Source organism: Ananas comosus, linkage group 19, assembly GCF_001540865.1.
Source record: "Ananas comosus cultivar F153 linkage group 19, ASM154086v1, whole genome shotgun sequence".
Classification (NCBI taxonomy): Eukaryota; Viridiplantae; Streptophyta; class Magnoliopsida; order Poales; family Bromeliaceae; genus Ananas; species Ananas comosus.
Window position 1 is genome coordinate 9,329,322 of NC_033639.1, and position 135,384 is coordinate 9,464,705.

Genomic DNA, 135,384 nt, shown 5'->3' on the forward strand with positions numbered 1-135,384 from the left:
TATATATATATATATATATATATATAGGCTGGAGCTACTATACTCTTATGAGTATAGACTCTCTTATACTCATAAATTTTTAACTGTTGATTGATGGGATGCGTGGTTAGGATGATGGTGGTCCCCACTTAGAATTATAGTGGTTCTCTAGGGTTGAGTGGGTAATTTGTTGAATAGTATGATATAACGGGTGAAAATGATTAATGGAATAAATCTAACGACCGAAAACTTATGAGTATAACGGAGCCAAATACTCATAAAAATATAATAGCCGGACTCATATATATATATATATATATATATATATATATATAGCAACATAAGCAATTACAACCAACATAAAATAACAATCTCCCCTATAAAAAAATACTAATAAACAAATCATATCGTCGACCGTCCCTAAAACAAGTGGCAAAAGACTTGATCCTTAATACCCAAGGTCTCAAATTCAAATTCTACTTGATTCATATTTTTAGCTAAGTTTATTTCTAAATAAAATAAAAATAAACGAAACGCGTAGTATGCTACCCCTCTCTCTCTCTCTCTCTCTCTCAAAAAAAAAAAAAAAAAAAAAAAAAAAAAAAAAAAAAACCCCCCAAAAAAAAAAAAAAAAAAAANNCCCCCCCCCCCCCATGGAGTACTCCAACTCCAAAAAGCCCAACAAGATAACAGAGATAGTGAGGCTCCAGCAAATGCTGAAGAAGTGGAAGAAGCTCTCTGTTTCCCCAAGACCCAGCAGCAGCAGCAGCAGCAGCAGCAGCAGCAGCAGAGGCATCAAGTTCCTCAAAAGAACCCTCTCATTCACAGACACCATCAACACTGCTCCTGCTTCTGCTGCTGCAGCAGCAGCATCTGTGGATGTGCCCAAGGGTTATCTTGCTGTGTGCGTTGGGGAGGAGATGCAGAGGTACGTGATCCCAACAGAGTACCTGGGCCACAGGGCCTTTGAGGCGCTTCTCCGGGAAGCAGAAGAGGAGTTTGGGTTCCAGCAAGAAGGGGTGCTGAGGATCCCCTGCGAGGTGGGGGTGTTCGAGAGCATACTCACTGTGGTCGAGAAAACCAAGGATGGCTGTTGGTACTACTGCTCCTCTGAGTCTTCTGAGTTTGCTTACAACCACTTCTCTCCTGATAACCCACTGTGTAGGTAAAAGTAATAATAATAACTAATAAGAGAGAGAGAGAGAGAGAGAGAGAGAGAGAGAGGGGTTGGAGAGGGATGAGTAATGCATGCATGCATCTCCCCCCACCCAAGGTTTATGTGTTTCCATTAATGTTTTTCTTTTTCTTTCTTTTTTTCTAGTTCCAGAAATTTATTCTGTGGTGTAATGCATTTGCAGTTACTATCTTATTTTGATGTCTTATTATGTAATGTTATTTTTTATCTTTAATTTTGGAGAATAATATTGTCTACGCAAAAAGATTCAGAATATTTTTAGATGCAATGTATATATTCCAACAATATCAGTTATTGTTTTAATCAAGGATTTAAGTGTTGTGCCACGAAATCGTGCCGGAAATTTGTCGGTATGATACGGTACGATATATGTCGGACCGTGCCAATATATAATAGTATAAAATTTTTATTTTCTTAGCAACAAAATATTTTAACTGTTTATTATGTATTGAGAAAATTACTTACTAATTTAAAGAATAGAGAATTTTAAGCTGTGCAATCAACACGAATGTCATATCGTGCCGATATTTTGTTGGCACGATACGGCACGATAAAGACGGTCCGTACTGATGGGCACTTAAATTTTTAGTTTTAACGATATTAATTCTCTTATTTTTATGAGAATATTTTGTTAAACAAAATTTCGTTGTATTATTATATGACAACACTTATTTTGCCAAATAAAATGCGACATTTTAAGCTACAGGATCATAAATTACAAATGCAATAAACCATTGAAAGTTTTTTGAAGTCTTTTTTCCTCCTCTTTTCTTTCTTAATTTGCTTGGTGTTCTTTTGTGAAGAGGCAAGGTGTCCTCTTGTTTCATTTTGTTTCATTTTGTTGTTTTTTTTTATTATTATTTTGGGCGCTTATGAGCCCTTAAGAGCTGTATTATCTCAGCTTTGCATGGCACCTTTTGATCCAATAATGAGTTTATTTTAGAATTGGTGCGCATCTAAACTTTCGCATAGTTAATAAAAGACGATCTAAGATGACCAAACAAATATTACCGCATAAGTATATAAGCATTCTGTCTATGTGGCGAAGACCGGGCATGCAAAGTCATAATCGAGATTCGTAAATACTGTATCTATACGCTTTAAATAAAGTAGTTGCCTTATTTTTATCGATTCGAGTTTTTTAAAATTATACTTTGCGCCAACGACCAATAAGTGGTATCTGAGTAGATTACGGGTTTGATTTTCGCATGTTGCAATTTATATAAATGCTGGGGATATCGCGACAATCGAGCCCACGGGTTTCAATTGTTAGAAATAGATTAGTAATAGGCTCACAATAATATATTCACAAAAAAGGGCCTAAATTGCAAATTTGTGGCTCAAAACAATTTGGGCCGAACCCGAGTTCGTAGATTCAAACCCATAATGAATTATTGCTTCGATCCGGTCCACCACGTTGAATTAAAATTTTGCAATTTTAATAATATAAAATTTTAAAATTTAGCAGGATTTTTTTATTTATACATTAATGTAAGGAAAAGGCTTGTGTGTTATTTATGGGAAAAGTGCGAAAATAGTATAAAATTAAAGAATCAAACCACCTTTTTGGAAAATATTATGATTCAATGAACAACTAAGTGAGTCTAATTACGTTAATCCAATTAATCCCTTTTCTTTAATTTTATATGTCCAATTAAACATGGTCCGAGTCAATAGTCAACGGTCTTGATTAACCGGTTAATCTATTTGGGTTCGAGTCAAATGTGTACAAAATTTGAAATAAGTTCAATTCAATGGCCGAATTTTGCCTCGAAATTTCATCTTAATTTCACAACAAATGCTCCCAAATTTAAATTTTTTTAATTTAGAGGGACTTTTTTTTATTTCATTTGTGGTGGGACAATTAAAATTGCAACATACTAAAATGTATTGTGGATTACATGATAATGCCTCTCAAATTTTTTGCTAAATCAAATCCAACTTATTTAAGCCTTTTCTTTATTTTATTCTTGTGTTCAAAATATTTTTTTCCCTAATTTGTTGCTTGGAAAATTAAAGTATTTTAGACTGAAATTGATATGGGTCAAATGTTTCTGATGTATTTAGAGCCAATAATAATGGGTGTTAATTAATTATCTAATTAAGAGCAATTTTTTATACAAGGACTTGGTCTTTATGAGGGCTCATTTGATATTGAAGGTCCCCTAACACTACTGGTGGGGAAAAAAAAAAAAAAATGATACGGAAACGTAGAGATATACTTAGTTTATTTTTTGATGGGACTATAAAAATTATATCTTAATTGAACTAGTATGATCTACTATGTGTATTATTATTTATAGAAAACAAATCGAATTTTTTTAACAATCTCCTTCGCATATATAATTGAATCAGATAAATTATGTCAGGCGTATTATTATATAGAATTAAGCGGGCTCGGGATTTTGATATATATTGAAAAAAATTAGTGTGACATAATACAAATGGAGGAATGGTCATAACAAAGATATTATGTGCAATTACGTTTTGGATATGCTACATATTTAAATAGTTTTACACATTGGATGTGTTTAAATCTACTATATCCAAATATCGTTGTGTGTAAAGTAATAGAAATAATCAATAACCAAATAATAGCTTAACTATGCACACTTGAATCATAATTTACTTTTAATTATTTCCTGTCATACGTATTTGACTACATCCTTGTTATATACATCATAAATGAATAATGGACATATCATATGTTCAAATTTAGTAAGGAAAGATCAATTTAGTACAAAATTTAGCTATAATGGAATTTCCCTCTAATTTCCATACATTAGCTTAAAAATGCTAAAATCATATTTGGAAGTTGTATCACCTTGATCTATGATTTAATAAATTGGTAGTGATACCGATCGTCCCTAAAGTAAGTGGCAAAGGGCTTGGTGGTTGGTACCCGAGACCCAGGTTCGAATCCTAGTTGATTCACATTTCCAGCTAAGTTTATTTCTAAATGAAATAAACGAAATGGATAGCGTGCTACCTATCTCTCAAAAAATAAATAAATAAATAAATAAATTGGTAGTGATTCCAATTTCACTGTGGAAGTCTCCCTGCAAGAAATATTATGTGGAGAGACTCCCTACAGTGACACAGAGATCGCCACCGTCGATCAGTTCATCAACTCGAATCTTGAAACATAAAAATTATAATGATGCCTATCTCATCATGGAGGGTCTTGTAGATTAAGACAATGGTCAAGAATATGTGTTGCATTTTAATTGGCCAAACAGAATGCATCTACCAATAGTATCTTACTTAAGGTTGAATGAAAAAAAAATATTTTTTCAGCTAAGTGGAGTAAACTACAAATCCAAGTTGTTTCCTTGTGCTAATTAAATTTTTTGTGACTTGATTGACTTTCTAAGAACATGTGGCAACTTCTCCATCAATTTACTTTATGTCACTATATCACCCATTGACTTCTGTTTTGCTAAGGCATTGAAGATAATTTTGAAGTAATTATACAAGGAGTTTTGAGCACTTCAAGAGTTAGAATTAGGGTTTTATTTTGAGATGGCACAAGTTCTAGGAATTAGCATAAAGAGGAGATGGAAGTGTTAACTATTTTGCACTGTGGGACCTGATTGCAACAATCTAAATAGTATAAGCAAAATAATTACAGCAAATTAAAGTTCGAAGACCAAAATGCCATGCGCCTCATAGTTTGAAGACCAAAGTACAATTTAGCCTAAATATTTGACTATGCCCTTGTTACATGCACTATAAAAGAATAATGAATATATATATCACATGTCCTAATTCACGAAGGAAATATCAATTTAGCACTAAATTTAGCTAATATTTTAAGGGAATTTTCCTCTAATTTTCTTTCATAAGCTTAAAAATGCCAAAATCATATTTAGAAGCTATATCGCCTTGTTCTATGGCCTAACAAATCGGTAGTGATTCCAATCTCACAATAGGAACCTCTCTATAAGAAAGATTCTATAAAAAAAGGGTTACAACTGTCGATCAGTCCATCAACTTAAATCTTGAAGTATAAAAATAATGATGATATTTATATCACCGTAGAGAGTCTTCCTTGTATGTTAAGAGGTGGGTCAGCGGTGTATGTTGCATTTTAATTGGCGCAACAAAATTTGATCCTCAATAATACCTTAATACATGTGGAAATAAAAAAATATATATTCCAATTTAAGTGGAGTAAACTACAAATCCAAGTTGTTTCCTTGTGCTAACTAAATATTTTGTGATTTGGTTGACTTTCCAAGAACATGCAGGAACTTTTCCATCCATTTACTTTATTTCACTATAACCCCCATTGACTTCTCTTTTGCTAAGTCATTGGAGATAAATTTGGAGTATTTATACAAGGAGTTTTGAGCATCTTAAGAGTTAGAATTAGGGTTTCATTTTGAGATGGCACAAGTTCTAGCAATTAGCATGAAGAGGAGAGTGGAAGTAGTTCATGGGGAGCTCTTTAGTTTCTCCCTCCTTAATGTGCCCAAAAAGCTCAAAACATTGGTTGTGCACATCTCTTCTATTTTTTCTTACTTAATTGGTTTGTACTTTGTAGGATACAAATTAAGTTGTTTTTCTACTTTTGTGGTTCCAATTCTTAGTTGAGTTTTATGTACTTTGAATTCATATACTTAATTGAGGAACAATTCATGTATTTTTTTTTTCCTCCTTAGTGAGATAAAACTAGAAAAAAAGTGAAAGAAAAAAATATTGATATATTCTACTCATGTGAGCTACAATAAACAAAAAAAAGCTCTTCTTTTGCATTCAAAAATTGCTCTTTTCTAGTAATTATGGGTTATATATTAACTGCTTTATCTTTTTAAGGATGCCATGAATTTGTCGCCTTTTGCCGAAACCTTGCTTGATTATGGCTTGAGCGAAGAGATCGAAGTTAACATGCACTCAGATCAGGTTCCTGATATCAAGAGTATGTTATTGCCCTCTTCTTTTTTCAATTTTAATGCATATTGTGAAGGGAAAAAAAGACTTTTTTTTTAAAAAAAAAACCTTAGTATATGTTCCCTCTTTTTGTAAGCATATTGAAAGTTAACTGTACCATACATATCATATGTTAGGTAGTTAATTGTGACCTCTCCATGCAAAAATGTGTAAAAACAAACTTAATCTTATATTCCCACTTTTTCTTTCTTTTTTTAATAAAAATGTATATAATCTTCACGGCAGCACCACAAGAAGCTTAGTTTGGAGAATTAAATTGTACACTAAGTGATTTAGATTCAATTGAAAAACTGAATTCAAACATAGCTAACTATTTTGGCACTTTTGCGCTTATTTTTCGACCTAATAGTAGTCGAGGAAGAGGAGATCGACGAAGCAGAAAATATGCACTATTTCGAGGTCCCCTACTTTATGGCAGAAGAAGCAGAAGCTGCAGAAATGGAAATGGAAGACGAGCGCGAGGAATTCGAGGAACACAACAATACACTTCAGGCTCCTATATTTTGGACAGGTCATAAAGAAGAAGCATCTTTTCTTTTCTTTTGAATTCACTAACTAACCATGCTAAAGTTTTGATGATTTTATTGTGGTAAATTTGAGCAGGTTTTTTCTGAGGGAGGAGAAACTTGTTTGATTGGGAGGGAAGGGAAATGAAATGCCTATTACATGGAAAGGGAGATGAAAAACTTAAGTAGGATTTTGTGTTTAATATAGCCTGAAAATAATGTGTGTGATTTTTGTTGCAAAATTTGTTCAATTAAGTAGTTTTAGTATGCACTATTTCAGTGTCAGTACTAAGATTGTAAGAAGCATCTCTAATATTAGATTCAGTGTTTGTAACACATGCTAGTAATGAAATTTTACTTTCTAATATTGTTTTCAGAACTAGTATAATTTTATTTCTGTTTCAATTAACTAGTACTTGAGAATAGTCATAATATATATTCAGCTTTTTCAAAGAAATTCATGGCCAACTAATTATTTCCTGGATAAATATTGACAAAAAAAAGGGAGATGCCATATTCCATGTATTTAATGTTTTATACATCCTATTTTTCGCACCGAAATGAGACTCAATATTAAACTCATCATATATTGGAGGAGAGTATCTTTATACTGCCTAAGATTATGACAACACCAACACAAAAAATTTAAAAAAAAGGACAAAAGCACTTGTATATAACTGGCGAAGGGGATTTCCGGTACCGAGAAGCTGCTCAAAGGTTTTAAGAACAACAAATAAATGGCTTCCTCCTTTACATGATCAAACCTCTGAAAAACCTTCAGTATAACTATCATTGTGTACAGCGCGAAAATGAGTTCCTTTGTTACGAGACTGAGTCGTCATGCTCCGAAAATGAAGGGGGAAAACTGCGTCGAACTCTCAACTAGTATTCTTCCCTAAGCATATTTGTGAAGTTAGAACTTAATCCCCTCTCTAATGAGAACTTTGGCTATTGGAATTATCACCGATTAGACGAATGCGTCATAGCGGCATCAATCTCCTGAAACGAACTTCTTTTCTGCGTAATATCTTTCTTCGCTTGCATTCTTCTTCAAGTTCCGTTTCTGCATAGATTATAGTATAAGAATATAGGTCAATATAAGTAACATGGAAAATTATGCGTACCAAAATAACAGAGTAATGGGCGCAGCACCTCGTAAGTTTCGTAGTTGTCGATAATTCTTCTCGCTACTGACATCGAAGTTGTGTTTCTCGGGCTCTCAATCGTTCGGAAAATTCCCATACTCTTGGGCGTGGCATAAGGGTCGATATCACTCTGAGACAGAGAAACACTGTTATTTTGATAAAACATGGAGAAACGCAAGCGATTTCTGAGAAAGATAAAAAAAGTCTCGAGCCCTTGCTATTACCAACAGACTAGAGAAGCAAGAGGCTTACTTTAGAATTGCACTCCACGACTGTCCCGTGCACAACCAGCGATATGTTGAACGTAGCAATCTGCCCATTTTTATTTCAGAAAAGGAAAATCACAAATGATTTTACAAGTTCCAAGTAATTATAATCTTCATAAATTTGTGAATTTTCAGGTGTAAAAGAACTAAGCAATAAAGAATGATTAAATAGAAGAGAGAGTATCAATTATGCGGCATTAACAGATACTGACCATGTCTCTTGAAACTTCCCAAGGAGCGCCAATTATGACCTCGTCAACATATCGGCACGCAAGTACACTGAGGCTGCGCTCATGGAGATGCATAATAGGATGACACCCTCTCCTTTGACTGTGTAAAATAATAATATACTAAGATATGAATACCAATTTGATAAGTAACATCTTTGAGGGATATATAAGATTAAATAGGTAAGAGAAAGTACCTGATAGTTTGGTCGTTATGAACACCTACAAGTAGGAAGTCTCCAAGTTGTCTAGCACTTCTTAGGATCTGCATATGTGGAAATAAGATACTGAGCCACGAAATAAGGAAAGAAAAGTTGGCACGTAATTAACGACAGCGTAATCTAATCAGAAGTGTTGGAAACATGATCTGAGCTGAGGTAATAGCTGTCACACACAGCGCCTACTGCAAATGAAAACTCAGCAAAGTGCACATGTACATAGAATATTCCATCTTTTTTTTTCTAAGATTATCGAGAACGAGAATTATATTCATCAACTGCTTCAAGGCCATACAATTGAGAGAAGAAAAAGAAATGAAACCACTAGAAGCAGAATAAAAGAAGCGAATCAGTTATTAGCCGAGGTAGTAGCTGCAAACAAGGATCAAAATGACAACTCAGTGTATATACCTCAACATGACCGGCATGGAAAAGGTCAAAAGCACCATCGATGTACACCACACGAGCACCTGGTAAAGGCCCCTGCAGCATGCAATAAAAGAGGTGTTCATTGAAGTATCATACAAAGTTTACAATAGTGCTAGGCCTTGAGGCGGTGGTAGTTCTTATACTTGAAGCGAAAGCATATACACTTTTATTGGAGTTCAACATAAAAGTCATCAATTGAATCATGAAGGGTCATACCTTCCCATTTGAAAATTGCACGATACGGCGAGATGTAGGAAGAAAATGAGATAATTGAGATTTTGGAGAATCATTAGCTTCAGCTAGAGTCTTCTCGTCAGCATCGCCTTGTTCGCAGCCAGAAGAATTTCTACTGGTCCTATCGCCGTCCATATGCTTCAATGAAGATAATATTCTGGCTAGATAAAACAACATTACCCTATAAGACATAATATGCAAACAAAAATTAAAGAATCAACTTAGACATTGCTTCCAAAGGTCTCAGTAGCATAGTCCCTCCAATGTATTAGGAGTCTCCAATTTGGTTCCTCAACATTTCAGTTGTTCTTTTGCAATCTTACACTTCCTATTGAATTTCTGTGTTGAATTATTGGATGGAAATGTTCATGTGATCACCACATCGAATCATGTGGATATTCTCATCCAAGGTTGATCGAGGACCCTTGGAGCAATTTACTCGAGTTTATAGCTCAAGAAAACCACCGCCAAAAGAACAATACAAATCATTAATATTCGCGATTGCTAATTTTCAATGTGACAGGGCCATAGTAGCCTACCAACTATATTGGTGCTCGAGACACCTTCGGTGCGCTTGATTTGCTTGTAACGCCCCACCTTCTTCGCCAGACCATATGCATCGGTTCCGTCAGGTAATAGGCACGGATCGTCACCGTGTATGATATAGTCGATATTGTACTTATTGAAGAGCGTGTTCATGAACTCTTCTGTGATTTCGTACGGAGCGTTCGTAATAACCTCGTCCACCCACTTAAGCCCGCTAACAAGGATCAACCTAGCAATAGCTTCACATTAGATTTATAAAGTACACAAAATTCATTGCTTTGATCTTTGCTTGGAGTATGAATTACACACTCAAACTGATTAAATTGGAACAATAAGACAACTAAATTGATTAGACCGTAAAGGTGCTTTTCGAATTCCTTTACAGCGAAGTTATGTGGAAACATTTTAACTAAATATTTGATCTTTTACTTAAAAATACCTCTCCTCCATGGATAGAACAGGAGGACCCTTATTCGCTACGATCTCCTCGTCGCTGACGACGCCAACCACCAATACATCGCCCAACGACTTTGCCTGCCGCAACGCATTCGCGTGGCCGTAATGCATGAGATCGAAGCACCCGTCCATGTACACCCTCACCGGCCTCTTCCCGCGCTTCTTCTTGTGCAAAATCCCCAAATCCGGCCAATAGAACGGCTGGAACGGAATCGGGATCCCGCTGAAATAGCTTGTGGATAAGCCGAGAACGGCGGCGAGGATCATAATACCTCCAAGGCCGAACAATTGGGGAGAGTTTACTCCCTCCCAAATCCAATTGTTGGTCTCAAACTCCATAGAAATCATTGTATTTAATAAGGGAACAAGGTTTCGATACTCGAATCTGCAAAAACCCAATACATGATTCACAAATTAAACCTCCAAAAGATAAGGAAAACCTTGAGATTTGAACATGGGTAACAGAAAAATTAATCACAAAACCACTATTGTATACTTTAGTGAGCAGTTTTAATGAAAAAAAAAAAAAAACATAGGGGAAATGTCATCAAAATGGCATTTTTGTTGAACTAAACTATTAAAAAAAAAAAGTGCATTTAAAGTTTATAAGAACTTAATACAACCAAAATCAGAGCCCATTTCCACACCAAAAGCTAGATCTTGGAATTTTACAACAAAATTAAGCATTTGGGTATCCCAATCCACTAAAATATGAGACGAAACATGCCATGCGAATCATAATTTAAGCAAAAAATAAGGCAATAATTAGGAAATAATCATATTACGAACCATTCATAACAAAACGAAATAGGGAATGATAGGAAAAAGAAAAAAAAAACAAAAAAAAGAAAAACAAAATTTGAGGAAATGAGAGATGGGGTGTTCGCAACGTACCGAGAGTAGATCGAGATCTCGGATCAAAATGTGTTTTTGGGTTTGTTTTAATAGCGAGATCTCTCTCTCTCTCTCTCTCTCTTCTATTTCCCTCGATTCTCTCTCTTCGCTTCGTCACAAAGGAAGCGTGGGATCGCCTCCGCCCCTGCGGTCTACTCTGTGGGCCCCACCAAGGAAGAGAAACGCGACCGTCGTGGTATCGTGGAAGGTGGGGCCCTCCGTGTGGACCGTTGAGGAACTATTGCGTGGCCCGGGTCCTGTAGACCGGATTTAGCCACCTTTAACGTCCACACCCTGAAAAAAAACCATTATTTTAGGTCCGCATTGGTTGTGGGCTTGTGGATAGGTTTTTAATTATTACTATTATTATTATTATTATTGACCTGCTTGCAGTCTGATCAAATCGAATATTAATAAATATTTCTTCAAAACATGGGCGATGAAAAATTATATAAATAATTTATCCTATATTCTCATATACAATAAAAATATATATATAAAAAAAGACAACAGTTACTTATGTTATATAATATTTAGAGAATTTATAGTTTTCATGTTTAAAATTACTAATTTTTCCTTTCTTCTACGTGATTTTTTTAACACGGTAAAATCTCGTTATTACATTCAATGCTTGCGCATTATCCCACGTCAATTATTTTGAAAATATAAAATACATCTACAGGGTCTATAGACCATGGTTCACACAATAATTTCGTCGGTCGACGTTTTGGTGGACAACACGACATCCCACGTCCTCGGGTTGAATGCATCCGAGCCGTCGGATGACGATCGGACGGCCCGTAGGACAGGGTGAACAAAGAGCTCACCTTATATTCTGGAGATCTCCTGCTTCTAGAAGTACACGTGGCTCGTCTGGGTTGGGAGATTTGCGAATAAATATAGGTAGGGATCGCATTCCGAGGTTGGGTCACACATTGAGGACACCTCATTTCTCCCACAAGCCATGTGTGGTGTGGGAGAAAAAAACATGTGAAACCGCACGCTTATTTATGCTCTCTCAAATCTCAATTATAATGATCACGAACAATTGAACATTTGTATCAATTAATATTAAAATCAATACAATTAATAACATATATATCTTGTTTTGAAAGAGATATTAACTGATTTTTTTTTTTCTATCAAATCTAGGTAAAGATAAATCATTCCAACACAAAAATAGCAACACACACCGTGCAATAATTAACGTACAAAATTGAGTCACTACTATATTAGAGTACCCTGCACTATAAGCCCTTCATTCGGGGTTTTGCGAGGGCTTTAACCACAACCACCAACCAACTAGAGGCCACGTAACATATCGGTAATCAAAAGATACATCAATGAAGGAAGAGATCTTCGAAAAGTTGGTTTTTACGACCCGATAAAGAATCAAACTTGTTCCTACTATTCTACCGATATGTAACTCACACACACAAGATCAACATCTCATTTTCGCGACCTGATATTTTAGGGTTTAGAACTTCTTTCACCTTTTCAGGCCATTGGAAACTTTGTACACTTTCCATCATCTACGGTGCGCACAGCACCGCCATAGGATGCCCCACAGGAAAAGGCATTTCAACTAAACATACATTACATACATTTTCCTTCACTCTTATGGCACGCATGGCACCGCCATAAGATGCCCCACAGGAAATGGCATTTCAACTAAACATGCATTGCATCAAAAAAGAAACCACATACACTTCATCACCTGTTACAAGTATCACTGCATATCATCATCAAATAAAAGGCTTTTGTTCCACAAATTTCACAAGCAGCGGAAAAGAAACAGTGTGTGTTCGACGAAAGATAAAGTTTGCTGCTCTTATGAGCTCATTGGCTCAGGACTGCTTGAAGAAAGTAAATCGAGCAACGAGTTGTGCGGCTCGAGCTCTTCGTGCCAAAGCGGCAATGAATCGCCCGTGTAGCAGTTCCTCGTAATGCCAGATTCGTTAATCTGCACAAAATTAATAAAAAAATTATAAGCACTTGGAGAAATAATACGGAGTAAATTAGAATGATTTCTTGACCCTGAACAAAATCATTAGGCATGAGATGCAGATGCTCTATATTGCAAACTATGGCACTAAATGATTTATAATTGTATTGGAGGTACTTGTTCCAGAGATTTTTCATTGGAAATAAAAGCGCAATGGATACAAAAATAAATAAGGCACTCACAATAACTGTACGGACAACACCTCCGCTAGCGCCATCGCGAGCTATGGCAAGAGAGACTGCTTTCACCACTAACTCCTGCACAATGATCAACCCAAAAGGCAACAGTTAGTAAAATTCCCAGCTGAAAAATGCATACTATTTAAACCTTTTTCCTAAAACATTTGGCTCAAGGCAATCTAATCTCAGAAAAGCATGCAGACTTTATGACAGTCTTGTTTCTTAATATTAATAATAATCTCCATAGTGGCATGAGAAGTTCTCTTGTGGTTTTATTTTATTTTGTTTAATCCTCCGTAGAGCCTCTTCCCTCCACAAAATTTGACCAAAAAAAGCTGGACCAGTAGCATCTATAGTTTACCTTCAAAACTCAATTAGACTAAACTACTAAAGGTTGTTTTGTACTTTTGTTCAATAATATGTTTAATGAGGATGAAAATAATAGTTTTATAGATGTATGTTAGTCAAAGAATCGTCATGACCGTGTTCTAAGGAATCAGAGTAATTCGGAGAAATAAAATTAATCATCCTCTGAAAAGATGAACAACAATAATACTGTGCCAGAATATAAACATCAAAAGTCTCATCGTAGTAGCTTACTTATGAGGAACTACATCCAGGTTAAGTAATCTAGAATTATGTGTCATATGACACTCGTCAAAAGAAAAAAGTAAAGAAAGCTAGAGAGCTATGATGATGTACCTCAGCTTCATCTTTGCTCATCCCTTCCTTCCATGCTTGATCAAAGAAACCATACAAGTAGCTGGAACCAGATCCTGTGAATTACAATATGAACAAGAAGTTCACAGTTCAAACCAGACAAATGATCTCAATTAACACACGGAGCCAAAAAATAAAAGATAAAATCACCATTAGATTGCATATAAAAGAGTTCCTTTGTTTAAAAATCATTCTTAAACTGAATTGCACTCTTCCAATCATCATATTTAAAGAGAACTAATACGGATATCAGCAAATAACAAGTGTATACTATAAAAGCGGGGAAAAAGTGCCATATCATGCACCTCCAATGGCAAAAGGCTGCCTCACAATTGTTCCACCAAGGGGCACAGAGTATATTTGACCTCCTTCATACTTGTCCCATCCACCAACAATCAGGCCAGTTTCGAGCATATTCTGAAAAGTTCATAATAAAAATTTACACAGCATCAAGTAGAAAAAGGAACATACTCACAACAGTGGAAAAGACACCAAGGGTAAGTGAGTTGTTTTACACTCATTCTACGCATTATCTGTACAAGATATTAGGTCCTAGTAATGAAACAAGGAACATTAAGTCAAGAAAAACAGGATAAGGATGAGATGGTCCCTTCATATAATATTCAACAAAATTAGGCTTTCTAATGCAACATACAATTTATATCCTATTGCTTGCTTTTGTCATTGGCTATCTTTTTATTGGTTTCTGACTAGTGACTTGAGGAATGCCCGGTGGAGTTGTTGTACACTCAATTTGTAAGTTAATTATTAAATTGTTCAATTGACAGCATAAGTTCTGGAAGTCTGTCTAACTAGTTTTGCCAAGACATATAAAGGGGTTTCTGTGACTAAGGACCATTTGGTTCCCTTGATAATAACACTTTGGACAGGCCAATAGTCAAATACAAATTTGGCTTTAATTTCAAGATGGAGTTCATTTAGTACCAGGAAAAATGGCAAGCACACTTTAAGAATTTCAAATTCACAAACCAAGATACTAAATGTCAGAAAGAATTGAAAAAAAAAAAATATTACCTTGTTTTGGTAAGATAGCAACCTAATTAAGTTGGCTGCAACTTTGACAGTGGCAGGTTGTCCTAGTTGAATTCTGCAAAATCAATTATAGCAGATGACATGGTAAGAAATAAGTAAGAATCAAGACTCCAACTATTACATATCATACAATTTTACATCAGAACACATCGATCCCATGAATCAAAATAAGTAATATCCGAAATACAAGAAAGAGGCAGATTAGCAACGATCTTGTAATTGTGGCGACTTCCAACTTTTAAATATTCTGCAGTCAACCCTGGCCTAGTCATGGTGATGATCCGGAATTATTAGAACTTGATTCTACCCACACAAAAAAAAAAAAAAAGAATACAAATATAACAATTGGACATAAGATCAACTCATAAACACTCAAATAGACTCAAAACTCTCCAAATATGAAAATTTTTCCCATCAAATCATCAAGATAAAATTGCATACACCAATCGCCCAACAGACGGCACCTTTACAAAAGAAAATTGTATTGCACACAACTTATATGCAACTATCGCACATTCTAGACAATGGCATTCAGCTTTAAACACAAAGTTCCATGAGCAAGAATACTGTACTATAATAAGAGGCATAAGTTGCCTCTTTCAGCAAAAAAAGCTTCAATTACTATACATTGCTAAAGCCCATCATCAGTTAAATAATCAAATTTCATGCACGATGCATACCGATGTATTCAGTATTCACCAGAGCTCAGACAAGAAGAAAAGAAACACAAAAGATTCCTCAAATTGGAAAGCAAAATGAGAAAATTGGCTTACGTATGTTGGTTAAGGAAGTAACGAACGTAATCCGAAACAACTTGGGAATCAGCAGCCTGTTACGAAATCAAAACTTATTAATACAAAGGTGCTGCAAACTAAAGTCATCTCGAACCAAAGAAATTCACCAACTCAGTGTGAACTACAAAGATAGCCTACAGGCGCACTATTCTACTTATCCCACTGTTACAGTGTATGATGGTCCTTTATGAGCCTTCAAAACTCACAGAAGGCCCACCTAAATTCCACCAATTTGTTCTCTGTCCATATTTACAGCGAACACACAACTCATGCGGCCCACCAAGAATTAGGACATTATACTTCAAAACTAGTAAAACACACGACAAAATGCTTTACAACCCACTAAAACACCTCCAAAAGAGCTTTCCCCACAGCTGCTAGAGTGAATTCCATAACTTTTTTACGTTAACAACAAAATCTCAAACTTAAAAGCAAGTCAAAACTTAAATCTTGCTGCTATGAAAACAAACAGTTCTGAACTAAGATATCAACAGATTTAGAAGAATACATGTACTAGTCATTTTGAGCCGGGATTTTCAACTCAACTAATAAAACTAATCCACCTAATAACATAATCACAGAGAGTAATTACCGATCCAGAGCGGCAAACGTAGACATTATCAGTGAGCTGCGTGATCTTATCCGAAGCCCTATTAGCGACATACATCCCTACACAAAAACCACCGAACAAATCGATTACAGCAACGAAATAGCATCAAATGAGAGGGATCTCACAGTATTATCTAGGGATCTGATCTTAGATCTAGATGAAGATGATGAAGATGGTGATGATAATAGAGAGAGAGAGAGAGAGAGAGAGAGAGAGAGAGAGGGACCTGTGCTGGTTCGGGAGTCGGCCCCGAGGACGACGCCGCCATTGTAGGTGACGCCAATGATGGTGGTGCCCGTGGAGATGGGTGCTTTCAGATCGGGATCCATGGCGACGAGGGTTTGGGAGTGGAGCGGGGAGAGAGAGAGAGAGGAAGAAGAACCCTAGAGAGAGGAAATGTCGTGGTTTTTTTATATAATTTTTTTGTCACTTTTGGTTGGGGACTTTATATAGTGTCGAGATTTGTCGACCCCTTTCGCAAGCAAGTAGCTTTGGTTGGGTCCGGCCCATAAAAGCCCAATTCAACCCAATAACCTTATGGGCCTAAATATAATAAAAAAATAAAGGAGTGCGGATATACATAAATATATATATTTATAGAGAGAGAGAGAGAGAGAGAGTGTTGACCTCAAGCACTTTTAAAAGCAAAGGACTATTTGTGCTTATAATTTTTTAGCCAAAGGATCGCCTCAAGATCCGTGTGGCAGTTTTAACGATGTGTCCCGTTAAGTTTTTTTTACTAATATTGTACGGATTTTGAGGCGATCAAACGGTTAAAAAATTACAAATATAGATATTCTTGTGCTTTTAAAAATGCATAAGCTCAATATATATATATAGGCTACTATACTTTCGAAAGTAGGAAGGCATCTATGTTTTAAAATTAATTTCAATAATGGAGAAATCCAATGCGGTGATCAGCTTCATTAAATATGATTAATAGTGTTGGAACTATCAACAAACCAAATTTCATAATTTTTTGACTCCGTTTGCCTAGTAACGGATAACCTAAAAATGAATATTTGAAAATAAAAGTCTTATAAATAATAATAATAAATAAATAAATTTTAAATCAGAAATATTTTGCTTTTAATGATAAGTAGAATGTTCTATTAAAATTTTACCTAATTTAAATTATTCTACACCATTAAACATATAGACGTACCACTTTGATCATTAAAATAGTAAATTTTACCTAATATATAACTCATGAGTCTACTCCAAAATAGCCTATTTCTAAACATTTCTATCATTTATACATATTTGAATCAAGTATGGTAAAAAGGAAAAACGAGTAACATCAACGGATATCTATTGATTTCGAGCACCAAAGCTAATCTTAGAGTCCATTTTAGCTAGACTTGTCCAGTGAGTTGCAGATGCCTATTCGATGTGGGCTAAGTAATATGAAAGAACATAGCCTTTCTGAATTGGTTGCGTGCTGGTGGATCATTGGGAAGGCCAGGAATGACCTGATTTATCGAAACATCCAACTAGATGCTCTATTGGCTGTGCACGGGTTGGAGGAGCTGCTGAAATCCCGGGATCTACTCGTCCAAACAGTTAGAAGCCCTACCACCACGTGATTTTTTTTTTTTTTTGTTACTCGACTGCCACGTCTTTTTCTTGAGACTCTGGTTGCCTCACCCCTGTAGTCTAATTCATCCTTTCAATAAATGAAGCAGATAGCGTGCTACCTATTCTATAAAAAAAAACAAATATAACTTGACACTTCTAATTTGACTATAGAAAAATTGGTGAGCGAATTTATCAGATAAAAAGTACTATATAAATAAATAGTTTCAATACTTTCATTTATATGTATCGTACAAATTTGATGAGTCATACCGCGTGGAGTAACAAAAAAAAAAAAAATTAAACTCAATCTCTTCAAACAAAAAAAAATTTAGCACTAACTCCAATAGCATGTTTTCGAGTCTAATATTTTTTTTACATCAAACAATTTTTTTCTTTTTTTTTTTTTCCCTGTGTGTACGTGAAAGACGCGTAGTACTCTCTAAAACAAGTCCCCAAAAGAATCGAATGGTGGGATGTCCAACATAGATATTAAGTAATTTAAATTCCTAGAATTATTTAATTTAATCTCATGTCTCCATTTTTTTTTCGTCCAGATATTAAAAAAAAAAAAATTTGAATATAAATATTAAGAACATAAAAAGAAAAATCAAAAAATGGGCCACAACCGACGATCGAANGGATCTGCCAAAGCTTTGGCCTGGTCATGTCCTAAATAATTTGGACCAAATTTTTTAAATTTTTTGATAATTGGGAGCTTGATTCCTACAGAAAGTTTTCCACCGAGGACTCCCCTAACACGCTACCTACACAGGAGCCTAACTACTGGGATTCGACAAGTTTACTCTTGGGCATATTTAGTTCATACTTGGGATAGAAATGATGAATAAAATTAGATTATTTAGTTCATTATTGTAACAGAAACCATAATGGACATCTTAGAATTTTAGAAAATATTTTGGTTAAGAGAGGGGAGAATGCCGAAGGAAGAGAAGAGAGGGTGTTTATAAGAGAGGGCCTTTAGTTGTTTTCTTTGGAATGCGTCAATCTGGAATTCAAAACCAGATTAGATCATTTTCATTCCAGAGTAGATTGAAAATCAGAATCCGATTCATGTAAAACAAACAACAACTATCAAAATCAATGAATCTCATTTTGGATTCTAGAGCTTAAAATAAGTGAACTAAATAAGCCTTTGAAATTGAATGTTATATTTTGAAACATATAATAAACACTTTGGTTATTAAATCAATTTAATCTTGGGCTGATCTAAGCCTACATTAAGATGGGCTTTGATTTGGATTTACATAGCTAAAAATCATATCCTGGTTAAATTGGATCTTCTACATTGATTCCTCCTCTAAGTTATGTTGCTATTAAAAGGGATCAAATATTTGATTTTAAATTACACGAAACCTGCAATTCTCTCTAAAACTCTCATGATCCAAAATCACAACAAGTTACAGTGAAATGCATGGAAGATCTTAAATACTTTGCAATTCAATGCGGCAACGAGAAAACAATGGCTCTTTCATGACAAGTTGCATAATCCGTGAATTACATTACATCAGCCTCTCGTACACACTCGCAGGTTAGATATCTCGAAAATAAGCTAAACAAATGTGAGAATAAATCATCATCAAGGAACGCCTAAAAGGCACTCCCAAGGATGATACTATGAATCAAAATCAATGTTGATCAAATTAGGGGAAATGTATCATCAGCAGAGTGAATATAGATTGATATTCCTGATCTTCATTAGTCGGCAGCAACTGCAGTTTCTTGAAGAGGTAAAAGATGAGCGAAGGGCTTCGATGGGGAGCTCGGAGGAATAAGATTCGCGCCCGGCTTTTCCTCCAGACTCTCGAGAACCTTCCTCACCTCCTCTGCGAGCTCCGTCACGTAATCATCTTCGTGGCCTGCATGCATTGTATTCAAATAAGTATGGTTGTGGTCACAAGAGCAGATATGATGGTAGCTTCTTTCTTAACCAATCTTCGTCATAGTCTAATCTTTTTCAAAATTAAACAAACTAATTTTGGATCAACTATATGAGTTGAGAAATTGCAAAAAATGTAGCGAAAGCTCCAATGTACGCATGGTTAGGTACCTATATTGCGCAATGCCTTTTCTAACAGAAATAGATAGTCCCGATTGTTTCCGCAAGGGCCTTTTGCAGTAGCAATTTGCCTGAAATACAGAAGATGAGTTGAGTTAGGCGAATGAAAAAGGCATTGAAAAAAAAATAATGATTAAAATTTGTGAGAAGAAAAGGGAATACATTGCCATATCCTCCAAAGAAGCAGGACCAAGATAGTACTTATTGGATTCTTTATCAGGTGTGGATGTGAACCTATAAAAGTGATCAACATTTTGTTAGTCGCAAAACAAATATATGAATGTACAAGTTCCGTATAAGAATAAACATTTGTTCTGGTGTAAGTTAGAGGTCTTACACTAGAACTCCTGTAACAGCTGGTTCAAGAGTATCTCCTTCCTGAATAAAGCAAGCCATAGAAGCGAATAAGGAGAAATGGATAAGCATCAAAATGTGGTATAATCTTAAGTAAAACCTGAAAGAAAGCTACAAGAAATCGGGAACCGACAAACCTTGTAGAAGTTCACAATTGTTTTCTGATCGTATTCGCACTCTCTTCTCTCCAAATACTGCAAAAGCGACAGAGAATTAATTCTCAATGGTCATAAATTTGCTTCTTCTGCGAGTGAAATTCCATCATTCGCGAGATAGTTAAATACCTGCATTGCTGCTTTCTCTCTTTCCTCGTTACCTCGAACGCAATATGCAGCACCCCACTGAAAAAACAAGTAACTTTTAATAAAGATTCTTGCAAACAAAAGGGAAAAGCTAATAAACACCCATATTTCACAAATGTATTATTACTTCCATGGTGGTTCGGTTGATGAAGTTCAATTTACAATTCAAGTCGATTACGCTTATACTTCAGTGAATATAAAAATTATATAAATTTGTTCAAAAACAAATTTAGACACTCCTCTTTCTATAAGTAGGATAAAACCCTGTTTGCTACAAAAAGAAAAAACACTCTTTTTAGAGTGGATTTTACTTATTTATGTGAGACATAAACACAAACAGCTTGTATGCACTCTCTACAGTAAACAGTAAAGGTAAAATTTTGCTTACACAAACTGTTCCATCCTTAGCCTCCACCGTGCAGGTCCGAGCCGGGTTCTCCGGTGTCCCACGGTGATCAATGCAAGCTGAAAAACAAAAGGAAAAAAAGGAAAAGTATGTTATCATCTGCATGCTATAAATCATTATAAGCGCACAAAATCAACATAAAATTTCTTTACAAGAAACACCCTACCGAGATCGAAAACACGTCGATAGCCCTTGATGAACCCCACTATCCTCTCGTCAAAGTCAAACCCTGGATTCCATATCAATGACCCATACGAAAAAACCCAAAGCACCATCCTGGTCCTTTTTTTTCCCCTGCATTTAAAAATATAGAGTCCAAATTACATTGTTAGAATCATCAAAACCATGCCATTATTTTTTCTGATTGATAAAATTTCCCTTCCGAAAGCGAATAAATCCATGATAAAATCCAAGAATTAGAATCCAAATTACACTCCTAGATTCATCAAAATCATGCCTTGATTTCTTTTTAATTACTAAAACTTCAATCTCATCCCCAGGAGTATAAATCGATGATAAAATTTAAAATTTATACAGAGCTTACAATCATAATGAGCTAAAAAATCGAATGAATATAACACTTTCGCTCAAAGCTCGGGGATTAACACTAAAAAATATGAACGGCAAAAAAAAAAATCAAATTTAATTCGGCGATCACCGATCTGCAGAAACAGGCCAAAAAATCCTCGAATGGGAAGTTGAAATCGCGAAAAATGAAGACAATTTAGGGAAAAAAAAAACAACAGGGAAAAATTGAGGGGAAAAAAAATTTGGGGGGGAAATGGAGTCGCCGAAACCCTAATCCACGAATTTGGGTTGGGGGGGAGGGGTTTTGGATTAGAAATTTGAAGGGCTCGGACTCGGAGTCGTCGTGGGGGGGGAACGACTCTGATAGGGTTTATATAGCGGGAGGAAGGGGACGGGTACAACGCCATACGCGTGAGATTTTTGCCTCGAGGTTCAATGAACCTGGACGGGATCCCGCCGCACCGTTGCGTACAGGGGTTGGTGCGTTTTAATTAGGCAAAACTTCAAATACCCTCCTTTGGTTTCTCACGTTCTTACTTTAGTATTCTTTAGTTTAAAATATATCAAATTAGTACCATGTGGTTTCGTACTTTCTCACTTTAGTACCATGTGGTTTAAAGTGTATCAAGTTAGTATTCTATGATTTTATTTTTGTATCAAGTTAGTACCATATGGTTTTATTTTTTTCTTTTTATTATCCATTTCAAGGCATTTTTATCGCTAAATCAGTGACAAAGTTAAAACTAAAGGATGAATATTCGATAAACTTAGCTAGTATATCTGAAGTTTTTTTATATATAATTTAACAAAATATTAAACCACATAGTACTAAAGTGAGAAAGTGTGAAACCATAGGGTACCAACTTGATACACTTTAAACCATAGGGTATTAAAGTGAGAAAGTGCGAAACCACAGGATACTAACTTGATATATTTTAAACCGTAGGGTACTGAAGCGAGAAAGTGTGAAACCAGGGAGGTATTTGAAATTTTTCCTTTTAATTAATAGGAATTTTTATTTATTTTGTTTTTCTAGAAAACACGAAAATTTGGACAAAGTAAAATAAGGACGCCTCGATTGTAACGCCCAAGTGCACCTTCCCCCTCCGCGTAGTTATTGCGATTTTAATTAGGATTAGGTTCAATTACTACACAATTATCGATACAATAAATCTGGTCAAATAATGTAAAAATTTTAAAAATATTTTCTAAAATTAATTTGCAAAATTGATAGTATTAAATGATTTTTTTTTTGATTTATTGAATTTGGATAAATTTAATTATGAAAATAGTGGTCTGAATTATACTACTATACTATCGATAATACCAAACGTTTGGTGCCATCGAGTTTTCGACCGTTGGATGATAAAATGTGCGGGGGTTGAGTGAGTGGATGGTTGGTTGAATAGTATAATTTAATAAATGAAAATGACCAAAAAAGTAAATTTAACGAGAGAAAACTCGATAGTACTATCGATAGTATAATAGCCGGACTCATAGTGGTCTTATTAATTAGATGGTGTTATTAACTGAACTTATGATTTACTATTGACATTAAAACTTGAATTTTATGGACTTCCACTGCCGCGTAGTTATTGGGATTTTAATTAGGATTTAGTTAAGTTACTATATGTAGTAGATACAATGAATCTGGTCAGAATTTACGAGATTTCAAAAGATAATATCTAACATGATTTTTTATATTTTCTTTGGAAATTGATGTTATTTTGGTTATTAATAATTAGTTTTTTTGGAGATTTATTGAACTTGAACAAATTTAATTATGAAATGCGGCCTGATTTGCTGAATCAACTCGTCTATATTTATTAATGATATTAATAATCTTATTAAATGGATGGTGTTACTGTGTGAGTTTAGCTTTTACTATGTACAATACAAATTGAATTTTATAAAATTTTATTAGTAAATAGTGATCGAATTTAATAAATTTATGAACACGAGTAAAAATACAATTCTTTCTGGAAGTGTCCTTATTGCTCTTCCAAAATATGTGTGATAAGTACATGTGATAAGAATAGTTTTATTTGTTGATTTGTTCCACGCACATGCTTTAATAATATTATTATTATATCGATGTACCATCACATCAGTAATTTATGAAGATAATACTTTAGGTCAAAACTGACCGTCCCTAACGTAAGTGGCAAAAAATTTGATGGTTAATATCCTGAGATCCCGAGTTCGAATCCTAATTGATCCATATTTTCAGCTAAGTTTATTTTTAAATGAAATAAACGAAGCGGATAACATGCTACCTACCTCTTAAAAAAATAAAAAAATATTTTAGGCCCAAAGTATTTTTCATGGAGAGAGGTATATTAAATAAAGCTCTTTTATTCTGTTTTCAACTATATATGAAGTGAGAGATAATAATTCTACACTCAATTAGGACTGTCAATGAGTCGAATACAAACTGACTCATTTAAATATCGAGCTGAAAAATCTAACAAATGTTCGACTTGTTTTATTAATATGCTGAACACAAGCTGACTTGCGAACAACAAATTAAATTCTCAGCCCTCCTACTAAATAAAAAATTGAAAAAAATTAAAAATTAAAATTTTAATCTAATAATTAAAATTTATAAAATATAAGTCTCTTTAAAATATTTGGGTTGTCAATATAATTGAGTTATATCGGGCCAAACGCGAGCGATCCGAACCCAGCAGTATTTGGCTTGTTAAGAATTCGAGCTAAAAATTTCAACTTCCGTCCTACATGTTTATTAAATAAGCGATCGGTTTTGACCTCCCTCGCAAACAGCGAGCTAAATTGCCTGTGTGTACACCAAATAAAAGAAGAGTAATGTTTTACTTATGTACACCATTTTAATTATATGTTAACACAAAGCGTTTTAAACCGACCGTCCCTAGCGTAAGTGGCAAAGAGCTTAATACTTGGTACCCGAGGTCCCAAGTTCGAATTCTAGTTGATTTATATTTCTAGCTAAGTTTATTTATAAATAAAATAAACGAAGCGGGTAACAATGCTATCTATTTCTAAAAAATAAAATAAAAAGCATTTTAATTGAGAGACTGTTTCAACTTACAAGGACAAAGATCTAATTTAAGGTGAGAATAAAAACTACAAGAAAGAATCATGACGCCTAGGTCAAAAATTATACTTGAATTAATCAACGGTCACTATTATTTATTTGACTTGTATAATGGCTCTTAATTAGTTCAAAATTCCAATTACTAACTCTGCCAAGGTCAAAACCAACATTTTCTCTTCACTCCAAAGGGCAAAACAATAAAAAAAAAAAAAAAGAAAAAAAGAAAAGGAAAAAGACAACTTTTTCCAGCACATAAAAAAAAAGAAGTATTCACAGTCACATTCATGGCCATAGTTGACATGTTTATTATTTTTTAAAAAAATAAAGAAAAAAATTTGATGAAACAACTTAACTTTAAATAAAAGTCAACGTAGATTCAGTGGCCCACGTGGACGTTGAAATATATGGATCACCACGTGCTATAGTATTTTATTTTATTTTATTTTATCTTATTTTTTATGAACAAACGAAGAGAATCTAGATGACTCTAAATCAAAAGGGCAATGGCCCAAACTAGAAGCTAAAGAATTTTATTTATTTATTTATTTGTTCTGTTAATATGAAAACGAGTATTAAAAATATCGGTTCTCATTTTAATACATTATAATATGCAAAAAGATGTATGAAACTTTAATACTATTTAAAATTCGGTTATAAGTTGAGTTTTCGATTGAACAACACAAATGAGGTTCGAATATAACCCGGCACAATAGAGACCGAACCTATTGGCGTATTCTAGTTAGATTCGAGTCTGGTTTGATCAAATTTGTTTTCGCTGTACCCGAATTTCGACCCGTAAGTGTGGTTTACACTTCAACTGCATGTTGGAGTGTCACAGATCAGAGCAAAACCTCGCCCTAGCCGAATTCTGGCCGGGCATGATTTCGAGTTGTGTTAATATTGTTTAGCACAGATCAAATACGTATCTGAATCTAGCCACAAAAGATCTGAATCAGATCGGACTGCAATAAATTGAAGATCTAAAGAACTTGGATCCATTCCAGATTTTCTTGAGCTTAAATTTTGATACCCGGTTTTGGATGGTCTGATTCGATCCGCTAAAAAGAAAACCCTCATGCGGAGGATATCGAACATCGGGCTTGATTTGTTGGCCATAGATATGGGCCCCGATGGAGATCCAATCCGACAATTTGGGTCTTAAATGGGCCCAGTAATTGTGTTTGATGTGCCACTCATATGTAATTTTATGGCATTTTGCATATTTCTAGGATTTGGTTCACATATTAGACAAACAAATATTTAATTAAAAAAAACTAAAATAAAAGCTTAATATCATTTGAATGATTAATTTTCTAATGGATTTCAAATCATAAAAATTACAAGGAAAATGCAATGAATTTTAGACAATTTGAGATCGAGAAATATGATCACTCCACACCACAAAAATTAAAGTATTAAATTTGAGGCTTCTATTTCCAATAACAAGGAGAAGTTATTGGGATATTTTATTAGTTAAAAAGATTTTGGTAAATTATTAAGATCTCACACTTTAAGGGGGAAAAAATGATAAATATAAATAAAAGAGTGGGCCTTTATAATATGCCAAGTCATTACATTTGGAATCAATCATTTTCAACAAACCTATCATCTCAATCACATATATTAACTAATTTTTTTTTATTTGATGCTGTATATAGACTATATATTAAGCTTTTACCATCAAAGAACATATCAAATTTTTTGTAAAAAAAAAAAAAAAATCCAACAAAAGATGCACATCCTTATTCGCTGCGAATTCATTTTTGAATTTGTTGGAATGCCACAACGGAGTGCTTGGCAATGTGCAAGCTGAATTGCCCGCCCTTCTCCGCCACGTCGACCTTCTCCGTCCCCAGCGGCGGCCGCATCTCAAACCCGGCCACGAGCCGCCCGATCACGATCCCCAGAATCGGCAGCGCCAGCACGATCCCTGGGCAGCTCCGCCGGCCCATGCCGAATGGCAGGAACCTAAAATCCACCCTCCCGCCCCCCACCGCCGCGTCCACCACCCCCTCCTCCTCGAGGAACCGCTCCGGCCGGAACTCCTCCGGTGATTGCCACAACTCCGGATTGTTCGCTAGCCACCACGCATTCACCACTACCTGCCAGATATAAAAATATTAAAACACAGTTCTCTATATAAGTTTTAGTTTTCTAGAAAAAGTAAAAAATCAAAGGTAAACTTCAAATTGCTCTCCTGTTGTTTATTTTATTTTTACTTGGCCACTGAGTAGTTCAAAAAGTCTTACTTTTGCTCTTCCGTGGGCCTGTGGTTTAACTCTTTTTCATTTTGCCACTTCATGGCTTCTTAAAATTTTTTTACTTTGTCCTCTTTTTTCGTATAGAATTTTTTGATGAAACAAAAATTAAACCACATTGAGTTAAAGTGAAATTTTGTAAATCGCAGAATGGCAAAATAAAATAAGCTAAACCACATAGAAGCAATTCGAAGTTTATATCCCAAAAAACCAACCATTTCACATCGTATCACGGAGCTAAGATGTCGTTTTCGGGGCACTGAATAGATGCTTCGGATTCAAAGTGCCCTAATTACTATTTAGGGCTTTTAGAGAATCATTAGGGCGCTTCGAATTCAGAGCATCTATTCGTGCTCCGAGTTCAGAAATACTAAATCATCATTCTCTGATAGTTTAAGCTTAAATTTAGAGAGAAATTATGCTGTCGCATTACCTTGGAACCCGCGGGAATAGTATAACCGCCGAGCTTCGCCTCCTCGAGGTTCATGTGGGGGACTAGAAGTGGAATAGGGGTGTGAAGCCGAAGAGTTTCTTTGATAACTGCTTGTAGGTAAGGAAGTTTGTGGAGATTCGACTCCGACACCGGCTCGCCGCCGAGGGCTTCGTCGAGCTCGAGCCGGAGCTTGGTTTGGACCGCGGGGTGGTTCACTAACTCCGCAATAGCCCACTCCATGGACCACAATGTGGTCTCTATCGCTGCGCAAATTTTTTTAAAAAATAGGGACCTAATTGTTATACATGATAGAAAAAACTTTGAAAAAGGACGAAATTGAAATCAGAATCAAAATTTAGAAACTAAATTTGTATAATACTCATATTTGTACCTGCGACGTTGATGTTTTCTACGATGTAAGTTACGTTGTCGGCGGTGATCTCTCCGTTCTTCTCGGCTTCTAGGATGTGATCGATCGCACACTGTGGCCTGTGCTTGTCTCCGTTTGCCACCATGATGTTTCTAGTAATAGAGAAGTAAGAAAAAGTTTTAGTGAGAATTAGATTCTCTAAAGTTTTGTAAATTCTCAACATTTCTATTTTCAGCTTCAGTTATTTGAAAGAAATTATTTCTTAATAAAAAAAGTCAAGAGCTTCTACTTTCTTCAGAAATTTTATTAAATTTGATTACTATTTACTGATTGAATTTGACGGGATTCGTAAAATAATATTCATATATATATGTCAAGAATAACTCAAAATTGAGGCTATAATTAATAAAGAGATTAGTTTAATTACCTTCTTTTCTCCACATAGTAGTTGTTGAAGAATGCCAACCTCTTACTTTGCAAATCCTTGCACTTATTCAAATAACCCCTCAAAAATGGTCTAAGTATAGGAATAAAATCCCCATAGTTATACTCAAAGCTTTGTGCTAATCGGCTCCGCTCCGAATTGAACTTCGTCGCCTCGACGAAGAAAGGATCCTCCATGGACTCAAACTTCATGTCAAACATCATCCTATACATGACATTGTAAAGCATCAATTGCAACCTCTTCCTTATCACCACCCCTTCGATTTTAGCCGTCCGATCCGATCGCAGGTCGCTCGCAACGAGCTCCATCTCCTCCTCCCATGTCTCCTTGTATTGTTGCACCACTTTGTTTGTGAAGAATGGCAGGGTCATCACGCGGCGCATCTTGCGCCAGTGATCGCCGTAGACGGTGAAGACCATGTCTTGGCCGTTGCCCGTGAAGATGTCGAACACGACGTTTCGAGGGCGGGAGCCGAACTCGACCCCTTGGGTGTGGAGGACTTCTTTGGCGAGGGTCGGCTCCGAGACGACTACGAGGTTTCGCAAGCCGAGTTTGAGGAGGAAGACGGGGCCGTATTTGCAGGAGAGGTCGGCAAGGAAGCGGTGATTGAGGTCGTTGCCGACTTGGAGCCAGTTGCCGAATACGGGGAGGGAGGGGGGGCCAGGAGGGGTGGTGGAGTAGCTGGATTTGTAGAAGAAGATAATGGAGAGGGAGAGGAGCAAGAGGAGGAGGAGGAGGAGAGGAGTGGAGAGGGAAATAGAAAAAATGGAGAAAGAGATTAGGGTTAGGGGGAGGATGATGGAGAGAGAGAGTTTCTTGAGAGGTATGGTCATTTTTTGGATTGTGTTAGTGTTGTAGTGAGAGAGAGAGAGATAAGTAGATAGTGTTATAGTAGAGAGAAAGAGAAAGAGGTATCTAGTATGGTAGAGAGAGAGAAAGAGGTGATAGTTCTATGGTTTTGAGATAGTGCATTGGTGATATATATATATATATATATGTAGAGAGAGAGAGAGAGAGAGAGAGAGAGAGAGAGAGAGAGAGAGAGAGAGAGAGATTGCATGAAGCTAGAGAGAGAGATGTTGTTTGAATCTCTAGTAAGGGGTACTAATTTGACTTGGGCACTGCCAAAAGCAAGTCAAAGAACTCGGGTTTGAAATGGACATGTACAAGGGTTGGTGGGGATGTTCACATGCATGCATGGTTGGTGAGTGTCTACAATTGGATGGTTTAACCCAATGTTTTAGTTAATCATTTGGCTTGGTCAACTTTTCATTCTACTTTAACCAAAAGGATCCTACTTTATTAGTTTAATTAGTTACCTATATATTGTGTAATCACTCAAATGTGTATGTAGGGTTTTTATTGTTAATGGACTAATTAAGTGGTGTTAGCATATATGGCTATGGGTTTGTAGAGTTTGCAATTTTGGAGCCTTCAAATGGAGAAATTGTTGCTTGGGCATGGTCCTATTGTCTCATCAGTGAAATGAACCACTAAATACAAACACTTAAATGAAAAAATATATAATATATTTTTATATATTATGCGGAATATTTTTACATATTATTTTCGCATAACGCTGAAAATTCTGTAAGAGTAACTTTGGAAGGAGTTGCATTATAGTTTAATTTTGTTGTTCATTACACTCTTTCTCGAAAAAAAACAATGACAGTTCTGAATCAAATTTCAAACTCTAAAGTGTGTGTCGGAGTCTGTGTGCAGAAAAAATAATTGAATATGTAAAATTTGATCCTTTCTCATCGACTTATCATCTAATATAGTGTTAAGATTCAGCCAAAACCTTCGAGATTAAAATAGACAGTTAAAATTTTGAAAATAATGTAGAGTCTATGTACAATTCATCAGCATGTTTTTACGAGATTTTCCTGAAAAGCTTGTCAACAAAGTCGTCCTCGTCTGCAGACCTGTTATAAAAAAGAAAAAAAAGAAAGTTATGTATTGCCGGTGACTTGGTAGACCGGGTCCAAGCAATGAACTTTTCTATAAAATGGGTGGGGATTAAGTGGTAATTATAATTGTTAATGGGGTTTTCCCACAAAGTTTCAGGCGTCGTCTAAAATGTCATGCTAAATTGAGAGGGGGAAGTGGGAGTAGGTGGGTGTGCACGTGCCTAAATTATAATTTGACCATTCTCAAAAGTGAAAACACACGTGGGATTTTTTTTTTTTTAATCTTTTATTAGGGATTTTCTTATTTTATTTTTTTTCACAAATTCGACTCCAATCAAATTTGATATGGTTTGATTTGATTGTATAAATAAATTTATTTAGTTTTAGAGCTAATAAAAAAATCATAAATGATGGCTACATTGCATTTTAGTTTGTAAATTTTAATTTATTTTTATTTATGAGTGATATGTCAATAATACGATATCTTTGTCAATATTGTTGGCTATAATCTTCTTATATTGCAGTCGTACTCGCGACACTTTGCTATCATTCAGTCAATTAAGTTATAAAGATATAATTACAATAATTTATAAATTTTAAAAAAAAATATAATAAATTAATATTTGAGAATTAAATTATCACGCACTGTAATAAATTTAGAGTATGGGAAAAATCTTACCGTACACAATTTGGTCTTTTTCCTGAAGCGTCCAATTTATCGTAAATAGACTCAGAAATGATTCTTTTACGATGCGTGTATATCTACATTACGGTTCGAATCGACAGTTCAATTAATTCAACATTGCAAAATACATCGGCTTGTTCGGGAATTAGTCCATGTACTTAGCTCTCGAGAAAAAATAAAAGCTTTGAATAAAACGAGTGCGCTTCGTCGAGAAGCTTCTCGACGAAGATTTTACTTAAAATAAAATAGTTTGATGAGCTGTATGATTTATTTTTTTAAAAAAACTATTCAAATTTAAAAGTTTTTATAAAATCTCAGTATTATTTCGAAGGACAGATTTAAAGATAGCTCAATAAATAAGAATAAGATGCTCCTTGTTTAATTTTTTTAAAAATTTTTTGGGTCTAATTTGAGCAATTTAATTATTTAGGCATTGGGGTGGGAACACAATTAGCTGTTTATTTGGAACCATCCGTACCATCTGGTCAACGTCTGGTCAACGTTGAGAAAATAGTTGACTTTTCTTTGGGTCTCTCGACCAATAGAATGCAGCCAACTCAGCAATTGTACCTCTGCCGACGTGTTTTTTGTTTTTTTTTTCGATTTATAGTGGGATAGTAGAAAAAAAGGAAAAAAAGGAAAAAAAAAAAAGTTTCTTATATTGCCACAAATTTTCGTTTCTTTTTTTTTTCAAAAAAAAAAAAATCTGAAATAGCTGTAAAATGGCATGAAAATGCAAGGTAAAAGCACCTGCATTATTTTTGAAAAATCATAATGAGCTCAAACGCACTGTTAAAAAACCATACATATGGAGGAATTAAATCTCTGACCTCTTGATAATTGGAATACCTACAAATTGTACTAAATAGTAACGATCGACAAATTATATAGTCAATTATCTACATTAGTCAAAATTTTACTAGAATATATAATATTTACAAATGAAATACAAGTATTTTATTAGAATGTATAATATTTACAAATGAAATACAAATATGTACAGCTACTTCTCAAAGTATCCGCTTCGTTTATTTCTTTTAGAAATAAACTTAGTTGGAAATGTGAATCTTGGATACCAACCACCAAACTCTTTGGCCTTTGCCATTTGCACCAAGGACGGTTGGTGAGAACAGAGGAGTTATTGTGACCATAAGAATACCAAGCAAGCACATAGGCTTATGGGCCCTAGTGGGCCTAATGACCACAACAAAGTTCGGGTCAAATTTGATTCGATTCGGCGGAATTCAACGCCTCGATTTCACGAATACTCCCAATACGGACCTATGTACCACTAGCCCGTTTGGCCCAGCTGTGCAATGACACTCTAGGATTCAGATAATCCTATATATGAGATATAATAAAGGTAAATCTCTTAATCTCACTATAGTATTTTATATGGTAGATGGATTCAAGAACTTAAGAGAGTTAAGCCCGATAGGTTTAGAATAGTTCTACAATAGATGATTCTCTGAAAAGTGAGGCGTCATATGTACTCCACCCCCCAATTTGCGAATGCACTGCATAGCATCCTGCGAAAGCGCCAATTCCAGAGGAGCTATTGCAGGCTATAGTATTCTGCTGCGGTGGGCAGCACCACCGCACGGCAAAATGAAGCCTAGAATAGGCTTGGTTTCGGCGGTGGTTGGCCACGCACACCGCACCGCACCACACCGCACCGCACCGCACCGCAAAGCAGGGCCAAACAGAGCCTATACATATGTACATAACTTGGTTACGCAATAATGCTCTGGAGAAGTACTAAAGGGTCTTGTGTTTGCACTTTGTACTACAATATTCGAATGTACTACTATAACGAAAGGACATTCGTGCAAATGATATATGGCAATCTCTAAATGCCATATGATAAATGCAACAATTCATTTATTCATTCACCACTAAACCTTTGTTTAGAATTGCGGAGAAGTATGGTAGAAAAATATTTTATTTATTTTCGCATTCTGCGTACCACAATGAGTCGATTAGAATATGTTTTCTACGGTCTCATCAAAAAAGGCAAAAGTATATCTTTATACATGCTTTTTTCCTAACTCTATTTTACTAAGGCAGCTTCTGCTTCTAGCTGCAGTACAAAGCTAGTGGACAGAGGAAAAGAGCTGTTTCCGCTTATCCAAACAATTAATTTGTTATATTATAACAAATTATACTGTATATAAGCTCTAGTTAAGCCAAACAGGCCCTAAATTACGAACGCAATTAACATAGAGCAATGCTTAACAAAAACAAAATGCAGCAACAGAGAGAGCAATAATAATGTGCTAAGAAGATGCAGAATAGATAAAGTCAAAAGACTTATTATGTTTTTTTCTGCTTTATGCAAGTTTTAATAAGTCACCATTTCTTACATTCTGATCTCTCAAGGGCTTTCACCTTTAAAAATGATATGGATTCAAATAATAGGCTAAGACCCTCTCCATTTCTCTCTCTCTCTCTATATATATAGACTCCTATGATGCCGCCGATACCAATTTATTTTCCTCCGGTACCCTTTTTTATCTCTTATTATTATTATTTTTTTATTTTTGTAAATTTTCTCTATGAAAATTGGCTTATTTCTATATGATTAAGCAACTGCAACACCAGAAGAAAACAGCTTCACAGGAGCAGAGCAGGGTGAGTTTTCATACGACTTCATCGCCATTGATCCGCAGTTCTCCCAGCATTCGTCCGTCAGCATCTGTTGGCATCGGCATTCCGCGCTACAGAAGGCTTTCTCACCTCTGTGGGAACAAAACAACAACAACAACAACAAAAAAGGTTTAGTTAGCATCGGCAGATTAATCGAAAGAACCGTGAAAAGATATTTGTGCCAACAGAATTTTAAAGCATAGAAAGGAAATATTCCCGTAACTACGACTCAGTCCAGCTATGATTTGACTCGCAGAGGGAACGATTTTAAAGTACAAAGTATGAGAGATGTACTCAATGTTGTTTATAGTAAATAGATAAAGATGACAAATTAATGCATAAGGTGTCCAGTAAAGCCGCATAGAAGTTGAACACTTCTTAAGAAATAGAAGGTTTACTAAATTTATTCTTAAGGCGCGCGAACTAAAACAATCTAAACACAAAACATAGACAATTGAGCAACAGCATTTTCTCAATTTGCTCTGGCTATTTATACAAAGAGTCTAAAATATCCATATTCCGTGGTGAGTCCTGATTTAGCTACTACTTGATACAGCTAAACCAAAAAAAAACCGACAAATAATTTGCAACCAAAATGAGAACCAAAAATTAAAATATAAAAGCATGAAAGTGAGACCAGCATCTAAATTGAACAATTTGATGAGCCCAAGCAAATGCAAGCTGTACTAGTTCAACAAAGCTAAATGAAGAATATGCTCTTTCCATAGATACAGTCACAGAGAAGAAAAGAGGCTCTCAAGGATTTGCCAAATTTGGTGGCTGAGGGAGTAGTAATATGGGGACTTGAAGACAAAGTTAATATTTGATTGATACATATTGAAGGATTTAATGGTTATTAAGAGAATATAATAATTAATAGACAAATTCATAAGCCCCTCTTAGCCCTAATATGCATACTTTAGGGCTAGATGATGATAACGGAGCGGACTATGTAAATAGCCTGAATCTTTTTCGTAAATTATAAAAAAGTAGGCGTCTCTGGGATTTCCCTGAATAAACCCAAAAACATAATGTTATATTCAAATCGAAAAGAACCAAAGTAATAAATAAAGGATTTGAGCTCAACCTCTTTAAGGAAAGAGAGTGAAATGATTACTGAAATCAAGCTCCTTTAGTTCGGGAAAAAATCGACAGCAGAGACATTGGTAAAGTAAATCCCTTTGCATGAGTAATTACTGATTAGTCCAAAGATCTTAGCGTGACTGAGCTGATTAGAAAGCTAGTTGCGCACTTTATTTACAACAAGCACAAGCAAGGTTAAGTGGGAAAAAAGAAATCTAGAAGTGACAAAATAAACATGGTTTTCGTATTGAAGTACAAGTCAACTTAGTTCGATTAAATTTTGAATAATTAAACTGTGAAATGTGACTCATTTCTGACTCATTTAAACATGTCTTGAGGAGTATTTCGATGAAACGAAATTAAACGCTTTTAGCAAATAGAAAAGTTTTAAAGTAGAAGACATTGGCCAATCAAAGAACTCTCTGTAAATTATTCTGCGTTTATGGAAAGTTTAAAAATTTAATTGATGTCTTTAATCTGTTGGAAAATAAATTATCAGAAATTACGAGAATCGCAATAAAAACTGCAAAGATTATGACAAATTAATAATTATTTGCCAATTAATGGTGCTATATCACAACTAAAGAGTCCAAATTAGGTACAAAATGTCAAAATCTATTCCATTAAAGAACTAGATTGAGCACGTCCAAAATCTATTTTTTTAAAAAAAAACAAATACCAATAATATTTTGTTGTCAAAATATGTATCAACAGAATTATAATTTAAATAACTAGCCTAATCAAAATTACTAATTCAAGTGAAAAATTTAAACAGAGTAAAAGGAAAAAAAAAACATAGACAAACAGTTACAAGTACATGCATGCACTAATATAGAAACAAAACAAAAAAAAGGGAGTAACATACACAAACACAAGCATGCAAACAAATGTACATATGCCCAAGTATGTATGTACACAAGTGATGGTACTCACATGCAACATATATGCCCGGAACAAATGCATGGATGATGCATCTGCCTAACACATATGTGAGAAAAAGGTGCTCATGTATGCATGCATGCATGCCCATCATGGAGGCATCGATAGTGTCCATGCATGTAACACATACATACATACATACATACATATATAAACATAACATGTGTGTATGCGGATGCACATACATGCGCTGAAACGCCTAGTAACGGTAGATACAGAGAAATGAAGCTCATGATATATTTAAATTTAAAAATTGAAATTGAAGTTAAAATAATCAAAGGAGAAGATCGAACGACTCGTCAATCATAATAATGAGCCAAAATAGATGGACGAAAATTTTAGAAAGTAAAGTGAAATACTTTTTAAATTTAAACGAAATTATTTTCAATTTTTGGTATACCTGTACATGTAAACATCGAGCCCATCGAGCTTCTGGTTGCAGAGGTAGCACTTGCTCAGGAAATCGCCGGGAGGCGGCGGCGGCGGCGGAGCTTCGCCGTCGTCGGAGGTGGCGCCGCCGGCGAGGTGGTCGTCGACGTCGTCGTAGAAGGCGCCGACGTAGCCGTCCCCGAAGTAGACCCTCTTCCGCACCCTGTTCCCGCCCACGTGCGAGATCACGCACGTGTAGCTCTCCGAGAGCTCCATCTCCTCCCTCGTCCTCGCCCTCTTCGCAGCCCCCGCCGCCGCCGCCGCCGCCGCTGCCGCGCGGCCGATCGGGATCGGCTCCGCCCTCGCCATCGCCGCCGCCGTCGCCGCCCCGGGCTTCCTCACCACCGCTCCTCCTCCTCCCCCTCCGCCTCCGCCGCAGCTCATCGCGGCGACGATCCCGAGCCCCACGGCCCCTGCATCGAAGCTCCTCGGCGATCGCGCCGGCGCCGGCGCCGGCGCCGCCGCTTCGCCGAAGCCGACGATGATTGAGAGCCTGAGCAAGGAGGAGGTCGCCCCCGCCGCGCTTTTGTAGGCCGCGTCATCGCGCGTCGCCCCCCCGATTTTAGGGTTACTCGCTTCGAGATATCGCAGCATCTCCTCCACCCTCTGGAGAGAGAGAAAGAAGAGAGAAAGAAGAGAGAAAGAGTAGAGAGAGAGAGAATGAGCCTATTTCTCACTCCCCCTTATACACATATATATACTCCCCCGTTCACAATATATGGAAGGTGCTGTAGAGAGAGAGAGAGAGGGGATGAGAGAGAGAGAGTGAGAGATGAGAGAGAAAGTAGAGAGAGAGAGGGGGGATAGGAAGAGACACCTCTCTCTCTCTCCTCTCTCTCTCTCTCTCTCTCCTCGCTCTTCACACACACTCTCTCTCTCTCTATCTCACTTTAAATGGTTGAGATGAGAGAGAATATAAAGCACAAATGGGAAATGGGAAATGGGAAATGGGAAAATGGGGTATTTTTATTTTACTTTAAATAATTAAAAAATTGAGAGGGTGCATTATACATAGGTTTCTTTTTTTTTTTATTTTTGTTATTATTTTTCTAAAATGTGTCAGGAGAATATACTATATAATTAATTAATTAATTATTGGGAGGGGCATATGGTGCATGAATTTTATACTAAGAATTTGTATGTATGCATACTTGTGTATACAATATTATATTACTTTACTGGGTTTATGCATGTGCATTGAAATATATTATTGAATATGTTTCCGTTCCTATAAAGTGTATTTTATTCTTATGATGATGATTAACACCAATTTGTCCTCTCATTGGTCCATTGCTTTATTTTATTATTAAAATAAATACATAATCAGAATTTGTTAAAACTAGTAAAGTAGATTACAATTTTTTATTTTTGGATAACTTGAATACCATTTTTTTTTTGAGTTAAATTGTTCTTGCATCTCCTTTGCTCATAAGCGATATGCTAAAATACGGCTTTTCGGTTGTATATACAGTGGAGATTCGCTACATAAATTTATATTTGTCGTATACGAGCAGTGTATCTATCTGATCGCTGAAATCACGGAAGAAAATCTTCTGATAAGATGCGCATGGCAGAAGCACTTAATAATAACGTTATGACGTAATATCGGAATTAAGACAGCTGCGTAATTAATATTTGTCGCAATTCAATTTCTTTTCAGCTGCGTAAATCACTATTATGAGTAAAATAATTTTTTGCACAAATACGTGTTTTCTTATTAATTAGAGAGATAATATTTTGTGAGACTGTTGGCTTAAATAAAAAAAATTGACATAAGTATCTTGCTTAATTTCTCAATATATTATGTGTTTTTTTAATAGTTCCAATGCAATTAAATGAATAAATCCATAAAAATACCCAAGAGCCATTAATCTCTCCTGCAATGTGATATAAATCATTGTAGTAAAATTTTCTAGTATTCTTTTTTTTTTTTTTTCAGAGAGACAGAATAGTAAATGCTATCATTTTATTTATTTAAATTTTAAAAATAAATTTAGTTAAAATTATAAAGCAATTAGGTATGATTCTTGACCCAAAAAAAAAAAAAGTAATCCTATGTGTAGCTCAAACTAATATTCTCATTTGTTAAAAAAAAAAAAAGAAGAAAGAGAGAGAGAGAGAGAGAGAGAGAGAGAGGAAAAAAAATCCAAAATAATAGTCACTTTATGTAAGACATAATTTTTTTTATATTTTTAAAGTGGATAATCAAGCTCAAAAGTGAAAAAGTTACACTTTCAAAATTATTCTTTGGAGCCAAATCTTAATTAAACAAGTAGTACCAATGTGAGGTACATAATTTTTTGAATTTGTTCTACTCCTCAATTGTAAAGATAATAAATACACTTCCTTTCCCTATATGTTCATACATGCAACATTGTTTTAATATCCAATATTGTGAGAAATGTATGTAGCAAAAAAAATAAAATAAATATGCATTAGTTAGTTTGTTATCTCCCAAAATTGGAACTTTTTAATGAGGACTTAATTGTTCCATTTATGAAGTAAACTCCTATTGCCAAAGAATGTAAACACCTTGAAAAGAGTTGAATTCAATTAGAACCAAAATAACTCGTGTTGGAGTATCTACAAAAATGTTATTTAAATAGAGCTGTTTAAAACAGCAACGACAACTTTTTTTCATATCTCAATTAAAATGTTCTGTTTCTGTAGGCTAAAAGCTCAATTTAACGACTGGCTATCACAAAATCTTTGAGCATTATATTTAGATACTAAACGCTAAATTTTAAAAGAATTTTTATTTAATATGACAATAATGTTACAAGTAAACTTAAAAAAAGGGAATGTTTTGAGTTGTTGCTATAACAATAAATGCTTATAGTGATTTTTGTCACCACATTGCAATGATCAAAAGGAAAGATTCTTGTAAAATTATTGTAGTATTTATGTGTTTCTCTCTTTTATTTAGACACACACAAGGGGGGAAAAAAAAAGTCATATCTCAATTATGGCCCCAACAACTAGAATCTTAATAATTGTAAATTTAATCAATGTACTTAAATAATTATTTGCTATGTTATGGTTTCAATTGATAAGTAGAAATCAAACACACAATTCATTAAAAAAAAAAAAACCTTCATGGGATGCTATATTTTCACTACTAACTTGTGATTCTATAGTAGGAAGTGTATTTCCTAATTTTTAAAATAATTAAAAACATGACATTGATATTTAGTTATGATGCAAAATTGTATTAACTATTAAGAAAAGGCTCCATTTATCATCCTACAAGAATTTATTTATTATATATTGAATCTGATTATTATTTACTAGATAATTTTTTTTTTTATCAATAAAACTAGCTAGTAACATTAATATTATTATAAAAAAATTAACAATTTAAATCTCTTATTTTAATTATTAAATCAAATAAGGCCAAATTGGAGAAAAGGTCTCCTCCTCACGCATTCCTCATGAATTAGCTTTATGNTTAATAATTAAAATAAGAGATTTAAATTGTTAATTTATTTATTATATATTGAATCTGATTATTATTTACTAGATAATTTTTTTTTTTATCAATAAAACTAGCTAGTAACATTAATATTATTATAAAAAAATTAACAATTTAAATCTCTTATTTTAATTATTAAATCAAATAAGGCCAAATTGGAGAAAAGGTCTCCTCCTCACGCATTCCTCATGAATTAGCTTTATGAAAAGTGAAGAGAAAACCATGTACTGTAATTTGTTTTTTTTTTTTGCTACATCTTTTTCGTGATGTAACACTTAATCAATTATTGTATTCCATTGTGCTCCTCTTGAAAACAATGGAGATAAAAGAATATACATTATTTGCCCGAATATTGACGCAATCTTCTAAAGGAAATTAGTAATTGACACAACCAAGTTCTCCTCTAGCCGCAAACTAATTAAGATGCTCTCATCTCAAGTGGCAAATACAAGTCTTATCATATTGATCTAATTTTATGATCTTATAATTTAGATTAGTAAGTTAATTACGTAGAAATACTATTTAACTAAAGCTGTTTACAAAAATGCTAATAATATTTTTAAAAAATTAATGTTGGCTTAAATAGGTCAGTATTATGTCCTGTGACAGAAGATCAGATTGGGCCGAGTCGAAATTGGGTTTGACAGATTTATGTTCAAAGCGTGAGGTTGGTTGGACTGAATCATAATTAAGATCCGGAGGCGCTGTATCTGTACGCTTTAAGTGAATTGATTATATATTTTTAACAGTTCGAATTTTTGAAATTAATAATTAGTGCTAATAATTTGACAATTAATCATTCTGTCTACAAACTTATTTTTTAAAACAGAGTAGTTTTACGACGTCGAGTCCCTCATCCTCGAACCGATAGCTTGGCCGACGAGAATTAAAATTTAATCTTATATTTTGTTATGAACAAATTAACTTTTATATATATAATTTGATATGAAATGATACAAAAATAGTCTTAATTTTTTTAATAATTAAAGCAACAGATAAATAGAGATTAAATTATAGAATTAGCACTTGTAATGAACTGAATCCAAAAATCTTATACAAACGACTCTGTTACAATTTAATCCGTATACACGGAATGCTAATATTTTATTAGTACATATATGTCACATATAATCTAAAACATACATAATGCGAGGGAATTATTTATATATTGGTTTATATCAATATAAATCACTCTGTGCAAAACGCATAAATTAAATTTAATAAGATTTAAAATGGATTTTCTCATTTTAGTACTTTATGTTTTAAAACATATCACTTTCGTACCCTACGACTTTATTTTTCTCTTTTCATTATTTATCTTGGTTAAATTTTTCGTTAAATCAGTGACAAAGTTAAAACCACAGGATATTAAAGTAAAAATTCGATAAACCACCGGGTCCTCAAGTGAATATTCGATAAACTACAGGTAAGGTATCTGAAATTTTTTTTTTTTGCATATTATTTAACAAAGAGTTAACGAATTGACGAAGAAATAAAACTATATGGTACTAAAATGATACGTATTAAACTATAGGTACTAAAGTGAAAAAGTGTAAAACTATATTTGAGAAGTACCAAAAGGAGAATTATTTTCCTCCGTCCTTATTCGTAAATACGGGTAAATTCAGGGGGCGTTTTCGTAATTTCGGCGCCGGGGGGCGTAACGCTCCTTGTCGCGACTCGNGGTCACGCGAGCCGCGACGTCGGGCCGTGTCGGGATTCGTGCATTTTTTTAGAGAGAGAAAGTTGTAGAGATAGAGAGAGAGAGAGAGAAAATTAGAGAGAGAGAGAGAGAGAGAGAGTCGAGAAGAGCGTGTGCTCGGAGGTGTTTCATGTTGCACTACTGTGGCTGCGTCAGTAGTAGCGGTTGCTGAGTTGGCACTTCCCCAACGAATTATCTCTGTCTCTTTTCAAATATCACAATTATTTTTTCAAAATATTTTATTTTGTTTTAAAAAATTAGTATTAAAAAATAGACTAAATTACAGAAAATTTTTCTGTCAAAATTTGATTTTTCACTTTTTCTCCTACCATTTAAAAACCTACATTTTGCCCCCTTATAAAATAAAAAATATTCAAAGGAAGGTACGGTATGAACTGTGATGATAAAATGATCATTTTGCCCCTCATATGTTTACAAAAGAGAAGGCTAAAAGTATTTTTGGCATAAAAAATATATAATAATATTTTATAAACGGAACCCTAACTGATTACTAACGGCAGAGGACGAAGTGAACATTTTTCATTTTACAAGGGAGAAAAGTGTAGGTTTATAAATAACAGGGAGGGAAAGTGAAAAATCGGATTTTGACAGGAAGGTTTTATGTAATTTAGCCTAAAATATATTCAAAGAATTATTGGGTGGAGATAAGATTAATACGTGTCAGCAGATTGCAGGTCTGTTGAAAATTTAGTTGGGCGCTTCTAAGCGATGTCTTATATTTTTATTGGAAAACTTTTTGATTCGTTGCTACGCGTGAGTTTTGAATATATTTAAAACCGTCTTAAAAAGTGTAAATGTTTAGAGGCAAGTATTTATGGTCAAGTTAAGAGAAATTTTAAATACCACTCATGTGGTTCTGCACTTTCTCACTTTAATATTCTGTAATTTAAAGTGTATTATTTTCGTACCCTATAATTTTATTTTTCTCTTTTTGTTATCGATTTTTACTATTTTTTTTTTGTTAAAATAGTGACAAAGTTAAAACTAAAGGATACTAAAATAAATATTTGATAAACTATATGTGGGGTATCTAAAATTTTTTGTATATAATTTAACGAAAAGTGGGCTGACGAAAAAAGAAAACTAAAACCACGTGATATTAAATTAATACACTTTAAACTATACGGTACTAACGTGAGAAATGGGTAGTATTTGAAATTTACCCAAAAAAATACTCAACAAATTATTGGATGGAGACAAAAGTAATACGTGCCGGTAGATTGAAGGTCTATTGAAATTTTATCCATTTTTATTAGAATAAATTTTAATTGGGAGCTTCTCAACTACGTCTTATTGAAAAGCTTTTGATTCATTGCTACACGTTAGTTTTGAATCTATCTAAAATTGTCTTAAAAACTCTAAATATTTAGAGGCAAATATTTATGGTAAAATTAGGCTTCGGTTGGAATTGCGGGGAGATAGCATTACGTGCGGTGAGAAAGTACGTAGAAAAAATATCCTATTTACTTTCGTATGTAATATTGCGTTCTGCATATCGCGATGAGTCGGTTACGATATATTTTCTACGGTCCCACCGGAGAACGCAGAAGCATATCACTATATGCTTTAATTTTTCCTCAACTCCATTTCATCTAATAGCGTTTGATAGGCCTCAATACCAAATTAAGCCTTAATTATTAATAAAGTCATTTCTTACATGTGTTGATCTTTGGGGGTAAAAGAAATGATACAATGCATCTAGTCAAAGTTAAGTGGGAATGATTAATTAAATTTAATAATTTTATTTGTCAATTTTTAGATCAGCTTTTAAAACAACTTTAGCAATAATAGCACCTATTGGAAAAATGTATGAATCATTTTATAAATAGGACATTTTTCCTATTCTATTAACCAAAATATTAGATTTTAATTATTATTCATTTGCTTGGATTTAACCAAATGTAACAAATTTGATCCACCCACAATAAATATGGGGTAACATACTATATAAGGGTAAGGTTGCATATATTATTATTATTTTTCCAATTTATTAGTTTGTGTGTTGGTTTTCCATTTAAAGTTCTCAAATAAAGTTCTACATTCATGATTTTTGTTATTTCTTTTTTTTTTTATTAACCAAATTTTTGTCTCTAAAACTTTAATTTTTTAAAGATAAACAGTAATTTAACACGTTAATCGAAAAAAAGTTCATGAGTTCAAATTGCACTGGATTATTAATTTTTAATAATTTTTTCCATTTAATTCAAATCCACTAGTTTGTAGAGCCAATCAAAAAATTTTCAAGTCTCAATATGAGAAAAGTGTTAAATATAAATATAAAACTAGTATGAGCTTAACTTTTGAATATAAACTATTATTTCATTCTTTCTATTATGTACAAAATAAAAAAATAAAAAATAAATATTTGAAACTGAGGTTAACAGGGAAGAGAGAGAGAGAGAGAGAGAGAATACAACATGCAAAATAAAATATGTCCATATGGTTCATGGCACAAGAATATATATATATATATATATATTGGAAGCAATTTGTTGTTCACATTATCTTGTCACAGTTATCTATAGAATTAAAAAAAAATTAATAAGATATAAAATTTTTTAATTAAAGCTTAATAGCCATTGGTGAATTAAAAAGTGGAGCACAACCATATATCTTTGTTATTTTTTTTCTGTTACTTGTTAATTAATTAGCTAGGCATAAAGTGCCCAATTGAGTGTGGTCATGTGAAGCCATATTTTGCTTTCTCTCTCATTAATTATCTCATAGATTTCATAAAATTTTTTTATTTTTTTTTAATTTATCACTTTTATTGAGCAAGAGATCTCAAAGAAGAGTCAAGGAATCATCAAAGTGGGGTAGAAAAAGCAAAGTTGCTTCCTTAGAAGGAGCAACAACATATGGGCATTGTTTAGATCAAACCCCACATGGATTTTTTTTTTTTCGGTTAATTGAATACAGGTCTCTACAAATATAGTGAATTACAGATATATTTTTATAAAATTCAACTTTCTTAAGTTATCTCTACAAAAATTCTAATGTTTTCAGATATGTCCATGCCGTTAGAATTCATTAGAAAAATTTAATTAATCATAATTTAAATACTTTATCCGAATTAATTTTTGATATTTTTATCCCTCTTATATTATACTATTATAACTTTTGGAGGAATATATTTGCAAAGGCAAAATTGAAAATATAAACAGTTTTCTAACGGTTCTCTAACAGTAACAAACAAGAGGGATGTATATAAAAATATTATGACTTTTGCAGAGAAAACTTATAAAAGTTGAATTTTACAGGAATATATTTGTAATTCATTATATTTGTGGGGACCTGTATACAATTAATCTCTTTTTTTTAATTATCTTTGATCAATTGTTTGAAAATTAAATAGGTGTGGCCCAATATGCATAACATGTCTCCCTAGGCCTCTTGATTCTTTTTAAAATGTCTATTTACCGCAGTTCTCGACAGTTTTAATAGCAGCTTAATTTCTTATTTGAGAGATTGCAATCAAGAATTTTACAATTGACATATCCAGACAAATTTTTGAAATTCAAAAAAGTCTGAAGTCAAATTTTATTTATTTATTTATTTAATTATTTTGCTTTTGATTTTTATTAGAAACTATTAAGAAAAAGTTTATAACACCTTTTTGATGCAATGCAGTAGAAAAAATATTGAGTCCGGCTGTGATACTATCAATAGCACCTAACGATTGATGCTATCAACTTTTCCACCGTTAGATTTAACTCTTTGCCTATTTTCATCTGTCAGATTATACTATTCAACCAATAACTCACTCAACCCTGAGAGACCCACATCGTTCTAACTGTACATTTTTTTCATCTAAAGGTCGAAACCTTATAGCACCAATAGTTTAGTACTATTGATAGTATTCCAGCCTAGATCAAAAATATTTTGAATTAGCGCTTTTGGAGACAAAAGCTTGGTTCTTAACCTGTGCCTCGAGTTTTCCACCTCCGACGGGGAGTCAAACTCGTACTCTCACTCAACCTCTCTCGGTGCCTTCAAAATCTCAAAAATTTAGGCGCTTCCTAAAAGCTCATTTTAACTTAGTACCTCAATAAAAATTTTAAAGCTTTTTTTTTTTTTTTGCTAAATACTAACTACTACTTTTCGAGACGTAGAGAAACTATTTGAGAACCAAACCAAATTCAGAGCACCTACGTTGTAACAACACCACTACAAAAGTGTAAGTTGTTCGAAAAAGCACAAGCGAGATCCAAAGGACCAAAAGACCAAAATGCCCTCACAATGTCCAACATCTCTCTCACACACACAAAAGGGCAGTGTAGGGAGTCTCCATCACCCTGCAAGGAAACTACATAAGAGGGGCCACAAGAACACTTTAATCTCTTAATATTTCATGATTGCCATAACATGTGATATGAACCAAATTCAGAGTACAATCTCAAAACTTTTTCTCTTTTCAACTAAAAGTAATCCAACACTTATTCCATGCATATGTTGAGGCTTGTTTTATTGTTCTAAAATTGTTAAAGTATAAATGGTTGCAATGGTAAAAAAAATAGTAAGATATGTAAGAGGATTTGGATGGCCTTGTTGTCTAAGGTATCAGGAGGAATTTATTTTAATTTTGTTAGGAGTTTTGTGTTAATGGATCTTATAACAGTGGGCAAAGGATTAATTTGCGGTTAATTTTGATGCCTACTGGGCGCTCGGACTAATCCAAAACTTTAGGATTATCGTTTAATGTCCTGAATGTCGTGGTAATATTCTTAACAATCTCATGAAATTTACTGTGCTCTGTCAACAAAATCGAATTGACTAAAACAGCTGAGAATCGATCGAAATCAGAATGCGACATGACCACATATTAAAAGAGCTGAGATTAATTTAAAAGTTCAAAAGCTTCAGCTTATAATTCAAAAGAAGAATTTATTATTGTAGCTGGTGCCTTTTTTCTACCGAATATAACAATACTTAAATTAGTGACACATCGGTACCTAAGGCCAGAGTCGGCGGTTGCACTTGTCTCTGCGCCGAATACTACAAGTGAAAAGTCTGCAGTGAAACCTGCCTCACCGCCGACTTCAGTGCTCCATAAGGAAATCAAATTTATTGGGATTTGTCCTTTTTTTTTTTTTTTCCTTTCCTTCTATACCAACAAAAATAGCAAAAAGAAAACAGAGGTGTTGCTTATCTTAGAAATTATTGTATTTTTAAACTTAAAAGTATGTTAGGTCACAAAACATTTGATAGAAAAATAAAAAAATAAAAAACATAATAGTAATAAGTCACTTTGTTAGCGGAAGTGTCCGCAGAAGCACTATTTTAATACCAAAGCTCAAAAAAAAAAAACAACAAGAATCTTATTTTAGAATCCTCCAACAACTTCTTGATACGACGGAGATCAGAGAAATCTAAATTAGATCTTTTGCTTTTGAAGTGGTTTAGATTCTAGTCTTATATAGAAACTTCTTTTTCGCTAAACATCAAACTATTATTTTTAGAAAAAAGAAACTAATTATATGATAATCACCAAAAACCTAAAAAAATGAGATTTTGTTTCCCTCTCAACCTTGAGATCATCAAAAGTCATCATACTTGCAATAGGAAACCATCAGAGAAAGGACAGTGGTGTTAGTAGAACTAGTTTTATTAAATCTGGTCACCATTCACTATAATCTGAATATAACAAAAAAGGATGAATTTAATTTGTCTTAGTAAAAGTAACTTTATTAGTAACACTTCTCCTCAAACTATAGTCTCATGAACATTAACCTCCATTATCACAGCACATAAAACTATGTCAATTAAGCTTCACAAAAAGTGCTTCTTCACAAATTTGATTTTGACAGAATCTAAGGCCTCCAATAGTCATTGTTAAAAGGTCATGCTTTTGATAAAATTTCTTTTTTAGCAACAAACAAAGATGGAATATGATGATGATGCAAGGAGAAGTAGAAGCCATATTTTCTTTTTAATAAATAAATCATCATATAAGAATTATTGAGCTAGTGCATATATCTTAGGGATTATTACAGCTATTTGATTCATTTTGCTCCCCCTACACTCATTTTTCTCTTTATTCTAACAACAAAATGAAGTAAAAGCAGAACATGCTTGCAAAAAAAAGAGAATTTAGTTTTACATCCTATTTCCAACCCCTCAAATTTTCTTTTTCTTTTTCTTTTTCTTTTTTTTTTTTTTGTTTTTCCCTCCAACAAATTTATTACTTTACATACCCCAATCAATATAGATGAAAAATTACCCCACCATTTATCCTCCGAACCTGAATCTCGCCGAAATTTCCTCAATTATTTGTCGAGAAAGAGAAGTCATCTTCGGTCATTCCTTTAGACGAATACCCTCCCTCTCCGTCGAACGACGAATTCTCACCATCGCTCTCCCTTTCTCGCAGCTCTTCGATCTTGTTAAGCACGACACCCAACTCCCACCTCCTCTCGACATCGGCCTCGCAACAACCGAGCCCGATCTGCAAAAGCTTTAGCATCTCCCCCTCACCATTCTTAGTCCCCTTCATCGCAGTATCAAACACTTCACCGGTCCACTCCTCTCTTACGACGGAGTTAACCCAGCTCGCGAGATCGGTACCTGCATTTCCTTGTCTCAAATAATTGGCGGGGAACTTGCCAGTTAATATCTCAAGTATGAGAATGCCGAAGCTCCATATATCGCTCTTTTTAGATGGTTTTCCATGTTGGGCGCATTCGGGAGATTTGAAAGCCACCATGACTTGGGAAGCGTGGGATCGGTTCATGACCGGCAAAAGGGCGTAGTCGGTTAAAATGGGCTCGAAGGAATCGTCGAGAAGGACGTTCGAGGACTTGAGGTGGCCGTGTGGCACAGTTAGCATTGGGAGTTCCTCGTAGAGGTACGCGAGGCCTCTTGCCACGCCTTTGATCACTTTAAGCCGCGCCGGCCAATCGAGCGGTGGGAGGTTCGAGCCGCGATTGCCTACAGAATTTTACATGTTAGTGCCAATGTAAAACCTAATTGCAATGTATATTGTAGACAGCATAATGAATACACAAAACTTTCTTTTACTAGCTTCGATCTCTTGTTCGAGTTTAACCATGTAACTAAGTTAAATCAAATCATGAATAAAACAACAACGTTCGATGAAGTGAGAGGAGTATTATACAATGCAACAGAGCCTAATAAACTTGTCAACAAAAAAATAGCAATGCACGGATCCGGATCGACTCTCTCACATATTTCAAAATAAGAAGAACTGATACCTTTAAAATAAGTTGAAGTAAAATCTGACGAGGAGATTGAGAAGTTAAAAGTTTCAAACTTTTTACTATTAACACATGCAAGCAATTGGCCTAGATATAAACCACTATTTCATGCATGAATATGCTCATAAATTATCACCAACATAAAAAATTATAGAGAGAGGAAAAGCATTTCAGGTTGTAGAAACTTACCATGTAGCATATGCGCCAAGCTCCCATTCGGAATATAATCGGTAATCAAAAGCTTCTCCTCCTTTCTATACAAGTAGGCCACTAAAGGTAACAAATTAGGGTGAGACAATCTCCCGAGCCTCCTCATATGTTCTTGGAAATCCTCTCTACCAACCCCGTTCATCTCCCTAAACCTCTTCACGACTACCGACGGGCCATCGAATAAGGTGGCCTTGTAGGAAGACCCGAAATTTCCACTCCCGAGAACTTCAGCTGAAGCCCTAAGCAAATCCTCAATCCCAAAGCTCTGGCTCCCCTCCCTGACAAATGACAACTTTCCATGATCTTCCTTATGGGCCTTCTTCGCGGCACCCCCGCGGTACTCTGCTGCCCCCCGATCGACCTTGTTGGCCTCTGGGGCGTCGAACTTTTTGGTTTCGGCGGATTGGAGGTGAACCAAATTGGCTTCGTCGAGTTGGCGGCGGCGGCGGCTGCTGAGTATGAACACGAATAACCCTACAATTGATAGTAGTGCCAAGACGCCTATTACAATGATTACCACTAGCAAGGTGGGCGATATCTTCTTCTTCGCTGGTGACCGTGGCGATTGTGATTGTGTAATATCGCAGGACACATCGAGCGGCCGGCCACAAAGATTTTTGTTGCCTACAAAGTTAAGAGAGAGAGTTAGATATAAAATTTAATAAACAAATCAATCCAGGCATTTAGGCTCAAAATTTCAAGTACTAATGCCCTAAAGTATTGGATTTGAAGTATTTAATGGCATTTAGCTAAACTATCAGTTCTACCTTTTATGTAATTCTCCTATTCTATTTTTTTCTTTGTATTTTTTTTTTTTCTGTGTTCACATGGTTAATTTATTTTTTACCATCAGAGATGAGAACATTTCCTATTATTTATCTTAAAAATCCACGATTGATTCCTTCATACGGCAATCACCAATTAATTCATATTAAATTTCTCTGAGTGTCCTTAAGAGCTAAATACTACAACTCATCTTAAATGTATAGAATATTCAAGTAATATGTTAATGTTTCGCCAATGAATTAACAAAAATTTCTCTCTTTCACATGATTTTTTTTTTTTTTTTGCTTTTCCCTGTATAAAGATATATTTTCTCTTAAGAAACAAAACTTGGGGCCACCTGAATTTCACCAGATACCAAATAATCAATACATCTCAGTCAATTAACTGTCGTCAGCGCGCAACTTTCACATTTAAAATATATTCTGCGAGATTTTAACTCTTGATAACATATTCCTCAAAGAAACTAATCATTTTGCATAATTGATTTTTTTTTTTTTTTTGAGGGGAAGGCATAATTGAATTTATTTCTAAATTTCGAGCTGCAGAATTGAACAGTGGAAAGAAGAAATAGGGCTTGTATATACCTTCAAACATGCTTGCATTAAACCTACTGAGGCCCTTCGGAATCGGCCCCTCCAATTGATTGTGGGACAAATTCACGAAAGTGAGCCCCTTTTGCTCCAAATCCGGGATCGCCCCCTCGAAGGCGTTGTCGTCCAGCCCTAGCTCCGAGAGCCCCGCCACGGACGAGGGGATGGGCCCGGAGAAGGCGTTGTGCGAGAGGTGCACCTTCCTCAGGCTCCGCATTTTGTCGAACAACTCGTCGGCGATCGGGCCCGAGAAGCGATTCCGCGAGAGGTAGATCATCTTGAGCGCCCCCAGTTTGGCCAGGTCGGGGATCGGGCCCGCGAAGCTGTTGTTCTTGAAGCTCAGGGTGCGGAGCGCGGGGAGGTCGACGAGGGGGTCGAGGGTGAGCGCTCCCGAGAGGGACATGTTCTCGAGCTGGAGCCCCAGGACGCGGCCCCCCTCGTCGCAGAGCACCCCCCTCCACAGGGTTCTGTTGCCGCTGCAAGGGCTCGTGCCCGGGACCCAGTTGGCGAGCGCGGCGGAGGCGCCGGCGCCGGCGCCGGAGAGGGTGGATTTGAAGGCGATGAGCGCGTCGGCCTCCGAGACCGCCGCGGCCGCGAGGGACGGGGCGAGGAGGAGGAAGGGGAGGAGGAGCCACGGCGCGGCGGGGACCGCCATGGCGGGGAGGAGATGAGAGGAGAGGGGGTTGGGAGAGCTAGGGTTAGGGGAGGTGGGAGGAGGAGGAAGAGGAGGTGGGTTTTGATGAGGACATGGCGAAGGGAGAGGGAGAGAGGGAGAGAGAGAGAGCGACGACGACGTGAAGGTCTAAGAATAGAGTGTGCGTACGTTTCGAGGGAGGAAGGAGATTGTCCGCATATAAAAATCTTCTGCGGATGCCACTCCCGATGCTCGCCACGTGTTCACTGGGCGAGATGGAGGGTGCGAGATTGCCCCGCATATAGAGTATTCGCGGGGTTGGGGGGGAGGGAGTTGGCGGAGTCCACTTTGGCGCGTCCACGTCGTATTTTTCCCGCAATATTTGAGCTGTACACAGAGATATCTAAGGCCGGCCCACAAATTATTAAAAAAAAAAAAATTCATACCTTAAAAAAATATTTTAGATAACTTTGTTATCACCATACACAGTTTAATTTATCGTTCATCACATTCCTTCTTTTTAATGTTTGAATTTAATTGTCATTTTAGTTGCTACAGAATACGTCTCCATATTATTTATGATTCGATTCTTCATCAATAGCTGCAGTTGAAATTACACGCAGCGGCAATTCAATCTCCTCGTACAGGTTTAGTTGTAATAGTTAGATTCAAATGACACATTTGCTATAGTATATCTCACAATGAAGAAGAGTTTATTGCTCATCACGTACAATACTCATATCTAAATTATCTTTCTAAGAACATGACATAGCAAATATGCAATGTAATTTTTTAAGACTCGTTCTCCGCAGGAGGCTACGAGGCCGAGCTTGTTGTATTTGTTTAGATTTAGTTTTGCATGATGGTTCGGGTAACAAATTACTAATTTATTTAATAACTAGTTTTGGTTTGTATATGGAGCTGGGATGGTTTGTGGCGTCCACGTCTCCTATGCTTTGGGCACTACATTGCACGAGGAGCATCCGAGGATGGTATAATAATAAGATATAATTACTACTTAATTCACAATAATAATATTAAGCATGATGATGTCGATAATGGTAATGTGTGGAAATGGTATTTTAAGTTCAAAAAAGCAACAATTTGCTTTGGTTAAATTCCTTCAAAAGCGCCTAACTACGAGATAAAACTTATTCCAACTTTTCACTACAGTAATAACATAACCCTTTTTTTCTATAAATAAGTTGTCGTTCTCAAAAAGCCAAATCATTATCAGGCATATTACTATTCTAATGATTAAAACCTGTACCCTAATAATAATACCAAATGAAAATGCTGTTATGTACTTTAGCAACATTAACACAGATACAAACTAAGAAAAACAAATTAGCAAATACTACATCAACGTTGTTATCCAACTTTTTCTTTTATTCAATGAATAAAAGACGTAGGATGGTGCACCGACAAACGAAAAAATCAACCACAAAAGAAGATGCATTACAGCTTCAACACAGTACATAATAAATTGTATTTTCTTAAACATCTTTAGTTTTATCACAAAGATATGCCGAAACCAAAGGAGGCTCTGCATTTGCATCATAAGTATAAAAATCACTACACCTAATCATCTTTAAATGGTGGGTTCCTTATAACAAAGAATTTAATCACTTTCTTGATCGACGGACGAGATGAGTACAATCAATCAAAGATGAAAGAGCTCATGAGTGTTCGGACGAACACGGTATTCTGAAACTCATGTACCTGAACACAACAAAATGGAGGTTAGCATTGCCTGATAAGTGGTTTCAATTTGTTTCTGAACTAAAAAATTGTTACAAATAGGTTCCCTACCTCTGCATTCCTTTCCAATCTTAGTTCTTTGATTAAATTTCTCGGCAAAGGCCATGAAAGGACAGAAATGTCCATGTAATCACCTGCGCAAGTGACTTGTCGAGGTTAGGGACCCAATTGTATTAATTTAGAGTTTAAGAACCAAACTACAGCTGCGGTAAAAGAATAAAGAGTGCACACGCAATTTACCTGCAGGGAGCGTATTTGGAGAAGGTCTAAAGATGTGCAGGTAATTTGAGGAGACAAACATCTTTTAGCATTGTAACTTAGATTGCTTATCAGGATTATGAAGAGCTTGTTTAACTAATGAACTTCTTCGAAAACTTCAAGTGAAAGAGAAAGTTTTACCTAATTAATAATCAGACAGTTTTCTTGCTTGAATTCTCCATAGCCAACATCAACAAGACAAAGGCCCTCGGGGGGAGCAGGAGGAGCCGTAGCGCGTCTACATGTAGCATCCATAAGGTTCAGCAAAGCATCGTCATCTGCACCTGCAGCAGCCTCTCTTATGGCGGTCGCAACCAACACTCTGACCATCTACAAGGACACCGCATGAAAAGACCTTATAAGACTTAACTCAAATATTCTGAAGAATCTGAGCTGATTATAGGATTCGGGGAATATCTGGCCAGGCCTCAGCTTCTGAAAGACATGCTGTTAGAGTAAAACTGTTTGGAGAAGCACTAACAGCTTGTCATTAAAGTACACCAAACAGGTTACAGTGGAGCAGAAGCTTAAAATTTCAGCTTTTAATATCTTCCAGATAAATCAAAGATACAGATTAATCATATCATTATTTTATTACCTTGCGTAAGAACCGGTTCCCAACCAATTCAACACACATCACTCTCATGCCACCTCCATCATCCTACAAACAGAGATCTAATTTAGTATCAAAGTGGTACTTCCGGTACATTTTCCGCATACAATAAGCCTCTATGTGCTTCTTCTATATAAATACCATCCCCTAAAATATCCAGGTTGGCCTCTTATATATGCAGATAATGAAAAAAAATTCTCCCTCCCTCCCTCCCGCTCTTGTATCAATCAGGATATAAGCATAACCTCATTGACACAAGGTAGCTTGGTTTCCGCAGCTCGAGAATGAAACATAAAGCACTCCGTGGGTGGTCCGCTGCAAAAGGGCCATAAGAAATAAATTATACTGTTTTGAGTACTGATATTGATATACTAGTTTCAAAACATTTTCCATTAAGACAGATGAAGGATCATAGCCCTTACGTGCTTCTTGAAGCTTGTGTATCACGTGCAAACATTTTATAGGACAAGGACTTCCCTTCAAGCTGCTGAATAAGTCGGTTAACTTTGCTTACACAGAAGCTTTTGGGTTTCGTGCTGGTGTTATCCTCAGAATCGTCTCCATTCCCATTCAATGAAGTAATGGACTGTTCTTCTTGTTCTAATCTATGTCGTCCATCCAATTTATCATTAATCGAACAATCGGCAATCTTTGAAAACTCCCTTCCAATACTGTCAATTTGGGGTTCTTCTTCATCGAGAGGAAAGATATAAAAATATCTCCTCCATTTGGCTACAAAGTTAGGATGAAATTCCCGTGAAACCTGCAGAGGCATCCAACATAATTCAATTGGACAAGTCAAAGAACAGATATTACTAACTAAAGGAGGTCAACCTTAACATGATGGAAAGAGTTAGCCCAAATTCAATTTTCAAAATTTCACAAAACTAGCGAAAGTGCATGAGGTGATCAACGCCTGAAAATTTAGAAGAAAGAGCATTAGTCAAGTAAAGCACCACCTTTGAAACAAGTAAAGCTCTGAGCTTTTCTGGAGCAGCTTCGTTTACAGCGTCCATTATGTCTCTACTTTCTACATCCTTTCTCCATGTATCTGAAATCACAAAGTAGGACATTCGGTTGGACAAGGCCAGAATCAGGCCTGAGCGGAGCTCAGCCCATTGACTTCTCTAAAATGGCTACATCCATGACCTAGGCTATTTAAATCAGTAAGAAGTTTCTTCTCCATATACATTTACGTGCTCATTAAGAAGAAAATGTTGGAAGTGAAAGTGACTAGTAGTGATTCCCTAGGCTTAGCTCGATGACAGCTTGCATATCCTTGCAACATATAGGGCCTATTTGGATGTCAGAACAATTATTCAATGATAACTTGTAGGCGTGGGATTTCTCCATCGCAATTACAAACTAGGAGTTTAAATTTTAGCTAACGTGAAATCTAAGATATTCCAATAGTGGGTTCCTGGGGTAATCTACCATTTTGTGAGAAAAATGATGTAATATGTTGTATATGCTAGTGTTGCAGACATATTTTCAAACTCCTAATTAACCAATTAGAACATGCCTCTTTAGTAAACCAGAAAGACATGTTGAATAAGATGATCTTGCATCCAAACAAGCTCTTAGACCACATGCTTTATTCCCAATCCACTCACATGATTAAAGAGACCGCCAAGATAATTCATCATCCCATAAAATAGCATAATAGTAATACTAAATATTTTTTAAAAAAAGTAGAATAAGGCATAGGTGGAATGGATAACAAAACACAAAATGGAAATATAATCACTTTCAACTGACAAAATGAACAAACTTGCTGAAGAGCAGTCACCCCTTTGTCCGTGCGCCCAGCAACGACCGCACAACCTTCCACTGGCAGAGATTTTTCCTTAAGTTGTTTAGCTTTCCTCTCATCAACAAACTTTCCAAGAGATTTTTCCACCAATCTTTGCAAACAGAAAGAAGAAAATCAGAATTACCTTCATATACTAATCTAAGCCAGTAATTTATTTATTATCATACTTATCTCACCCCTGAACAGTGTTGAGGCCGGGCTGCTTCTGCCACCCATCAAAAGACCCACCATGGTACGAAACAACAATCTTAAACGTTACTCTTTCCCACCTCCCGCCCTTGCCATTAGAAATTACCGATGCTTTCTCGTCACAACCCTGATTATTCTCAGTAGATTCCAGAGACTCCAAGTTCTGTGGATTAGGGAACAAAATAATTTTAATTATCAAACTTAATGACAAAAAAAGTACACTTTAAGTACAAAATGATGTATAATTGTTTGAATTAGTATGTATATTATTACAACATTCAAACTGCAAAACACCTTAAAGTCGAGAATATGCGAGGAACAACATATGTCATGTTATATTTTTGGGCTTTTATTAAATATAGGATAATATCTCAGTGGGGAAGCATACATGATAAGTCTATGAAAATATCAAGTGCAAATCTAAACATGGAGATTAAGTTACAGTAGTCAAATTTAAACCAATCATGGCATTAATCCAAATTCTTTCAACATTACCTACAACCAGAAAGATGAAGAGCCACTAAATCCTACAAACGACCAAATTTATCAGAAACCCTAAAACTCAAACCTTTTTTTTCTCCTATTTCTAGTAAAAATTCCTAAAAACTCAACGAATACTAGATTTTTATGTAGCAATCTAAGTAAAGCGAGCCCATTGGAAGGATTCAATACTAACCTCATTCGGAGACAACCTAGAACAAGCAAAAATTTCTAAATATCTCATCAAAATCCAAACTTCAATGCAGAGCGAGTTCATTAGAAAGGGTTCTTCACACTCACCTCATTCGGAAACAAGATCGAGAGCGAAGAAGCCCCTTTTCCTCCGCGCACCATCCGGGAGTAGAAACCCACCACCTTATCCCACGGCCTCGCGTACATGTATTGGTAACTCTCCCTATCCAAATCCCCCATTAATCTCACCACAAAAACCCACACAAAGCCTACACACACCCACACACACACATACACAGAGAGAGAGAGAGAGAGAGAGAGAGAGAGAGAGAGAGAGAGAGAGAACCTCGCGGTCCAACGAGAACGGTGGGAGGCGTCGGTGTGGTTGTAGTGGACGTAGGGTTTCGCGCTCTCCATCGCGACGCCTCGCGCCGCCATTCTCTCCGCCGCCGCCGACGCTACTCCTCTCAGCGCCGCCGCCGCCGCCGCCGCCGATAGGGTTGCGATCATCTACCGCGACTCTCTCTCGCTCTCTCTCTCTCTAAAACACTTGCACCGAGAGGGAAGCTAAATTTTGTGGGGACCATCCCCATAATGAGGGGTTCCATCCGCCGTCCATCGTGCTTTGAGATTCGTTCTTATTCACATGATGGACGATAGATGAAATAGTCTCACTACTGGGACCATCCCCATAAAAGCTTTGTCCATCTTTTAACTCCAAGGCCCATTACTTGTTGAGCTCGGCCCAAATAATACTGCATCACGTGAAGTAATAAGGCCCTCTAGTGGTTGGGTTTTTGTAATCCGAGTCATAGGGACGTAACACGGCCCAGCCCAGTAGTGGTGCTTTGATTTGTTTTTTTTTGTTTTTTTTTTTTGATAATAGTATAAGCTATTTAAATATCGTAGTTACCCCAAATTTATTTCTATGAATAAATAACAAAAATTTAAACAAATAAGAGTTGAATAGAAAATTAATGAAATGGAAAAGTACAGTGGCCATGGTCCACGTTACAACCTCTAATGCTCTGTTTCGACGCAAAGAAAAGAAAGGAAAAGAAAGTAATTATTTTTTCTCATCCTGTTTAGATTAAGAAAAGACCATAATGGAAACCTAGTGAGGAGCACAAAATCAGGTTCCACCTACGGTTTCTTCATCCAGCAAACAGAGCAAATTAAACACATTTACACCACTTTGATCACACACACAACTCATGAGGAGAGAGAGTCTCCGCTGCAACATTCTATACAGGACCAAAACATCACTCAGCTGCTTCATACTAATAATCAAAAGCTGGGAATGGAAATACTAAAAACTAGTTAATGAGCTAAAACACAATCATGTTTAGTTCATAGATATGATTCCGTCGTATCCGCCATCCTTAATCAGGTCGCAGAATTGATTCAGATTGCTAACAAGTCCCCCGAAGGTTTTGATCAGCTCGTCGGCTTGTCTCCTCACAAACTCGACCTCCGCAGAGTTGGGCCTCGGCAAATCTGCCCGAGGGCGGTCCGGACTAGGATTTTCCGTGAGCTCTCTTTTTAAAATAGAATGTATGTGCTGAGCATTTTCCTGCAGCATAATGGCTAGTTCTTGCGCCTTCTCTGGGTTACTCTGAGGCTTGACATTTGTTTCGTTGTCGGAATCTAGGAGGAAACATCAAAAAGCGAGAGCAGCGGTCAAAAGTTTTACAAGAGAAACCAAATAGATAATGCTAAGAGAAAGATCCATTAGTGAGAAAAACATAATTACGTTTACTTATTTAAACATGCAAAGAAAGACTTTCTTATGATCTCTCCATCCAAGAAGAGATCGGAGAGAAGACAATACACTTTATTATCAAGAGGTTACTGCTCGGTTGCTCATTAGGACTTGCCGTTAATATGGGATTGATAACTACTGCCCTTATTTACACTAACTTATAACAAGCCACATGATTATTGCGAGTTTCATTTCAATTCGGCACTTAAACCACAAGTCCTAAAAGGAAACCACTATGAACAATAAAGTTCCGAACAACTAAGTGTTGTATTCTGAATTACATAATGGTCAAGTTAAACCGAGCTAAAACAAGTACGACTAAATATCTTACTACTTTTAAGCACCCTGCAAGATCAACAACAGCAAGTTGTACACCCCATACATTCATACATGATATTAGATTGCGATGATCCTGTTTGCAGGCATAGGGTAAATAATCTCACTTCCGCTATTTTTGTCATGACCTCTTCAGTTTTCTTAAAATAAGCTATCGACTTTTTGCGTAAGCTCTTTTATTCAACTTGCTGGTAGGATTGTTCGTTTTTCTTCTACTTTTCTTTTTCAATATATGAACGACCTGTCAAACGGATCAGAGAGGGTAAAAAGCTCGATCTAAATATAGAGATAGAAACGGTTCGACGATAGCAAGAATTTTCCAAAACATTTGGACAACACATGATCGCGCGCATGCCCACCATTCGCCCTCCTACATACAAAGAAATGTATCATTAGCAAATGGAATGATCGCGTGCTGCGTGTATGTATGTGTGCATGTGCGCATGCACGCAACATGCAACCGTATTCCGCGTATACAAATGACGCACGTGGCAATGCAAATATATATACATATATATATACTTGCAGTTACTATGTCTACACAGGTATAACACAAAAGCATCCATCATACTACCTAGATAGCTGAGATGGATATGATTGGATTCTCTACATATCCAAATCTAAAAATTTCCAATCATAGAAGTGAGCTGTGAACTAATTAACAATGCGGAAACCTAGTTACAGCACCATGAATCTAACATCATGCAACATCAAACAATTGAATTCAAAGTGAAACAGCAATCATACCCAAATCCTCATCGGCATCGGTGCCAGCGTCGGCCATTTCCGCATCCACCGCATCGGCCGCAGCCACCGGAGCCTCCGATCCCCCGGCGTTGCCAATGAGCTCCTCCGAATCGCTGTTCCCCGGCCCCGGATGCGCCTCATCGACCTTAATAACGGCGTCCATCGAATCGAACACCTCACGATCGAACGAAACCGGTAATCCTAGCCCCTTCCTCCTCCCACCATCCAACCCCCAATAAGAACCCACCCCATTCCTACACTCCCACCGCCGAATCCTCCGATACTCCAGGAGGATCGACTCCCACCGCCTCTTGCACTGATTCGAAGCCCTAACGACGCCGGATTCGGCGCAGCTGTCGGAGACGATCTTCCATTTCTGGTAGGAGGAGAGGGATTTGGACCACGCCTCGTCCAACGCGGCGACCTCGTTGACGAGGGCTAGGGTTTCGTGGGTGGTCCAGTTGGGGGCGGCTTGGGAGCGGGTGCAACGGGAGCTGCTCCCCCCAGGTCCATGGGAGGGGGACGCTAGGGTTTCCCCCTTCGTCTTCGTCGTCGTCGTCGTCTTCTTCTTCGTGGTGGCTTCTAGGGCTTGGACTACGCATAATGGGTCGCTTTGTTGTTGGTGTTGCTGCATAGCTTTGCTAAGCGAAGAAGAAGAAGAAGAAGAAATTTAAAAAATTAATAAATTAATTACTGCATTTTTCTCTAGATAATGATTGGAAAAAAAAAAAAAGATTTTTTCTTTAAAAAAAAAGAGAATAATAAGGGGCTTAACCTGTTGAGAATGACTTGATGAATCTTTCTACTTCTTGTAGCTCTATGATTTTTTTTTTTTTCTTTTTTCTCTCCTTGTATCTCTATGAGCTTTTTTTTCTTCTTTTTCTTTTTGTGGGGTTCTTTTTTTTTATTATTATTGTAGTGTTTGGTGTGGTGAAAAAAATGGTTAGGAGCTGGAGAGTGATGTGACTACACGTGTAGTCGCAGTGGTGGTGGTTCACGAGAAATTGTGGAACTTCTTGGTTACTTTCGTTTCAAGTTGTATGGTAAGTGCATCTGCACACAAACCTAAAAATTTGATTTGATCTGGTGCAGTTGTATCTTTATTTTTTTTTTTTTTTTAGAGATAGGTAGTGCGAAACCGATTTCGTTTATTTTATTTAAAAATAAATTTAGTTAAAAATATGAATCAACTATAATTTAAATTTAGAATCTCGGATACTAATTATTAAATTCTTTACTACTTGCTTTAGGGACGGTCGGTAGTTGTATCTGTATATATCACAGTTGGATTTGCAGTGATAACTGTGAGTTCAACTGTTGAAGATGCAGCAGCACTTATTAGAGAAAATAATTTACTTTTTTTTTTTGTTTGTTGGAAACTTGGAATGTATGTATGAGTAGCATTTTTTATAGTAACATTAAGCCTCTGTAGCAGGCACAAATCAAGCAATTGCATACTTTTCCATTAATTGAACTCAAGAGCAACTAGTAGATTCCCTCAAGCTACAATTGATCAAACACTAAAAAAAGCCATCTAAGGCATAACACTCACAGAAGTTCAAACTAAAGTTGCATTTAGCATCTCCATTAGCATCCTTTCCAACTCTTCCAGAACTCATGTATCAGTACTTTGTATCAGTACGTTATACTAGCACCAGCGTCGTCGTTGCCACCGCAACTACTGCCACAACTAAAACTACCATAGCAGTATTAACATAGATCGCAATCGCAGCCGCCAATACCACCACCCACAAGCACCACCAAGTTCTATTTCTATCACCATAAATCATGCCTAATTAAATCATATAAGAACTATAGCATTAACTGCATTATGATTCTGTTGTTAACAAATTGGAATTTTCACAAGAATGGATAGGTACACTCTGATCAGTGATCACTCTTTGATGTACAACAATTATTAAGAGGCATAGAATTACAATATGGTCCTCACAAACAGAGGAACATGATCTGGTATGTCAAAGGCAGTAGTAGCTAATAGCAAGTTGGTGGTGCGAAGGCATTATTTGACCATGAAGGAGCTTTTACAGCTGCATCCCCCAACAGCACTTGGGTTCGTCACCACCTGCGCAATTAAATCCACTGTTATTATAAGCTATAGTTACTTTGACGAAGCGAGAGAAAAGAGTTTGACGAATGTTTTACAGAAGAAACTTTCGAACGATCGTACTTTAATGGCGTCGACAAGGGAAGTAAAAGCATATTATCAGGCAACAAAGAACAAGACTAATATAGCAAGTTTTATTAAGTCAGCAGACGGGAAGTTGCAAGAGGCTGGCGATCCTCAAAGAAAAAAGTAGATCAAATTTACACTAACTTTATACTGTAAAATCCCGTTTTGCAGAATTGCATCATGCTTCAGCTAATGGATATGCTGCGAGTTGAGGATAACGTTTACTCTCCACTACTACCGTTCTGTTTGTCGCTTGTAATAATATGATTGTCAAGCAGTCGATATTTTCATAATCTTTTCTTAAAGCTCATTGGACACCTCTTAATAGAGCTCGTGCAAAAGCCAGTAAATTCAAAGGATAAATACATATATCTTTTTCCCCCTCTCATGAATATCTGAATGCCTCAGGCTCACATAGTTTAGAAACATATTTGCTAATATGAGTAGTACTAAGAAATAAAAGGAGCCATAATAGCCAAGAAAAGGGCTACAGAGTCCAACTCCACTGGCTTTTCATTTACACAAAATTTCATCGCAATTCAGCAAAACTCTCTCTTTTTTGTTCTGGACTTGCAGGTTTTTTTTATTGATACTTCACTTATCAAATATGTATCCTGCTAGGTACTAGCAGTATAATTATGTTCCCCGCAACAATCAGAACCATGTAACAGTAATTCTCTTGTAGGTTGAAAAGTTACTTCTCTCAAAGTTGTGTTAGAAACACAAACTTTTGGCTTCTATGCTAAACTAGATTCCGGAGTTTTCCGATTCAAGTAGACCTATGGCGTGCATTAACTGTATGAAGGTATTTCGCTAAGAATCAATCCAACATCATCGAAGAGTCCACCGCAATAAGATTTTATATCACCACGATACATAGAAAAAAAAGGGGCCATCTTAACCAGTTCTACATCCCTTTCCTTAAGATATATGGTGTTCCCTTAAGATATATGGTGTTCTCTTTAATACAGTTCTTATCTGACAAAGCAACGACCACAACATCATGCTAGCGACAGGTAATAGCTTTACATTAACATGCCAAAATAGTGTTCCTTTAGCGTAAACAAGTTCTAGGCTCATATTAAGAGTGGAATACAATGAACTCACCAGGAAAGCAGACCGGATCAACTCTTCAACATAATCTACAGTGGCACCTTTAACGAAATCGTAGGAGATGTTGTCGACAACTAGCTTGACACCGTCCTTCTCAAAAACCCTGCAAGTTTCAAAAAACGAATAAGAGCCAAAATAATGACAAGAGAAGGGAGAATAAATCATATTTGCGGAGATAGAAACCGACCTATCATCTTCATTTTTCTTCTCATCTAGCAAAAAGACATATTGAAATCCGGAACAACCACCGGTTTCTACACTTAATCGAAGCATCTTCCCGTCAACGTATGAATCTTTAGAACACAACTCCTTCAGTCTCTACAAATGAAGAATAAACCACATACCCAAAAATTGTTACAGGTAGCGCCAAATTAATGTGTATTACGATGAAGAATCCTTTAAGTGTGTGGTAGAGGAAGGAAAAAGTACTCAAAAGAATCAGCTGTTTGAATTAAAAAAAAAAAGTTAGCTTTTGTGGTATCACCATTGAATCTAAATCTACAATTTAATCTTTAAAAATAACTTAAATAAAACAAAATCAAAAGTTACAGGGTGCCAATCGAAGATCGATAATTTAGAGGCTCATTTCGAATTGTTGTTTTAATAAATCTACCAAATTAAACACTAAAAAGAGCAAATAAAGATGATGACTTTTGAATCGGATGCAATTCATGAACTCCATCAGATGATTCAAATTACTCCTCCGTTCTTCTATGGTTTTTTTCAATTACATAGAATTTGAATCAGGAACCTAAAGTGCTTCCATATATGCATTAACAAATTTCCAAAAATTAAATAACAAAAATTAGAGCTTTCCACTATGTTTCCCACCCCTTCCCCTGAATAGAATCGCGAGTAAACAGGATCTCAACACAAAAGCACACATTAAAAACCGAAAATGAGCATCAAAAAGTGAGGTTTCGGTGGCTACCGTGCATGAAACGAAATCGAAAGAGGAAAATTAGCAACTTTTAATGAAAAATTAATCAAATGAGGGGAGGAAAAGTTGCGGCGAAAGGATCGGCGAGGGAAGAAGCTTACGCGGACGCAATTCTCCGTCATGTGCACGGCTTCGGCTTCAGCGGCGGCGCCGCGGCTGAGGAGGAGGTGAGGAGCCTATGGTTAAGCTCTATGCGGCGGCGGAGGAGCGGCGCCACGCGACCGAGGAGGGATCTCGGCGTCGCCATGGCTCTCGCTCTCGCGCGTGTTGAGGGAGTTTGAGGAGGAGGAAGAAGAAGAGGAGGGGGAACACAAGAGTTTTCGCGAGAGGTCGAATGTCGATCGAGCTTTTATCGGGTCGGAGTGAAATTAATAAACTTTGATCCGTTAAGGATTCGGGTCGTGCGGAAGCTCCGATTGGCATTAGTTGGATCCGAACACAAAATTATAAAACTATGAAACTGTGAAACCAAAAAAAAAAAAAAAAGTTTTCTGTAGCCAAGATTTATTTATTTACTTTATCAAATTTTTAATACTAAAAACTCTTAAAAATTTTATAAATTTTTGGATTATGAGTTGCATTAACTTTGAAATGACATGGAAAATTTTTAGTTTAAATTTTTTTTCTTATAAATCTCGTGGGTGTTCTTATCATTTTCTTAATTAACAAAAAAAGCTAATCCAACCTGAAGAATCAAAATAAAAACATACATTTAATTTAAAAATTTTACTTGATAAATCAAATTAAGTGAACTATACCAAATCATCTTTAACAATCCCTGTGTTCTGAGAAACGAAATCGAAATCAAAATCAAAACAAAATTTTCGGTGTAATTTGTTTCCACTTTTCAAATTGTTTGAGTAAATTTTAATTTTAAAATTAATTTAAAGATCTGTTTTGAGCATTGCGATTTTTTTAAAAAAAAAAAACAAATAAAAAGGGTCGCGATCAGCGTGCGCTGTTTTTGTCGTTTGCTCTCCGATTTCAAATTGAATCTCGGGGTTTATCCTGCGGGAACGGGCGCATGCGGTCGCGTCCGATCCACCGTACATCAAACCAAATTCAATCTACACCGTCGCGAACGCGTCATCTCACGTGACATATATTATTTAGGTGGTTTTGGTTCACCACGTCAACAGTGAACCACCCAAGCGGAGCTACTCTTTTGCTTCTAACTCTTCCAACGAAACAAACAGAGATGGACGGTTTACGGATGACGTAGTGAACCGGTCTAGGATGATTTATCTCTGATCACACGTGGCGTACATCTAACGGTCCTTTAGTGGACACCAAATTTAAATCCAACCGTCCGTGCTTTCCCTGTTTCGGAATTTCGAATCCTCTTCACAAAAGCGCGAAAGGAACCACATCCCAATACTCTCTCTCTCTCTCTCTCTCTCTCTCTCTCTGTCTACCTCGATCTCGCTGAAGCAGAAGCAAATACGAGCTCGTTTAGAGAAAAGCGCTTCTCTCCTCCTCCTCTCTCTCTCTCTCTCTCTCTCTCTTTCTTTCTCTCTCTCTCTCTCTCTCTAGTATCGGGCTCCGAGCTTTTGCTTTCTTAGTACAAATTCGAATTCAAAGTGTCCAAAGATCTCACCTTTTTCTTTCCCCATTCCTTTTCTCTCGTAGAGGTGGAGGTGGAGGTGGAGGTGGAGGTGATCTCTCTCTTTCTCTCTAGTTAATCAGATTCCATTCTTATTATGATTTTGCCTGTTTTCAGCACGCAATCGACGGTAGGGTATTGCTATTTGGGGTTAGATTGATGCATCGATCGCGTTTTCCTTTGTTTTTTATACTCGCCCTAGTTTTCAATTCATGTGATTTGGTTACTTTTTCACTGATTTAGTGTGTATTTATTTGTTATCTGCATCGGAGCAATAACAATTTATTATGATTTTGCCTGTTTTCAGCACGCAATCGACGGTAGGGTATTGCTATTTGGGGTTAGATTGATTCATCTATCACGTTTTCCTTTGTTTTCACACTCGCCCTGGTTTTCAATTCATGTGATTTGGTTACTTTTTCACTGATTTAGTGTGTATTTATTTGTAATCTGCATCAGAGCAACAACAATTTATTATGATTTTGCCTGTTTTCAGCACGCAATCGATGGTAGGGTATTGTTATTTGGGGTTAGATTCATGCATCGATCGCGTTTTCCTTTGTTTTCATACTCGCCCTAGTTTTCAATTCATGTGATTTGGTTACTTTTTCACTGATTTAGTGTGTATTTATTTGTGATCTGCATCAGAGCTACAATGGATGGGTGGATTCTGAGCAATTTGATGTACATGGTTTACTATCCATTTTTCTGGAGAGAGAAGTATAAATTAACACTCATGTAGTGGATTCTGAGAGCAAAGTGCTCCTTTGAGCTCCATTTAGGGTTTGAAGCTTGAGATTTTGTAACTGGATCGATGAATCTTTCCTTTTAGTATAAAAAAATCCAATTTTGCTTGGAGTGGGGTTAGCAATGAAGCCCAATATGATGAATCTGAAGGGCAAATCCGGTGGAAGGATGGTTACGACACAGCAGGTGATCTTCGAAATGAAGCACAAGTTGGTCCTTTCGCTTAATAAGCTTGCGGATAGAGACACCCACCAAATCGGAGTGGAGGAGCTTCAAAAGGCCGCCGAGGGTTTATCGCCTGAATTGATCGGCCCCTTCGTTTCTTGCATTACCGATACAGATTCGGAGCAAAAGAGCGCGGTTAGGAAGGAGTGTGTGAAGGTTATGGGAACCCTAGCAAGGTTTCATGGGAGCCTTTTGGCTCCTCACCTGCCGAAAATGGTGGCGAGTGTAGTTAAGCGTTTGAAGGATTCAGATTCAGTTGTTAGGGATGCTTGTGTGGAAACTTGCGGTGTTTTAGCTATGAGCATAAGAAACTATAATGGTGCTAATGGTGAAGGCGGTAGTGGAGGGTTCATTATATTGGTTAGGCCGCTTTTCGAAGCTTTGGGTGAGCAGAATAGATATGTACAGGCCGGTTCGGCTCTGTGTTTGGCTAAAGTTATTGATGAGAGCGGCGATCTCTCTTTGTCGATTTTGCCTCAAATGCTGGCTCGTGTTGTTAAGTTGCTAAAGAATCCGCACTTCATGGCAAAACCAGCGATAATTGAATTGATCAGAAGCATTATTCAGGTAATTACTTACTTGTTGCCCTTGTGGTGAAAAATGGTTTCCCTTTTTGCTTCGCATTTATGACCAAACTGTTGAAGTAGATTGTTCTTTTTCTTTTTCTTTTTCTTTTTGTTCATGTGTTGAGTAATCTCTGAGACTTTACTGACATGTATATACAACAAATGCACTTGTATCCATATATCTGTAGTGAATGTATATCAATATCTGCCAACAGAAGTCGAAAGTTAGAAGCGCAACATTCATCGCTAGGAGTAAAAAGCAACATTCATCGCTAGGAGTAAAATGCACTTGTATTCATCGCTAGTTTCAGCAGAACCACATCTTTATTTCTCTGCATCCATTTTTCTGATTACTATTCTTGGAACTCTTTACGTCGACATAAAATGGTTTCTTTTTATAAGGGATAACAGCTAAAGTAGAACTGGGATTTCTCTTTATTCTGGTGCATTACGTGTTAATCTATATGAAGACTGCACTAATTAATGCACGGCATTTAGAAATCGCTTTACTAGGTTTTGTTTTCAAGATGTAATACACAGTAAAAACTAGCTTGCTACTCTCTTTTTCCATTGAGACTTCTTTTCTATGATTTTTGTAATTCTTCTTTCTCCTTTTCATGATACTGCATCTTAAATTTTCAGGCTGGAGGTGCTTCTTCTCAGCAAGCTTTATCTACTGCTATAAACAGCATTACAGAAGCCCTTAAAAGTAACGACTGGACAACACGAAAAGCTGCTTCTGTGGCTTTGGCAAGTATAGCCATCGGTGCTGGATATTTGTTGGGTTCTTTTAAAGCTTCTTGCCTTCGCTCCCTCGAATGTTGTCGGTTCGACAAGGTCAGTTTGAACTAATAATTCGATTGCATTTCACTTTTTTTTTTCTTTTTCTTTTCAATTGATTTGATGGCTTCTACTTTATAGGTCAAACCAGTGCGTGATGCAATCTTGCATGCCGTTCAGTGTTGGAAAGCTCTTCCAGGGCCTGGTTCTCCCGAACCTTCTGAAGTTGGATCTTCAACAAAGGGTTTAACAAGCACACTACATTTTTAGCATCTTTTTTTATTACTAGAACCACTTAAAGTCCTTCCTTTATGAACAAGTGTTACTTTGTCCGCGCTGTTCCGTTGCAGCAAATTTAGGTCATTTTGATGATTCCTAATAATATGCTCCTTATGTGCCTAGGGTGAATATTTATGTTGCACTTTGTGGTTATTGTTATGTCAAAATTGGGATATAACACTATTTTGGTCGAAGCAGGCATTACATGGGTAATGAATTCTCTCAAAAACACAGTAAAGAACGCCAGTTAGTTATATATAAAAACATAGCATGATCCCCATAACACAATTTAGATGAATTAAACCAAATGTGACACATTTAACCTACTAAATCATCATTGCAATGGAATTTTTGGATTGACAATACAACCGGAGACTTGATATGATGCCTGTTGTGTTATGATATATCTGTACTATTTTGACAAGAACCACTTAAGATAAACGAAAAGTAACTTCATATTGGGTACGAGTCATGTTCGCATGTCATGTTTACAAGTTCCATCCCTGATGTGCTTGCTTGTGCAACAATTTTTTTGTATGTTGTTAACTGGTCGTCCGTGTAAACCTACGTGACAATTATATAGGATTTGTTTAGGCCTTTGTTATATCATTTTCTTTTTAGGCTAACAATCTCTTGACTATAACTAAACTAGAGATGCTTGTACCTATGAAGATATCCATCTTTAATGTTTTTTCGGATTTCTTTTTATGTATACTAGATATCACTTGTGTTCCCTTCTTAATGCAGGTTTACTTACTTATTTATCACTTCTTTGTTGTAGTGTTTAGGTGCATATATTTATTTTGCCTTTAATTCTTCTTATTTTAGAAAATTTTGGCGGAGATTACCATGATGTCACTAGCGTTAGTGATGGTGGATGGAGAGATTCCTCTTTTCGGAAGGCCACCCCTGTTTCTGTTCTAAGTGGTAATTCTATTACTTCGATGAAGAAAAGAGCTCCATTATCCATGAAGAGAACAACATTAAACAGCGTGTCTAATCACCAAGAAGGAAAAGCAAACGATTGGCACATTGAGATATCACTCCCAAAGAGTCATAATCCAAAGGATGCTGAAAGAAGGGAAGCAAACGCAATTTTAGAACAAGGAATAAAATATGAATATGATGCTGCAGATTATAAGCCAGAGAGCTCCTCAGTTTCGGATTTAGCTAGCAGGAGCTATGAGACAAAGCACATAACAGTTACACAGGAGTGCATTGAGGATTGTGATTCAGAAAACTTAATAGGGATAAATGACAAGTTTGCCCGTCAGGAGATTGAACCCGGAAGTTTTACAAGTCGGGAGCGGAAGAGTTTGGACTCAACTGTTACTGATTTGGGTTCGCAAGGTATGCATGGTTGTTGTCTTCATGCGGCAAATGAACTGACCTTCATCAAAAAGCAACTTGTCGAGATCGAAACCAAGCAAGCAAACTTGCTTGATCTCTTACAGGTACTCAAATAATTTTGCTGTCTATTGCAAATCTTTACTCAGACTTGAAAATTGTCTGCTTGTATTTGATAAGGTAACTAAGGATGATGTTGGCTGTTTCGATTGTTTAGTTCCTATTAGAGGATTTTATATTGCATATTATGGATTGGTCGCTTGCATATTTTAGTTGCAGTGCGGTTGTTGGCTTCTTTCTGCAGATAATTATGACTATTCTCCTTTTGTTTTATCATGTTCTCCAAGTATCCTCTTTCAAGAAAATAATAGAGACATTAAGTAGTGTCGATGCATGTACAAAATTGCTTACGAGTTGCTGGTATTATCTGTTTTACTTTTTTGCCATGATATGTTTGTTGAATTTTCGCCTATCATTATGGTGGTAAACTGGTATGAACATTTCCTCTCTTCAACATGAGCCTTAAAAAACTGTAAAGCCATTTCATACTTCTCTCTCTCTCTCTCTCTCTCTCTCTCTCTCTCTCTTTGTGATTAAAATTGCATTCACATTCTTTCAGGTGTTTATGGGTAACTCAATGGATAACCTTTCGACGCTACAATCGAAGGTACATAACCTGGAGCATGCTGTACAAAAGATAGTACACTGTGTTACTCCAAATGAAAGTTGTTCGACCATCGCCATCTCAAAACTTTTGAAGAGCCAATGTGCTTCTCCATCCCCTAGACTCTCTATTTCCACACCTAGGCCATCCGTGGAAGTCAACTACAAACCGCCGCTTCTATCTACAAATAATGGAGACCTATGCAGGGATAATGCTTCTCCTAAAAGCAGAACAGCTACCTCAGTCAAAGTGGGAGTTGACCTATGGAGGGATCCTACTCTCAATATAGCTAAGAATTCAATAGACGGACGTCAAGGACGTCAGCGGAAAATCCATGAAAGGACTTACTGTTCAGCTAGTAATGAAAGCCCTAGACAAATGAAACTGGAATCAATGACAGGCATTTGGAAGCAGATTAAGGAGCTCCTTAGCACTGGGGATGTGGAATCTGCATACACGGAGGCGATTCATTCTGGCGCTGATCATTGTGTTATTGAGCTAATGGATAGAACTGGGCCTGTTCTTGAAAGATTGACTCCTGAAACAACCAATGAAGTTCTGAGGGTTCTTGCTACACATTTTCTGGATCAAAGGCTTCTTGATTCTAGATTACATTGGTTGCAACAAGTGAGTTAAACAATCTTCCATTACCGCACAAATATATAGATAATTTTCCATACACACCCCTCAGAAGTGCATTTTTTATTTAGTGCCCTTATCTTAAGTTAGGGAGCCACCCCATTCAGGGGCAAGTTTGTTTCGTGAAAGAAAAAAGTGTTTTTCCAAAGATAGACATTTTGTACGTACAAAGCTATATATTAAGTGATAAAGTTTTGTAAGTTTACTTATGAAAGGCGTATATATTATAGATTTGTAATCTTAATCACCAAATATAATCTGTTCATTGTTGAGTTCTAGGTGGTGGACTTATGCTCCAATCATGAACCAAGACATATTTTTCTGTCGCCAAGAGCACAAATGGAGTTCCTGTCAGCAATACATGAAGTGACGACGAAGGGATTCGTTGATCCAGTCGACAGAATTTTGATCAAGCAGATCACAACAAAGTTGAGCCAACTTTGCGGTGATGTCTCGGGCAGGTTTGTTCAGCAACTATGAGACTTAAATTTTGTCATCATAATCATGGTTGAGAGCTCTTAGCGTCGTACCGCATATCATGATAATTTAACCTGCTTTTGAAAATATCCGTAAATAGTCCAAGTAAGAGGGGGATTGTTAGTCACGGATTAACCAATATAATCCAAATATATTATTTGCATTTTCTTGTCACATATTTGTGGTTGGCTCATTCTTCAGCAAATTATCTTCCAGTGATACTTACCTTAAGTCCTTCAAATTTCGAACGTTCTTCGCCCTTCTATATATAGTTTGTATAGTATCATTTTATACAATTTCTTACACAAGCTCTCTTATAGGAAACCTCTCCGGAATAGAGGACCAGCTGGAACAAAAATATCATTAAGCACAGCCATGAGATAACTCTGCTGCAGAAAAGTTGAAAAATGATATCCTATTTCTGCATCTTTAATATCATGCAAGGACTCCTTTTTTCCTTTTTGTTTCACCTTTTTCGGTGGTTGTATGAATGATGATTCTCATTTTTATCAATCTTCTTAATGCTTGTTTAGTTTGAGAAGAAGTTTTGCTAAATGGCGATGATGATTCACCATCATAGATCGCGAGTTGGACTTGCAAATTCATTTGCGCGAATCGCTGTTTAGGTGCTGCTCTGAAAGTAGAGCAAAAATGTTCCAAGAAAAATATATAGATTCTGCATAGGCTTGAAAAACCAAGGAAAACTGTTTTCTGAAAAAAAAAAAAGAAAAAGAAAAAGAAAAAGAAAGAAGTTTTCATGGAAACACTTTTTTTCTGCAGTTTTTATTCTTTTCGAATAAAAAATAAAATTACTATTTTTTTATAAATCTGAAAAAAGATTTAAAAAAAAAAACTTTAGGAAACAAACAGAGGAAATATTTTTTTCCAGCGAGAAAACTATTTTTCGAGATATTTTTTGAAAAGCGAAAGATTTTGCAAATCTTTTTTTACAAAATCTATGGTGATTAATGCGACTATGAAATGAATAAATAGGGTTACAGCCTCAACATTCTTGCAAGTCGGTTTTTTTAACACAACAAAAGGGAGCACATCATGGAGTTTTTGGGCTTGGCCTACAAAATCTTTTAAAGATAAAAATAGGTATTCAAAATTTGTATTTGTAAAAATAGATCGATAAAAATAGTGAATCGTTCATCGCATTCTAAAAGCATTGAATCATTCACCATTTTTATTCTAATTTATATATTTTCTATGTCCAAACTTCAAAAAAAGTATAGTATTAAAACACTAAAAATAGTTTTAATTCTTTAGAGTAAGCGGCAAATAATTTACCATATTTAAAAAGCAATAATTTATTCACTATATAAACCTAGCTTTGTAAATAAATTTTTTAGTGGACTATTTTTATAATAAAAAAATTCGCACATCATGCTTACAAAATTGATCTTTAGTGTATCTCCCAACTGCATATCTTTTCCATATGACCCCCCCCCCCCCCCNCTATGTCCAAACTTCAAAAAAAGTATAGTATTAAAACACTAAAAATAGTTTTAATTCTTTAGAGTAAGCGGCAAATAATTTACCATATTTAAAAAAAAAAAACCCAAAAAGCATTTACTGGAACAAAAAAGTTTTCCGGAGTTTGAAACTTTAAAGCTGAAAAGGTAGGAGCTTAGACTCATCCTGATTAAACTTTTCTCCATAAAATTATCGCATTATAATATAACAAAAATTCAAAAAATAAAGTGAAGAGCTGTATTACTAGTATCTATTCTTCTTAATTCTTCGAAAAAAAATGTGGTGTTACTACTTTGGCAAATCGATATCTCATGAAAATTTCGACTATTTGAGCAATGAAAATTGGGCATTTTTAAATGCTTCAAGGATACAATTTGATTTGGTATGAGAAATGACCGGGGCAATAAATAATCTAAGAAATTCTGATTAGGCGTACCCTTGATGGTGTATGGAAGTTAGCAGGTGAAAGCATTATTTTTCTGTTTCAGTAATACGAATCGGAGTCGTCACTGCGACGAGAGGCGCTCAGATCTCCACCCAGTCTCTTGTTGATACTTGTGTGCTGCACACACCGGACCAGCGCTTGCACCACTTCGGACATCGGTGGACGGAACTCGGGCTCCGACTGCATTAAAAGCATTAAAAGAACATTAGAGAATTCATGAGAAACTCTGAAAACTGTTTGGTGAATGCAAACATTGGTGCAATCCAGACAAAAATCATGGAGAATGCATTGCATGCCTACAAGAAAGCCAGTGAATTTTGATTCAACCAAAAAGGCTGGCAACAAGTTTTACCTGGACGCAGAGAGCGATGACATCGGCAAATCGAGACAAGGATTTGGGGGGGTAGAGGCCGCGGAGCGCAGGATCCACCATCTGCGCCAGGGCATCGATATCGTGGAGTTGCGGAGTTGCCCACCGAACCAAGGATTGCTCCATTCTTGGCTTAGAACTGAAAATAGATACAGCATCCACACACAATGTGAGATTCTTGCTGAGAATATATTTCTTACAATGCTGTTTCTACTAAGTAAAAATATGCATAGTGTATTAATTAATTATCGTACAGATTTGATTGTGGGGGCAAATGAGAACAGGTATTTTACAAACATGATGCGGGATTGTGAAAAGACTCATTTAACCAAGTAAGCATCATCCATACTAAGTATAAATATGCATAGTGTATTAATTAATTATCGTACAGATTTGATTGTGGGGGCAAATGAGAACAGGTATTTTACAAACATGATGCGGGATTGTGAAAAGACTCATTTAACCAAGTAAGCATCATCCAATAGATTGTGTTTGTTGCGTTGGAAGATCCCTAGAAGCTATCTGAAAAGGAAAAATCAGCTTTGGAAAAATGGTTACTCGGTGTTGCTGGAGCTTTGGCAAAATATGCTGTTTGAATAGAGCTGGTCAAAGAAGTGATAACAACTGTTTTGTTAAAATCCCCTTAATAGCTTCCAGTGAAGAAATAATAGGAGGAGAAATTCAAATTGGAGCATCTGCCTTTTGAGCTCAACAACACACGGCTGGCTTTTCCTTCTTAAGTAGAGATGCTACTTGAATCCAGGCCAAACAGGCATGGTATTTGGGCATAGCTATTATCTAATGCAAAAAAAAGCATCTTGCTGATGTAAGAGTTCTGAATATAATCTTTTACCTGTCATAAGGCTTACGACCAGTCAACAGCTCTAACATAACCACCCCGAAGCAGTAGATATCACTCTTCATCGTATAAGACGATGGTTTTATGCATTCGGGGGCATTATAACCTGGTCCTAAGTTCTCACTGGGATCCTGATACAATTTGATGTGTAATTCAGAATTACATCTTCAGAATTGTATATACAGTTTCATCGTATAGCAAACAGCAAGGTGATGATACCTCATAGAAGACTGTTAGACCACATTCAGATAAGTGGGGATTGAGCTCTTCATCAAGCAAGATGTTTGCAGAGCTTATGTTCTTATGGGTCATGGAAGGGGAGCAGACCTCATGAAGGTACCTGAATTGGGAAAAAGTGCTTAGTTTATCAAGCATCGGAAGGCTGCTGATGGCACCGAAAATAAATTTGCAGTTAATGAATGTGGTAATAACTGAATATGTAACATATATACAAATGGAAAAACAAAAAGAAAAAAAAAAAAGTAACATGGAGCAATTTCATTGATGCAATTTCACCAAAACCAAAATAGGTAGGTTGGTACATCCTCCTTCAAAAGTGATTTCCATAGCTTCCATCTAACGAATTACAGTTGACCAACTATAAATTTCTAATTTGAGGGATAATCAGTCAATTTTCTGATTAATGTTTGGAGATTAAAACTCATTATAAGTAATAAAAAAAGTAGGATATGCATTGACTGAGCAGTAGATATGTTAGGGACATTTAGAATGCCGTTTACTATTTGTTTCTTTCTCCAATTTCACTCGTTAACATCCTAAGAAGTTAATTATATATTACTGCAAACAGTGCAATCACGGTGTGAATAAAATTTTTGCAAATCGGGATCTGAGTAATAATAAGATAGTGCATTCAGTGCCCAGAACAAAGAAAGCAATATCAAGCATACTATCACAAAGTCGAAATCAATGCAATTTAGCATTCCAATTGGATCAACTTACTCTACAGCGCGGGCAGTACCGAGAGCAATCTTAATCCGGGTGTCCCATGTTAATGGCTTGCTGTATTCATCTGAGAGATGTAGAAAATCGTGAAGAGATCCATTTCTTTGGAATTCATACACCAACAAAGGATGGCCAGGCTCCGAGCAATAACCCAAAAGCTCAGATATGTTTGGGTGGTGCAGCTTGGAAACGCCAGAAACAAGTTCCATGAATTCGGAGGAGCTGCCTCCAGAATCATTTATGGTCTCTAGCTTCTTCACAGCCAAAACCTAAGAGCATGAGAGAGGGGAAGTGAGAGATGCAAGGAAAGTTTTGTTACTCATTCCTCAGCCAAATTAATAGATATGCAGGAGTCAAAAACATACAGGTGCTCCCTGAGCTATAGCGCGCCTTTGGAAATGGTATAACTTTTTTTTTGACTTTACTATCTAACCTCGCAGTATGTTTGATTTAAATTCCTCCAATAACAACTTGAAGACATCTTTAACTTCTTTGACTGAATATTCTGTAAGCCTAATAGAATGTTCTGTTGCTTGCTGAAATGTTCTATAAATTTTTTGATAGAAATTGTAAGTTATGACAGAACTTGGAGTTTTCTGAAATCAAAAGTAATTAAAGGTTAGGTAATAAAATCAAAATTTTGAAGTTCAAATACCAATTCGGAAATATGGTATAGTTCAGGTATATTCTATACATTTTTACCCATTCAGAATCGTACCTTTCCATCAGCATATTTTGCCTTAAAGACACGGCCAATAGTCCCCTGTCCAAGAAGCCGACCAGCACTAAAGCCTCCAGTAGCTGCACGCAGATCTTCTAATGAATATGAGGTCATGGTAATAGGGTTCGTGCTTCTTTTGGAGTGAACTTTGTTTGCAAACTCATTATCATTAAATGATTTGCGTGGTTCGGATGGCTGACGCTTAAGGCCCGTGGAAAGAGATCTTTCAAAAGCCTTCATGCTGATCGAAGAGGAGTGCTTAAGCTCTGTACAGCGGTAGAATGGTCACAGAAAGATTATAAGGTTAAAAGATACAGGCACTACCTGAAGTATATTGTACTTCTAAAACGTATCAACTATTTAGAAGTTTCGATTTAATACCCGTCCTTTTCGTTGTTATTATTATCTTTACTACCACTCTGTGAGGTTCTGTCAAAGCTTGACATCTTCATCAAAAAAAAAAAGTTGTAAAATATTCTGTCATGTAGCAGGATAATAGCATATTTCGTTAAAGAAGTTACATACACCATTAAATTTTGACGGAGAGGTAGTGAAATCAAAACAACAAAAGGTTAGGTACAGAAATTAAACCATCTCAACTTTAGGTTCTCAACCATCTAAATTTTAGGTACTTAATTTCCAGTTTATTATTGTAGTTCAGGCAGTGTCTGTATATTTCTACCAGAACAAACTAGTAAACCAAAACCAAAGTTTCAAAAGAGTTACCCTTCTGGTCATCAGAAACTAGAGGTGTAAAAGTTCTGTTCTGACTAAGCTGTTCATCAAATCTTCCATCCAAATAATGAGCAGAGGACGAAGATCTCTTTTTCATGAAAGTCAACAGGATGAGAGCCACAACCAACACAGCAATTACAGCAGCAGCAATGGCTACTCCATTAACAATTGAGTTCCCTTTCAATGAGTTTCCCCCACTGCCAGTGTTTGAAGCCTTAACCATACCAGGAGGTGCTGTTCCGGATGACCAAGAATTTCCCCCCACCCTTTTAAAGTAATAAGAGATATCAAAATGTTTAGGGGAAAAAATAATAATACTTGGGTTACCAAAGAAGGAATGATAGATAAATTACGAAATGTGCAGTACTCACTGCAGGTTATCTATGCCCTTTAGTTTACTTGGAATCCATCCTGTGAACTGATTGTTTTCAAGATTCCTTGGAGCAAACAAAAGTAATCATATGTTAGAGGTCAATCGGAAAGGTTTTTGACAAAATATATAATTCTTCCAAAGACACCTATAAATATAATTCAAATCCATAGAAGTTTCAAATAATTTACTCATATAGTTAGAGTGGAGGTATGAAACACTGCAAAAAACTGAATAGCAAACTAGATAACAAATAACCAGCTTGCATCCCCCCTCGACCCTGAAATCCAAAAAAGGACAACACATATGCAGTATAGCCAAAGATTTTAGCAGATGAATTACGAGTTGATTTTAGCCAATGTCATTCTCAGTAAGGGCAACTGGGAATTTCTAGTTAACTAGTGAGCAGGCTCTGTTCTATCAAATATAAGGTGCCTTAGATGGGAGAGAAAGATCAAAACTAACATAAGAACATGTGATGGAAAATAGTTCATATAGGAACTACATCAAGGTCCGGCGGCTTCATTCTTCTTATTGTTGGAGGCAGTGACTGATACTTCATGTGATTGTACAGAAAATAGTTTTCGCATCTAGTCATGTGTTACTAGTGGCAAATTTTACAAACTGGACATATTCAAGAATTTATACATATAAGGGCTGTGCACACTTACAGATCCTCAAGGGGAAGAGTGCTGAGAACATTGACTGTACTACTGAATTGATTGTTCTGTAAATATCTGTACATGGACCAAAGAAAAAAAATAATTAACCATTTTGTCCAGAAGAACTAGACAAATAATTTAGATAAGATGAAGTTGGTTCATTACAGAGTTTTGAGGCTTGAGAGGGATCGAAAACTTTGAGGCAGGCTACCTGAGAAGCGGTTGAATGACAGATCCCTGGTACCATAACCTAAGCATATCAATAGAGAATACATGCACATACAAATAAAAAAAGAAAAAGAAAGAAAAATAACTAGAAATCTGGAGTGCAATATCATGACAGAAGACTATATAACTGTCATATACGTACCTGCACATCTGTTATGTTGGAGTGTGCCCATACTATCAGAAGAACTTGCAAGCAATAAAGCATGTTATGCTAGTAGCCACTAGATGCTTATTGATCCTAGAAATGTTGGGTTCCTTAGGTATATCATTCATAAGGTCAGTTAAATGGGTTAAACAACCAGGAAGCAATAAGCGACAAGACTTAATTCAGATTATTATGCTACTTAAGCTTTCTGTATCAATACAATTGACATTGGGCTCTGTACTCCATCAGAGAAAGATTTAGGAAGATCTTAAAGGTTTTATGTATGACTAAAATAGGGAGAAATAAAATATTTGTCTACTTCAGATTCTTCAGAATTGTCCAACAATTTGAAGATAGTAAAGAAAGCAAGTGAAGAAACCAATTAGCATAGAGCTAGCAAATGCTAGATTGGTTCTTTATTGCAAGATGTTCCTGTAATAAACTTAGGGAAGGGAAAACAACTTACAGCACAGAGAGCTTTGGAAGCTTTCCAAACATATCTGTCAACTGTCCATTAAGCTGATTACTTGCAACATTTCTGCAGTTCAAAAGCATTCGACGTTTAAAAAGGCAGCAGTGTAAAAGAAATATTCAGATAACAAAGCAGAAGTTCTTCTTACAGATACTCGAGATCAGTCATTTGAGAAATCGAATAAGGAACACCACCAGTAAAAGCATTCCTAGCAAGATTTCTGAAAACAAGCATCGATATCATTGACGACAATTTCAGGATGCAGTTAAAATTTTTCAGGCGCTTTTCCCATCAACTACCATAATAACTATGTAAAAAAGATTTTAAATTTGATAATTACATGCATCACATAAGTGGCTTACATATGAACTGCATTTGGTGGAAGTTGGTATGGAATATCACCATGGATGTTGTTCTTGCTCATGTCACTGTACTAAGAAAAAGAAACAATTGGTCTAAGTTGCAAAACTGAGAATGATGAAAGTGAATAATAACGAAACTAACTCTCACAAGTTAGTTACTGAAGTCAAACTTGAAAGTTGATAACCCAGTGTACCAGTCAGTCCAAGACCTGATAGATTGCTGCACAATTAGCATAATAAAATATGCAAGTGAGTGACATATGAGCAAACATCATGCGTAGAAACATACAGCAGATTTGAAGGATTCCTTAAGGTTTGATGTTACATGAGATGGAAGCAACAACACAAACGGAAAATGCCAGTGCAAAATGCAGAAAGCAAAATAAAATCGATCACCAGCTTATGGCAAACATTGTACAGATACTTACATATATAACCCTGTGAGATTAGCCAACTACGTGCATCCCTGGAAAATCTGAATTTTCATACATTTCCTCCGCTACCCCAATTTCTTACAAATAATCACCTTCTTTCAAAAACTCTTCCAATACAGAACCAACTAAATCCAACCATTTGGATGACTATCTAACTTAAGATAATGATATTATTTTTAAAAAAATGCGGTTCTGATGATATATATGAATTCAGATATTACGCTGGCCTATATGTAAAATCGATGATATTGCAAGGTTGTATGTGTAACACTCCCAACATTGTATCAAAATATTCCCTTTCTTCTTATCTCCGTAATATTCCTACAAAACTCCTCATAATTTCGCAAACAAACATGCGGATGTCACAGGCCACTTTTCTTTTCCACCAAAAGTGCAACATTCAGAATTGGTAATGTTGTACTACACCGTGATGAAAAGCCAGAAAAGCTAGAAAAGCCAAAGTAATCAAACAATGAAAAAGATACTGAAGTCAAATAAGAAGATACATCTCTGTTACTGATGAGCCTGAGCACTTGATTCCCTTCCAGCCTTTTCCGCAGGGATCGCCGCCACTCGAACTCCAACCAGTCAGCTGAGAGGGGGAATTTAAGCTGCTATACATGACATTTAGGGCAGAAACTGCAAAAGCAATTAACAAAGTATACACCGTTTAGAGTACAAAGATCGTTTTACTTAGATTTACCCATTTTAGACAATAAAAAGTTCAAATCTAATGTAGCAGATTCAGTTATTAGAATAAGATACTTTCTCTAGAGATCCAAGCATTCTAGCTTCCATCTACTAAGCAGGTTTTGGCCATAAAGCACGCCAAGTGCTCAATATACCTAATACTACCTTGCAATCACCAGAATAGTGCTCAATTTTGCTAGAAACTATTAATTAATACCACAAATCAAGCGCATTTGAATCAAAAACAAACTTCTATGAATCGAATTACGCGAACACTGACCATCCGGCTGATCCGTCTTGGCGAGGGCACCAATGGCGATAGATATAACCACAGAAATAATCAAGAGAACCGGCAGAGAGAGATAGGGAGCCATCTCTGCGATCGGAGCCCTAGGGTTCGGGGATCCTCGACGAGGGCGGTGCGCGGGGAAGCGGAACAGGAGGGGCCGCAGCGAGAGCCGAGGCTTCGGCTCGGTTCGTCTCGATCCAAGGCGAGGGCATTGGATTCTAAAATTAGGGTTTGGGAGCAGCTAAATAAAGGAGGGGAGAGGACGACGAAGACGACGACCAGGGGAAGCGCCATTGGAGGAGGCGCGAGAGTCGCGGGGATCCTCTGGTCTTTATAGCGCCTCCTCGTAGCATGAATTTAAACTCAAAAAGCGCTTTTGTACGCGTAAGTTCTTGCGTGCACCGGGTCCACCACGTCATCCACGAGTGATGCAAGTCATTCGGACCAAAATTTTGAGGGAAAACTTCAAATACCCCCACGTGGTTTTGTACTTTCTCACTTTAGTATTTTGTGCTTTAAAGTGTATCAAGTTAATACCATGTGGTTTCAAGTTAGTACCTTATGGTTTAAAGTGTATCAAGTTGGTACTTTGTGATTTTATTTTTGTATCAAGTTAGTACCCGTGGTTTTATTTTTCTATTTTTATTATCCATTTTGGGGTATTTTTTTTGTTAAATCAGTGACAAAGTTAAAACTAAAAGGTGCTAAATGAATATTCGATAAATCTAGATAGGGTATCTGAAATTTTTTGTATATAATAATTTAATGAAATATTAAACCACATGATACTAAAGTGAGAAAGTACGAAACCACAGGGTACTAACTTGATACACTTTAAATCACAGGGTATTAAAGTGAGAAAGCGAAACCATAGGGTACTAATTTGATACACTTTAAACTACATGGTACTAAAGTGAGAAAGTGCAAAACCACATGATACTAACTTGATACACTTTAAACCATATGGTACTAAAGTGAGAAACTACGAAACCATAGGCGGGGTATTTGAAGTTTTTTCAAATTTTGATGCATCCTCCACAAATTTTAAAGCACTTCCGCAACGAACACGACAGTTACATCTTAAATATCGATACGATGAATCAGACGGTCTCATATTAGGAATAGTTCATATTATTTTTTTCTAAATAATTTAGAATTTAGTTAAAATAATCTTCAATCGTTCATCGTCTATTACACAAACAGTCTTAATTTGTAGATCATCTCCACTAATATTTTTACTAGTCCGATAAAAATTCGTTGGTGAAAAGAGTTCTCAATATCAAACTGCCTTATTTACCGTCTATTATGTTAAGTATATGAATTTCACACGTACAAAAAATCGTAAATAAGACGATTTTACGTTGGTTTTAAAACACGATGGTACAAAATGATTAAAATTTTTTTCCTCCAATAAATATGCACCTATGTATCTAAAATCTAAAATATGTTGTATATATTTAAAGGAGACAAAATTTGAAGAGAAAAATAAAAGAGGATATAAAAAATATATGTAATGTAACAAAAAGAATGATATTTGTTCCTATAAGTCACGGCGATGGAACCGTAGTGAAGGGGACCAAAATGACAAATCAAATTATATTGAGGGAGTTAAAATATAAATTTTTAAAATGTCATATGATTAGTGTCATACTATTACTTTTTTCCAAACTCTATTGTATAAACATAGACCAAACGGGCTTTTAGTGATCAGAGCAAATTATCTACAAAAGTTTAAAAATTGAAGTACGTAAATATAAAACATAGGTGCCAATTCATAAAATTGGCAAAGTAGTAGGACTATTCAAAAATTTTTACCCTATTAAATTAACTTTACCTAATAAATAAATTTGCCAAAAAAAAAGAAGGAAAAACTTTTAATACCACCCTTGTGGTTTCACACTTTCTCACTTTAATACCATGTGGTTTAAAGTTTATTAATTTAGTGTCCGGTGGTTTTATTTTTATTTTTTTATTATCGATTTCACTAATTTTTTTCGTTAAATCAATGACAAAGTTAAAACTAAAAGGTAATGAAGTGAATATTCGATAAACCTAGGTGGGATATTTGAAATTTTTTATATATAATTTAACGAAATATTAACGAAAAAGTAAAAATGAAACTATAGGACACTAACCTGATACACTTTAAACCATAGGGTACTAAAATGAGAAATTATGAACTTACAGGGTGGTATTTAAACTTTACCAAAAAAAAAAAAAAAAAGTAAATTCGAAAGGAATCGTAAAACCTGAAACCGGTAATGGTTCGGAAAAACCACGGCGATAACTGGACCTGAGTTGTTAAGATGCACGAACCAAGACCCCCGCGCCACGTGGATTCCCGAGATAATTAGGCGCTTCGCGACGGTCATCTCGTTGGGCACGAGATTACCGTTTTAGCTTCAGTAAAATAACCAAATTATTACCATCAATTACCGTAAAATTATTTTTGTAAATAATATTATACTTAGAACTTAAATAGTAATAATAATTACCGTAATTGTTTTTACTCTCTTATATTTTAGTAAAACAAATATGGAATATTTGATAACTATAGTTTCAAAGTTATTAACAGTTTTTTTTTTTTTNTTTTTTGAGAGATAGATAGCACATTATCCGTTTCGTTTATTTCATTTAGAAATAAACTAAGTTAAAAATGTAAATCAACTAGGATTCAACTACGATTTGAACTTGGGACCTCGGGTATCAACCACCAAGTTCTTTGCCACTTGCTCTAGGAATAGTCGGTTATTAATAGATAATAGTTGAAAAAAAAATTACTTTATTTTATTTTAATTGAAAATTATTTTCAACTTAAAAATCAGTTATAGCAAACAAGTATATTCTTAATCTTGTTATGTGTTTTTAAGAATCATATTCAATTGAAGTTTTTCCTAATTGGGAAAACTTCAAAAACCCCCTGTGGTTTCGCACTTTTTTATTTTAGTACCTTATGGTTTAAAGTGTATTAAGTTAGTACCCTGTGGTTTCTCACTTTATCACTTTAGTACTCTGTGGTTTAAAGTATATCCAGTTAGTACTCTGTGATTTTATTTTTGTATAAAGTTAGTACCCTGTGGTTTTATTTTTGTATCTTTAAACTACAGGATACTAAAGTGATAAAGTGTGAAACCACAGGGTACTAACTTGATACACTTTAAACCACAGGGTACTAAAGTGAAAAAGTGCAAAACCACAAGGTACTAATTTGATACATTTTAAACCACAGAGTACTAAAATGAGAAAAAGTGAAACCATCCGGGAGTATTTGTAGTTTTCCCTAATTTTTTTTTGTCAATAATAATGATTACTTTATTGCCTCTGTCCATTTGATATTGCCAGAGTAAATACATTGTATGATTTGAATGTTTTTATTTTGATGACATAAAATTAACTCAATTTAGGCAATATATTTTCGTATTTACTTAGAAATTATTTATATTAGTAGCTCTTGTAAAATGACTAAATTACGTGCCTTCAAAGTCCCAATAAAGTTTTGCTAATCTTAAGGCAAGCTATTTTTATACACGAAAACAGCTCAAGTTGCAATTCATCTCTATATTTATTGAATTAGATCACATATGTGGTGTCAACGAGCCGAATACGAACTGACTCGTTAAAGTATCGAGTTCAAAAATTCAACTCATGTTCGATTTGTTTATTAACGAGTTGAACACGAGTGGGCTCACGAACAATAAGTAAAAAGAATTAGAAAAGATATGTATAGAAAATAAATTTTTGAGATCCAACTCATTAGACTTTAATTCAACGGTTGAAACTTTACATATAAATATACTTTTTTTTATAACTGAGTTGTATTTTGTATGTAGTTTGGACTAAAAGTTAAATAATAAAAATATATATTTTATACATATAATTATTTATTCATATATATAAATATAAAATATATAAATATAAATTATATATATTTCATGTTGTTATCGAGCCAAATAAGAGCGAGCTGACTCCAACCCGTGTCCAACTTGTTTATTGAACGAGCTGAAAAAATCAATTCGTGTTTAGTTCGTTTACTAAATGATTCGATCTTGAGCAAAACACGAGCTAGCTCGTGAACAATGAGCTGGATTGCCACTCCTGCATATATCATATTAAGCTGATCAAATTTAATAATTTTTTTGTGACTAATAATTTTTATTCTATTACCTCTACTATCTGATGACTCAAAGCAATATCATTAGATTTTTTTTTTTCTTTTCGCATGGTATTGCTGTACATTCTAATTTAATTGTTGCTCTATTTACATTATAATTTAAATTATATATATTTTTTATTTATGTCACTAAATAATAATACATTTTATAAAGTACCAATGAAATTAAACTTACCCCTGGTCACGGCGTACAATTGCGTTTAGAGGGCACGAGTCGTAAATATCGCGATTTCCGAGGGCGAATTAATATAGACAAACATGTTTAACTCGTTTTATCCCATCACATCTCGCGAAAAACCCGCGAAAACAATGAAAACCCGAGCCAATTAGAGCGTAAAACTAAAATAAACACTAATTAAGTGTAATTAATTAATTAATTCGCTCTAAAATAAGTAGGGACTGTTTTTTTTTTTTTTTTCAAATAACACCACTATTTTGCTGAGATTTTCGGGTTAGTCCATTTTTTTTTTATAATCACAAAAATAAAGTGGTTTTTGTTTTTGGGCTCCTTTGGTGAACAATGGAGCTTTTCCATCCTACAAAATTAATAGGAGACACATTAATATTTTAGTGATACGGTTCCGACACAAATTTATTTTTATTTACTATAGTATTATTTTATATTATATCATTTTTAAAAATAATATATAATATATTTTATCAATCTTTACAATGTAGTTAGATTTGTTTTTATTTTCCTATCTTGTGTCATTAAATAATTTTTCTTGCAAATTTTTTTATTACTGTTAACAAATCCATTATTTAGACCAGATCTATAAATAAAAGATTTAACTAAATAATAAAAAAGATAAAATAAATATCTATGGTAGACTTATTAAAAGATTCTATCATGTTATTTTCAAAAATTTTTGTTATTTTTATATAGTTTGTTATTTTTTGCATCAAAACAAGCTGAATATATGCTCTGCCACTTCTAACTAATATTTTAAAACAAATTTTATTTAAAATTATAGATTTATTATTTATAGTGTAGGAATTAAAAAAAAAAAGTTGAATAATGTCTTGAAAAAAAATAGTACAGGGTTAAAAGTGAAATTTTTTTTTGTAAAGTATAATATAATATAATGTATTTAAGCCAAACTAAATTGGATTAAAATTATAATTTACTGTTCTTTGGTAATTTAATCTTTTAGAAAATTAAATTACTTCTTTTGTTTCTCGGAAATCCACTATTAAGATTCAGTTACATATAAATATATGAAATCATATAATCATATAATAATAATATAATATAATATATTCAAAAAGTAACCAGAGATGGTACAAGAATGGCAGTTTTGATAATATAAACAATTAGGAGGTTATTAAATAAGTTACTGGAATATTCCAAGATTCCAAATAGGGAAACTTTTGACCATAAAGTGTGCATAAGATGCTTTATGCAAATTTATCCAATGACTAATAAGAGGTTAAAAAAACTTAAAATTAAAATAATTCACTTTAACTAGTACATTAATTACCTTTGACATTATTTTATTTGTTAAAATTTAAAAGAACTTAAAACTGCTGTATTGTATTTAGAAAAAACTTCTAATACCACCCGTGAGGGACTTTTTTAAAAAATAACCCTGTGAAAGTTCGTATTTGCCAAACTAATTCCGTAAAATTTTTATTTGTAAAACTAACCCTCCTTTCGCCACGTGGCTCTTTAGAAGACGGTAAACCATTCACCGTCTTTAGTGCAAAATTTTTCTTTCCGCCTTTTTCCCTTTCCGCTCTGTCAAGTCCGCTTTTTCTGTGCCCTCGAGAAGACAGGGAACGATTTACCGTCTTATTAAGGACACCATATTATGGACTTGGAAAGATTTACGCAGTATAGGAATTTGTACTAAAGACGGTGAATGGTTCACCGTCTTATGAAGATGGTGAACCATTCACCGCCTTCACAACAAATATCAAAGACGGTGAACGATTAACCGTCTTTTTGAGGAATCCCTGATGTGGCGCCCACGTGGCGAGAGGAGGGTTAGTTTCACAAATAAAAATTTCACAGGGTTAGTTTGGCAAATACGAAATTTTACAGGGTTATTTTCGAAAAAAGTCCCCCCGGGAGTTTCACCCTTTTTTACTTTAGTATCCTGTTATTTAAAGTGTATCAATTTAGTGCCTGTAATTTTATTTTTATCTTTTTATTATCGATACCACTAATTTTTTTCGTTAAATTAGTAATAAAGTTAAAACTAAAGAGAACTAAAGTGAATATTCGATAAATCTAGATGGAGTATCTGAAGTACTTTGTATAAAATTTTACAAACTATTAACGAAAAAGCTTACAAAAAGATAAAAATGAAACCGCATTACACTAACTTGATACACTTTAAACCACAGAGTACTAAAGCGAGAAAGTACGAAACCACGGGGGTGGTATTTGAAGTTTTTCCTTTTTTTTATAATGTAATATAGTATAAATTATAAAAATTCTATTAATCTTGTAGCGCTAGTAAAAAAAAAATATTTTGATTTATCTAATACGAGTAAGTATTAGTAATTATTTATATACAAGTGTGATTATTAAGACAAGTATCTGGACTGTTTTGTGAATTTGCCCTACTCTTTTATTAATAAGTTGTTGTAAAAAAAAATTTTAAAAATCGAATTATAATTAAAAAATGAATTAATTATTAATTACTAATTAATTTACGAGCTTAAAATACTTAAAAGGGGGAATTAGGAGGGCAAAACGGGAAATAAACACAAACGCCTCTCTCTCTAACTCTCTCTCTCTCTCTCTCTAATTCTCTCTCCAACTCGTCGTCGTCTTCGTCTTCGTCTCCTCTTCGCTCTCCACGAGCTCTCCCAATCCCCCATTTCTCCGCCTATTCCCCGCCGATCTTCTCCCTCGCGCAGGCGATTCCTCCTCGGCGTCGCCTTCGCCGTGCGATCCCCTCCCGATCGAGGTGCGTATCGCAGTAATCGGGGAGGTTTTTTGCTTCGGTCGGAGAATTTGTTCGATTCTAGGGTTTCTGTGCTTGTTTGAACCATAGTTTGTGTTTCTTGAGCTTTGGAATGGCTTTCTTAGCTCTGAAATTGGTGTCGGCGTAGTGGCTGTTAATTTGTGGTCTTAGCTGTGTGATTACTCCGTTTTCGGAATTTATTGCAATTTAGTTCCAAATTTGTCGATTGAGAACAAATTGAGGTGATCTGAGTTGGTAATGCGTAGGGTTGTACGGTTCTAGGGTTCGATTCTTAGGTTTCGTGTTGATTCTATTGATATAGAGATAAAAGTTCTCGTTTTTCTCGAACCCAGTGTTGAGAGTTGGTTTCTGTTGCAGTGATTGTTAATCTGTGGTCTTTTAGGTGTCTGAATTGATCGTTTTTGAGGGGTTTAGTAGAGTTTGGCTCACAAAATAGTCGTTTTAGAACACATTGAGGTGATTTTAGTCAGTAATTTGGTACACCCGTGCAATTCTAGGTTTCTTTCTCAGATTTCGTGTTGACTCCATTTTCTTCTGAGATGAAAAGTTCTCATTTTTCTCTAATCACTGTAAAATGCTGATGACTTCCTTTTAGATTCTTGCAGTTCGAGTCTGAGCAATTGGTGGAGCTCGAATGCTGCATTTTGTCGAACGAAAGGGAGAATTTTGATCAATATAAATCTTTTTAAATTGGATTTTCAAAGATGTTAGAGGGCCCTAAATTCCACGGAATCATGGGAGGTGGTGGCGGCGGCCATGACCACAATAGTAACATATACGACATGGCTTACTACCACAAGCTTGGTGAGGGTTCCAACATGTCAGTCGACAGTATCAATAGCTTACAAACCACCAACAATGGTGGCTCGATTGCTATGTCTGTAGACAACAGCAGTGTCGGCTCAAGCGACTCACACACCGCCATCCTTAACCATGCCTCTGGGCTCCGCCCACACCCACCTGCCAACCATTCGATAGGAAACAGTGTGTTTCGCCCCAGTAGGGTTTCTCATCCCCTTAACAATGATGCCTTATCTCGGGCGTTGATGGACCCGCAATACCCTACACAGCCGCTCATGGATTTTGAGGAGTGGACGCTTGATTTGGGGAAGCTTAACATGGGAATGCCATTTGCTCAGGGGGCTTTTGGGAAGCTTTATAAAGGCACCTACAATGGAGAAGATGTTGCAATTAAGCTGCTGGAAAAGCCTGAGAATGACCTGGAGAGAGCGCAGTTGATGGAACAACAGTTCGCTCAGGAGGTTATGATGCTGGCCACTTTGAAGCACCCGAATATAGTGAGGTTTATTGGGGCTTGCAGAAAGCCTATAGTTTGGTGCATCGTTACTGAGTACGCAAAGGGTGGTTCGGTGCGGCAATTTCTAATGAGAAGGCAGAACAGGTCGGTGCCGCTGAAGCTGGCGGTGAAGCAGGCACTTGATGTTGCCAAGGGAATGGCTTATGTTCATGGATTAGGGTTTATTCACAGGGATCTCAAGTCGGACAACCTACTGATCTTTTCGGACAAATCCATCAAGATTGCGGACTTTGGTGTGGCCCGCATTGAGGTGCAGACCGAAGGGATGACTCCGGAGACAGGAACATATCGTTGGATGGCACCGTAAGTTCAATAACCTTTTGTAATTATCACGCTGTCAGCAGATTTCCTTCGGATGCTTGTATCTTTCAGGGTGTGCCAAGTCAGCAAATCTTCAGCTGGGACATCTCTTCATTGGTTTATTAATATTGGTTATGCTTAAGTTAAATTGCAATATTCTAGTATTTTACATGCTTCAGGAAATGCTGACGATTTCTTAAACTTCATTAGCTTCTGATTGTTTCACCTGAATAACAGTGTGCATTTCTGATATGTTAAGTGCTGCTTTGGTAACGTTAGATTAATCAGAGCCAAGAATTTAAAATTTAGGAGTGTGGGACTCTTTTAATTCACCTACCGCTAACTACCATGCTAAGTTATGCCATATTTTCTAATTATCTAGGGCGTATAAATTCACTGGGTGTTTCAAAGGCTTGTCACTATATTAATCAGAACCAAAATGGACATTGACTCTGCTAGGTGTTGGGTCACTGGGTCATTCTCATCCTGTCAAGTAGCATTAGCTGATATGTTATAAAATGAGCTTTCTTTATATAGCACAAGTAGTGGTTGGACAGGTAGTGCTTTAAACCTCTACCTAATAGGTTAAGAGGTCCAAAGCCACCTAGCGTCAGCAACTAGTGATTTTATCGCCAATTTAATCTAAAATGGTTTGGTTCGCTTAGATTCATCTACCCTGCTCGGTTAACTTGTTCAACTGCTGGTTCGGTGAGTGTTCGCAGGTCAGCTGCTACTCTGGTTTAAAGACAATACTGAACCGACTTGGTTAAGAGTTCGCTCGTTGAGCCAGTTGGGCAACAGCAATGTTTTTAGGTCCTGCTTATTGTTTTGCTAGTTGAACCGGGTTGTCGAGCTCGTCAGTTTCCTTCTTGGCTTATTGTTCGACCTGTGGTTCGACAACTGGTCAAGCCACTGACTCCAAGCATATCTGGATTATTTTGACAATTTGACACTCTGAATGATAGGTATTATTAAGGTTGAATGCCACTGTAAGCTACCTGGTTAATGCCTTGATAACCAAGACTGTTCGACCAAGGATTTAATTATTGGATGATAGATACTATTAGGATTGGATGCCACTACAAGCTACTCGATTAATGCCTTGAAAACCAAGAGAGTTCGACGATAGATCATAAGATTTTAATTATTGAGTCATGGTACCGTGCCGCTTAAGGGTTGGTACAGTTGAGCATGTGGCCCGTATTGTAGCATTCAGTGCATTATTGGTCGTCAAATTCACTAATCTTATATTTTGTCTGGAAGGCTCAGATAAAATCTAGGTCCTAGGATACCTCTTGGATGCTATTAGGGGAGGACAATATGGTGGCAATGTTAACTCCTGTGAGTCCCTTTGAGCGGGAGCTTTTATTATTTGTTTGTAAATGCATGAGAAGTTTCTTTTTTGATGAATGTTTACCTTCTCAATAATTGCCAATTTCGAATTAATAATGTAGATATCATGCTTACTCTTCCTGATCTACTGAACTTAACACCTGCAAGCTTCAGAATTAGATGAAGTGCAACGATTATCTTTTTTATATTATAAAATGGAAAGAAAATGCAAGATGTCATTACTTCAGATACAATTATATTAATCTGTAATGCTTCCATATTTATCTTTCGTATATATAAGTTGCTATTTATAAAGAAGACAGACATTTGTTGTGATTTGTCCACCTTCATGTTCCTACTTGCCAAAAATTGTTAGTTGCGCTACTTGTTGTTCAGGGTAATAAGATTTGGTTTAGTTTGGCAACAAACCAACTATTGTTAGATCAAATAGCATAGTCAGTCAACTGTGACCAACTTACAGTTATCTTAGCATATCAAGCTTTTCTCTTTTAACCCATGGTCGCCCTTCTTTGTTTTTCATATGCAGAGAGATGATCCAGCACAGACCTTACACCCAGAAAGTCGATGTGTATAGCTTTGGTATTGTCCTGTGGGAGCTCATAACTGGCATGCTTCCCTTTGCAAACATGACAGCTGTCCAGGCGGCATTTGCGGTTGTGAACAAGGGTGTCCGTCCTATTGTACCGCCGGACTGCCCACCCTCCCTTGGCGAGATCATGACCCGCTGTTGGGATGCGAATCCCGATGCACGTCCCCCTTTTACCGAAATCGTTGCTATGCTCGAGAATGCCGAGATGGAGATCATGAGCACCGTCCGGAAGGCTCGATTCCGGTGTTGCATTTCCGAGCCTATGACCACAGAATGAAACCCTAGAGAGGGGAAAAAGTTGAAAAGAAGAAAAAGGAAAAAAAGAAAAGAAAGAGTAGTGATTCATGTATCTCCGAACGTACTCAGAATATTGTCGATGAGTCAACTTGATATATATACAGCGGCCACCGAATGTTTTAACTTTTCAGATTGCGTGCCAGTTTTGAAATGTAAAAAAGTTAAACCAATCACTAGCCGCCGCATATGTACAACCGACTCGAACAATATTATACGGTACCGTCTGAGGTACATGCAGCATTACTTAAAAGGCGAAGGAAGAAAAAGAGTAAGGCAGCCCAAGTATGTTCTATCTATCATTTTAATGGACTGATTTATTGGAGAAAAAAAGAATTTGTTGTGTTTGTGGGTTTCTAGTTGCTTTTCCTCTACGAGAGGTTTACTTTTCTAGGGTTTTCCTCCTCTGGGTTTCTTTCTTTTCTTGTTGGATCTTTTATGATGTTGGTAAGCTTCATAGCTTATTTTGTCTTTGTGAAATATATATATATAATATATATGTTCTTCTCCTGCCTGTTCTGTGAGATACGTGAATTTGCTGTCTCTGACAGACCTATCCTCTCTGTCATATCTCCAATGATATATAACATAGTAGTCATCCAATAAATGCTTCTTTAGTACTGCATTATCTGGTTTTAATGTATTTTATTATTGCTTACCTGCCTTTATTGTTTATAAAATAATATTGTGGCGTTTCTTGTTGTGGTGTTTCGTAGACAAAAATTTTGTGGGCACCGGGGACTGCGGATCGGCGCCACGGCGCCGATGGGTGCCCTTCTCAAGTTGCTTTCTCTCTCTCTCTCTCTCTCTCTCTCTAAAAACACAAGGCTTTTTTTTTTCTTTCCATTCGTGGCCGTCAGATGGGCCACATGGTGCCCATCTCCATAGTCCCAAACTAATTAGTTTGAAGATTATGCTCATAAAATTTTTGTCCGTGTTTAGTAAAGGCCTGTCACAAAGCACTAATAAATTATTTTTGGAAAAACATCAAATGATTTTACATTTTTTCATTTTAGTACCCTATGGTTTAACATGTATTAATTTAGTGCCCTGCGATTTCATTTTTATTTTTTTATTATCAATTTTACTAATTTCTTTTCATTAAATCAGTGATAAAATTAAAACTAAAGGATACTAAAGTAAATATTCTCGATAAACCTAGGTGGAATATCTGAAGTTTTTTGTATATAATTTAACGAAATATTAACGGAGAAATTGACGAAAAAATAAAAATGAAACCATAGGATACTAATTTGATACATTTTAAATCACAGGATACTAAAATGAGAAAGTACGAAACTACCGGGGTGGTATTTGAAGTTTCCCCTAAAATTTTTTTGTTTGGAGCTTTTTGTTACTAAGAAGATCATTTTCAGCTTTTGGTCGCAGCAGCAGTTCTATAATCTCCTCAATTTGCCAAACAACTGGATAGAGCACCGCTCCTAAAACCTGGTCAAATAGGAAAAAACACCTCTTGCATAGATATTACTATCATTGCGAGTATCAGTAGTTATATATCTTATGGCAAGAGGATCATTATATATGCTAAAAGAATTTGGGATCATTACATAGATATTACTATCATTGCGAGTATCAGTAAATATAAGAAATTAGTCATAACACTTCTCGAAGGAGTCCAGCATTTCCAGTTTTATTCATCCAACTGCAAATGAGACGAGGAATGATGAAACAAAGAAATTTAGAAAGAAGAGGAAAAAAAAAAAAAAAAACAACAAAAAAAAGAACTTATTCATTTGGGATCCAACCGGGAACTTTACAAAGGCTTGCAAAAGGACTGCAGCTCTTCTTAAAGGCTACCCAATATGAGAAGGGAATTAAAGAGGACTACAATTAGAGCCCGAGAATGGTGGAAAGGCTATGTGTAGTATACAAACTGAACTGCCACTGCAGCTGCCGCCACCCTTTGAAGAAACTAGTCCTACCATCATTTGCTTTCTCTCACAAACTCGCGCAACCACCGCCGATTTTAGCTTCCCAATTCTCTTCCTAAGAAGATGAAAGAAAGGCATTGATGAAAAAAATAAGCTTCTGAGGCGACTTCTTCTCTAACTGCTTTCTTTCGGAGCAGCGGCATTCGGCTTCTTGGCTTCTTCGGGCGTGGCAGCCGAAGCGGAAGTGTTTAGCGAGGCGCTTTTGTCGGCTAACTGGCCTCTGCTGTTCGCCTCTTCTAACCGGACAACTTGAGCAAAGCTCTTGGTGATGTGGCTTATGCGGTCGCCATGGCCCGCGACTGAGTTGGCTGATATCTGCTGCTGCTGGTGCTGCTGTTGCTGCTGCAGCAGCAGCGCCTTGTTCTCTTGCATGGCTTTCTCCCGCTGCTCGTAGAACTCGAAGTCGTCAAGGATAGACATCTCGGCCTCATGGTTCTTGAAAATAGTCAGCATCTCTAGACCCTGTTCCAGTTTAACCTGAATGATTTCGATCCAGTGTGTTATATATTGCAATATGCCCAGAAAAAGAGAGCACCGAAAAAAAAAAGCGCATAATGCACAAGGTATCATCGGATAACTTGTTCCGATACCAAATAGGCCCTAAAGGAAGATGAGATACGAGAAGAAGAATAAGGAAAAGAACAATAAAGCAAGAAATGAATTGCAATGAAATTCTTATATTAACTGAAAGAACTTCACCTCCTGCGTATCTCTGCTGTTGGTTACAGGCTTATTCTCATTATTCTCGAGAATGATATGACGGAACAGATTATTCGGGACATCTTTCACGATGTGCCACTTGACGGGGAACTGGCCGGTCCACTTGTCTTGCTGCCAATAGTCCACGCTCTTCTCGAAGTCAACGGGTCCAACCATCTCGGCGACACCGCAGAACTGACCACTCGCGTTTACCTATCAATGTTGTTTCTACGTTAATTACATGATGTCAATCGAAAAAATAAAGTGAACAAAAAGAAAGGGGCTGTTGCATGAATATGAAATTTTACATATATAACCCTTTACAAAAGTGCCCTTATCTCCGTACGGGAGAGTTGGTTTTCTGTCCCAAAAGGTTTTTCAAAAGAGGGACATTCTTGCAAGAAGATCGGATTATATGTAAGAAATTAAGATTCAAAGGGCATATATGAAAATTCAATTCTGTACGGATAGATAATTGTACGATAATTGTATGGTAGTGTGTATGCAAATTTCGCAACAATAAAGTTTTCTCCAGCGAAATTGTAAAGGAGACAAAGGGCCTCAAAATTACCGAGAAAAACAAAAAAATGGGGTAGGGATCTTCTCTCTCCTTCGCCTCGTGAAAAGCAGAATCCAACTTCTTGTTCCCGTTGGCCGTGCTGGCCCAAACACCATACTTGATGCTCTTATGGACATTATCCTCACTGTATGATTTTATTATGAAAAACCTGGCATTCGTATACTCCGTAGGAAAGTCCGGACTATTGTACAACTCTTCATTTACTCCCGTAATGGGCTTGTCCCTTTTATTCTCTGGCAAGGAATCCTGTTCTGCAGCTTGCTTCTTGGGTCTAGTGGCCCGTGGGCCTCGGCTTTGCTCATTGAGAAAGTCGAGAGGCCCATTGCAGCTGCATACCAAAGCACTCCCCTTTCCTCGTCTCCTGCCTTTGTCGACGGCAATTGAATTTCGGTTATTCATGCCCAAGCTTGGAGTGGACCCCACGAAATTACCGACATGCTGATACAACCCACTGTGAGAATACCCTCTTTCATAGGAGCTATTGGAGGATCCGAAACCATATAAAGATTTTTGATGCTGTGAAGCCTGAAGGTTATTAGAAAGTAAATGCTTTGGGAAATTTAGATGAACCTTACTGGGGTTAAGACTAATAAATCATACTGAACCAGTAGAAAATTAAAAGAGAAGATAAGAACCCTGTGTTCGAAACCATTGCCATAGTTCAACACATTTTAGCGGTTTCCACACCACCAAACTGGTAAATTCCAATTAAACATAAGCACACAAAAATAGAGCTTTTCTTCTGCCTAGTTTTATATTTCTGACCATTTACCTTAGGACATATTGAATGGGATTGAAATAAAGTTTCAGCACAATTCCATCTCTCATCTTGTCTATTGTTTAGCACGATAGTGCAGGTAAGTGATCATTTAAATTAGAAATTCTTGAAGAAACACACATACTTGTAACAGAGAAAGAAAGGAAATGATTACCATTCCAGAAGCCGCAGGAATGGTACTCTGTCCAAATGAACCAGGAGCACCAATTGGCTGCGGTGAAGCTGCAGGTGACGGCAGTGTAGTTACAGAACCAGAACCATCCGATGGTTTCGACCAATCTAATAAAAGGCAGTAAAAAAACAAAAAGCATTATCAGAGCTTTCCCACAAACCCTTTATCGCTAAGGAGAAATTGTCGCCGACACCAGGTGCAGCATGTCAGCACTCGACAGTGCACTTCCCAGTGATCCGTCACACGTCTCATCTCATACTTAAATGCTCACCACCAAGTGGATTGCAGCCTTTTCTTGATTTAAAAATAATTTTTGTTGGATGGTGGGCTTAGAAGTATGAGACATAATGGAGGACAGACATGGTGCACCACGTGCAAGCAATGATTTCTTCTTGAAGAGCCAAAACTACCAAACAGAACTACCTCTACCAAAAGAACCATAGGATAGATGATAACCCGGTCTCGGCCCGAAAAGCAAGCTACTTGAACTCAAAGCATCAGTGAGAAAAGCTCCTTGAGGATCGACGGGCATCATTGGGTCAGCTTGTGACATCGGAGATGGAGGATTCATATACGGCATGCCCGGAGGCTGCTGGTAGTAAGGAGCTGTGAACGGGAAGTGCTGAGGAGAGTAGAGCTGGCCATCTCCACTTATTGAAGGTAGCGGAGTTGTGACAGGCGAATAGGGCCCATAAGGCATTTGTGGGCTGAATCCGAAGCCGGTATGGAAGAGAAGGGAATGATTCTCATTGTACATACCCTTCAAAAAATAAAAAGAAAGAAAATAGAAAAGGAAAAGAGATTTAAAAAAACTGAAAAGGATTTGTTAAAAGAAGATGAGAAAAGGCCAGTGCATATTATGTTACTCACAGCTGATCCAATTTCCAAGCCCTCAACGCTCAAATAATGGGGATAGTCTTCCCACTCGCCTGCAGGGTTAGCATATCCTGAAAAGAAAAACACAAGATTATTTTGATGCTAGTAAAACAGACAATAATGAAAATCCTGTGAGGACATGAAGGAATGGAAGTGGACAGATGCAACATCAAACCATTTGTCAATCTTTTACCCACATATAAGAAGCCAAAAAATAACATAAAGTTCTTTAATATGAGGAAAAGCATAAAATAAGACATGCAAAATTGAGATACTAAATTATCAGTCACAATATGAGAACTTCATACTCCGACAAGAAAGGGTTAGATTAATAGAATGTAATACATATTAAAATCTTGATCAGAAAAGTAAAGAGCTGTCACTGTCACATTTTGATTTTGGTGGGTATTCATCATATAAACTACCATTCAGAAAATTGAAAATATAAAGAAATCTAATCCGTATCAGTTACCAAGTCATCTGTGCAGCCTCTATAGACTTCTAATTGGACTAATTAGACACTCAAAAAGCATTAGTAGTAATAAGATATGAATCAAAGTTAAAAATCAAACAGTTAAAGTACAACTTTTCGAGAGCATAACACAGTTAGGTTTAACAGTAAGAGAACATACGTGATATGGAAAAGATTCTTCAAACAATATTCTTAATACGATAGAAATATGTGAAGCAGAAAAAAAAAGAAAAGAATCTGACCTGCATATAGGACCGTTTGCACCTGAGAAGCACTAACATTTGGTAGTTGGACAACACTACTATGTTCTCCACCTTCACTGTGAGACCCAATCTTGATTTGGGAATCTCTAGATAGATCGATTGTATTTGCTTCATGTGAAGCATCGGATGTCCTTGTTTGCTCATCTTGATCAGAAAGAGGCTGATAGATAAGTAATGCACAATATCATTAGCTAAGATTTGAGCCTAAAAGAAGGAAAAAGTTGAAGAGGTAATGACCTGCTCTTGAGAGCTCGCAGCATCAACAGCTTTCTGATTAGAGTCTATAGATAATGGTTCCGCTGACCCTTTCACATCTAAAATCGAACAACAAAGAATCAATGAGCTCCGAAAAAACCAAATTTAAAAATAAAAGAAATCCTTATACTTTCAACGTAATCAAACGAGATCTATAAGTGAATCGTTCTGCACAATATGATAGGTTGGCTTCCTCTTGTTTGTCCCTTTTTGTAGTTCAATAACATTTTAATAGAAATGTTTCATCTATGATCTATCAAATGCACTTTACACAATAACTAATTAAAAAGTACAATAAACTAATGAATCTGGATAAATATCTAAAGCTACAAGAGACAACAAGTTGAGAAAGGCCGTCAATTCGAACTTCTAAATCCGTGCTATAAATTATGATGATTGGATACAACTGACTAACAAGTTCCTTAAAACTTCTACACGTTACAAATCTTCCTCACAGATTACCTTAACAGGTCTGTCCAATTAAGGACAATCCTGCACCTCTGAGCAACCAACAGCATCCTGCTTAAAGGTCAATTTTAGCACAACCACCTATATAATAGCTACAGTTTCCCTTACCTTCCAAGCATTAAAATCCAACTCATAGACCAAACTATTCAAAACTCCACAATGCAAGGTATTCCTAAATACAGGATTGGGTATTACAGTACTCTGACCAACTGTGCGCTGGCCCACAAATCTCAAACAGTTGCCGAAAAAATAACACATAACAAGGATACCCAAAATGCATTGCAGGATAACCCTGAGCTGCAAAGGAGAATCAAATAGTACTTGCAGAAGTTCTTATGCCTAGAATACTATATTCAATATTCTCCGAGCAACCATGAATACAACACAGTTAAGTCACAGCATGACCAATATACATCTCCCAATTTCCTCTTCAAGCATCCAAATATGAGGATTTCAAACTACTTTCACAAAAATAACCTATTGGGATTGTCAGTTTTCGGTTAGATTTGTAGTCATCTAAATCAGAATCAAAGTCATCTTGATTAATCAGAAGTAGGCAAGGATTCAGAACGAGATCTAAGAAAGCTTCTTAGAAAGAACATGGAGATCGCCAATAATTACCTACAGATTCTATCACTAAGCACAATAAACATAAAAAATACAAGCAAGAAACGAGCTTAATCCAATTCCTGCTCGCCGATCACAGCACTAAACATCAGCAACACGCCCAAATCCCGATTCACACCTCAACCAACGAGATCTTTCCATTCCTCGCATAAACTCGACACTCACAACGCAGCCACACCGCAAACCGAATCGAAACAACGAGGAAACTCATCCCCGATCCAAATCAAACATCACAATGCGAGAGCCCCGAACACGACGCACCAATCGATCTACGGATTAATCCAACAAAACAGTAAGAATCGATCGAAAAACTGCTCATTACCAGCTTGATCCGGCGCTTGCTGCGGAGTCGCCATCGGAGGCTCAGATCCGGAAAGTCGTCGCCGCGGATCGCGACGGGATCGACGAAATCCGGAGAAAACGAAGCCCTAGCTCCGATTACACCTACCGCATCGTCTCCTTCCCCTCTCCTTGGATCGGATTCGGCGTTGGATTCGTCGTGATTGGAGAGAGAGAGAGAGAGAGAGAGAGAGAGGAGGGGGGGTTTAGAGGGGAGGAGAGGGGAAAACGAAGCTGATGCGCCTTTATGAATTTATTTATACTGTGGAGGAAAAAAAGATAACGGAGAGAATCGAGAGAAAGAGCGAGGGGTTGTGTGCAAAAAGGTTGGGGGAAATATGTAACGAAACCCCTCAACTATTAGTTATTTTGAAAAAAAGGCATTTTAATAATTTTATTTGGTTTGATTTTGAATTATTTTAGTCAATTGAATTGAAAGTATAGCTAATAAAATTTTTAATATTAATCTAATATATTAACTTTTAAAATTATTTAAATTCATAATAATTAAAAGTTGGTGGGTGCTGAGAAAAAAAGAGATAAAATTTTTTTGTCTATTCCAAAACGGATTTTTCGAGGAGTTTTTCATATATTTTTATGCATATTTCAATTTTTTTATAAACCATAAAAAGACATATAATCATTAAAATATGTAAGATTAGGTAAATTATTATTTTTTTTATGAAACTTATCATAATATAATTAACTTGAGCAGTATACATTTCCTGAAGTATTAAACATATTAGAATGTATTAAAACTTTTGCTGGAGAAGTTCAATTATTTATATAGATCAAAACATTTTAAATTTTAAAAATAAGTCTAATCCAGGTCATTAAGGATCTTTGTAACATCAAATTTGCACATTGATAAAAATTAAAAAACTCATTTCTATTCTAATAAAATGAATCGTCTTTTTTTATCCTTTCGTAATGACTCATCTACGTCAATTTACTTTAGATTAAATTGGTTATAATAAAATTGCGTAGTTAGTGTTGGAGTGCAAATATATATAAAAGTTTGAAAATTAAAATAATAATAATAAATTTAAGGACCAAGTTACAATGATGAGGTAGTGCAGGTACTGTGCATGCATTTTTAAGCTTAATATTACAAATAATAAGTATTTTTTACTGCAATTATTTAAAATTTTATTTATTTATTTTTGGGTAGGGCGTTTTTGAGGTTATGGTATTTATCACTATTAATTTTGGATAATTTTATCCATTTATAAATCCAATTCTACGAACATATGATAGACAGAATAAAAAAAAGGAGTAAATAAATATTCCCTGCAAAAGCTTATAATCAATTTATTAAAAAAATATTTTAAATATAAACGAACGGTTATAATTAATCTGTTAGAAAATAACATTTCTATGCATCTATAAATCCAATATACTATGAATGGTTACGATCAATTTGTTTAAAAATATCTCAAATAAAAATAAATGGCTATGATCAATCTGTTAAAAAAAGTATTTCTATTCATTTATTTTACATTAAAATTAAAATTTGAGTTTAAATCATGAATTAAATTAAATTTTAGATATCAAATTTTAATTAACAATTTAAAAAATTTAATTATAGTTGATCAAAATTAAATTTTAAATTTTAAAGTAAATGTGAATTAAATCTTGATGTTTTTAGTTTAAAACATATGCTTCAATTTTAGATTCATCATATTTGGAAAAATATATAAAAATATTCAATATCTATATTAAAAAAATATTACAGATATTTTCTAATAAAATATAACATATAAATTTATAAAATATAATTTTTATTGTAAATTTAATTTATATTGATTTGAGATAAATATTAAGTAATTGTTACGTATATTTGCACATACACTCGACTAGTAATAATAAAACTTAGTAATAATAAAACTTTTTACATTTTAGTAAATTATATGGACCAAATTTATCCAATATACATGAAACAATTTACTAATTAATTTAGTGGGACCTGAGAGTAATATTTTTTTAGACAAAACTAAGCTATTGTTTAGACTAAGATATTTTAGAATCTCACTGTTTAAACTAAATCAAATCTCTTGTTGTTTTCTTCCAAAAATTTAAAACTAATTAAATCATCCAAAAAAAAAAAAAAAAAAAGATTGGTGAGAGAGAGAGAGAGAGAGAGAGAGAGAAAATTATTTAGTTGTGATTTTTGGTTGTTTGTTTGTTTTTTTTGTTTTTTTTTTTTTGGTCGGGAAAAGTGAAGAGATTCCTTAAGTTGTGAAGAGAAAAGGTGTAAGAGATGACTCAGAAATCCAAATGCGGGAGAATCACAAAGTTTTACAACTTTTGCATTACACGTTGGCTTTTGGATTTACACGAACTAGAAATGGTCCAGATCCAAATCCAATCCAATCATGGGCCCAAACTAATTGGGTTCGGGTTTAAATTATTTCGAGTTTAATCTGAGTTACATCCGAGTTAAGGGTCTGTTTGGTCTCGCTGAAGGATTCAGTATCATTTGAGAAAGTACTAACTCAGTAGTAGTACTATTATGAGAAATACTATATGCAGCAGTAAAACTAAGAGCCCGTTTGTTTTGGTGTAAGTAGAGTGATGGAACTCAAGTTCCATCACTTTCGTTATTTGTTTTGATGTAAGTGAAAAATATAATGTAACTCAAGTTACGTTAGAGCTCCACTTCACCTACTCTCGACTTCCTCCTCTAAAGTGTCGAACTCGACTTTCACTACACTCAACCTCCTCTAAAAAATTTATTAAACAGTAAAACCTAAACTTTACTTTCTTTATAATGAGTTAGAATTACCTTATTTATAATAAATTAGAATTATCTTTAAATAATAAAAAAAAAATTAATTATATAATAGATTAAATTTTATAGTGGTAAATTTACTACTATATTTAGGATATAATGAGATCCACTTACTTACATCAAAACAAACAACGGAACTCAAAACACTAATTTTATCAGCACCAAGTTACGTCAAAACAAACAACAGAAGTGATTGAATTTAACTTTCAAGCGGTACGAGTTACGTCAAAATAAACAACAAAAAAATAATCATACTTCAGAAAAACTCAAACACCACTACACTTGACTTATGTTGAATCTATAAGTACGTCAATCCAAAGAGAAACTAAATTGTAACTTTTGAATCTCTATTATTGCTTCACGGCGAAGTCGCAATGTGGAGATAGTACAGAGATATATATAGTACCCATGCATTTGACCTTTGTTTGTTTTTTTTGTTTTTTTTGTTTTTTTTTGTTTTTTGGGGTTCTTTGTTGCTAAGACACAACTCTGATCCATGAAAACGACAACATGCCACATAAGACCATAGATAGATTGAAATGTGAATTAAACAAGAAAGGTAGGGAAAACTTCAAAAACCCTTCCTGTGGTTTCGTACTTTTTTATTTCAGTACCCTGTGGTTTAAAGTGTATCAAGTTAGTACCCTGTGGTTTCGCACTTTCTCACTTTAGTACCATGTGGTTTTATTTTTGTATCAAGTTAGTACCCAGTGGTTTTTAAACCACATGGTACTAAAGTGAAAAAGTGCGAAACCACAGAGTACTAATTTGATACACTTTTAACCACATGGTACTAAAGTAAAAAAGTGCGAAACCACAGGATACTAACTTGATACACTTTAAACTACGGGGTACTAAAGTGAAAAAAAGTGAAACCACATGGGGGTATTCGAAAATTTTCCCAAAAAGGTATTTTGAATTGTTGGTTAATAAGATTCCCCTACTCTTGTTTTTAAATTTCTTTAGAACCTCTGGGATAAACACTATGAAAATAGGAAGTTTCATGTTTTGTAGTAACCCGCATGTTACAGCGGGTAGATACTGTTTAAGTAAAAATTTGTAAAAATAAAATATTATTTTAGTAAAAAAAAAGTAAATATAGTTTATATTATTGACAAACATTTTTTTTAACAAAAAAACTATAATGAAAGAGAATCAATCATTTCAATAAAATTATTAAATTTTGTTCAAAGGAAATCACATATCATGCAAATGGATGATTAAAATTATTTTTATAACACAATAATAAAAAAAAAATTATATTGCAGTTAATATGAGCCATGACTAAAGAAAGACCCACAATAATATATAAGACAATTTATAAGTATTATATATATATATATATATATAATCAATTAATTGACTCCGAATATGAAACACAACAAAGATTCGAATTTGCAAATTTAAGGAAGAGGGTGGAAGACCAAAAGGTAAAGGAAAGAGGTAAAAAAAAAAAATTTAGGCCTTAGTAAATCTAAAGAAAATGAGAAAAAATAATAAAAAAAAGCCCCACTCCTCAAATTAAGAGGGTAGGTACATGTAGAATTTAGTCATAAAGATTAATGTATAGATATAGATAGATTGTTAAGAGGTTAAAAATATTATTAAGTTACTAAAAGTGAGATATTTCACTCAACCATAGTAATAGGTTAAAATGTATAGACCTTATCTAAACTATAGACTATTTTTAATTAATTATTTTCAATATTTTAAAATTTTAATTTTACAATCTAATTTTTCAATTTATTTAATTTGAATGAGTCCACAACATTATGCATCATTTATCTTTACATGTATGATTAGTATTATAATACAATTTTTGTATTATAAATTTCTTAAAATAATTAATTTATATTTTAGCATCAAAATAAAACAAATTGAAGATGGTATAGAAAAATTAAATTTTTTTAAAGACTGTATAGCCAATTCAAAATGATTCATAATTTAGATAAATTCTGTATCCTTTTAGCAAGGTAATATAAGATTTTTGACAGAAAAATCAAACTTTCCAAAGTTACCAACACTGGTTTCAAAGTGGTGCTATATTTCAAGTTTTCTTTCTAAACATTTTACCTGTTAACACAAGAACTGCAACTAAAAATCATAACACCAATTTTTGTTAAACAAAGTTTGAGGAAAATGACTTGATTGAAATAAAAATTCAACTTCCGTGCATCAAATGCATCACACCACATCAAGAAAGAAAATAAACTTAAATAGAACATACACAGCTGCGAATTCCAAATGTCGAGCAATTTAACTTAAACAGGATCATTCGCTCGAGTACTAGGGTTTTCGAGTACGAAGACAAATGTCAAAAGCACAACACAAAGCAGTTACAACAGCAGATTCATAAAAACTAAAAAAAGTCGTACATTACAAATTCTTCTAACAAAATAAACATGTCATAGGATCGAAAGTTTACCTGAGATCTTATTTCAATCTGCAAAAGCACTCGAACTAATTCGGACTTCAATGTATCCGACCAGTATCGAAGAAGCTGGTCTCGTAGGGAGACTTGAGAAGTTGAAACTCCTGCAGAGGACTAACATTGCTATTGGCAGCGAAAGGAATTTCTGGCTGCTGCTGAGCCAAAAGCGGTTTATCGTGCCAGTGATAAGCTGAAGTAGAGTTTCCCAGGTAAGATGGTGCGGGCTGAGAAGCGCTTATTTGGTTAGTGTCCACAAACTGGATGAGAGAAGCCGTTCCAGGGTCTGGAGAGCCCCACGAGCTAGATGACAGAAGAGAGAGAGCACGCTGAAGATCCGGTGCTCCACCTAAGTTTGAAGCAGTTACAGATGCTTCCGGACCTGTATAAATTACGGACATATGAAGCAGAGTCAACTAAAACCAAAAGCCCTCTTCGGAATCGCTGGAGCACAGTACTTTTTTGAGTAAAAAATTTTGATCAAGCGCTAGCAATTTTTTCACAAAATATGCCCAGGATGGCAGCTACCCTTTGCAGACAGAAGCTTCGAAGTGTAATTTCAGCATCCATCGATGGTGAAGCTTCAGAACTAAATTAAAAAAACACATGGATACTGCCAATATACAATTACAGAGCGTAACTGCCCATCTCATTTTAAAGAATCAGGTTCAATTTGGCTGTCACAACTTGCTTGACTAGCATCTACGGAAGTTTAAATAAGGAAAGTAGACTACTGATGACGCATGATCTGCAAATATCTTAACTAAATGTAATTATGTTAATAAGCTAAGAAAATCAGCAAGCAAAAAGTTGAGAGTGAATGATCATCCATAGCGAAAACTTAATGATTGCAGTTCTCAGGTGAGATGCATTAGTTTTCTACTTCTAACTTCGAATGCAAGATTTGTAGAAACAAAACAAATACAAATAATGCCTTGTTATCTTTCTTTCCTGATTTGGTTTTATTTTCCTAATGCTATCCTCAGCAACAATTTTCTCATTAGCAAAAATACCACACTAAGAAAAGAAGCATATCACACTGAATCACATAGATGAGATGATCATGGTAAATCAGATGAAGGTACTCTTGTGAAAGCAGTATCGAGCCATTGGGTAGAAGCAGAACATAATGGAGTTTCATAAGTTTAACCCAACAGAAATATATCACCTTGTTTGAGGACCTTGGCTACTTTACCTTTGAGAGGCATGAGCCTGTCCACGTCATGACAAAGAGTTGAGAAGGGGCTTGATAGCTTCGAGTTACTCATTTGCAGTTGTTGTCCATCAACACCTCCTGCTTTTGTTGATTTGATCCATGATTCTTTCATTTGCGACAGCTTGTCAGATGAGCCTCCCCATGCAGAGCTTGTTAGGGGTCTCATCTGATCTGTCGGAGGTTTACTCCACACGAAACTTATCTGCCGTCCCTCATCTGCACAGGCAACAAAAATATTATACAAAATCGATCGAAAATACAAAGTGAAAGTATTATCGAACATGGTGGGAGGTCTGGGAAGTGATTTGTGCCCCAAGAAGGAATATGACATATTGCTCAAGCAGTAGGCATACGGCTGGTCATTCGATGAATTTGATGGCTAAAGCAGTCTTCATGAGAAGACAAGTATACGAAGCAACAATGAGATTACAGACTAGGATAAGCCTAATTTTGTGAAACATAGTCCCCAAACAACTTGCCAAATTCTTTGAGTAACAGTATATCGCTTACCAAGATAGGTATTACCTTCTATCTGTGAACAAGTGAATGATGTATCAATCACCAAGGAAGGTAATAAATGATAATTTCCCTATCTGCGATGCACAAGTAGTTATCCTACAAGTAAATTAATTTTCTGAAAACAATGACAAGTGGAAATAGGACGAAAAGGAGATCCTGCTTCTAAACAGATTTAAACATGAAGAGATGACAGCCTGAATTTCTTCTAAAGATTAGCGAACATAATAATAGAACCAAGAGTATTTTTACGTCAAAACAAAATGATGAAAGACTAATATTAATAGGAAGAAAAAATATGGCAAATAAGAAAATTAGTTTTACAGTATTTACCTTAGTTATTTCATAAAAAGCAGATATTATATCCAATCTTTAACAAATATTATATCCAATCTTTAACAAGTTAATGAAAACTAAACATAAAATTTTTTACATATTTACTCCAACATGTCTTATACTTTGCTAAATTGTTTGCAAGAAATTAGAAGAACCACTACATGCCTACCAGAATGAATAAGTACCTAAAATGTTACTTTTAGTTATTAATAGGTTATTTTGGTCAAGTAATATGTGAGCCACAAGATAGGCCAAGAGAGTTAGTCAATAGGTATAATGGTAAACCAAGAAAGTATCGAGGACGATGTATACACACAAATAACAAGGAAAAACAAACTGGCTTAGGCATCAAAGAAAAAACAAAAAGCAAGCATTAAATTTGAAGGTACAAAGTTCTATCACACAACAGAGTACAAAATAAGAAACTAATACACTTGTAAAATGACATACTACTACATTGAGAAGTAAAATTTTGCCCATTTCTTAGAGAAGTTGTAAAAGCTCGTTTAGAAATATTAATTAAACTGATCTAGATCACATCATAATGGAGGACATCTCAAGAGAACAACGGCTATAGCAGCATGACAAATCTCATACTTCATATAGTAACAAAACAAGTGTTTGTAACAATAAGAAGCCAATAGAAACAATCGTTTTAATAGCAAAAAAGATCCATGAGATACAACTACAAAATTTACCATAAAATGAAGAAGAAAGCCTCGAAGAACTAAATGAGAACGCCACGGGCTGTGGCTTACGGCGACGTGCATTATGATCAGACAGACGTCTGCGACAGCTCCTCTTCTTCTGATCAAACTCCGACAAAGCATGGAACCTTAAACAATACCGGAAAGATAATCGTCATATCAGATATATGTAGGAAACTATAAGATGTAACTATGCAAACATTCTAAATATCATGTGGATTTGAACTGTTCGGCCCAGTAGAAGGTTCTACAAAAGTCCTATTGAATTAAATATGTTCGAAGAAGTACTATCGCCTAGTTGACCCGGCTTCTCAAACACCACCTCTGCTCAATAGGCAAAAGTTAGATGTTTGACAGACAATTATGGAGCTCCTTGCTACTGCGAGATGCCGAAGCTAACATTTAAGCCTCAAAAGCAAAAACTCCGATTTAGAGCTTCTGCTTCTATTTTTTGTACAAAGATACTCATACTGCACTTCTGCAAAAGCTCCAGTGAGGCCAAACCAGCCTCCTGCCGTAGCTAGAAGTAGAAACACCAGATTACAAGAGCCAAACCAGAGCTTCTGCCGGCCGTAAGCTCATTTTAATAGCCAACCACAGCCAGACGCACCCAACTACTGCTTCTTCAGCAGAGAAGCTACTCACTCAATCAACGCCGAATTACTCCCTAAAACCACTTCCGGAAAAGAACCACACCTGCTGCATTGCTGACAAAACCGGCGCTCCAGGCCGTTGACAGTAACCTTAGGACATTTGGAATGGCTCTCGCAAACCCTATGCTTCCGGTGGTAATCCTTCGCCGAGCTGAGATCGATATTACAGCCCTCTACCTGACAGAAACTACTCAAAGCGCTCGCCTGCGACACCTTCGCCTTCTTTAAAGCGGCGGCGGCTGCTGCGGCCGCCGCCGAAGACGACGACGACGACTGTGATGCATCCTCAAAGTAAGTCCTTTTCCCCAATCTCAACCCAATCGCCGCCACCCCAGCCCCCGCCCCCGCCGCAGGCGCCGCCGCCGTGTTCTTCGCGGTCGGCGAGATCGCCGGCTCCTTCTTAAGCGTCGGATCCACAACCGACGACGACGATCCCCCGGAGGAGTAGATAGACCCATCGTCGATCCTCTGCTGCGCCGCCGCCGCCGCCTCCTCCGCCGCCGCCGCCACTGGGTTATCCCAATCCCAAAGCAACGGGGTCTTCGCGCTCCACTCCATCCTCAATCCAGCATACAGTAAAATTCGCAGCAACTATCGAGATCTAGCTAGGGTTTCGCAGATCCACTTCGGAGAAACCCCAAATCCGCGGCCAAATCACCCCGAAAACGCCCCGAAAACCCCGATCGAAAGGCTAAAAAATCCCAACTTTTTTAAACCTTCTACAATCAAAAAAAGAAAAAAGTAAAAAGAGTCAACGGCGGGAGTAAGCAGCCCAAAACAAAATCGAAAAAGAATTTGGAAAAAAAAAAAAAAAAAAAGTAGGATTGAGATGGAGAGTGATGGGGGATTTGAAGGTGGAGAGCGAGGAGGGACAAACCCTAGAAGGGATTTGGGGAGAGAGAGGAGCGCTTTTTGGGTATCATCATGATTTGGGACAAAAAATGTGTGTGTGAGAGAGAGAGAGAGAGAGAGAGAGAGGGGGTGGGGTGTGTGCGCACACAAATGAATGAGGAGATGATGAGGAGAAGAGATGGGGGGATTGGGGGGATAAAAAAAGAGAAAATAATAATATTTAAAAAAATTTAGAATGTGTCACTCACATACACTAATTAATTTTTTTTTAGCTCGATCAATTAAATTTACTCGTCACATTATAAATTTATAAAACAAATTATTATATATTTTTTAAAAAAATACTAAATTAGTTCAATATAACTGATGTGGTGCGACTGTTATTATACATATATAGTTTTCTCGTAGAGGAGAGGAGAGCGTGAGATACGGAATATCCCCGCACCAATCTCTTTCTAGGGTTCCACTCACTGAGTCATTCACCACCCACATACCCATGAATCTCTCTATCTTCTTCCTTTTTCTTTTTTTTTTCTTTTCTTTTTTTTTTTGGCTATATTGTGCTTTTGGTCCTCAAATTATGAGTCATCGTGTGACAATTTGATCATTAAATTTTAATTTATTATAGTTTATAAGTTGATTTTTTAAATTATTACAGTGAAGTTTTATGGTCGAATTTAGTTGGTTAAATATTGATATATTACTGATGTAAAAATAATATAACAGTATTGTAATTGATGATGCGATAGTAATTAACATGTTGCATCACTTTCGTATTAGCGACACAATAATATTTGGTCAATTAAATAAGATTGTAGGATCTGAATGCAACAAATTATAAAATTCAACTAAAAAATTATAATATATTAAAGTTTGAGAACTAAAATGTCAGGCGCTCAAAAATTGAGGACCAAAAGTGTAATTAAGCCCCTTTTTTTTATATACTTTAACTTCCTCTCTCTCTTCCCTCACCCAAAAATATCGTAAGTTCTAGTACAGGAAGCGTATCTTACATTCTATTTTTAGCATTTAAAAATTTAAAAAAAAATAAAAAATTGATGAGACTAGTAATTAAGTAAATTTAAATCCTTCAAAGCTTACGATATGCCATTTACATCCAAATTATAGGTGTACAAGTAGTATTACTCAAAACAAAAAAAAAAAAAAAAAATTGTTGATTGTTGATTATACTAGTATGATTATATACCACACCCCATAGATGGAATTACCACTCCCATGCATAACAGGAAAAAAAAAAAAATCCAATTTTAGTAATTCTTACCAATTATGATACCTTAAATTATAAATTTAAAATTTTGATCAACAATCATAGACTGAACAAAACAAAGCTATATTAAAATGAGTTTAATAATGTAAGTAAACATATTATGTTCTTAAGCTTGACTTGTACTTCTCTCTCTTCTTATAATTTATTACTCATATAAACCTTAATATTCACCTATTTATTAGATTCATTGACCTTTTTATCATATATGTGGGTAAATACTTACATATATACATTCTACGCAAGGCAGTGTAACGACTACCAATCGCATTTTATATTTCAATTCTTATTATTTTATCTGCGATGATAATTTTATTTAAAATATAAATTAAATTATTGAGACCTAATGGATGGTTAATCAGTCATAACTCATACATCAAATTAGACCAAACTAAATGTTTCTATTCATCTAATTATTGCTCTATTTGCGTCACTATCCATTGAACTTTTTTGCTCATTTATTTATAAAAGGGTCTCTCTCTCTCTCTCTCTCTCTCTCTCTCTCTCTTTCTCGACAATGCTATCTGTAAATTTTATTATAGAGCGTAAATTTTATTCTCCATCATTTAAAAATTTAATTTTTTTAAAAAAATTAGTAATAAAAAAAATTATGAGACAAATGAGTAAAACTAGGCTATGAATAATTTAGGATGTACAATTTATACATATATTGAGTCCGGCCTTTACGAGTATGATCACTTTCACACTTATAAGTCATTTTCGATGATAGAGTTTTTGAATCGGTGATTCATATTATTAAATATGATTTAGAATATTTAAAATTTTTAGAAATTAAATATTATAATTTTTCGATATTATTTGCCTTACAATCAAAAGATTTTAAAATTAATCATTTTTAACGGCTGACATGTGATACTTACTAATTTAATAGTGTAAAAGAATCGAAATTGGTTGAATTTTTAATACAAAATTTTATTCAGCATCTATATAAAGATCAATAACTCTGATCTTACATTGAAGGATTCGATTATTCATTTTTAGGGCATCTTTCAATTTTGACTATTTATTTTATGCATGTTTGATAGATCTTATTATGATTTTGAAAAATTACATTTTTTTTTTTTAGAAGTTTCAAACACTCAATATCATAATTAACATAATTGATCGTTAATTCAGAAGCTTCATCATCGAAAACAACTTATGAGTACGAAAAGGTCTATACAAATAAGAGTATAATAGCGCACTAGCACTGCTCTACATATATTATAGATTTATACATTGCATTGTTTTTTTTTTTTTGTTGGATGTTTTCAAGATCCTTTCACTAATAAAATAAAACACTAACTTAAGATCATTACCCTTTTGTTGACATGTGAAAGCTTAACATTGATTGAAGATCACCCACACATCACTTGATCTTTTTATTTATTTTAATATGAAACAAAACTTGCGTGGATTTGATCAAAATTGTCGGTTGCCCAGTTGTCCTATTTTTTAAAAGTGAAATACACAATTAAGGGGAAAAAAAAAATCATTATAGGGGTAGGTCTCACTACCATAAAAATATGACAAAGAAGTGGTAAGAATATAAAAGTATAACAATTATGAGATGGGACTTAAACAATTATGGTATTAGATCACAGTCACAAACGTTTTGTTTCAAAAAAAAAAAAAAAAAAAAAAAAAAAAAAAGAGAATGGTGATCCACTCAACCATAAAGCCATTTTGAAATGGCCCAAAACTTTTTATAATGTTAATTCATTTAGTGTTTAATCTGTTGAATTAATTTTCTTATTATTCTTTATTAATAATTAACAGCTAACTTAGTAACTATTTTATTAATTCGCACGCTCTTAAATCTCAGATACTGTAAAACATTTCTTATGGTTTAAAATTGAAACGAAATCCAAGTTGTATAGTATAAAATTGAATATTTTGTTCCTAGATATAAAAATATGTTCTTATAATAGTAATTTATTAGTTAGGTACATATCAAAATCATTCTATAAACAAACTAATTAAAGATTTTTTTTTTTTATTTTTTCCAAGATACTTTGCAGTGTTACCTCCTTTCTCATTCTCACATTCATTCTTTTTCTTTCTTTCCTTTTTTTTTTTTTTCCACCCCACCTTTTCCTGAGCTTTTTTGACCATCCTCAGTGGCAACTCAGATCTTATTGAGATTTGCATGGGCATGCATTATGTTCTCCCAAAAGTAAATAGTGAAAAAAAAAAAAAAGGATCAGGTATTGTTCACAAGTACTGAGAAATCATAACTTTTCGATAAATAAGTGTTATAAAATGTCATAACATAACATTTAATTAACCGCCAAATCTTCTTATTCACATTTTCGATTGAGCTTATTTCTAAATAAATGAACGAATCAAATAGTATGCTATTTTTTTCTAAAAAAAAAAATTATTTCAACTATACTGAAAGTGTGAAACAATTAAGATGCACTATCTGCCTATCATGTTTACTTGTCTGTCTTAATACATATAATTCTGCAGCTCATCAGCAGCATCTTGACATGCACTATTTAGATTGACTTGTACAGATAAACCCCTATCACAGATGAGCTATGAGATTAGTCGTGTGCTCAAAAAATTTTGTACACGGAGTTGTAGACAAACTCCGCCCTGTTTCTCTTTGACCTGCTCTGATGGATCTTGTTGAGCTCGAGTGCACCAAAAGGGTCGTACAGTTTCCACTAAATCCAACCTAGATATGACCTAACACGACCCACAAGTACGACTCTCTGGAGCATGATCTTGTATTATATCTTATTGAACTTGTGCTAGAAAAGCAGTTCACTTCTGAAAAAAACAAGTGGCCTATAATTTACGGTGCGATGCACCACTATTTTGAGCAGTGTGTTGATAACTTTATCACCAGACGAAAGAGATTTCGAGCTTATATTTTACAGAAACAAGTGCATGTTAAAACCGTATAGTCTTTTTGATTGAAATACGAAGGTGCATTGGCGAATTTTATAAGTTTGTAAGTGGGACGGTGCGATTACCCTAGAGAAGCGATTTTTTAAACAGATAAATGGATGTAAATCGAGGTATTCTATTTGACAGTTGTATTTTCAACTACATGCAATTTTGGACGGCTACCTAGTCTCCGCCTTCATCTTTAGGTTCAATTGCCGTATTTGTACTGCAAACTAAACAGAATTTTTAGACTCTTGTTGACGCAAAATTTTGGTCGTCGGATTGTCTTAGCAGTTTAGTATTTGGCAAGAAATAATCATCACGGAGTTTTTAGGATACGATCAAAATTTCTAGGATTCAAATTTCAAATGAGATTTAGCATTTGCAGCAGTCACGGAGTTTTTAACATCTCTGGCGAAGCATTTGCAGCAGTGCATTTTTGTTAAAATATATCGTGAAGCCAATAGGGCCGCTGATTATTTAGCAAGTCATGCACTTAATTCAAGAAGTAAACTGGCTTTTGATCCTACAAGTGACCTTCCCATAGACTTTGTTAGGATACTTTTTGAAGACTTTGCAGGTAGAGTCTTTTTGCACAAAGTGTAATCGGTTTTTGCTTTTAACAAATTAGCCTGTTGGCTCTTTTGACCAAAAAAAAAAAAAAAAAAAAAAATCAAATGAGATTCCGACTTATCAGAAGAGTCGGATTCTAATTAGAGAAAGGAACTCCCCTTCAACAAAAATAATTATATATCTAACAATTCTCAAGCAATTTAGGAGTAGTAGTAGCTTTTGTATTCAAGTAATAGTTTCGATAGGTTTAGTTTCGGCAGTTTCCTATAGTAATAGTTTCAATAGGTTTAGTAGTAGTAGTTTCTACAGTAATAATTTCGACAGTTGATTCACATTTCCAGCTAAGTTTATTTCTAAATGAAATAAACGAAGCGGGTAGCGTGCTACCTATCTCTCTTAAAAAAAAAAAAAAAAATTCCGACAATTTCTCTTCCAGGAATTTCAGCTATTTTGTAAGATTAGGCCGAGATTTCGAATTTTTAGGGCATTTCAACTTCAAAGAAGCGACGATGGAATCCAAATCATCCAAGTTCGACCTGTTTCAAGTGGTCAAATATACGTGCTCTGAGAAGGTCAAATCCTAACGGAGAACCCGAGCCAAAAAACATGCATTCCCAACTCTCCATCCATTATAGTCATTTGCTTATCTATATATATATATATATCTATACCTATACATTATTTCTTCTAAATTTATCACATGATAACATTCTCTTTATTGTTCAGTGTGGGCTCCATCTAGAACCGGTTCAAATTCTTTCTCTTTCTTTGCTTAAACTGAATCGATCGTTATTGAGCATGGGCGTTCCTCCGAACCTTCTCAAGTTTTTTCACATATTTTTCTCTTTCTTTATTTGAACCAAATCCGGTTTCTCTCTTTCTCTGCTTGAACCAAATCAAGTCAACTTATTGCATTGGACCGAACCGACCCACCTGCTCCACATGTTTTTATCTTTGACCCGAATTTTTCTCTTTTTTATTTGAACCGAATCGATCACTATCGAGTGTGAGCTCCACCCCGAACTGGCTGAAGTTTTCTTCTTTCTTTTCTTGAACCGAACCGGATTTTCTTTTTCTTTTTCTTTTTTTTTTTGTACCGAGCCGAATCACACTTCTATATTAGGCTGAACTATTCTTATTTCTCTTCCTTTAGCTGTTACTTTCGTTCATCAGTAAGATGACTCCCATCCCTCATCATCGCTTCTTTTATCGCCATTTTCTCTTTTTTTATCGTTATTTTTTATTTTTTCTCCAATTATCTACACGTCATGGGTTATTTATTTATTTATTTATTTGGCTCAATAGCTTGCTTTTACAAATTGCAAATTAACATAGGAAGAACTAAATAGTCCCTTTTAGTTCAAACAAGCATTAATTGTAACAGTTAATGGCTTACCCTACTTAGATCCGAATCCGACCCATTATCATTTTTTTTTTTTTTTAACTTCACCATTACACGAAAAGGGCCTTTTACTTACCTCCTACTCCCCAGACCCCAAGGATCCATTTTTTTTTATTTTAATTATAAATTCCTCGAGCCTAGGCGTTTCCTACTCATTTAATTTAACACATTAATAAAAAAAAAAAAAAAACACAACTAACACCACAAGAGAGACACAAGAATCTTTGACCCAAAAAGGAGAGTGGGGGGTGGCAAGATATGAATCTTTTTTTTTATATTTTTTAAAATTTTTTTAAATTTTTTTTTAACTCTTCATTACAGAGCACGTAAAGTGTAAGTTAACGGCGTATATTTTAGCTTTGAACCAAAAAGGATACAAAGCCACTAAAGTGTTTGAGATGTGTTCTCTCTCAATCATTTCCTCCACCAAAGGTGGAGTTACAAACAGGAGCTAATAATGAAAATTGATATTGCCCAAGTACTTGGTAGTAAACCTAACTATGATTTGAATACTTTTACTGTGACAATAATAAAAATTACTTTAATAATATTAAGTTTTTATTAATAATTGGGTCAGAATCTGATCATAAGGGTGAGTGAACCAAATGGGATCTGAAATTTTTATCCAGATTTTTTTATTTTTTTTTTGGAAAAAGAGTAGTACGCTACCTGCTTCCTTCATTTAAAAAATAAATTTAACTACAGAGGTTGAGGCAATATAACCTCCAAAAATACAAATGAAAGTAAAGAGAAAAAAATCGTAGAGAATTTGCTAATTCTACTCCTCACTCAAGACTAAGTCACTAAGAGCTGCAAGACTCAGCTCATTTCTGGCTCACTTTCCGGATTCGTTTAATTGTCAAAAAAGGGTCAAATGATTGATTCCTAAAAATTATGTCATTTCTTTCCCGCCAGATCATTTACCAACATGTTGCGATCGTGATTAGATCCCTCACTGTTGCCCATCAGGGACGGTCCCCAACCAGAAGCTCCTAGACACCCCTGACCTCCATCCCAGGTTTTGGGATGATGTTGAATATTAAAAATCTGCTGATTACGCATCCAACAAGCAGATGATCAATAATCTCAACATCGTTGCCGCACATCACATACTGTTGATTCTCGGATCGGCCTCTTTTGAGTAAGTTGTCAAACGTAGATAGGCATTTCTTAAGTACTAACCAAATAAAAATTCTAACTTTAGATGGTATTTTCAACTCCCAAACCTTCGGCGAAAGAAAATCTCGTACTTCCCTATCTCGGATCAGTACATATATAGACTGAACGGTAAAACACCTTCCAGCAATTGGATCACCATGGTAACTTTGTGGTTAAGGTTGGATTTAGAATTTAGGTCGGAGATAATTAGAAATAAGTTGGGGTTTTGGGCTGTGCTTGTATATGTTGCTAAATACGTATAGTGTAGTGTTGTTTAATAAAATATTATTTAAAAAAATATAATTACGAGAAGCAGAGTATAGAATATTAGGATAACTCCTCTTACTGGTAAGATATGGTTCAGATATAAGCTTCTGTTTCAGATTATCCAAATATTATTTTTGTTACCTTCCTGTTACAAAAGCTCCAGAATTTTCGGATTATCAACCTGAAGTAGAAATTGAAGCAGAACCAACGAGACTCTTAAAGGGCGTTTTGTTTCGCCTAAATAATACCAAAAAAATAATCTTCTGGCTGAAAAAAAAATATTTTCCGTTCGTTTAATTCCTAGAGAAGTTAATTATTCTCAAAATTTTCAAAAAAAATAAAAACTATGTAAAGATACATTTTTCATAAAAAAGAATCTTAATTCTTGGAAAATAATTTTTCACGCTTTTATGAGAAACCGAACGCCCCCTTACATAAAAGAAAAAAAGGCAAGATCATTTCTTCAAGAAGGTGCTAACCTACACCTGACCATTTACATAAATTAATCAAACCAAAATTGAAAGTGACTATTTACATAAATTAATTAAAACCAATTCGATCCCACTTGCGTGTTTATAGGTCTGGGTAGAGACCCAACCACTATCATGAATGATTGAAGCCAAGGAGAAAATGGAAGTACACTAGGAAAGAAAAAAAGGAGAAAGAAAAAGATAGTGTGATAGAGACAGGGTTTATATATATGATAATATTTTATATATATATATATATATATATGATATGATCTACATGAGCTTAAGTTTAAGTTAGCTTTGAGCTCTTACTGTGGTGTGAAATATCATAGAATTATTTAATTTCCTTTATGAAGCCTCATGATGCTACTTTGATGCCCCACAACCTGAAAATAAATGCATATATGGAAGCATAGTGATCAGTGGAACAATGATGGAGGAATAGTGAGGCTACAGAGCCTTGGATTTGAAATGGTGAGAAAATTATTGGTTATAATAATATAAAAGGAGTTGGGTAACTAGAAGTGCATGATTGATTCTTATGCAAAGGTAATACACCATGTCACTCACAGAATAAAAAGATATGCTAATATATATTAGGGTTAATTGCATACAGGTCCCCGCAAACATAGTGAATTATAAATATATCCCTATAAAGTTCAACTTTTAATAAATTATCCCTACAAAAGTCCTAACGTTTTCAGATATGTCCCTTTGGTTTGTTACCGTTAGAGAATCGTTAGAAAACTGTTTATATTTTCAATTTTGCCATCACAAATACGTCCCTCCAAAAGTTATAACAGTATAACATAAGAGGGGTAAAAATATCAAAAATTAATCCGGATAAAGTATTTAACCTATGATTAACTAAACTTTTCTCACGGATTCTAACGGCTGGGATATATATATGAAAACATTAGAACTTTTACAGGAATAACTTATAAAAGTTGAACTTTATAAAGATATATCTGTAATTTACTATATTTATGGGGACCTATATGCAATTGACCCTTGGGGCTTATTTGGATGCATTTTGAATATTTCCTTCAACATATATTTTTAGTTTATTGAAACAAGGATATATTACTTGGTTGAAGAATCCCGCTGCTATACTATTAAAAGTATGAAGCCCTTCGTGCTATAATATTATTTTCGATGATGGAACATCCAACTCGGCGATTAGTTCCGCTAAACTTGATCTTCACTATTAAAAATATTTAAAAATCAAATTTTCTAATTTTTCGACATTATTTATCTATAGAATGAATAGACTCAAAATAAACAAAATAAAAATACCCTAAAAAATAATGATAAAATATTTAAATTTCAGATCAGAGTATTCGTCTTGCTCTAAATAGTAAAATAAAAAAATTCTGTCAAAATTCACTGGATTTAGATTGTATCGTACCATCAAAATTACCAATACATCACATTGGCTATTAAAATTATTAATTTTGAATCAAATGATGATGAAAAAAAAAAAAAAAGAATTCTAAATACTTCCACTATCATAGGATTGTCGATTCAGATATCACATCATCAAAAATAATTTCATAAAACGATAACCTCCATACTATTAATAGTCCTGTAGCCCAGTTTTTTGAAAAATATCTACATCAGCATAATATATACAACATCCCAATCCTTTTTCTCCCTGTATAATTAAGCAAAGTTGGCTTGTGAGGGTTAAGGTCAAAATCTCAACTTACAATTATGGTAAAAAGTCGATACCACAAATATTATCACTGAATAACTTATTTCAACATCAAGCCAAGCCCTTGTAAGATGTGGGTTTAAAATAAGCCACAACATCTTAGCATATGACCCTAGATCATTACCTAATGGCATAGAAATTAGAAAACAACTCCACAAGCTACAATGGTAATAAATATTAGTGAGGCATAAAGGCTACAGGGGGAGCTAGCATCATGTGCAACATAGATAAAAATTCACAAGTACAAACAGTTCATGAGAACATTTGTATGGTGTAGCTTAACCAAGAATATCTTAAAGAACCTTCAAACTACAGGAAGAAGTTAAAAAGTAGGCGCCCCATGTCATATGAGAGCAATTAGGGCACCTCGGCGACGACACTTAGCCGATAACCTCATTTGCTTTTGCCTTTAAAAAAAAAAAGGCTTGTGCAGGTGTAAAAAAGCAAAAAAGCAAGACTAATGACATTAGTTATGTCTCCACTTTTAGAAGAACCTAATCCTAACACACAAAGGACGGGAGAGCCTTTAATTTAAGTCCCTAACATGATTACCACTGTATGTGGAGACTATGATGAGCATCAAGTACCAAGAGAATGTCTTTGGCTAAAAAAAAGGCCATTGTGTTTGTATTAATGCTCATGCATGCCTAATTCCTCATCATTTGGCCTAATGGGGCCATTAACAAATCCTTATTATGGGAATTATGGAAAGTTCAGTTAAGTGATATCTCTTTATGAGCCCCCCTATAAAGATGGTGAGTAGGGTACACCTGCAATACCAAAATATTGTTTAGTTTCTGTATGTACAGTGAACTAATATAAGCATCAGGATTGGGATTATATTTGCATGTCTCAGTGATACAGTGCTTATTTTTAAGAATACGAATGCATTTAGGAGTGTGACATGGTGAAGACGCAATAATTATGTTGCAGTGTGGAAGTAGATTTAGGCCAAGGTAAGAATCTCAACTAACACAGAAGCAAGAATTAGCGTAGGACATGCAGATAGAACCAAGAGAATAACAATGATGCAAAAGACAGAATAAAAACTTGCACTAGGTAACTGAAAAAGGAGAACATGAAAAACTGAGCATATATGCTTTCTTCAGATGATCTGTAAAAACCCAAAACCAATCTGTCAACATAGTCAGATCTATATTTCAATGAGACGAGGAAAAAAACATCCTCTCTATTCAACCTTTCTACTAGAGATTCTTAGAACTCATAGAATTTGCCAAAATGACAACAAAAAGGTCATAACATGACATAATCTAGGAGAACAGTGGGAAGTCATAAGAGTGATTGCAGGTGATAGAACTTGGACCAGAGAAATCGTTTAGCTCCATCTTGATGCATGCAAATGACAAATATTGACTCTGGTCAGTACATTCTTCATCCTGATACATAGAATCGAATGGAATTACAATTTATTAATATACTGGGCATGCTCGGATGAACTCTATCTGCCGCGAAATTACAAAATATTTCTCTTTGACATATAAGAGAAAAAATGAAAAATGAGACAATAGGAACATACGTATTAGAGTACCTGCCAAAGGATAAATGAAGGCAACAGCTTGTTTCTAATTTAGTTCGATACGAATTGGATATCCAAGGCTCTCACTCTTTAGCTTGTAAAAGATAGCATATAAGGAAGATAAACATACATGTAGCACGATCTCCATCCAGTGATTCTCCAGGTGAAAGGAACATATGCCAAAAAAACACATATTAGTGACGCTTCATTTCCCGAAAAATATTTGCCACGTTTGGAGACAACCTTGGAAGGAACTTGAATAACTGCAAAAAGAAGACAAAATAGTTAGCATAGATAATCTAAAAAGGCATTAACTAGTATGCAACATTGTGGGTTTCTCTGATGGAGTATTTGGAGACAATCCTAAGATTCAACAGTTTTACATGAAGTGGTTACTTTTAAGACTTCAAAGGAAAAACAGGGACTAAAATATAGGATGTTAATATTGAACAGCTATTAGCCCATATACTCATATCTAGACAAACCACTATGTAAACAATGTCAAAAGTTACTCATTAAGTATCGTACTTTTAACTGAACGAATGGGTAGTAAACTGGTCTGGTCGAAATGCATGTTCAGTTTAATCATGCTAAGTTTCAGTAAAGAAAGTATCATACACCTGAAACAGCACTTACCCAAAACTTCACACAAGCATCAATAACCACTGGAACTGAGCAGATAAAAACGGTAATCGCAGCTTGATCAACCTCAAGCCCATATCTCTCAAGGATAATTTCTATCAACACCTGCCAACCCGACTCAGAATGGTACCTGCATTTCCAGAGTCAAATAATAGAGATTATCATAAAGAAAATAATATATTTGCATAGTAACCGCTACAAAATTCTTTACAATATACTGCAATATCTGAATTTTCATTTACACCCTTCGAAGAATTATATTCGCATATACATATCCTCGAGCTTATAAAAATTCCCCTTATATTTCTTCAGTGCTGCTTTGCATGTGGTCGGATAATCTGTATATTTCTCTAATCAGATATTATCTTCCAATTGCCATTTATAACAGGAAATCTTAGATGATGCCTGCAAAGATTCAGATAACATACCCCAAAAAAATGTCCGTAATTAGAATGATAAGAAATGCCTTTCCGGTGTCTGAAATATTATTTAATAGCTTATACCCTGTAAACTTGAGCAAAGCAACCTGAAAATAGAAAAGAAAGCAAAAGAATAAATGAGCTGGCTGAGGATTCAAATATAACATTAATTGCAAGGACTACGAAGCGTTTTTCACTATATACTATAAAGCTTATACAATGTAGAGACGATACAATCTTTACTAAGTTCAGAAATCAGGTGCAAAAGCATAAATGTTGACCAAATTACAGTTTCCTATTATCTGATGATCAATTATCAGCATATTTTTCTTTGGTATTAATACATTAGATAATTGTTGAGAGGATAGTAATAGTCCAATTGCTAACAGTATCTTACTCTGCTATATTACCAAAAAGGAATTTTTAACATGCAAATTCTGGGGGAAACAAGAGTAACTGTAAACAAAAAACAAAAAGAAAAAAGAAGGTTGGCAAGTATTAGATGGAAGTCTTACCTTGCTCTGATTGAAATAAATAAGAATAAACAGTGCAATGCCATACACCATATCGGACCAGATATTTGCAAATGCTTTTCGGTTCTCCAATCTCCATTCATCTCTCAACTCTATCCTGATAAAGAGGTAGAACAGAGCACAAGGTTAAGAACGATCTAGAGAGGTAAATCTAATTAGGCATGACATATCAACTTAAATTCAAAAGAAAAATGATAGCAGCAAAGAGGGCATGAAATTTATTATACCAACCCATATCTAACAAACATGTATGAAAACATATAAAATAGGTAACTATTAATAATAGCGTTTTGATAACAATGTACAGAGACCCCTTTATAGGTTATTTTGAAATAGACGGGCCATTTTCCTTTTTGATGGATATCTCACTCAGCTGTTATTGTTTTAATTTATGTTACTCAGTTGGATTCAGGATTTCATCAAACTAACTGGTATTCCATAACAATAAATGATTAACCCGAAAGAACTACAGGTGCTATTAACAAATAACGGCCCATAGCAAATGGAGTTGTCGATTTTAGGCATGTTTGGTTCATGATTGGAATAGTGATTGCCTTGGAATTGGAAATGGAATGACGAATCATCCAAAAATATTTGGTTCATTATTGGAACGGAAATCGGAATGAGACTCTACGATTTTGAGAGAGGGTTTTGATTAAGAGAGATGAAAGAAGAGGAGGGAGGTGTTTATGAGAGAGGATTTTGGGTATTTTACTTTGGAATGAGTCAATCCGGGGTTCAAAGTCAGATTGGGCCATATATGAATTTGACCATCCCCATTCCAGAGTGGAATAGGAATCGAAATTTGATTCCTATAAAACAAACAACATCTATCGGAATTGACGAATCACATTCCGATTCCATAGTCTAAAGTAGGTGAACCAAACATGCCCTTAACGTAATTCCAAATCAAGTCGTCAAAAATAGCTCAAATCAAGACAAGTAGAAGTATAGTGGTTCTATTGGAAAAGTTGAGTGATAAACTCCAATGGCCTTATATTGAGGTGGCCTCCCAACATTTTTACCAACCACTTTTGCCAGTTAATTTTAGGAAAAAAGGCATCAGAAATCTTACGCTTTGTCCCGCAACTCTAACCAGACTTCTTCATCAGAAAGAGGAGGAGCTTTACCAATCTCTGCTTCAAAGCGGTATCTTGCGCTTTCAACTTTTAGAGCCTTTATCATCTCAAGTTTTTGTTGTCTTCTAACATCAAGCATCTCAGCAGCAAGGGGCACGAGCTTCACATACCTATTTAACATTATGAACTCCTTGAAACGATCAATCAGGAGGTTTTGTTTAGATATATGCACTGTCAATGCACTAAATGCGCCATGATCAAATGCAACATATATAAAGATAACAGAAAAATAAATTAAATAGAAAAAGAACTCCTAATTGCATATAGGTGCTTTTCCATTAGAGTATAATTCAACGCACTGCTGTCCTTACACATCCTTTAGTGATTATAAGAAGGATTCTGTACAGTTTTTACTTAAAATATCTTAGTGAATATTAAAAGAATAAAATAACATAGTTTACGATCTAACTCTCATCTATTTTAGATTGTTGATCTCTTGGTACTTTCAGCAATGGATACTGCCCAGGTGTCATCCATTATTTCATAACAATATAGAGAAATATTCGCTTTTCAGTTTTCACATGAACTGCACCTTAGCATTCATTTGATGTTTGTCAGTATGATTGCAACGAAATAAAAATTTATAATAGAGTAATAGACAGCAGCCAATAATTAGGTAGCTTAACGCTAAATAGAATTATCACAAAGGACCACATCAAATATTTGAGAGTCCTACAGATTTTTTTTTTTTTCCTTTTTCTTTCCTACAGCTTATTGTTCTCTGAAGATATTGAAAGCTCTAAACATCCAGAAAAGCACAGGAGGTATATTGCAAAATGATAGCATAAAAAAATATACATCTCATACCGATAGACATCAAAGGATTACCTATCTAAAAAAGGCATGAGAACATAGTCATGAACCACAAAGTCTAGAGCCCATGGAATCAAGACCAGCAAAGCGATAAATTTTGCCTGGAAAAGAGTATACATCAGAAATTAATACCAGCCCAAAATTGGCCATATGGTTCAATCTTAACATTTTTGGTGCATATGTTGAGATCACTCTGAAGATCCTCAATGCACAAAAAGCCTTATGAAGTAAGAGAATGCTATGATTCACCATGCAAATTCGTGAGCATCAAATCATTCAATTTAAAAATCAATGGCCAGAATGAAACTCAACAAAGAGCTTAAGAGCGAATGGAGCAATGCAACATTAGAATTTGCACCCATTTGAGCACATACTACAGAACTCAGCACTGAAGCATTCTCTTAAACTATAAGCCAAGCAACCAAAAAAGCAAAAAGCATACCGAGCTTGTGACCTTAACATACCGAGCTTGTCGAAGCATACTTGAAAACCCTATCCTCGAACAACAACTCGTCATCATTCCCGTCAATCGTATCCTTGATGGATTTAACTAAACCCTTCTCCCACATTATCTTACTTGGATCATCAAACACCTCATTTGAAGGTTCACCCCCTTCGCCCCAATCTGGATCCCGGGCCCCAATCCAATCCTCCCACGCCCGACCATCTTCACTCCTCGCATCCTCCTGCGCTTCCCGCAGCTCTATAATCGCCTCCGCCTTCCTTCTCCATGCTTCGAACTCCTCATTCTCCGTAATCCCTTCTTCCCGACTTTCCCCCGCATCACCGCCAAGCACATCCTCGGCGCTCCACTCGACCTGACCCTCATAGTCCTCATCGGAGAACAATCTCTCCCACCAAGCCCGCTTCTTTAAATGCCTCTTCTTCCTCCTCTTCGCGAAAGACACCAAACCGCCAATCCGATTTCGTTGGGAAATAAACACAGACATGTGGTGGGCATGAGATTTCCTCCGAAATCTCTCCCTGCTGTTACAACTGCTCATCCTGCCGAAGGTAACCATTAGAGTGCTCATTAATTACCTGAAAAAGACGCCACATTTTTCAATCTTTCCGTGCCCTATGATTAGGGTCTTCGCATTGCCCTAGCACGCAATCCACGGCAAATTCCTCGTCGAGGGAGTAGGACGCAGCCGCGACCTTAATCGCATCAAAAGGAATCGAGAAATTAGGGTTTGAAGATGAGGGAGAAGGACAAGGCGAACTAGGGTTTTAGCTCTCCATGATGGAGAGGGCGCGAGAGATAGAGAGAGAGAGAGCGGGAGAGGAGGGAGAGGAGGCGAGAGTGGATAATGTACGAACGTAACGGCTCGGAAACTCCACGCAGGTTCGCAACCACGCGTGTTTCCTCGCGGCGTAGTTGAATGACGTGGCGTTTCCAGGGGTGGGCATCGGCCATGCCTTTAATGGGCCGGGTCGGGTTTTTACCCGGCCCATTTTAGATAGTTTTGTGGGCTCTATAGGCCGGACCCGAAAAGCTTCTACTGCTTCGCGCCCGAATTCGTAGTGGGTTGGGCTTCTGGGCACAGGACATTGCTTAGTTTGGGGCTTGCATGGAATGGATTTAATATTGCATCCACCGGGTGTATAACTACTACACATACACCGCACCAGTGATGCAAACGGGGCGGATCCATGGGTGCGAGGGGTTTCTGATCTCACGCCCTATTTTCTGGGCAGATCGAGATGGATCTGGAGTTGATATTTATCTTATTTGTTGCCTCCGCTTACCACTCCATTCAGAACAGGATTGGATATCACCAGATTTTTCATTGATTTTTGATAAATCAGGACGTATTAAGAAAAAGAAGAGGGCTCATATGAGTGGTGTTTTTTTTGTTAACTTATATTTGACCCTTATTTATCGTGTCATTCAGACGGATCACATAAAGCTCTATCAATCCAGATCCAATTGCATCCCTACATCGCATTATTACGGACCCGTTTGATATTTAGAGTTTCTATTAGTTAAAAAAAAAAAAAGTTGGCATGAAAAATATAAAAACATAATTCTCTATTTTCTTATTGGAACTCAAAAATTATATCTTTGCAACTCATTGCAATATATAAAATATGATATTTTTTAGAATAGTAACTACTTTTCTATTGTACGCAACACAAATTGCCCACAAACACTAAATAAAGCCTGAATCTCCATAATAGAGGAATCAAAATCAAAATCAAAATTTAAAATCAAATTGATATTTGGCCTATATTTATTAAAAATTATACATTTTGTATTCAATTTTTTTTTTTACAAATCAAACAGATAGCCTTTTCTCTACATTTAATTTTTTTAGGCAGCTTCGATGCCTAAGTAATAGCTTTTCAATATGCATAATATTTTATATATAGCCTCAGACGAGAATTTGATTTTTAAATATTACTCATCAAATATAAAGAACGGTGTATAAAGTGTACGTATACACTCGGCGCAGGTAACTATTTCCCCGCTGCAAGAGAGGTGCGTGCCGAGTCACTGCAGTTCCCACGTGTCGGCGTGCATCAGCACTCACGTGCCACTACTTCCGCACGTGTCCGTGCGCTTTTCTTATGGCCTTCATTATTAATAAAATTTTAACTTTTGAAGTTGGTAATTTGAAAATAAATTAAAATTTTAATATTCAAAATTGAAAATTTTATAATATAAAATTTTAAAATTATATTATACTATATAATATATATATATGATATATAGTAGTATATAATATATATAATAAAATTGAGCTAGAATACTTTTTAAAAGTATACCAATCGATGATGCTATTAGTTTTTCGTCATTGGATCTATTCCTTGATTACTATAGCCCTTGGATCAAAACACATCACTAGTACCACCTACACTACCTACCACATCATCACAACCTTTACATTCCTCTCCCATCAATGGTTAAAAAACTCAACAAGCACCACTCCATGGTGCTTTGAATGCTATTCTTGCTCAACTCCTCTCCTCTCTCCTGGATCTCCTTCCGTCTGCTCTCTCTCTCTCTAATATATATATATATGTGCCGGGATCTATATACTCTTAAGAGATAACCCCCTTATACTCATCAAATTTTAAACACCGTTGATTGATGGCGGATGTGTCTAGAGATGATGGTGTCTCCACATTAAATACATAGTGTCTTCCCTAGGGTTGAGTGGTAGTTGTTTGAATAGTATGATTCTAACGGAGTGAATAGATCAATGAAATAAATCTAGGGCCAAAACTTATGATTATAAGGGAGCAATATCATAAACGTATAGAGTTCCGACTTCATATATTATATAATATATATATATATATAATTATAGTATATATATATATATATAATATACTAGGTCGACTACTATTACTATTATAGTGCGATCCGCCTCGTAGATCATAAGTTGTTTTCGATGATAGAGCTTTCCGTATCAACGATCCACACCGTTAAACGTTATTTACAGCATTTAAAACTTCTAGAAATTAAATTTTATAATTTTTCGACATCATTTACTTTACGATCAAGAGGTCCCAAATTTGACAATTTTTAACGGCCGTTATGGGATACTTGCTAGTTTAACGGTGTAAAAGAATCGAAATTTGTTGAATTTTTGATAGAAAATTCTATTCACTACATAGATAAAGATCAATAACTCCGATCTTGAATTGAAGGATCCGATCATCCTTTTTTAAGACGTCGTTCGATTTTGACCGTTCATTTTATGCCCACTTGATGGACTTTATTATGATTTCGAAAATTTACGAAAATTTATGAATTTTATTTTATAGAAGTTTCAAATACTCTAGATCATATTTAACGGAGTGGATCGTCGATTCCGAAGCTCCATCATTGAAAACAACTTATGAGTACGAACGCTCCAATACTCATAATAGTATAGTAGCCATAGCCTATATATATATATAGGTAGGGAGAGGGAGGAAGGGGCGTTGGAATACGTGTTATTCTCTAAACTCTGAAAAAAGAATAGATAAAAATAGACCAGATGCACCTAAGATTTTTCTATAAATTATACATATGTCTACAATCAACGGCACCAAATATACCGAGTAGTTGAGCCGGACACATGTCAATAAAAAAATACCCCACGCAACTTTAGTATATAATAATAGATATATATTTCTCTATTCTTTTTATTTGAAAATTTTGAAGAGCAAAATAAATTAAACTGCAAAACCGGTGGGTGACACGTTTGGAAGAAGACGTGGCACTGTTCTTCGCCGTCCAATCATTCTCCTCATTCGATCCTCGCCCTCAAAATTTAATCGCCTTTGCTACTCAAATGCACGAAATTTTTTCCAGGTTTGTTACTTATTCATCCTTTTTCTTTCATTTAACGTGTTGTTTGAATAGTACTATTAAAAAATTACAAAAGTAACGACTTTTTTAACATATATTTAACTAATTATTACGTCTCTAAAAATTTTATAATATTCTTTTGAGATGATTGTAAGACCAAGGAAAGCACAAGAAGAGAGAGGATGACGGAGACGATAAAGGGCGCGGTAGAGATGGTGGCGGAGGAGGGCGACGGAGGAGGCATGGGAGGTTGCGAAGGAGAGACTCACCGGGAAGGGCGCGGTGAGGCGGCCGGCGAGGGAGGACATGGCGGCCGCGAGGTAGAGTGCGGTGGAGGAGGAGAGGAGGAGAAAGGCAAGAGATCAGGTTTGAATATAAAATATAAAAACACCGATCTCTCATCCTTGTTTAATCCAATATATACATACGAATGGGCTAACTAGAATCAAGACCTGTATGCGCATTGTCTAATTAAATTAATCGGTACAATTGAAATTGTAAATTAAACTGAAAATAAAATTGGATTAAGATAAATTTGACATTGTTTCATAAATTTTTTTTTGTTGTCCCCATCTTCAGGTTAGGAATTTAAGGTCCCCATGTGTAGTTATCCCAGTGAGGAGGGACGTTCGAATTTTTTATAAGCTTAAATTTAAACCTTATGTGATAGACATTTATTTCTGAAATAATAAGGCCAACAATCTAATTAAAAAAAAAAAAGAATATATATGATATTTAAGTATTTATACGATCAAATAATTTGATCATACTATATATAGTAGGAAAATTATTCACCATTACATATTCAACCACCAAAAGGTGGAAGATAATGGATCATGGACACTTATATTTTGCAGCAACAGTACTGGTACAGTGGTGCAACACATTCTCCTCCTTTGGGGTAAAATTTCAAGCAGTAATTGTTGCAATCCCCAGGAATGTCCTCGCACTTCCCTTGGCATATGTAGGTTGCTTTCCCTACAATAATAAAAATATCATAAACAAATAAAAAATAAAATCAAGAGAGAGGATCATCATGTCAACCTTTCTCATAGAAAAAGAAATATTTGGTATATTCATATGCATTTCTTTTATTAATATAATATCATCAACAGCTAAGAAATTTTTACATACTGATTATATAAAGAGAGATACACAGAAAGATGGATTAGTCTAAATTTTTTCATTCACTATTGAAACTATAATAAATTTTTTAGCCGGTGTGTTAAGCTTGGATCCTTTATATCAAAACAAAATCTTAGTAATCAGTAATTGTTCTTGAATCAAAGGGTTTATCTTTGTCTATTTTTATTTGAGTCGAATTCATAACTGTTTGAATTGTGTAATCTCCAATTATTGAGATTGGTAATCGACCCAAAGCAATTTGATTATAATTCAATTCGTGACGATCATAAGTAGAAAGTTCATATTCTTCGGTCATTGATAAACAATTTGTTGAACAATAATCGACACAGTTACCACAAAATACATTAGTCGGTATCATCTCAACTACTGTTAAAATCAGTAAAAATATTTTGGGCATCAACTATATATTCACGCGTATTTACTTTTGGAAAAAATTGTTGTAGTTTTTGCTGAGCAGAAAATTTCTACTTACTGGCCAGAATGCGCACACGAGAGAGAGAGAGAGAGAGAGAGAGAGAGAGAGAGAGAGAGAGAGAGAGAGAGGAATTACCACCATGAGCAAAGAGAAGAACAAGAAATGTAAGAACCATGAAGAGCTTGCTCCAAATGGTGAGGAAAGTGAGGGACATCTTGTGTTGTCACTTTGCTCTACTTTAGTCTTAAGCATGGAATCAATTAAGATTGCTACCATTTTATATTTTCGGTTAAAGGTGAAAACAGTTAGTTATACTTTTTTTTAGCACCACAACACAGTAAGTGACAGTTGTATTATATGCTTTGGAGATATTAATTATAGTATATCTAAGGCACCACATTTTCAATATGTTATTACTATATGCGCGAAATTTAAAATCTAATTTGAAAATTATAAATTTTGAACACCTATTTTCTCTCAGGCTGATCGCCATTCTTTCTTCATCATCGATTATTAAGTTTACATGATATCTTATACAATATTTTGTAAATATGAAGTGTGATAAAATGTCTAAAATAAATATCACATCCTTTCGGACCTTCTACGCAATGTTTTTGTCCGGGTGTTGCGCTTTTTTCTGTTTTGCACATAAATGTTTCCGACATACACGTGGACTGACGTGATTGCGCCTTTAGAAATTGCTTTTTCTTTTTTAGTTTTGGGCTGGGCTTTGTTGGGCTTTAATACGGACCAATCTAATTGTGGACTTTTATTTTTTTTTTTATTTTTATTTTTATTTTTTGGTTCGGAAACTATGGAAAAGAACGCATAAACAAACTATTAGTTGTAAAGTATTTCAATTTTATCTACTAAAAAGTGATTGATACTATATAATATTCAGCGGAATCACCAACGAATCTGACAAAATTTTTAATTTATTTGATAATAATAACTCAATTGTTAAAAAAAAATAAAAATTTGTGGAATAAATTGATCCAAACTATTTACATTGTGTGCGTTAACGTACTAACAATATATAAGAGGAATATTGTAGCGGAGCATTAACAATACTCATCTCTCTCCTTTTTTTCTTTTTTTTTTTTGTGTTTTAACAACAAACTCGTGAATATGTTAGTGAACTAAGATGTTACAAAATTTTTTAAAAAACTTGAAACCTCGAGTACCAATTAGTAAACCTTTTTATCACTTATATTAAAAATTATCGATAATATAAAGACAATATATTAGGCGTACTATTATAAATTTATATAATATTGTCATTATATATTGTTGACGTTGATTGTTGACGTTGACGACGAATTTGATGCTAAAGTTTTTGATTGGATCACGCGCGTAGGCCGCGTGGCGTCGTTCGGCAACTGCGAGGTGTCGCTCCGTGGAATGGTGAACGCTGTTTGTGGTGGCACAGCCAACACAGAGTGTACCCTCACGACACGGCAAAGCAACGGCGCCGTCACGGTGGGGCCCAAGCAGCCCATTTTTTTAATAATAATAATAAAAAATAATAATTAAGACTCGGGCGATGACAACGTTACGTTCCTTTTTCTTTTTTCTTTCTTTTTTTTTTTTATGTCATACGTGAACGCACACGTGTTCCTTTCGCTCCGTACGAGAATATGCCAAGGAGATATCTGATGCGTGCTCCATCGGTTAAAATAGTAAGATTTTATGGGCTTCGAAATGAGAAAGATAATATTTTTGTCATTTAAAAAATAAATGAATACTATTTAAATTAATAAATTTTAGAAAAAATTTTAAATATCATTCCTGTTGTTTTAGTTTTTTTTACTTTAGTATCATATGATTTAAAGTATATTAATTTAGTGCAATGTGATTTTTTTTTATTTTTTTATTATCAATTCTACTAATATTTTTATTAAATTAGCGACAAAGTTAAAACTAAAAGATACTAAAATAAATATTTGATAAACTAATGTAGGGTATCTGATATTTTTTTGTATACAATTTGACCAATATTAACAGAAAAGCTGATGAAAAAATATAAAAATGAAACACTATTTGATACATTTTCAGCCACAGAGTATTAAAATGAAAAAAATACGAAACTACAGGGATGATATTTGAAGTTTATTCTAAATTTAATTTTAATTTTATAGTCTGAAATAGATGAAGAAAATAAGATTTTTTTTTTTTTAACGTATTTACTTACCTACAAAAGTGATATGTCCAAGAAGAGAGGTGTTAAGATTGTGTTACTTTCGTTCGTAATATTATATTTCATATATCACGATAAATTATTGTTATGATCCAATCGAATAATATAAAAGCATATTGCTATATATTTTTATTTTAATTTTATTTTATTTAACAGCATCATCAGATGAATTACCCAACTAAACTGTGCTTAAATTATACGTGAAACAATTGGGAGGCGGCGAGACCTAAGCGCGTAGATCTGGGAAAATCTGGGCGTGGGACCCGCGATGACAGGACATGCCGCCCTACTCACAATACCACGCGATGACGTGTCTGCCGTCTGACAGCCGTGACATTTTCTTCACTTTTTTTAAAAAAACTTTCAAATCGCACTTTCTTATTTTAATACTTTATGATTTAAATTGTATAAGTTAGTACCCTATAATTTCACATTTTTTCACCGTCTCACTTTAGTATCCTGTAATTTCAAGTGTATATCATGTGGTTTCGCACTTTTTAACTTTAGTACCCCTATAGTTTAATATTTCGTTAAATTAAATATTTTGAAATGGATAATAACAAATAAAATAAAATTACAGGGTACTAACTTGATGTAAAAATAAAACCACATGATACTAACTTAATACACTTTAAATTATAGAGTACTAAAATAAGAAAGTGTAAAATTAGAGGAGAGTATTTGAAGTTTTCTTTTTTTCAATCTTTCTAAAGTATATGTGTCGGTGTATATAGAACTAGATTACTATATTTATAGTGTCAATATTTGTATGTTTTCATCTTATTTTCAAATTTTTAAAAATAAAATTTTATATTTTTTAAGGAATGGAATTTGATTTAGAGTATTTTTTTATTTTTTGACTGAGGTTTTGTTGTCTCATTCTATAAATAGCTAAATTTATTTTCAAAATGAAGTGAATTTTTTATTTTTCTCTAGAAAATATATTTTTCTAGAATGTACTAAGTTGTTGTTATATGTAGGGACTTGTTGGGAAAAAAAAAGAAAAATGTTGCGCAAAACAAGTATTTTCTAAATGTAATGATATTTTTAAATATATTATTAGTTTTAATTTAATTTATGTGTGTAATTTAAAATACCATATGAATCTAAGGCCATGTACCTTATATTGCATAAATTTCTCAAAGAAATTAAAAATAAGTGCTTCTTTAAGAAGTATCGAAGCACCAAAACACCACTCCCAAGTCTCCAACAACCACAGACTATGCAGCTTTTGGATCCTACCAAGATCTGTAGCTCCAGTTCTAAATTTAACATAAAATGAGTTGGGTCCATTCAAATTGTAGTGCCCCACAGAGAAATTCTCTTTCTGATCAAATGATTCTTAATTAACTAATCAAATTTCTTTTTTCACTTTTAATACTCTAAATAAAACAGAACTAATTAATTAATTAATAGACCCTTTATTAAAATCTACATAATAATAAAGCGAGGAACAAAAATAGAAAATAACAACTAACCAAGTCCATCATATTATTATTATTACTATATATATATATATAAATTTACATCTTGATTCTATATCTTTCAAATCCAACAAAAATAAAAATAAAACAGTTAAAGTTAACCAAGTAAAATTACAAAATTAATTCTTGGTCTGATATAGCCGGTGCCAAATTTGTGTGCTGACTGACATGACAATCCTTAATAATTTTTACCAGGCGGCCTCCGACGGCGGAGGAGGGGGGAGGTTGAGGTCGATATCGAACGGGAACCCTCTCGACATCGCTATCGCCGCTGCCGACGACGACGATGAGGAGTTGGAGTTGGAGTTGGAGCTGGAGTCGGAGTCGGAGTGGCGGAGGCATGCGGGCGGCGCGGTGCGGAGGAGGAGCGTGAATCCGGGGGAGGAGCAGACGGCAGCAGGGGGAGGGGGAGGGGAAGGGGGGAAGTTGGTCTTGGCCTTGGGGCCGCGGAAGCGGAGGGCGGCGGCGTCGTAGGCGCGGGCGGCGGCCTCGGGGGTGTCGAAGGTGCCGAGCCAGACGCGCCGCCGCTTCGCCGGGTCGCGGATCTCCGCCGCGTACCGCCCCCACGGCCGCTGCCGCACTCCCCGGTATCGCACCCCCATTATCACCTCGCCCCCCCTGCAGTTACACTTCTCCAGCTCCTCCTCCTCCTCCTTGTGCCCCATTTTGTTTTGTTTTTTTTTTTAAGTTTTTTTTAATTTTTATTTTTGGGATGTGGAGAGAGAGAGAGAGAGAGAGAGAGAGAGAGAGATTAGAGTGGTGGGTGGGATGTATTGTTACCAATTGATTGATGAGGGTGTATATAAAGGAGAGAAGAGGGGGAGGAGAGGGCGCGATGAGTTTGACCGCGACGGTCGCGGGGCGGGGGGCGCCGCCCCGGCCTTTTTCATTTAATAATAATAAAAAAAAAATAAATAAATAAATAGCGGTTACAAATATATATTCTATATTAATTCAAGGAAAAACTTCAGAAATGCTCCCAGTGGTTTCGCACTTTTTTATTTTAGTACTCTGTAATTTAAAGTGTATCAAGTTAGTATCCTGTGGTTTCGCATTTTCTCACTTTAATACTCTGTGGTTTAAAGTGTATTAAGTTAGTACTCTGTGATTTTATTTTTGTATCAAATTAGTACCTTTTGGTTTTTAAACTACGGGAGTATTAAAGTGATAAAGTGCGAAACCATAGGGTACTAAAGTGAGAAAGTGCGAAACCACATGGTACTAACTTAATACACTTTAAACCATAGGGTACTAAAGTGAGAAAGTGCAAAACCACAGGTTACTAATTTAATATACTTTAAACCACAGAGTACTCAAATGAGAAAGAGTGAAATCAAAGGGGGGTATTTGAAGTTTTTCCTTAATTCAATTATTATTTACAAAGATTTTTTTTTTTTTTAATGCACACACGCTCATGCTCGCTAAAGGGGGTTAAGGGTGGGGACCGAAAAATTAATTTTCAGTATAAAAAATATTTTTTTCGTTTATTTAATTCGACGTAAAAGTATAAAATAATTTGTCTTAGCGGAAGATGTGGACTTTGTTGGGGTCTTAAACACCTCTATAAATCATGCTTAGTAATTAATTAATTAATGAATTCATTCTAAGTAATACTATTCTCTTATCGGAATATGTGGATTTTGCTCGGTCCACGTATTACAGTAGTAGTAGTAGTACCGCGGCGTCGTCTCTGCTGGGCCCACAATAATTGTTGTCGCCATATTAAAGACCCTTATCTTTGAGTTAGGCTTTTTTTTTAAAAAAATATTTATTTATTTTTTATTTTTTTTTTGCGACAAGAGCACCGCATTACTGTATCTCACCTCAATTAATTTTTTTAAATTTTATTTGCTGTCAAATTTTAGACTCTTTTCCTTCTCTTTACACGTGGCGTCCAGCGGTCGTAGGCGGATCCTCCACCGTCCAAGAGAACAACTCTCACTGCACCACCAGACGTACATGTAAATTTTGTACAACTTAATTTAAAAATCTACCTAATAATATTTTTATAAAAATATACAAAATCTGATTATTAAATTATAATTTTATAATATTATTTATTAAAAGTAAATTAGATACGCTGCAAGCGACTACTGGTGCAAGTCATGAATTTTCTCGACAGGTCCCCCTTATGGGGGATAGGGAGCGGTTAGTGGTGGCGTGTGGGCTCTCCCATGACATCTCCTTCTTTTAATCCTGCTGTCTCGCGCTCTCGCTCTATTTATTTCTCTCTCTTTCACTCGTATGGAAAAAGTCCAGGATATTGTGTCAATAAAATATCTTATATAGAGTGTTGCAATCAATCATATATATTTTTTAAAAATGATCTAATTCTATAATAATTTATAAAAATATATTTTTTTATAATTTTTTTAAAAAAATATTAGTATAATATAACTAATGTAATGTGAATGCTACGATGAAAACTTCCTCAGCACGCCGGCGCCCCACAGTGCGGGCAGACACGTGGGGAAAGATCCTTCTGGCGCCACTGCCACGTGAGTGGCGGTGGTTGACGCGAATCTACTGATTGATGGTAACACTTTTATATACATATATATATGGAAAAACTTTAAAAACTCCACGTGGTTTCACATTTTTTCATTTTAGTGCCATGTGGTTTAAAGTGTATCAAATTAGTATTTTGTGGTTTCTCACTTTATTACTTTAGTACTCTGTGATTTAAAGTGTATCAAGTTAGTACTTTGTGGTTTTATTTTTGTATCAAGTTAGTATCCTGTGATTTTATTTTTGTATCAAGTTAGTATCCTGTGGTTTTTAAACCACAGGGTACTGAAGTGATAAAGTGCGAAACCACAAGGCAAAACCACAGGGTACTAACTTGATACACTTAAAACCACAGGGTACTAACTTTATACACTTTAAACCGGGTGCTAAAGTGAGAAAAAGTGAAACCACAAGAGGGGTATTTGAAGTTTTCCATATATATATATATATATATATATATATATATATATATATATATATATATGGGGCAATTGCTTATATACTCCTGAAAAGTTTCCGACTTTTCGATTTATCCATCTTAGAAGGCTAATATTGAAGATACCCTTTCTACGTTCCAACATATTTCTAATATACCCATAGAGTTAAAATCCGTTAATTAACTCTGTTATCTCTGTAAAATTACTATTTTACCCTTTCAAATATACTTTTTCACCATCACGAACTTTCTTATTTGCCCTTAAAGTCAAGGGGCACAAAAGTATTTTGACTTTTGGTCTTTTCCGATGTACCCCTCTACCGTCATCAACATTTCTTATTTGCTTTCAAGTTAAGGGTAAAATTGGTATTTTAATTTTTTTTTAACTGTGGTAGATATTTAACTCACGTTTAACCTAAGTTAACTTAACAGAAGATAACTGCAGAGGTATTTTGCAATAACGGTGGAACATATGAGGGGTATTTTAGAAAAAAAAAAAGAAGAATAAATTAGATATTTTCAAATGTATGAGAGGTATATAGGCAATTATTCCTATATATATATATATATATATAGAGTGAGGCTACTATGCTATCGGAAG

General features: G+C 35.4%; 18 protein-coding genes across 35 annotated transcripts; 4 read left to right on the forward strand and 14 right to left on the reverse strand.

Moving 5' to 3' along the window:
• Positions 633-1,148, forward strand: LOC109724802 (auxin-responsive protein SAUR72). Its single transcript, XM_020253731.1, has one exon. It carries the CDS (start codon positions 633-635, stop codon positions 1,146-1,148), a length of 516 nt encoding a protein of 171 aa, XP_020109320.1.
• Positions 5,563-6,962, forward strand: LOC109724554. The gene is made up of 4 exons (XM_020253405.1): positions 5,563-5,668; positions 5,993-6,095; positions 6,477-6,638; positions 6,731-6,962. The coding sequence occupies exons 1-4, from the start codon at positions 5,564-5,566 to the stop codon at positions 6,739-6,741; spliced, it is 381 nt and encodes a 126-aa protein (XP_020108994.1). The 5' UTR covers position 5,563; the 3' UTR covers positions 6,742-6,962.
• LOC109725134 (ethanolamine-phosphate cytidylyltransferase-like) lies at positions 7,124-11,208 on the reverse strand. Its single transcript, XM_020254219.1, has 10 exons — positions 11,049-11,208; positions 10,138-10,539; positions 9,692-9,927; positions 9,135-9,313; positions 8,901-8,972; positions 8,469-8,536; positions 8,257-8,374; positions 8,031-8,090; positions 7,786-7,908; positions 7,124-7,696 (listed from the first exon to the last, which is right to left on the reverse strand). Exons 2-10 carry the CDS (start codon positions 10,500-10,502, stop codon positions 7,625-7,627), a joined length of 1,293 nt encoding a protein of 430 aa, XP_020109808.1. The 5' UTR covers positions 10,503-10,539; positions 11,049-11,208; the 3' UTR covers positions 7,124-7,624.
• Positions 12,690-16,838, reverse strand: LOC109725203 (proteasome subunit beta type-6). Its single transcript, XM_020254305.1, has 8 exons — positions 16,636-16,838; positions 16,392-16,468; positions 15,779-15,834; positions 14,988-15,060; positions 14,258-14,369; positions 13,935-14,008; positions 13,236-13,310; positions 12,690-13,011 (listed from the first exon to the last, which is right to left on the reverse strand). The coding sequence occupies exons 1-8, from the start codon at positions 16,736-16,738 to the stop codon at positions 12,880-12,882; spliced, it is 702 nt and encodes a 233-aa protein (XP_020109894.1). The 5' UTR covers positions 16,739-16,838; the 3' UTR covers positions 12,690-12,879.
• LOC109724587 (gamma-glutamylcyclotransferase 2-2) lies at positions 19,423-21,673 on the reverse strand. Its single transcript, XM_020253460.1, has 8 exons — positions 21,293-21,673; positions 21,109-21,185; positions 20,703-20,759; positions 20,556-20,612; positions 20,402-20,442; positions 20,227-20,298; positions 20,056-20,135; positions 19,423-19,864 (listed from the first exon to the last, which is right to left on the reverse strand). Exons 1-8 carry the CDS (start codon positions 21,399-21,401, stop codon positions 19,704-19,706), a joined length of 654 nt encoding a protein of 217 aa, XP_020109049.1. The 5' UTR covers positions 21,402-21,673; the 3' UTR covers positions 19,423-19,703.
• Positions 26,282-29,161, reverse strand: LOC109725297 (cytochrome P450 CYP73A100-like). Its single transcript, XM_020254439.1, has 4 exons — positions 28,219-29,161; positions 27,813-27,943; positions 27,422-27,684; positions 26,282-26,832 (listed from the first exon to the last, which is right to left on the reverse strand). The coding sequence occupies exons 1-4, from the start codon at positions 29,067-29,069 to the stop codon at positions 26,488-26,490; spliced, it is 1,590 nt and encodes a 529-aa protein (XP_020110028.1). The 5' UTR covers positions 29,070-29,161; the 3' UTR covers positions 26,282-26,487.
• LOC109725298 (transcription factor Sp8-like) lies at positions 33,117-36,764 on the reverse strand. Its single transcript, XM_020254440.1, has 2 exons — positions 35,900-36,764; positions 33,117-33,569 (listed from the first exon to the last, which is right to left on the reverse strand). Exons 1-2 carry the CDS (start codon positions 36,520-36,522, stop codon positions 33,413-33,415), a joined length of 780 nt encoding a protein of 259 aa, XP_020110029.1. The 5' UTR covers positions 36,523-36,764; the 3' UTR covers positions 33,117-33,412.
• LOC109725158 (pollen receptor-like kinase 4) lies at positions 47,045-50,729 on the reverse strand. The gene is made up of 3 exons (XM_020254246.1): positions 49,918-50,729; positions 48,527-49,171; positions 47,045-48,050 (listed from the first exon to the last, which is right to left on the reverse strand). Exons 1-3 carry the CDS (start codon positions 50,576-50,578, stop codon positions 47,386-47,388), a joined length of 1,971 nt encoding a protein of 656 aa, XP_020109835.1. The 5' UTR covers positions 50,579-50,729; the 3' UTR covers positions 47,045-47,385.
• LOC109724721 (tRNA pseudouridine synthase A) lies at positions 51,992-56,414 on the reverse strand. 4 transcript variants are annotated; one of them, XM_020253643.1, is made up of 11 exons: positions 56,210-56,414; positions 55,972-56,086; positions 55,179-55,354; positions 54,948-55,093; positions 54,149-54,240; positions 53,612-53,952; positions 53,435-53,504; positions 53,175-53,237; positions 52,559-52,906; positions 52,370-52,452; positions 51,992-52,264 (listed from the first exon to the last, which is right to left on the reverse strand). In XM_020253643.1, the coding sequence occupies exons 1-9, from the start codon at positions 56,371-56,373 to the stop codon at positions 52,718-52,720; spliced, it is 1,356 nt and encodes a 451-aa protein (XP_020109232.1). In that variant the 5' UTR covers positions 56,374-56,414; the 3' UTR covers positions 51,992-52,264; positions 52,370-52,452; positions 52,559-52,717. The 4 variants fall into 4 exon arrangements, with proteins under 4 accessions (XP_020109232.1, XP_020109230.1, XP_020109231.1 ...); XM_020253641.1 differs by having other exon boundaries at positions 51,992-52,279; XM_020253642.1 differs by having other exon boundaries at positions 52,718-52,906; positions 56,210-56,413.
• LOC109724722 (trihelix transcription factor ASR3) lies at positions 56,810-59,639 on the reverse strand. Of its 3 annotated transcripts, none has more exons than XM_020253645.1 (3): positions 59,484-59,639; positions 58,709-59,349; positions 56,810-57,510 (listed from the first exon to the last, which is right to left on the reverse strand). In XM_020253645.1, exons 2-3 carry the CDS (start codon positions 59,340-59,342, stop codon positions 57,209-57,211), a joined length of 936 nt encoding a protein of 311 aa, XP_020109234.1. In that variant the 5' UTR covers positions 59,343-59,349; positions 59,484-59,639; the 3' UTR covers positions 56,810-57,208. The 3 variants fall into 3 exon arrangements, with proteins under 3 accessions (XP_020109234.1, XP_020109233.1, XP_020109235.1); XM_020253644.1 differs by having other exon boundaries at positions 58,709-59,344; positions 59,484-59,619; XM_020253646.1 differs by lacking the exon at positions 56,810-57,510 and adding an exon at positions 57,517-58,331 and having other exon boundaries at positions 58,709-59,344; positions 59,484-59,624.
• Positions 60,502-63,285, reverse strand: LOC109724723 (iron-sulfur assembly protein IscA-like 2, mitochondrial). Its single transcript, XM_020253647.1, is given in 5 exon segments — positions 60,502-60,791; positions 62,007-62,115; positions 62,200-62,330; positions 63,054-63,100; positions 63,103-63,285. Coding segments are annotated over 5 exon segments (447 nt in total). The 5' UTR covers positions 63,200-63,285; the 3' UTR covers positions 60,502-60,728.
• On the forward strand, positions 64,366-71,031 carry LOC109724601 (TORTIFOLIA1-like protein 2). Of its 2 annotated transcripts, none has more exons than XM_020253473.1 (8): positions 64,366-64,607; positions 65,204-66,094; positions 66,736-66,930; positions 67,015-67,117; positions 67,981-68,606; positions 69,119-69,790; positions 70,082-70,263; positions 70,600-71,031. In XM_020253473.1, exons 2-8 carry the CDS (start codon positions 65,426-65,428, stop codon positions 70,661-70,663), a joined length of 2,511 nt encoding a protein of 836 aa, XP_020109062.1. In that variant the 5' UTR covers positions 64,366-64,607; positions 65,204-65,425; the 3' UTR covers positions 70,664-71,031. The 2 variants fall into 2 exon arrangements, with proteins under 2 accessions (XP_020109062.1, XP_020109063.1); XM_020253474.1 differs by having other exon boundaries at positions 64,366-64,601.
• LOC109724602 (protein STRUBBELIG-RECEPTOR FAMILY 5) lies at positions 70,270-79,813 on the reverse strand. Of its 4 annotated transcripts, none has more exons than XM_020253476.1 (17): positions 79,495-79,813; positions 79,031-79,163; positions 78,239-78,310; positions 78,091-78,156; positions 77,877-77,948; positions 77,723-77,794; positions 77,049-77,120; positions 76,893-76,958; positions 76,223-76,288; positions 75,843-76,117; positions 75,114-75,382; positions 74,393-74,664; positions 73,652-73,772; positions 73,427-73,563; positions 72,556-72,712; positions 72,195-72,383; positions 70,270-70,353 (listed from the first exon to the last, which is right to left on the reverse strand). In XM_020253476.1, the coding sequence occupies exons 1-16, from the start codon at positions 79,586-79,588 to the stop codon at positions 72,243-72,245; spliced, it is 2,085 nt and encodes a 694-aa protein (XP_020109065.1). In that variant the 5' UTR covers positions 79,589-79,813; the 3' UTR covers positions 70,270-70,353; positions 72,195-72,242. The 4 variants fall into 4 exon arrangements, with proteins under 4 accessions (XP_020109065.1, XP_020109064.1, XP_020109066.1 ...); XM_020253475.1 differs by lacking the exon at positions 70,270-70,353 and adding an exon at positions 70,411-70,625; XM_020253477.1 differs by lacking the exons at positions 70,270-70,353; positions 79,495-79,813 and having other exon boundaries at positions 71,849-72,383; positions 78,239-78,299; positions 79,031-79,113.
• Positions 86,403-91,092, forward strand: LOC109724605 (serine/threonine-protein kinase HT1-like). Of its 2 annotated transcripts, none has more exons than XM_020253483.1 (3): positions 86,403-86,592; positions 87,206-88,231; positions 90,108-91,092. In XM_020253483.1, exons 2-3 carry the CDS (start codon positions 87,315-87,317, stop codon positions 90,445-90,447), a joined length of 1,257 nt encoding a protein of 418 aa, XP_020109072.1. In that variant the 5' UTR covers positions 86,403-86,592; positions 87,206-87,314; the 3' UTR covers positions 90,448-91,092. The 2 variants fall into 2 exon arrangements, with proteins under 2 accessions (XP_020109072.1, XP_020109071.1); XM_020253482.1 differs by having other exon boundaries at positions 87,216-88,231.
• LOC109724604 lies at positions 92,289-98,187 on the reverse strand. Of its 2 annotated transcripts, none has more exons than XM_020253481.1 (9): positions 97,929-98,187; positions 96,494-96,570; positions 96,236-96,416; positions 95,516-95,592; positions 95,102-95,405; positions 94,628-94,752; positions 93,687-94,220; positions 93,116-93,328; positions 92,289-92,893 (listed from the first exon to the last, which is right to left on the reverse strand). In XM_020253481.1, the coding sequence occupies exons 1-9, from the start codon at positions 97,960-97,962 to the stop codon at positions 92,531-92,533; spliced, it is 1,908 nt and encodes a 635-aa protein (XP_020109070.1). In that variant the 5' UTR covers positions 97,963-98,187; the 3' UTR covers positions 92,289-92,530. The 2 variants fall into 2 exon arrangements, with proteins under 2 accessions (XP_020109070.1, XP_020109069.1); XM_020253480.1 differs by having other exon boundaries at positions 95,069-95,405.
• Positions 102,931-107,637, reverse strand: LOC109724865 (squamosa promoter-binding-like protein 11). 3 transcript variants are annotated; one of them, XM_020253813.1, is made up of 5 exons: positions 107,470-107,637; positions 106,585-107,308; positions 105,931-106,067; positions 104,360-104,596; positions 102,931-103,546 (listed from the first exon to the last, which is right to left on the reverse strand). In XM_020253813.1, the coding sequence occupies exons 2-5, from the start codon at positions 107,148-107,150 to the stop codon at positions 103,209-103,211; spliced, it is 1,278 nt and encodes a 425-aa protein (XP_020109402.1). In that variant the 5' UTR covers positions 107,151-107,308; positions 107,470-107,637; the 3' UTR covers positions 102,931-103,208. The 3 variants fall into 3 exon arrangements, with proteins under 3 accessions (XP_020109402.1, XP_020109401.1, XP_020109403.1); XM_020253812.1 differs by having other exon boundaries at positions 106,585-107,311; XM_020253814.1 differs by having other exon boundaries at positions 106,636-107,311; positions 107,470-107,634.
• LOC109724962 (chloroplast envelope membrane protein) lies at positions 118,284-123,646 on the reverse strand. Of its 5 annotated transcripts, none has more exons than XR_002220129.1 (8): positions 122,759-123,643; positions 122,310-122,395; positions 121,418-121,591; positions 120,325-120,439; positions 119,819-119,916; positions 119,385-119,520; positions 118,879-119,011; positions 118,284-118,608 (listed from the first exon to the last, which is right to left on the reverse strand). XR_002220129.1 is itself a non-coding variant. In XM_020253966.1 (7 exons), the coding sequence occupies exons 1-7, from the start codon at positions 123,326-123,328 to the stop codon at positions 118,943-118,945; spliced, it is 1,248 nt and encodes a 415-aa protein (XP_020109555.1). In that variant the 5' UTR covers positions 123,329-123,643; the 3' UTR covers positions 118,610-118,942. The 5 variants fall into 5 exon arrangements, 1 of the variants encoding a protein (XP_020109555.1); XR_002220127.1 differs by having other exon boundaries at positions 118,761-119,011; XR_002220128.1 differs by having other exon boundaries at positions 118,749-119,011.
• On the reverse strand, positions 131,816-132,697 carry LOC109725095 (ethylene-responsive transcription factor 11-like). The gene has a single exon (XM_020254165.1). It carries the CDS (start codon positions 132,502-132,504, stop codon positions 132,028-132,030), a length of 477 nt encoding a protein of 158 aa, XP_020109754.1. The 5' UTR covers positions 132,505-132,697; the 3' UTR covers positions 131,816-132,027.

Coding starts and splice junctions, on each gene's coding strand:
- LOC109724802 (XM_020253731.1), top strand. CDS start 633: ATGGAGTACTCCAACTCCAAAAAGCCCAACAAGATAACAGAGATAGTG.
- LOC109724554 (XM_020253405.1), top strand. CDS start 5,564: ATGGCACAAGTTCTAGCAATTAGCATGAAGAGGAGAGTGGAAGTAGTT. Junction 5,669..5,992: donor CCAAAAAGCTCAAAACATTG/GTTGTGCACATC, acceptor TATCTTTTTAAG/GATGCCATGAATTTGTCGCC. Junction 6,096..6,476: donor TCAGGTTCCTGATATCAAGA/GTATGTTATTGC, acceptor TCGACCTAATAG/TAGTCGAGGAAGAGGAGATC.
- LOC109725134 (XM_020254219.1), bottom strand. CDS start 10,502: ATGATTTCTATGGAGTTTGAGACCAACAATTGGATTTGGGAGGGAGTA. Junction 8,375..8,468: donor CATAACGACCAAACTATCAG/GTACTTTCTCTT, acceptor TATTTTACACAG/TCAAAGGAGAGGGTGTCATC. Junction 7,697..7,785: donor ACAACTACGAAACTTACGAG/GTGCTGCGCCCA, acceptor TAATCTATGCAG/AAACGGAACTTGAAGAAGAA.
- LOC109725203 (XM_020254305.1), bottom strand. CDS start 16,738: ATGGATCCCGATCTGAAAGCACCCATCTCCACGGGCACCACCATCATT. Junction 14,009..14,257: donor GCAGCCTTTTGCCATTGGAG/GTGCATGATATG, acceptor TGTAATTCACAG/GATCTGGTTCCAGCTACTTG. Junction 13,012..13,235: donor GTGTTGTCCGTACAGTTATT/GTGAGTGCCTTA, acceptor AATTTTGTGCAG/ATTAACGAATCTGGCATTAC.
- LOC109724587 (XM_020253460.1), bottom strand. CDS start 21,401: ATGGTGCTTTGGGTTTTTTCGTATGGGTCATTGATATGGAATCCAGGG. Junction 20,443..20,555: donor CAATTGTGAACTTCTACAAG/GTTTGTCGGTTC, acceptor TGCTTTATTCAG/GAAGGAGATACTCTTGAACC. Junction 20,299..20,401: donor GCTGTTACAGGAGTTCTAGT/GTAAGACCTCTA, acceptor TCACTTTTATAG/GTTCACATCCACACCTGATA.
- LOC109725297 (XM_020254439.1), bottom strand. CDS start 29,069: ATGACCATACCTCTCAAGAAACTCTCTCTCTCCATCATCCTCCCCCTA. Junction 27,685..27,812: donor AGAAAACATCAACGTCGCAG/GTACAAATATGA, acceptor AAATTTGCGCAG/CGATAGAGACCACATTGTGG. Junction 26,833..27,421: donor CTATTCCCGCGGGTTCCAAG/GTAATGCGACAG, acceptor TATATCTGGCAG/GTAGTGGTGAATGCGTGGTG.
- LOC109725298 (XM_020254440.1), bottom strand. CDS start 36,522: ATGCTGCGATATCTCGAAGCGAGTAACCCTAAAATCGGGGGGGCGACG. Junction 33,570..35,899: donor CTCGATGTTTACATGTACAG/GTATACCAAAAA, acceptor TTGTTCCCACAG/AGGTGAGAAAGCCTTCTGTA.
- LOC109725158 (XM_020254246.1), bottom strand. CDS start 50,578: ATGGCGGTCCCCGCCGCGCCGTGGCTCCTCCTCCCCTTCCTCCTCCTC. Junction 49,172..49,917: donor TAATGCAAGCATGTTTGAAG/GTATATACAAGC, acceptor TTAACTTTGTAG/GCAACAAAAATCTTTGTGGC. Junction 48,051..48,526: donor CTTGGCGCATATGCTACATG/GTAAGTTTCTAC, acceptor AAAATTCTGTAG/GCAATCGCGGCTCGAACCTC.
- LOC109724721 (XM_020253643.1), bottom strand. CDS start 56,373: ATGATCGCAACCCTATCGGCGGCGGCGGCGGCGGCGGCGCTGAGAGGA. Junction 55,355..55,971: donor CGATCTTGTTTCCGAATGAG/GTGAGTGTGAAG, acceptor CCTAATCCACAG/AACTTGGAGTCTCTGGAATC. Junction 54,241..54,947: donor TCAGCAAGTTTGTTCATTTT/GTCAGTTGAAAG, acceptor TTGTGATTTCAG/ATACATGGAGAAAGGATGTA.
- LOC109724722 (XM_020253645.1), bottom strand. CDS start 59,342: ATGCAGCAACACCAACAACAAAGCGACCCATTATGCGTAGTCCAAGCC. Junction 57,511..58,708: donor CGATGCCGATGAGGATTTGG/GTATGATTGCTG, acceptor GTTTCCTCCTAG/ATTCCGACAACGAAACAAAT.
- LOC109724601 (XM_020253473.1), top strand. CDS start 65,426: ATGAAGCCCAATATGATGAATCTGAAGGGCAAATCCGGTGGAAGGATG. Junction 67,118..67,980: donor AGTTGGATCTTCAACAAAGG/GTTTAACAAGCA, acceptor TTCTTATTTTAG/AAAATTTTGGCGGAGATTAC. Junction 70,264..70,599: donor TGCGGTGATGTCTCGGGCAG/GTTTGTTCAGCA, acceptor GCTCTCTTATAG/GAAACCTCTCCGGAATAGAG.
- LOC109724602 (XM_020253476.1), bottom strand. CDS start 79,588: ATGGCTCCCTATCTCTCTCTGCCGGTTCTCTTGATTATTTCTGTGGTT. Junction 76,959..77,048: donor CTCTCAAGCCTCAAAACTCT/GTAATGAACCAA, acceptor GTCCATGTACAG/ATATTTACAGAACAATCAAT. Junction 76,118..76,222: donor AAGGGCATAGATAACCTGCA/GTGAGTACTGCA, acceptor TTACTTTAAAAG/GGTGGGGGGAAATTCTTGGT.
- LOC109724605 (XM_020253483.1), top strand. CDS start 87,315: ATGTTAGAGGGCCCTAAATTCCACGGAATCATGGGAGGTGGTGGCGGC. Junction 88,232..90,107: donor ACATATCGTTGGATGGCACC/GTAAGTTCAATA, acceptor TTTCATATGCAG/AGAGATGATCCAGCACAGAC.
- LOC109724604 (XM_020253480.1), bottom strand. CDS start 97,962: ATGGCGACTCCGCAGCAAGCGCCGGATCAAGCTG. Junction 95,406..95,515: donor GCTTGGAAATTGGATCAGCT/GTGAGTAACATA, acceptor TATTTTTTGAAG/GGTATGTACAATGAGAATCA. Junction 93,329..93,686: donor CCATTTTTTTGTTTTTCTCG/GTAATTTTGAGG, acceptor CAACATTGATAG/GTAAACGCGAGTGGTCAGTT.
- LOC109724865 (XM_020253813.1), bottom strand. CDS start 107,150: ATGGAGTGGAGCGCGAAGACCCCGTTGCTTTGGGATTGGGATAACCCA. Junction 106,068..106,584: donor AGTAATTCGGCGTTGATTGA/GTGAGTAGCTTC, acceptor GTATTGTTTAAG/GTTCCATGCTTTGTCGGAGT. Junction 103,547..104,359: donor CAGGCTCATGCCTCTCAAAG/GTAAAGTAGCCA, acceptor TAATTTATACAG/GTCCGGAAGCATCTGTAACT.
- LOC109724962 (XM_020253966.1), bottom strand. CDS start 123,328: ATGAGCACTCTAATGGTTACCTTCGGCAGGATGAGCAGTTGTAACAGC. Junction 121,592..122,309: donor CTCATGCCTTTTTTAGATAG/GTAATCCTTTGA, acceptor AATGTTAAATAG/GTATGTGAAGCTCGTGCCCC. Junction 119,521..119,818: donor ATTACGGACATTTTTTTGGG/GTATGTTATCTG, acceptor CTGGAAATGCAG/GTACCATTCTGAGTCGGGTT.
- LOC109725095 (XM_020254165.1), bottom strand. CDS start 132,504: ATGGGGCACAAGGAGGAGGAGGAGGAGCTGGAGAAGTGTAACTGCAGG.